Source organism: Corapipo altera, unplaced genomic scaffold (assembly GCF_003945725.1).
Source record: "Corapipo altera isolate COAL_440 unplaced genomic scaffold, ASM394572v1 2b, whole genome shotgun sequence".
Taxonomy (NCBI): domain Eukaryota; kingdom Metazoa; phylum Chordata; class Aves; order Passeriformes; family Pipridae; genus Corapipo; species Corapipo altera.
Window position 1 is genome coordinate 22,416,908 of NW_020884874.1, and position 144,179 is coordinate 22,561,086.

A 144,179-nucleotide genomic window follows, 5' to 3' on the forward strand; every position below is an offset into this window, starting at 1 on the left:
GTTATATAACATCAAGGAATCCTTTTCTTTTAGAAATAATAGATCTAATAAAAAAAATTTCCCCTTTCTACACAAAATGTGGTGGTGTGATCAGTCCAAGGTTATAGGTGCCGATACTGTCTAATTACTCCTGCTGCCTGTTAAGTTCTAAGAACAGCTTTATATTCTTTCATTATCTTATGACAGGTGGAAACACTGTTCATTAAAAATTTAGCACTCTTCTCATTTATTCAGAAGAGATTAACATAGTGGTGCACTATGATAGGTTGTTGCATATGAAACTGGTGATGCTGGTACCCTTGAGCCAGAAATGCAGCTCACTCTCAAAAGGATGCTGTAAATGCGCACAATTCTCTATCAATCATGGTAAAGGCACATGATTTTTCAGAAGTGTCTATTAGTTTCAGGTGCATCACTTCTGTGGTGCTTATCTTCATACAACTTAAGAGCAGCCTGATTTTCAAAGAGCAGGTGTCCATCATTTAGTAAAAATCCAGTTATATTAAAGTGTCAGTGAACTTGAGATATCCAGATGTACTAAGCCATTTTTTGAAGTCTTGTTCAAACCAATGTCTTCTGCAAGACTTTGTAGTCCAATTCACCAAATACAGTGTATAGAATAAAAACAAGATGAGGCTTGAGAAGAAAGAGACATCAAAGGAAACAGAATGAAAACACAGTATTTGTCATATCAGAGCAGACTGTTGATCTGAGGAGGACTGTGTTCTGCTTCCAGCTGTGGCCAGTACCTTGTGATGGTAAAGAAGGCCAAAAAATATGATTCTTAGCATGCCATACAAAAATCCCTCCCAAGGTTTTTGCTCGTGTTGTTCATTGCAAATAGATTGGTTAAGTAAGAATGAGGTGGAATAAGAAACCATGCTATCAGCCAGTTGATAGTTGATGAAGGAAGCGTATCTGTGTCTAACACACAGGCAAAATGATACAAGACTAGTTCATCCTTAGGAAAATATTATCCCTGTGATGCTGCCACATTCAGTGCCTACATGGGTTATGTCTGCCTTGAACAGAAACTGCTAAGTTTGCGAGGTGATTTTCTTTGGAATTATTTATCTTAATTTTTTCTAATTTCTCAGAAAATTTTGTGATATTTCATTCATTTCTCCTTTGTGCAGGAACTGTTGCTGTGGAAAACACAGCTCACCAGGCATTACTTCCTCAAAATGCAAATGTAAAGTTAGGCACTGAAGGTCACCCTGTGTGTCATATCCTTCTTATTCTTGCATCAGTTCAAACTTGCATCTTCCTGATTGTCACATTATAAAAAAGTCTGTGCAGAATTGTGGAATGGGCTAGGTTAGAGGGGATCTTTGGAGATCACCTGGTCAACCCTTCCCTGCTCAAAGCAGTGCTAACATTTGGTAAAATCGTTCAGGACCTTCTCCGGGAAAATTTTGACTATTACCAAGGATGGAAATCTCATGACCTCTTTGAGAACCTATTACTTTGCTTGACTATGCTTTTTATGCTTTTTTTCCCCCTTTGTATGTAATTGCAGTTTCCCATGATGTAAGTTTTGAGGATTGCTTTTTGGCCTTCTGCTGTGCACTGCTAAGAAGAAGTTGTCTCTGTCATCTCTCTGGCACTTCTACCCCCTTTAGGAAGTTGAAAATAGAAACTAGACTCTCCTTTGTTCTGAGTTGAACAAATCCAGTTTCCTCAACTTTTTGTCATGTGTCATGTGCTCCACTAACGTGATGGAACTTCTCAGTTTGTAAATATCCGTTTTGTCCTAGGGAGCCCCAAACTACACACAATGCTCCAGATGGGATCCCTCAAGTGCTAAATTGACAGGAATAATTGCTTATTTATAAAATGGTTCATGATTGGTTTCTCTCTCATCCCTCTACATTGATACAAAGACAAGAAGGAAAACAAGATTTTGAGACTACAAGAAGGGAGAAAAGAGATGTTGTGATGCTGTGCTTAATTTTTCCTTCTGGTTCTTTCATTTTTCTTTATTTCTGCATAGTGACACAACTTCAAAAGAAGGGGCAGATGGTGCTGCTATTGATCCCAGCTATCAAAGACACACCCTCCTGGGAGGAAGGGGCGAGATAAGGGTTTCAGCCAGTTCCAGCTTGGTCCTCTCAGTTGTTTGGGAGGAATACACTATCCATTCAGAGATGATTTAGTATCAAGTTGAATGATACTAATTGAAAAGATGTCTTTTTGCATGCAAAAATGTTATTGTTTTGAATTGTGAGGCTTTTCTGTATTTTCAGGCAGTCTGCTTGCCCCTATAACACATAGAATGTGTGTGCAACACATTAGGCTGGACTTTTGTACCTTTAGAAATACAATATGTATTACTTGTTTGAGAAATGCCTTGCTTTGGTGATTTAGAAATAGGAATTGCCTTTCTAGTTTCTAGGTTTCATTGCAGCTTAGACCAGGAGAAAGCTCTGTGCTGGAGAAGCAAGGCATTTTCAAGACAAAATGAAAGCTGAGTCTGCCTGCTGTCGGGTGAGTTGTCTAGGAACATAAAGTCTCATGTAATTGTCAAAGTCCTCTTGGGGGGGGGAGGGTTATGTCTAACCTGAAGAGCTAATTTTTAGAAGTATTTAGGCAACTAAGCGAGCAATAAGAACATAACGCATTTTAAGGAATTTTCAGGCCTGACGTGCCTTGATTTCCTGTTTTTGACATGGACGTAGTCTCTTCTTGCAAGGGTGTGTGGAGATGAAATTACGTATTCAAGTCTGCAGAGTTCTCAGACACTATGTTGTGTGCAGGACATAAAGTTATTTCACCACGTACTATGACAGAGGGATTTAATGCTCCTCCTATCTCAGTCCAGTCAATCCTCTGCTTCTGCTTGTTTGCCTTTTCCCTCCTGTTTTATTGTGATATACTTCTGTTCTTTGAGAAGCATATGTTGATGAATACTGATGGCTGAGTGTGTGTTTTGGAAGAGGTATATATACTTGTGGATTTCTTTTTTTTCCATGACACTTCTACAAAAAATAACTGCAAAGCCATTCATGAATAAAACCCAGGCACTCGGTATAACTGTGCAGAGTATAAATCACCAAAGAGGCAGCCTTATGTTTGACTTTATAATATGCAGCAGAAGTGCCTTCACATCATCAGATGTTGATGCTATGGCTGCCATTCCTAAGTTGTTCCCCCCACACCCCAAGCTGCTGCTAATAAATTACAAACACATTTGCTCTCATTAATCATTCTTTGAAATGGCAGAATAGTCTTTGCTGATTGAAAATAATTATTAGTGTCTCAAAAGGATTAAACAGCCTGTTTAGATTTTCATTTGTATCACCATTTTGATGGAGTGATGTGGGGGTATGTACACAGCCTTTGTCTTAAAAGTAGTAATAATAATAATTAATGCTGTGTAACAAAGAGTTTCAGAAGGACTTCAAACAAAGAGAGAAAGAAAAGGCAGGCAAGGTGAGCTGTAGAATGAATGTAGGACACAGAACTGAACATAAGCTTGTGTTGGGCAGGAAACCTCCTACTGTATCAGAGCAGTGATAAACACAAAGGAAACTACAGGATTCTCTACGTAGCAGTGGAGAGACTTGAAATTTCTGGCTAATGTTACAATCTGAGCAGTGTAATTAATCTGGAATTGAAATAATACCACAGATGTTTAAAATTGTTTTTTTCTACCAAGTCAGTATCCTGCACAGTTACAAATTGTAGGTTGTGGATTAATAGCCCCCGAAGTTCATTACTCAATGGGCCTTGCTCCAAGCTTTGAATTTACACTCAGCAAAGTGTATTTGGATTGAGACAATTTCCTGAAGTCAGGCCCTGAGTCTTCAAAATAAAGTGTGTTTTCTCTTAGCGTGTTCTGTGGGCACTGGGATGGGACTGCTTGCTGGGGTGCATGAGGTATTAAAATAAATTAAAAAACCCCACACCAATGAGAAAAAAAGCACCAGGTAAGATTTAGCACATGTATATTTCAGAATGGGATGCAATGTGGAGATGGCCAGATAGTATAACCCTATTGATGTCATATACTCAAAATGTAGCACTGGTAATAAGATATTATATTTGCCTGCTGAAGGGCAGGACTTATTAACTAGTTCCATGTTCTACACTAATTTGATTGTGCTGTCTTGGGACATGAGCTGACATATCCATGCAGTGCAATACACCTCTCTGTGGAGGTACTTGCTACTTAGGGTTTGTTACAGGATACAGGCAAGCAGTCTAAGATTCTGGGAGATACAGAAAGACTATAGGTCATATTCGGATAGGGTAAATTCCATCAAAGTCTTTGTGCTTGATATTTCCTGTTGATTCTCTGTAAGCAGCTCTCTCTCTTGACCCTCATTTTAGTTCTTTAAGTCATTCCTTAGAGTCTGTCAGCTGCCCAGTTCTCTAGACATGGCACTTAGATGTAAATGGGGCTGTTAAAATAAATCCCTCTGTGATTGTCATGTTTCATTCATCCTCTGTGGCATGCTTGAAGTGAGAGCCCAAACACTGAGAAGCCAATAATGGATTCTCTTCACCTGGGGGGATGGGACATGTGGCATTCTAGTTTCCTTAGAAATATTTACATAGATTTTACAAAAAGGAAAAGCCCCAACAAGAAGGGTGAAAATGTGATCTTGTTTGGAAATGATGATGGTCATGTAGTCATCAGTCATGGCTAGGCTTTGTGAATGAAGATTTGGGGAGCGCACTACCCACATTTGTTACAGGCGCGCTGGTGGCTAATGAGGCCAGTACTAGAGAGGCACATCCGGTTGCAAAAGGCACAGCAGAAAGACTCCTTAGGAGGTAAATTCTGCAGGGCATGATTCTTTCTGCATTGTCTTTTCTCCTTGAGAGTGATCCTGCATGTGTTCTCAAAGGCATGAGCAGCGTTATAGATGGTGTGTCTCCAGGCCTCTCAATTGGAGGCCAGAGTAGACCAGTTATGTTGATCAATATGGTCGAGGCTGAGATGTTGTTTCAGGGAGTCCTTGTATCTTTTCTTCAGGGCTCCTCTCATGTGGCAGCCGGTGGCAAGTTCACCATAAAGCAAGATCTTGGGGAGGCAGTGGTCCTTCATCCTTGAGACGTGCCCTGCCCATCGCAGCTGTGTTCTCAGCAACATGGCCTCAATACTTGTGACTGGTGCTTGTTTTAGAACAGATGTATTGGTCACATAATCTGACAACAGTGGATGTTTAGGATTGTACAGAGGCAGAGTTGATGGAAGCATTCTAGGAGTCACAGGTGGTGGCGGTAGATGACCCATGATTCAGATCCATATAAGAGAGTAGACAGCACAATGGCTCTGTAAACACTGATCTTGGTACTTTTCTTCAGGTGTTTATTTCGCCAAACTCTTTTATGAAGCTTTCCGAAGGCACTGTTGCCTTTGCCAACCTGTTGTCTATCTCTCTGTCAATCTTACCATCCAAGGAGATGAGGCTGCGTAGGTAATTAAACTGCTGAACTGATCTGAGCTCTAATTTGCCAGTGGTGATATGGGGATGATGGAAGAATTCCTGAGGTGCAGGTAACAGTTGAATTAAACCTCTGAACAGAAAGGACTTCCATAGTTGTTAAGTAGAGGGGAATCCAGAATTATTTTTTACTTATGTGGGCTCCTGAGAGAGAAATGGAAGAACAGTGCCTTTGTCAATTTTTTTGTGACCAGGTAATGAATGGCTGATCACTATTTAGATGGTTGTACATCTACTCAATAGCACCTTGTTGACTTTAGCTGTGGAAGAAGGGGATGTTCTAAGCATTGAATGTTCAAATGATGTCTTAAATGTTGGGCTTGGAAACCTGAAGAGTCATAAAGGTATCTTGTGAACCTAACTCTGGTCAACCCAGCATTCATTTCCTTTGAATATGACTTTTTTCAACTAAAAGAGAAATTGTACACTGAAGTACTATATCTTTTTTTCCTGTAACATTTTGTACCAAGAATCACAATACAAAAGCTTATTTGGATAAATGGTTTTGTGACACAGGTCAAGGAACCCTTGATATAATGATTTAACTAATCTCTGGAGCATTATTTCTCTGATTGTACAATGGGAATTTTAATTTCTCTTGCACTTTACTATGCTTAGTTAGTGTGGAAGGTCTTCTGGCAGGTCTAATATCTTAAAATATATGTAAGTGTTTTAAGGACCTATCCACTGAGATCCCCATTTCCACTAAGTGCTGCAGGTAACAGGTAACAAGATGGACTGTGTGACAGGGTGCATGGCATAGAGTGCTCTCAACCATAAAGTTTAAGACAGTGTGTACTACAGACAATCTAAATACCAGTGATTTATTTTAGCAGCTGTTTACATAATTCTTGTATAGGTGTGAAAATTGTCTATGAAAATATTTAAAAGTAAATGCAATTTATTCTTCTGAAGTTCAGTATCCAGTTCCTAAACGTGGAGCTCCAGATGGAGGTTTACTAGAAGTGTGTCTTTAATGTTATGTATGACAGTATATGCTCTTCCTTCCCTTCTACAGTATTCTTATTTCTGTGTGCAGGTTCCATTTTGAACCTACTCCATAGCAAACATTTTATTTTTCAGTCACCTTGGAAGACGTTTCTGAGAATGGTATATATTGAAACAGGTTCATGACTTTCCTGTTTTTCTTACAGACCACCTTAAGAAATATTGCATTGATTCTTTGCTATATTAGCTGCTACTGCTGTGTCCTTAATTCAGACTTTTCCATGCACAGCTGTTGTTTAAATGTACAGAGATCAAGGGGATAGAGTAGGTCAGACCTGTTTGTATTTTGCATGCATAGATCACTTGATTTTATGAGGGGAAGTAACTTATCTAACCTTGTAACTAATAGTTACACATTGATTTGCATAATGAATTGGTGGCAAAGCTTTCCTTGTCAGCAACGAAAAGCAATATTGGATTCAAATTTACAAAGCTGTGGAGAATGATAAACCAAAATATACTGATCCTGGGAATTAAGGTAACAAAATGTATGTCTGCCTTCCACACGTTAGCCTAATTCCTTCTTTCTCTGGATTCAGATCTCCTTTGCAAGTGACTTCATGCAGCCAGATGGGAAAGCATTTTCCTCACCTCCCATGTGTGCAGGGAAGATCCTCACTCCAGTGAAGACCATGATTCCTTGATGGCACAACCATCTGATATGTAGGTAGGAGGACACTTGACTGTGTCTCTTTCAACTCAAGCAGCATAATCTAGAATAGGAAGGAAGGTGTAGGAGGTACAATTTGCTGCTACAAACATCCACTATGAGTCCAGAACTTTGTGAATTTTATGCCGCAAAGCTTCTTTCTAAGTTGAATTTGTTTGCATGTTAGCTCCACTTGGTATGTTCCTGTATGTTATCACCCAGTTACATATTTCTACACACAGGTCTTAAAATTAGATAGTGCATGTTATATAATTTTAACAACTGAGATCTTTGGTTATGAAAAATTCTACTATTACAAAGCAGAAACACGAAGGATGAAAAAAATAAGGGAATGAAAAACATTAACCTAGAAGAGTCATTTTTTATAAAAACCTTGACATGATTTATTAAAATATGGGATTTTATAGAACAAAATACATTTATGTATCCTAGAGACATTGAAAAAATGGAAATAGACAAGGTATCATTGAACATTCATTCTTTTTTTATGCACTTTTTCTTTAGTAACTTGGGTTATAATATCTCTTTTATTATTGGCTGCTTTTATTTTTATACAGTTTGGGCCTGATCCAGTATCTTCTTACCAGGAAAGACTATTCTTTGAATAGGGAGAATAGTATTTCATCCTTTTGTTTGTTGATTTTGACTGCTCATTGGAGTTCACTTTTGTTTCGGCTGTTAACACTAACTCACTATATCTTGAGAGTCTCCTGGATTATTGCTTGATAATTGGGAGACTGTGTAATACAACAAATTGTTTTTAAAAAAGTATAGTGTAGAACAGAAGGTTGCTCTATAATTTGTTGTAATTGTTAGTTTGACTCACTTGTCTATTCTAAACAAATTTTACTGTTATTGCAATTACTGAATGTCAAAAAATAGTAAAAGAAAAAAATAATACCAGCTTCAATTTCAAGGGTGTTGTTAACAGGAGAACCTGAACTTAACTGCAACATTAACATACAATATCGAGTTCTGCCCTTTTAAATGCAACAAAAGTCAAATTAATTTTGTGGATGAAACTGAAGAGTATTTAGTCTGTTTTGTTTTGCTTGGTTCTAGGATAGAATGTGAAACTAAATATCTTCATCCAGAGATAACTGAAGTTCCTGCTCCTGTTTAGATTTCATCATCTGTTAGAAATCTCCTAGGTGATTAAACTAATGCACTGTAAAAGAATGAATCAGTCCTGCAGAGCTCTTCTCTGTACAGGGAATAACTTGCTTGGTAAAGTACTATTGGGGTTTTACTAAATTAAAATCCTAGGAATTTTTGTATATAATATATTTTATCTGTGAAAGCTGAGTAAAATTTTATACGTGACTCTCAAACTAAATTCCTATGGTAATTAATAAAGAAGATTTGAATACATTTCTGGTAGAGTCATCTTTGACCAATTTAATAACTTGATTTTCTTAACAGAGGACAATCCTTATCTCTCAAGGCTTGCAGTAGCATTGGGATACACCATGAAATTGTTAAGAAAATCACGGAGTCTTTCCTTTGTTGTGAAAAGATGAATTCAGATTGGAAAGTTATCATTTACTGACTCAGGTGAAATTCAGTCTTAGTAATTATTTAATATTTATATTTCAGTTCTTTTCTAGGTAGCAGTAGATCCCTGAAACTCTTATCAGATGCATCAAGTAGGCTGCTTACCTACGCAAAGACAAATCATTTTAACTAATCACTTGTTTACAGACAAACATGAATATTGGTTTTTGCATGTCTGCAAAGACAGGTAAAAAATGTAGTCAAGTGCGTATTCTTCTAGCATATTGTACACACACTTACCTTATTTTAGTAGATTTATTAAATGTTATTTATCCCCACCCCCTCTTGGCCTATTTTTTGTGACTGCTATGGTAAGTGGGAATGACAAGAGCTAAAAAAGAGATAAGGAAATGATCTTATCAGTCAGCTCAGAGATGGCATTTCCTGAGTGGCATTTTGCAATTGTTGCATGAATTAAAAGTGCAGATATATAATAAATTTGTGTTTTTCAGTGGGTTTGTCTTTCCACTCCTGATCTCCAGCTGCAATTTACTCTTGTCCACTTCACTGAATGTAGTTGTGGATAAAGACTACAAGAAATTAATTGAAATCAAACAAAATCTTCCTTTTATTATATGACATAGTATTTGTGTATGCATTCACTAATTCTAATACTGTTAGATTTTTGATTGTAGTGGAGAGAAATAATTATCTCCACTTTTTTTTTTAATATGGTATGTGCTTTTCCAGTTTTTAAAGTTTCTTTCAAAATTCCATGTAAACAACTTACTATGCTGCACCCAGTAAGTACCTGCATGATGTGCACGTTGCTCTAGATTGCTAAATCAATGTTAAATCTGACTAGAGTTGACTGAATTGGTAAAAAAACCCCACAACCAAATATATGTACTCATTTGAATTCAAGAGGAAATTTTGATTCAGTCATGTATGCTGCCCTTTTATACTTTCTGTTTGTGAACACTTAAGAACTTGATTCTTGATTCTGAGAATATTCCAGGAACATTTAAGACTGAAGATTTTATGAAAACAAATGTTGAATATAGTAGTAACAGGGTGAGAATCCTTTGGTCCTTTGGTAATAAAGCTTGTGATGGTGTTTTGGAATAATGGTTGTCTTTATAAAGAGCTGGTTGATGTAGAACTAGATTTGGAAGAGGGCCTTTCATGGTTAAATTCAGTAGTCTTACAAAAGCTGGGGAAGACTACCATACTTAGGAAGTAAAGCTGATTGTTTTTCATAGGTATGTTACAAAGTGATCTATTTGATCTACTTGAAACAACCAAAATTTTCAGGAAAGAGTTTCTTGTGCAATAGCACTTGGCAGAATGGAAAAGAGGATTCCACACTCTGGAGAAAGGAGTTGGTAGCAGCTCAGCATACAGTGCTTTCCTTAGTTATTTGGGAACAGTACATTTAGTTGGCTTTTGACCTAGTGTCCTCCTAAATCAACAGTAAAGGTTGGACAGATAAATAAGAGAAATTTGATGCACTGGTAATTAAGAAAGTATTCTGATTCAGGGCAGTAACTGAGAGGAAATGAAGAATGCAAACACACAGATGCAAACAGAGGGGAGAGCTTTTCCAAAGCTAATCCAACAACCTTTGAGCTCTATCTCTACAGAGTACAGTACTTTGCCCGCTGTGGAGGGAAGGCTGATTTCATTCTTTCTCCTATTTTGTTTTCAGTGTGGAGTCACTGCAGTAATCTCTGTTCAAAAGATGTTAGGGACATGGCAGAAGTTGCTGCAAGCGAGAAAGATTACCCAGACAGTTTCTGTGCATGAGTTCTATTTCCTTGACAAACATTGACTAAACGGGACAGCAACGGTAGCTGATGGATTAAGGCAGGGCAGATCATGAGGGAAAGAGTTCCTTTCAAGAGATGGGTTTTTGACAACTGGCAAGTCAAGGAATTTCATCTTTACTGGAATGGAGACTTGGAAGTTCTTTCTACCCAGCTGGGAAGGTAATAGTCTAAATTGCCAAGAAGTCCAAAGGTAGCAAAGTAATGAATTAAGGAGAGCATCAAGGTGGACAAAGTATAAAGAGGCATGTTAATGAATTTAAGAGTAAAGTAGCTGCTAACTAAGGAACACATTCTCTTATTTAAGTCAGCAATTATACTGGAAGACAGCAAATATTTTACTTGCATTTATAAAAAGGCCCTGATAGGATTTACAGTGCCTGGCAGAATGCCTGTTTCAGCTGAATTGATGCCTAAACCCCACCCATTTCCTCTGTTTCACTGCTGACTTGCTTAGCGGTGTCACATTCAGCCAGCTTTAGGAATCTCTTTATCTCCATATTAATTGCATGCAAGTATGCCATTAGGCATCAGGGCATGTCTGAGTTAGGTATAGTAACACTTTAGTATCTTCGATGTTCTGAGCAAAGTAATACTCTGATAAAGTAACATCCTGAGTGGATAAAAGAGTACAGAGCAGAGAAAAAAGGGAGTTCATTTTCCTCAGGAGAAAAAAAAATAACCTTTGGAGTATCTCAGGTTTCCGCATATGGGTGGAAGTTGATCTATTTATTAATCATTTGGAAAATGGAAGACCAGTGAGGTATTAAATTGTAAGTATGCTCCAAAATAATGTAGTTAAATGAAGAAATGTGAACAAACTTCAGGAAGAACTAACAAAGCTGGCAGCAAAGTTGCCACAATTGCAGGATAAAATCACTGTTGATTTAAAGTGGTGATCCAGGATGCATGCAGATCCAGGAATACACAGATAATAGGAACAAAAAGAAAAGCCCACCAGTTCAATAAGGGTTTTCAAAGGAGCCTTTAGTTAGTTGAAAACACTGATGATTAGGATTAGGACAACTGTACCTAAGCATGCGCTAAAGTGTATTTTGCTTTTCATGCCATAGTTATTTTTAGCATCACTACTCTGTTTTTCAATTTGAACACAAACCTTTTGTTTTCATTGAAGTTGGAAAGGAAGACATTCTGGAGTAATTAGAACACTACTGTTCTTTTCAGCCTTAGCTTTATTCGTATGGTTAAAAAAAAATCAAACTAATGGACTTCAGAGGCTTGTTGGGTGCATGGGCTGGGAGAAGCAGCAGGAAAACAATATACCTAATGTGGCGAAAGGTGAGATAGCAAACTTTTATGTACCCTGGGTACCATGTATTAATCTCCTGATAACTGCTTTCACATTTGAACCTTCTGTCTCTTATGTGAGATCCAGCAATCTTTGCTTTTTTTCTGTTCTGGGAGCAATTTTCTGAATCATTAATTTTCAGTGGCCAGGCTTCAATTAGCTTAATCAGGCATTGATTAGATTTCTCAAGTCCCTGGCATTTATTTTCCACCTTGCCTATATGGTTCCTTGACTCCATTACCTGATTGTTCACTTATTGCATATAAGGTTGATTCCTCTCCATTAACATTCCCTGATGAGAGGTCTCGTTAGCCATCCAGCTAGCCACTTTCATTAGTGATGGTGGCAATTCATGGCGAAGGCCAGTTTCTACTGCCCTTGCAAAGGATAGTTTCTAAGTTGTGTTACTCTATCAGCAATTTACTCTTAGATGAAGGTGCTGCTTATCAACAGTTCTGACCCAAAGGGAAAATACTTTATTTGGAATACACTTCATACTTTGTTTAAAAAGTTGTGAAATTGTAGAAAATGAATGAAGTAAACCACTAATTTTTGAAAGCATACTTAATTCAAGTTTAGGGGTTTTTTTAAATCTGCTTTTCTTAGTGTCTAGCCTGATGTATTAAAATGCATTTTCATAGCCAGTATCATGATTTCTGAGGGAGTTTGACATTGGTTTTATAATTAAGGCTTGTGTAAGGCACATGTAGGCTCCATGTCGCCATAGACTACAGCCCCCATAGACCCATGTCCCGTTCCTAGTTACCAGTTGCTCAGCAGTTGCTCTTGTGTGCAGACTTGTTCCTCATGATACATGTTTTGGGGAGGTGTGAGCAAACAGCAAGACAGGAATGAGCCTGGAAGTGAGGCATTGGACAGAGCTGGAAAGTGGGACTTGAGTTTCAGGTGAATTTTTCTACGTGGAAAAGCACTTTCTTTTCTCTAAATTCTATTGAGGTTCTCACATTGTCTGTGGTCAGATGTGTACATTATGTTTTATTTTTGCAAATTGTGTCTTCTAAAGGCTCAAACCTCTTTTTGAAATTCTCTTTTTAAGTTATGTGTATACAGTAGCTTGAACTAGACAGACCTGAATGTAAATGAGCTTGTGCCAAAATCAATAGCAGGGAAGTTCTGATAGCACAGTTTTGAGTTTAACAACTTTGTGATATATATGCTAATTAAAAACTCTAGTCTCTAGTAAAAAGTTTTTTAACAATAAAATATGGATTTGAATTGAAAAATATGGAATCAGATCTTCAAGCAGTTTTTGCTGTAGGTTTTTTGAGTTGGGAGAGTTGCCAACATTTCCTTTTCTTTGTAACTAAACTGAAGTTGCTTGACTTCAGTTTTGATGAGTCAACATGTCTGAAAAAAATGACATACTGCCAGGAAGCTTCTAGGTCACTCTAATTTTCACATGCTTATATAATTATATATGATTTGTCTTATCACAGTCCTAGGACATATAGGTGCCTTCTAATTTAAATGATAAAATACAGAAAGGGATCCTTGCAAGGTTTAACATTTGGGTTTTTTGTAATTGTTCAGAAATATTTTGAGCTTCAGCTTCAGCTTTTGGTCAAAAATGTTAGCACAAAAAATTGTAAAAAGCAATTAATGATCCCTTTCTTCTTAAGAGTTAGTTGAAACAGTGATTAGATTCAGTGTGAGACTGTTCTGAAGTTAATTTCCTCTTTTTGTACTCTTTGTTTTAAAGATTCATTGTGATCTGCTGGATTTTTAGACAGAGAGAGATCTCATTTTTCTTATTCACTTTGTTGTTTATGCTTCATGTCCTTATTATGCCCCCACCCCAAACCATAGCCACTTATTTGAGAAATATAAAATGTGGAGGGTTTAGTAGGTTTCCTGTCTTGAAATTATTCTAAAGTTATATTTTTGTCGATTGCAATCTCACATATATGATAAATATTCTTTGTTTTATTAAAATATCCCCGTCCTTGTTTTGAATCATCCCCTCCCTTTTGAATCAGAGGTACCCTTCAGCAAAGAAATTTTCATGTGTCTAAAGCTGTCTTTCTATAGAAACCACGGTCTTCTGTGATGAAAAAACCCTTTGAAAATATCTGACAGTTCATCTCTGCAATTAGTAATTTTCAATTACTACATTCAGAGTGGCATAGAGCATTAACATACAGCTATCTCAGAAATCACATCCAGTGTCATCACTCCACTTTTGGTCATTAGTTGTCTCTGAGGTTTCTGGCCTTACTGTGACCATTTGCAGGGCACCATCAGTTTGGACCTTTGTCTTTTCTGTCTAGTGAAACCCACTGCTGATTCACTACATTACTTAGGCAGTTAATAATGCTCTGTGAAGGACTGCTAGGAAGAGGTATTTTGTCAGCTGCAGAGGCAATGATGTGGGGCTTGTGTTTCTCCAGAATCGATGGCACAACTCTGACAATCTTGCCAGCTGCCCAAGCGTGTCTCATTTTCAGTTTTGGAGCTGGAGGTTATTGACAGAGTATGGATAAATGGCCTGTTCAACAACTATTCTTTCAGGCATAGCTTTACATGGTTCACCCAGCTGAACCACCCTAGCACAAAGCAAATGTGGAAATGGTTGCCCTGAGGTACTTTTTCTTTCTTTCTGGATGGTCCCAAAGGGCATTGTTGGGTGCTATACTTCAGTGCACTTTCTACAGGTGTATTTTAAGAATCTCTTTAGAAATCCCTCATCTCCAACATATGCATAAAATAAGCTGCTTGATGAAGGGAGAAATTATAGTCCTTGGTGGACAGTGCTTGATAGACACCTTGCCTAGTTCTGGCTAGTCAGAAAACTGCTGTGGCACATGTCCCCTCATTTGTGTTTTTCCTGCTGATAAGGCAAATAGGCCTGTTTACTTCCAATCCCCACCTTGAAACACCTTTTTACCTTCTGAATAGGCCACGGAAATGTTCCTTCAACAAGCACTACCTTGAGTTCTCAAAACTGAGCTTAGCAAGGCTGCTTGATTTATTGCACTGGGTTCTTAAGGAAGTCCTGTGACATTTTGTTGCTGACAGCTCAAAGCTTCTGACTAAAGATGAAGTTATTGGTTTTAATTAGATCTGGATAAAAGGAACAAAATTATAACAAAATTCTCATAAAAGTTCATTTCCATTTTTCATCAAAGCTTTCTTTACAATGAAATTTACTTAGAGGGAAAGATTAGATCTATGTAAATTTAGGTACTTAACTAAGTTGCCAAAGATCAGAGCTTAGTTTTTTTTAGATTTTCTCTGCAGTCAAGGGAGAGAGACAGAGAAATCTAGAAAGATTGTAAGTCTGGTTGATGTGGGCTGGGTTGCACACTGAAGCAATTTGTCTTTCTCCATTGATTACAGAGGACAGATACAAGAGCTGCATAATTATGCAGCTTGTGAAAATAAGCTTAGGTGAAGTGCAGAAACACAGAGGGAAGGATCTAGACCTAAACATCTTTCCTGCAATGGGAATGAGTTGACTAGACCTGCATTTGTCCCATATGGTCTGCCTCAGGGAACGGACCTGACTTAGGTAGGGAGATACTGATGGAACAAGCAATGTGAGCTATCCTCCCCCTAAACTTATATATTGCATTAATGACCCAGGAAATATTCACGACTATTAAGCAAACCTACTTCTGCTAGAGAAGCTTAGCTGTGGCTGAAAGTCTCCAGCTGACTCCAAGGGGTTAGGTATAGAGAATTTTATTCTCTCTTTCAAGAGAGAAAGAACAAAAGCCAAGAGCTGGTCAAAATCCTAATATGTCCTTATTCCTAAACATTTTGAAGTAGCTTGAACGCAAAACTTATGGCTGAAATTCAGCACTGCATAAAACAAGAGGTGTACAGCGTTAGTTCTTCATATGCATTAGTTCTTATTTTGTCTTTGAAAAAAACACATGCCAATAACATGTTGTGATAACAATACATGTGAGTATTGTAACTATGAACATTAATGTTCTGAAATAGAAATTACTGCATACCTTATTAACTACTTCAGCTTATGTTATGATTAGAAATAATAAGGCATATATTCTTGCTAGAAATAAAGGTGGTACATTTTGTGCAGGAGCTAAATGGAAATTAAGTTTTAGACAGTGAAGAGTACAGTTGTATATTTATTCTATACATACATAAAGAGAATACATTATGTCATAATAGGTGTTTTTTTTGGAGTGAATTTGGGACAGCCACATTATTAATGATTAAAATATAGTGGGTCATCTCTTACTGTTATGAATAGTACCCTGTATCATTGCACTTTGTACATGAAATATGATGCATGTATTGTGCCAACAGAAAAAAATATTATCAAAGCAGTTATATTTAAAAAATTGAAAAAAACCTTTTACTTTCTGCTTGTAAACTCTGGTACTTTCCACCGGTATATCTATCCCAGGCCTTTGAGGCAGCCATAAAAAAGTATTGGGAGTTTGAAATTTGATATTTCAAGGAGTTTTAAGAGCTAGATGCAATCCCTAGGACCTGTTGGGAAAGAAGGAGTTTTTCCTTTCAGTTACCTTTTCTGCTTTACAAAGCTGGAAAAATTTCAGGCTTTAAGTTATGATTTTTATTAATACAAAATTTCTCTGATAGAGACTTTGTCTGCCTTTGTCCTTAGAAGTAATTTGTGGAGGAATAAAATCAAAGATTTTTGGAACTCCTTATGACCCTGAAATATTAAAATAAGTCCCAGAGAGCAGGATTAATATGCAGACGTCAGATATCCATGTTATAGGTATTTTTTTACACAGTTAGGTTGTCACACGGCTCTTACTGAACGTGCTATTTTGCCATGTCACTCTACAAGGACAGCTGGATAAATTTATTGAATGGTGAGTGTAGGAATTTCTGCAGATGGAGGAAACATTTTTCCTGGCCGATTGATTTAAAAAGAAAATGATTTGTCAGTGTGCAAATGTGTCTGGAGGAAAAAGGGTAAAGGAAAGAATTAGAGGCCAGTCTGTATAATCATAAGTGAATCATACAAATGTGTACATGTGCTCAGGCTGTGTAGATGACCTGACTGAGTTATTAATTGTTCTCATGAATATTATGCTGGACTGGGATTTTCCTGAAGAATATTGGAAAATGTTGATTCAGTGAAACCAAATATTTTTATAGACTTAGTTTCATCTGGATCTGTCTGGGAATGTTTTCAGGTAATAGGAGAGAATTTGGGTGGCAGGAGAACATCGCCCTTTCCGCTGGAATAATGAACTGGTTGAGGCACTTGGCATGGATATGGGCGAGAGAGTGCAGAGCTGACTGCCTGTGGGCCCGCCTCACTGGAGGAGGTGAACCTCTTGCCTGTGCCTGTTTCCTCATCCTCCTGGCACTGCACAAGGAGGCTGTGCTCAGTGTGAGTTTTATAAAAAGGACCATTTTTAATAGCTTTATGTGGAGTGGTTTTTTTTTTATCTGATATTCTTGACTCTGAAATTTCAGAGAAAGTTCAAATTTTCTGCAAGTTATCCTTAAATCCCCATATTTGCTTTTAATCCCACTGCATATTTAAGCTCCTTCACTTAAGAGAATCCTATTTAATAAGTCAGTCTCTACCTATATTCTTTTGAGTGTGCTGCTTCTTCCTTTTGATTCCTCCTTTTGTTTTCTAGTACTTCTGTATTCTGCCATAGGCCTCCTGGACCTGAGGTAGCCTCCTTTTCCAATATCCCTGTTTTCCCTAAAACTCCTGATTCAAACCACTCCTTAACACTTTCTTTCCTTGCAGTTATTCCCTCACACTGCTTGTCTGTGTTGTACAGATGAGAGTTCCAGTTTTGTAGCTGGGTCTTATCCCTCACATTTTTCTTTCAGAGGTGTTCTTTTAAGAAATACATAAAGTTTTACAGGTTTAAAGGCCAAACTTGAGAGGAAGATCTGATAAGGGAGCAAGGGACTTTGCTATTCTTTCCTTTACCCCAATTTTTTCTTTTTAAAATATTTTTTCCATTTGCAGCTTTGCTCCATGAATAGCAGGCAAAAGCCCCTGGGGCCTGTTTATCCAGTCACCCCTATTCTTACACATTTGGGGTGGAATAAAATGGACTCCAGATACCATCAGCTCCTGCTGTTGGGTAAAAGTCTGACTAATGTTATTTTGATAAAAACCAAAGAGCCATTCCCCCCTTCTCCCTCTTCCCTCCCCCCAACCCCCATCCCACCAAGGGATTATGCATTTTTTTAATGCTTTTAAATTGAACAGAAAGGAGTCATAATTTCATTTAGCATCTCCTCTTTCTAGCTGGTCTTCGGAAGACTGGGAAAGGTGGGGTGTACAGTTGGAGCACCCCTTTTTTTTGCATTACCAATTCCCTATGCCTCTTTTCCTCCCCAAGCACAGACGGGCAGACAGGCAAACAACAGTCTATCTGCAACCCGGTTACCACTGCGAGCAACTACAGCTTTTTTGTTTAACTGTATAATTGCTCTCTCGGTGGGTTTTCTTTTCCCTGTCTCCATTTGTTTTCTTAATAACTAAGACCAGTACATTTAAACGGTCCTTTTTTTTTTTTTTTTTAACAAGCATACTGGATGTAACAAGATATGCAGCTAAAAACATTAATCATATTAAAACTAATTAAAAACTGAAAAGTTTCTGTGCATTCCAAGCATTGGGGGCGGGAGGGGGCGGGGAGGGCTTTGGACTGAGCACTGGCGTTTCCTGAGCACAAGCAAATGCCTGACACATGGACTTCGCCGAATTCCAAAATGTAGCAAAACAGTGCCTGCATATTTGGCAGGAATCACCACCAGTTCAGGTCAGTGTCTGTTTCAGCAGAAGACGAAGCCCTGCATGTTAACAGAGGAAAATAATTCAGAGGAAAAGGGGAGGAACAACATGTGACATTTTGTAAGTGCAGCACTTGCGTTACCCAAGGCGCAGCACTCTCTGTAAACACTTCCTCTGATGCCACTGCCTTCGAATGCATTTTTTCGGATTGGGATTGGGGCGGGGGGAGGCAGTGGGAGGGGTGAGGAGGAGGTCAGGGCTTTCAAGCTGTTGGGATATGAATCCGCTAGGGTTTTTCCCTTTTTTTTTTAAACTTGTGCATTTTAAATGTTGAGTGCAATAAATGTTTTGAGGAGACACCAGTGAACCTGTGGCCAGAAAGACATGCAAGAAGTGCTACAGGACACCAACCCCCAAACCAGTGGGGGCTTGGAGAAGAGAAGGGGCAAGGCTGCAGGGAAGGTGGTGCAAGTGATGGGGCTCTGCAGTGCAATCTCACAACACCAAGTGCAGGGGAGGCCACCTGGGAAGGGTGGGTGATCCTTGGAAGCCCCAATACCTCACCTTGCTTCCAACCTTCCTGCTCCATAAGCCTATGGCATGGTTCTTGGTCACTGATCCCTGATATTGAGGTGTCCGCGTCCACTTAGGGGCACAGTCTGATCCCCCAATTAATTTAGAAGCAAACCTATTTTTTACTTTCCCAGTAAGAGTAGGTCATTAAGATTTAAAATACTCTTTTGGTCATGGCCTTCTTGCTTTCTTGAATTTCAGCACCTTAAGCTGCCTTTGTTGTTGAGGAACTTGCTATTTCTTCAGAGACAGGGCTGCATCACTTGTTATTGTAACACTTCTTGGTGATAAAGTTCAGTCTAAAAATTAAGCAGCTGCAATGTTGCAGCACAAATTAGTTTAATGTAAGCAGTCAGGAGCAGCTGTTTGGCTCGGGACTGTGCTCCGGCGGTGGGGGAAGGGCGCTGTGATGCTGACAGTGTTTTTTTCTCTACATAAACATTTTCGGCTGTTGCAGCTTTTGTGCCGATCATGTGACAGTGTCCCTAGGCAGATAATTTATTTCTGTAGCTTTCATGAGCAATCATTAACCTTCAGACACTGAGCTTGCTTTCTGCTTTGTGGCATTTGTTATTTTTTTTTGTATCCTAACTAGTTTAATTCACAGAGTGTCAGGAGAAAATTACAACCAATTTATAATAGACTGTAATGCATAATACTTATGTTTCTATTAAAACAGACCTTGCTTACAAGACCATTCTTACGGCTTAGCTTGTGTTCATGGATCAGAATAATTATTTTCAGTGATGTAAGTGCAGCTGTCATCATGATACTCCCATAGTGTCTTATTCTGAATGCAAAGCCCTTCAGAGTCCTGATTTAGGACCACCCTTTTGAATTCCTCCTTTGCTGGACACACTGCAAAGTTTATTGAGATGCAACAGGCTTGGGAGAAAGGGCACAGCATTTATTCTGGCGATTCCTATTCTCCCACCATGACCGGCTGCTGAACAGGTATTGACTGCTGCAGAAAGTGTGTCTAGAGGAGAGGCGAGGCATTACTGATAACAATTGCAGCTTGAATCTGTACTAACTTAATCTGGGGTTTTAGAGCAGACTCAGCAGACAGGATTGGATCACAAAGCAGTTGTGACTGTTAGAAAAAGACTTCATTTTTATTCCTGTCCATTTTGTTACAGTAAGGGAAACAATAAATTAAGTGACTTTGTCAAGGTCACTGAAGAAATAAATGTCAGGATAGGAATTTCCCTTTCCCTAATCCTTTTCCCCAAGTCCTGTGCTTTTGTCTAGGGAAGATGACAAAAGACTGAAAACTACAGAGTCTTGGGCAAAAGAACTAAAAAGTAAACAATAAAAAAAAGGGTGTGGGGGGTGGGTGAAGGGAAGGGAAATCTTGAGCTGAAAGCCAGGGTAACTGCTGAATATAATTTTCCTTCAGATCTGAATGTGATTTTTGCTTTTGTTTTCTGCCTCTCTGCCCTATCTTAATTCCCTTTTCTAGCTGGCCATTCACTAGCACTATGAAGTTCGTCTTTTTTTATACCAGAAAGCAACATATTATGTTTATATATGCTTTGAATAGGTGTAGTCTAGACATGAGTATTCCTTTATTTCTTATAGTTTGTGCCATAGTGGAATCAGACATTTATGAGAGAAGTGCTGCCAACATAATGTTGCAGATACAATGGACAAGACAGACATAGGGTGGAGGGGAACAGACATGGAGAATTAAAAGATTTTTCCAATGCCCCAAGGAAGAAAAGGGACTTTATCATAATCTGGTCAATGGAAGAGCAGTACCATCCAGATAGCTCAACTACTGCTTTACCCCCTTAGGACTCAAATGAAACTTTGTCTATCCTATGATTACCCATTAACTTATGAAAAAGGCATATAACTGGGAGAAGACCAAAATGTATGCTTAGTCTGAGATATGACAGTAGCACATGCTGTATCATTATGTAAAATATACAAATAGGTGCATGGATTTTGCTGTCAATGTCAGGAAAAACATTTCATTTCTCATTAGTTAAAAATAATGTCTGAAACTGCTGTTTTACTGATGCTAGGTTTCTGTGTGGAAAGATGAATGAATGAGTAGCTCACTGTTTGAAACCTCCATCTTTCAAAATGTTTAATGAAAATGAAAGCGCAACATATGGTAAATGTGGACTGAAATCAGGGATGAAAAAGCAGAAGCCTGGGACACTCACTGAAGGGCAAATGCGAATACAGAGGGGCTTGTTGTGTTACATATAGAAGCAGGTAACATTTTCGGATGTATTAGAGTGACTTAGGAGTTATCATCCCATTGACTTTTGACTAGAGTCAGGATGTAACTGCCTAAGTGAATTCTGAAAACGGGAATTAGATTTCTAAGTCATTTTAAGGTGCTTTTGAAATTTTTAGCCCTAATCCCAGGGTGATTAATTTGTAACAAGGTGATTCATTTGTATCTTTCTTGTCTTCAGAAGCCTGAATGACACATCTGAGATGCACTCTAAAGGCACAGGTAATAGAGTGCTACCTCAGCGACTTTAAAAGACAATTGATTAATTTGAATTCATGCTTTTATTCACAGGTTTAAAGAATTCTGAAATTAGCAATAGGGCTTTGGAGGTGCTTGGTTTGAACTTTCGCTTCCATACCCTTGCCTTCATTAGGGTTTTCCCATTTTTTTTTCTTTCTTTTTTAATTTTTCCTGAAAATTGTCCCTATCTATCCCCATTGCTAAGAGCAATGCAGCCCCCCTGGTCACAGCAAAAGCAGGAGGTCTGAGATAGTAGCTGTTTTGCTGCATGGAATGGCTGAGTAGTTTTAGACAAAACAGTGTCCTGGAACCTGCTGTGAACTGGTCTCTACCAGTTTGCATTGGGAACTACCGGCACTTTTGCTGGAGCTGCCCTGCAGCGAGCAATGCTGGGAGAAAGGCCTGGTCAGATACAGTTAGTAAGACAAGACTTTCTTACAGTAAATTCAAGCCACCTAACCCGCTAGTTTGCCCAAAGATAAAATAAGACTGATTGCTTTGGTATTTCACCAGATTTTGTTAGAATCTTGCTAAGAACATACTGTAGTGTTTTATGAAGTTAATTATTTTGTTATTACTGTCCTAATCTATTGTCGAAAAACTGAAACTGTAGTAGTGCTTGTATAGATTTGGTCAAGACGTTATATAAATCTATATATAATGTTGACTTACATCAACAACATTGTTGCAAAGGTCAGTTTCCATTGCTCCTGTGAACCTCTGTGTTTTAGGGTGTAAGTGATGACACATCTTCCTTTCTGGAGTGAAAGGAAGACTGCCAAGTCTATCTATGGGACTTCTTGAAAACATTAGTGCTTACCAGAAACAGCAGACACTAGAAACAAATCTAAATATTTGACTTGACTGTACTTTCAGAATCGAAGGATCTGATGGTCACAACAACTTTACTTTCATCCCCTGGTATAACTGCAACCAAACAGACTTCTCAAATTAATTTAGAAGGCAATGACTGGTATTTACTGTCTGGAGTAAGGAAGCCTGGATTTGCTTGCCTGTCTTCAAGGAGAAAGCAGAGTAGAGGGACTGAATGCAATACAGGTTTGATTTATGGACTAATATTGCCAGCTTTTGACTGTGGAAATTATTTGGTGGAATGATTTGTTTCATGCAGTTTCAAAGTAATCTCCCTGAGAGCTAGGAAGTTACCTCAATTTTGTGTGCTGCAGGCTGGAGAGAATCATGTTCCCAAGGAGCCCTCCTGCATTTTCCAGTGTGTCAGCAGCCTCAACCACTACACATCTTTTGATGTAAAGATTCCTAAAAGGTCCTAAGGAATATTGGGGACATGTGAATATTAGGAAAAACATACCTGTAAGAACATACTCTAAAGCTCCCTACTCTCATTCACACAAGAGTAGAAGAAGGGTAAAGCTTCATCACAGTCTGGGCTGCAATACCTGGGCTTTTCTTTCCCAAGTCCCTTGGCTGGAGAAAGTGCTACACATCATTTGGCCCTTGAGAAATGGAGTGCCTTGCATTGAGAGCAACCCTTGCATGCACTTCTGGCTCATTGTTATTTAGGACATCAAGCACTAAGTTAATAAGTAACAGAGCTTTCCTTCTTGGTAACCCAGAACTGTAGAGGGTGTATCTAGAAGATCTAAAGTCTACTGTGAAATCTGCCACCATTCTCTGAACTTGCTTTTTTAAATATGAACTGATACAACATAAATGTGTATGCAATACTTAAACATATTCTAAAACAGATCCCAGACTGTCCACCCTGCTCTCAGGAGAGACTGATAAAGCAGTTTTGTGAAGTAATAGACAGAGCTTGGAAATGGTGACAAACACAAGGTAAGAATGTATAGGAGAATAGTTAACCTGTTTTTTGAGGAACTTGAACTGGTAAATTTCTTTCCCTTGCATTTTTCATTGCTTAAAGAGGGAAAAAAACCCCAACACCCTCAAAAGGCAATGCCACAAACAAAAACCGTAACCCAAGACCTTGCAGAGGAAGTGAAACTACAAGAACATTTTCCACACTAGCTAATTCCAAGGGTCTGGCATATACACAACAAGCCTAGGAAGTTTACAGGTTTGCTATACCATTCTCCAGAATGCCAATACATTGGACTTTCCTGTGATATGCACATGTGCTTTAATGTAGTTTTAAGCATTTCTTTATTTTCACTTTAAATTTTTATCTCCTGTAACCCACTAATTCTCTACACTGCCATGCAGCTGATCAGATCCAGAGACTTCACAGTAACCTTTCATCCCAGCATGTGTATATATAGGGAAAGCTGAGCAGAATGAATTTATTCTCACAAGAACAACAGACAGTCCTTATGTTCGTGAGGACAAGAGAATAAGCTTGTAGTTTATAAATCAGTATTTAATTTATCTGAACTGCAAAACAGAAGGGAGGACTTGGCCAGAAACAGGAAAAAAGGATCTAGAAATGTATTTTAACACAGTTATTCCTCCCTGAAAATTATCAACAAAATAAAAGCAATGGCTTGCTAACCAGAAGCAATGAAGAAAGCTCTGAGGAGACCTCATTGTGGCCTTCCAGTACTTAAAGAGGGCTTACAAAAATGAGGGAAGGCAACTTTTTACACAGGCAGATAGTGATAGGACAAGGGGGAACAGTTTTAAACTAAAAGAGAGATTCAAATTAGATATTAGGAAGAAATTCTTTACTTGGAGGATGGTGAGGCACTGGAACAGGTTGCCCAGAGAAGCTGTGGATGCCCCATACTTGGAAGTGTTCAAGGGCAGGTTGGATGGGGCTGTGAGCAACCTGATCTAGAGGAAGGTATTCCTGCTCATGGCAGGGGAGTTGGAATTAGATGATCTTTAAGGTCCCTTTGAAACCAAACATTCTACGATTATATGATTGGATCTTCTGCATAAGTTTTAGTTTCTCTTTAGGGTATCTGGCCACAGGTTTAGGAGTGTGACTACAGGCATGAATATGTTGTCCTGGTTTTTTTCCCTCTTCAGAAAAGTTGTCAGCTTGAAAGAAGGTGGTATGGTGAGATCAATACCCTTTTATGGAGAATGTGTTTCAAAGAAAAGGATAAATCAGAGCATCTTTATAATTTCATTAGCTCAATTTAGAGATAATATTAGGCTTCTGAAATATGTTTGTTCAGTTGTTTGTTGGCAGTTTGTTTCCACTTGTTTGGAAAACTTGTATTTTTATTCATGGGTTTTACTCACTGTTCTCTGAGAGAAAAAAAAAGATTTTTCAGGAAAGCTTTTACTTCTTTTACAGGGGATTGAATGTTAAAGGTGTTAGGTACCTGAGAATGGGTGAAAATAAAGAGGGGCAATGTGCATAATATTAGTTAACAATATTACTTAACTGCCTACACAGTTTTGTCTTGCTATACACTGGGAGGTCCACTTCACACCAATATTGATAATGTTTAATTCTACAAATGCCTTCTCCAAGAGAGAGTAAAATATCCAAAATACAGCTAAATGGAGAAAAATTCCCAGAATCTCCCAATTAGGGAAAGTTTCAGGTATAAATAGAGTGTAATTGAGACTTAAGTGGTACATACTCTGTTGTGACCTTCTGCAGGGAACACATTCACCTTTAGCTAACTATTTGAGCAAAGATATGTCTGGTATTGGTCCTGTAGTAAATAAAAGACATTCCTTCCCTTTAAATGTGAACTACGATGTGACTTGCAGCTCCAGAATGTCAGTTCAGTTTTCTTGGAGGGGAAGCTGCTTTTTAAGTGCTTGAGTGGATTTGAGAAGCAGGCAGTCATATAGTTGGGGGAAAAAAAGAATCCTTGAAGAAAAAAATTGATTTTCATATTTCCCATTTAGAATTGAAAAAGCAATTATTTTTGTTTGTGGGCTCAATATGTAGTAAAAATAGGACCTCTTATAGCCAATCACTACTATGGGCTTACATCCAGTTTCTTGACTGAAGCTTAGATTTAACCCGGTATCTGCCTTGGGAAAGAAATACGTATGTGAGATGAAATGATGGAATTTGATGTAATACAGAAATAGTCCAACCAAGTATAACTAGAAATAACAGCATGAGAGTGAACAAAGAGAAATCCATGCTGATAATGAGGAAAAATTTCATAGCAGTGAGGTGTGCTAGTCTGCTGAATGGTCTCCCAAAGAAATCAGTTGAACCCTCATTGCTTTAGTTATTTTTAAAATGAACAAAACAGTCAAAATCCTTGTAAGGAGACACTCTTAATTAACAAGAAGATAGGTAAAATGACCTAATAGGTCTTTTTTTCCATCTCCACTGTTAATGACTATTACTGTAGATTAAACCAGGTTTGGCAATAAAATTATGGATTTCCGATTTTCACAGCAATTTCATATCACTCTTAGCCATAATAATAGCAGTACTTTCCCACTCTTCATTCCCCTCTATAAACTTTTGTGTCTTACTTTTTCTTCAAAGAGGGCTGTTTTGTAGCCCTCTGACTAAAAAGAGCTGTCAGGTAGCATAATTTAGTTTAAATAATACTGCTTGTAAGTATAAGATAAACATTTGGACCTTGGGCCTCCTCATTTTCATCAAAAACTCTTCAGTCAGAGCTCAGGTCCAGGGCAACAGTACTGGGAAATATGTCATTACCTGTATCTGTGGGTCATCCTGTGAAAGAAGGAGCCCTGAATACAGCAAAATCTTGTGTTGATTTCCACAAACATAAATTATGAAGGTATGAGATGCAGCACATCTTTGTGATTAGTATTTAGGGTTCCTTATATGATTTCAAGACTTTTCATCTTTCCATAGAAACCAGTCTTTGGCCTGAGTGTTTTCACACTAGCAAGAGGTCCAGGCAAAGGTGACTCCTGCTCCTCTGTCTGGGCATCTCCAATACCTGTCACCACCCTGCATCCCTTCCCTTGTTCTCAGAAACTGCTCATCGACTTGTATGGTGAACTGGCTTGAACAAATGGTAGCTTGGCAAAAATAACAGATATGAAAATAGTGCAAGGAGAGAAACAATGGCACATGGTCCTTTGTGGGCCTGGTTCTCAGCAGTTGCTTTTTTTCATATGATAGTGTCATGCATTTGAATGGTTAATACTGATCTAAAAACTGAAGTAATGCTGCAATAAGTCAGGTCCTACTTCTTCGAAGTGCTGTACAAATATTTGCCAGTTACTCTTCCCAGCAGCCAGCAAGCTATGCAACCTTGTTGCTGCCTTATCAGAAGACAAATTGATTGAGGTAAAACATAGGAAGTTCTGACTGTTGTACTACAGTCATACGGCAAAGATGGACAAAGGGCATTGAAGCCTGTATGTCATAATCAGCCCCAGATAGACTTGCGAGTAGTATGACCAAAATTACTAGAGTATAAAATAGAGAGAGACATGGTGCTAATGTATATTTATTAGTGATTTACTGAGATGAATGTTCATCCCAAGAGTTAATCCAGGAATATCCAAACCACTGTAATTATCCCTGCACAAAGGCTCTCTATTATTTGCCTGTTAAATAACAAAGCCTTTTCATTACCTAGCACTGACATAACTATAGCTGTAGTGGTAGGTAGGCAGCAAAGTAGCTTCCTCTGTTTGTGGGGGATGGGATGTCATGGGATGAAGCCTTCCCCCATCCCTGAAAGCTCTAGCAGAATATAAATGGGATGGCCACACTTTTCTTTGAATAAAAATGACTATCATTGTTAATATGCCAAATTTTCTATACGACAAACAGCTGAAATCTTAGGAATGGTACAAAAAGAACAAGGGAGTAAAATCCTCACACAAAAATGAAAACATAGAAGCACTGACCACAGGAAAGTAACTGTATTAAATTTGGGAAAGGATCCAAAATCTCTAGTAGCTTTCTAATCTGCAACACAAGAGCAAGGATTTTCATTATGTTTTGCATTCCACATGCGCCTTTGCTTTGGAGCTCTTATGCAATTGGTGATGCAGTAAAACCATTGTATTCATAATGATTTCAAACATGTGGATGCTTCCAGGGTTTGACCTATTTTACCACTCATGCATTATACAGAGTAAAGCTACTCTCATATGGCAGAGTCATTAGTACTTAAAATGTATCTGTCTACTGCTGTCCCTTTTCTCTGCAAGGCTACTGATCGTTTACAGTTCTAAATCAATTATTCTTTATTCAATAATTTATGTTTACATGCACCAGTGGAAACTGCCCATGCACATTTTAAGGCAGATCTTAGCATATAGAGTTAACGTAGGGGGTTACAACTGTTATTAGCCCATAGCAAATACTTCTGTTAGGAGTTCTTTAACCGTAATCTAAATGGTCTTTTTTAATTAGCAGTATTTTTTACTTCGGAGATATAAAAACATACCTGTGGTCATTACTTCCAGAGCAACAATACAATTCAGGTTTTTTGGAGGCTCATATTCAGCAAAATTCCTAATCCCATGCTTTACTTTCAGTGGGATGAAGTCTTCCCTAGTTAAGTATGTTTGAGACCTATTAATGTCTACAGGACTCAAACTTTGCTCTTGCTACAGTAAGGTGCAAACTTCTTGAACATCAGTGTAATGCTTCAGGACCGTTCCATGAACCAGACTGCAAATTTTGTGCTCTAGTCATCATTACAAGGACAAACCTTCCTGCTTCTTTTTGGAAAAAAAAAAAACCAACAAAACCAAAACACAAAACATTAATATCTGATCACCAAACAGTGTAGTTCAGGGCTTATTTTCTTTAGATCTCCTGAGCCATCCTATCTGATACTGCGAGCAAGCTTGAACTTTGAAGATAGACGATTTCTCCAGGCTCTACTATGGATTGCTGGAGCAAGAACAGGTCCAGGTCAAATGTATTCTTTTGCTGCTGAAGTGTTACCATGGGTAAGGCATACAGCAAATATGGGAAATGATCTCCAGAGGTCCCTTCCAACGCTAACAATTCTGTGATTCTGTGAGATAGTGAAAGTAGGCTCAGATCAAAAGTTTGCTTGCCATGGTGGGGGAAGCTAGTGAATACCACCCTTCCTCCCTCCCTCCTCCACAGGGATTTTGCTTTCTGTGGGTCAGTCTTCGTTTTTCTCCACAAAACCTGGATTAATTTCTCTGAAGCAGCTGTACAACAAAAGCTTAGACGTCTGCCCAGAAAATCTTTCCTCTGTACCAGCTGCACTAGTAGTACTGGGGCATATATCTTCCCTTACCAACAGCACAGGGAGAGGCCCTTCACTGTCATGTTGCTCCTTTTGACTTGACTTGTCTTTTTTGAAACTGTTGTGAGGGAGATGCCACTGCAGTGCTGAAGAAGACCATCCACTGGTCACTTCAGCATTAGGTGGCCTGGGGCAGAGACCAGAGCTATTCCTGTGGGTGAATTCAGGGCAGGACTGAGGGTTTCCCTGCTTCACAATTCTGGTCTTACACCTTGGCTCTGAACTGAGGTAGATGGTGTTTCTCTGTTTCTGGGCTCTTGAGAGCTTTGGGGCCAAAGTGTGGTCTCTAATGAGAAATTAAATGAAACCTTTGCTGTTTCTGTGACCTCCAAAAATAGGAGCAAAGTGGAAACAGAGGCAAGAGTCAATCAACCAGTGATTACATTAAAGGAAATGGTTCTGTGCAGAAAGCATGAAAGAGAAAACAGACTGATTGCTGGAATTGAAGAAATGAAAAGAAGACTTGTGGGGTTTTGAGGTCCTTTACTTTATTTTGATCCTTTCATAGTGTATTTTAAATTCATAAATAATGGAATAAAAAAGACACCAATAAAACTCAGCCAAATGATCTTAAGCCCTCAAGCCTCAATCAAAAAATAAACACTATAATGCTTTTTAAAGGAATTAGTAATGCACAATTATAGTATTCCATGTTTAAAAATAAAGCTGTTGAATAAATGAACAATACCATGGCAGAAAAGTATTTCAGCTGAAGAGTGAAATCCCTGCAGAGAGTGATCTGTGAGATTCTGCAGGAAATCTGCATTACAATACACCATTTCCATTTCCAGGGAGGGACTCAGAGAAGGACACATGGAGGAGAAAAAAGAAATGAAAAAGTCCCAGTCCTTTATGCCTAGGTTGTAGGGGGCCTTGGCCCATCATTCTCATGCTAAACAGTTACTTTTTCTACAGGTACCCAACTGAAATGGGAATATTTTTTGAAGGAATAGTGAATGTGAAAAAGGCTAACAGGATTTGTTCTTTGGTTAAAGAAAACTGTCTCCATAGCTCTCCTAGATGCAGCAGACATGAGTTTACTTCTCTGCCTTGCTGAAAATGAAGTATGGAGTGTGTCTGAAGCACTGGGCTGCTCTGCTGCTCTTTGTCTTCTGCTCCTCCATTCCAACTACTACACCTCTTGTTACTAATTAAATGTCTTCACAGTGGAGGAAAGGTTTCGAGCTAGATCATTAGCCCTCTAGTCAACCAGCTTATGTGGGATGTGACATGCCAGGGTCCTAAGGCTGGTCCAGTGACAATCACAATCTGATGTTGCTGTTCTCTGGTACAGAGGACTACAAATAGTGTCCTCTAGGCTTGTGTCTTCTGGCTGTAATTTAGCAGCTGGGGCAGGGACTTGGATACACAAATTATTATGTCCTGGCTGACCGCCCCATTTGAACGCTAGGGTGCAATAGGCCAGTCTCGGTTGTGTGTGGAAAAATTTACACAGGGCTGGTTTCCTTTTGCTACAGAGTGGGAAAATTTGTGAAATCTTGGTTAAATTTGTGGGATAGGAAAAAAGGAAAAGCAGCAAGTGGAAGAAAAAAGAATAAAACTCCTGGCTCCTAGTCCCCAGGTTATTAAGCCAGACACAGCAGAGTGTGACTAGGTCACTGGCATTAGTATGTTCATGTGGTTACACTGGTGAAGAGTAGCAGTAAACATACTGACTGCACCATGCACAGCAGGCATATAAAGTGTTTTGGCAGATGGAAAGAACAGGCCCATCAGCTGCATAAATATGTTTGTTGCAGACTGTACTATAACTAATACAATGGGCTGCTACCCTCTTTGTAGCAGATGAAGACAGTCTTGAAAACAAGATGCCTTGTCTCTGTTTCCTTAGCATATCATTGCACACAGAGTGTCTTCTGCTTGGACATGTATTTAAAGGAAGAGAAACCACAAAGCAATCAGCACCTTGTTATTTCTGATAATCAGAAGTTTGTGGTGATTCCAAAAGACACAAAATTTGCCCCTAACCTCTACTCCTGGAACGCACTGAGGTCATAAGTGTTTCCTATGTTTTCCCTTAGACTGTCATCTTTTGCTTATAATTTATTGTGGCTCTGTGTTATACAAAAAGATGATCTAATTAGTGATAGAATAATTTGAAATTTCTGCATTTGTACAAAAACAAATGCCTGCCTTCATACATGGATTTATTCACATCTACACACATAACCTGGTGCGTGTTTTTATACATGTGCATTATGACTATGGATTTTTGTATTTATGTTTGTTGTGAGTGTGTATATGAAGGCAAACATTTCAAACAGGTGTATATGTGAGACAGTTTTAAAAGCATACCTTACATGGTATAAAATATACTGCTACATAAATCACAGGAAGAATTCCATCTCTAAATTAAAGTACACTCCAGAAGGAGCAATTATTGCCTCTAAAATGTTTCTGTTAAATTCATGAAACACCATACAATCTTATTCATGTTATCATCTACAGTTGCCTGAAAGTGCAAAAAAACCCCACCTTAGCCACTAGCGGAGAAATGTTCAAAATACTGTCAAAGGAGTGGCAAAGGTAATTTCTATTGCCTGCCTTTTTATGCATTTCATTTTTGTTGTCTTTTTTTTCTCATTGCAGTTTGTTTGTGTACATTGCAAAACTTAAATGGAAGCAAATATGAGGGGGCAAAATAAATATAAAGAAACACACTGCTGTTCAACGGTGCTGAGCTGGTATTTCCATTAATGATGTTAGACTCGTGTTTAGAATAAAAATTTGGAAAATCCACAAAGAGAAGGTTGCAGCAATGCTTTTTTCCTTTTCTCTCTCTTTTACACCTGACACATTTTAAAATTAACATCTATTTCTGTGTAGTTCGATAAATGTGTTATCATTAAGCTCAGCAGTACTGATTCTGTGAGGCACAGAGAGGCCATGAAATAGCCGGCCCATTCATTTTCTTTGGTACTGTAGATGGCCCATTGCTCTGTGCATGGGACTTTCTTTGTGCGGGTTCAAATTCCGAGCTTGCTTGCTTAACCCCTGCAATAATAGTAATTGATTAGGGTTTAACACAGCAATAACAACATTTCCATATGCAGGTGCCTAACATCAGGCATGGAAGCTCTGTTTGAGATCGTTAAGAAAAAGGTATCATTTTCCAGAGGTGGCAGTTTTCATTGAGTTCAGTTGTATCAGCATGTCCTTTATATCACTGAGAAGGAGCAGCCTTGAACTCTGGTTAATCAGTTGAAATATTATCTTGATCTTCTCAGTAAAGTGCCTTAAATTTAGATGAGCTTTTCTTGTTCAAAATCAGTCTTAGCAAAGTGTATAAATAAATGCTGAAGTAAAAGGCAAGACTGAAGATAATCAGATATTTAAGTGCTTTGCTGTATAAGGGCATATCTTAAGTATTTCCTCTAGTCAGTCCCTAATTGTCTGTTATGTCTGCCTTGAAATGAGATTTACAGGTGTTTTGGCAATGTTGAAAGGCAATGTATTTTTATTTCTATAGCTACTTCTTTACTTTTTTTGCTGTAAATTTGCTTTCTGCCTCCTTACTGCAACAATCCTTCTAGCAGTAAAGAAAACTCCATGTGAAGTATGAGCACAGTCCTTGAAGGAACACTTTAGTCCTTGAGATAAGAAAAAGCATTGTTAGGAAAATGTGATGGATAAGTTGACCTCTGTTAAAAAAAAAAAAAAAAAAAAGTGTTCTGGTTTCTGCGCAAAATGCCACTCATTAGGTGATGGTGATGGTGCAGGTTTTTCAATCTTCACAAGAGTCTGCAGAGTTGCAAACCTACCAAAGTGAAAAATGGTGGATAAACAGTGACATTACAAGTAGTAGCTGCACCTCCTGTGCAGATGCAGAGATGATACCAAGTGGAGCTTGTGCAAAAACCGGGCAAGCCTTTTCCTCAGAGGTCGCTGCAAAAGAGGGGTGAAATGGTAGCTGAAACAAAGGTGTTACTGGACAATACTTGAGTGCCAGGCAGTCTCAGCTGTACTGCCAGGACCATAGCAAAGGCAGAGAACAAGGTGTTGTATGCAAATATTTCCATTGAGAAGGTAGAAATTCCTGAAATCTTCATATGTTGAATAGTCTTAGGAGAGTTCCAGCATAATTTCTTTGATCAAAAACTTTAAAGATCCTGAGTTTTTAGATGTGTAGACTAATCAGATTGACACTACGACCTCTAGGGCTATTTTATAGACAAGAACAAAATAGTGACACTCCAATCCAGCAACATAAATCTCTTGTTTAGTAGCAACAGTGTATTTCGAGGCATTTTCATATTTATTTCACCTATGGAAAAGGTTAGATCTGGGCAGGGAACATATTCCCAGCCCTATGAAACTGTTTATGGTTGCAACTGTTTTTCCTGTTGGAACAAACCCAACATGATTTTAAAGTTTTTCATGGAGAGAAAGCGCATCACTGAACTGTTAAGAGCCTGCTCACAGTGAGTTAAACCAGGGACCTTACAGAACTCAGAGTGTGGCTTATTTGGGCTGGACAATCCATGTATTAACCTGTGGAAGTGATGTTTTCTGTCTCCAGAGTTTCTATGATTAAAAAGACAGGGAGACAGTTATACCTCAGAGAAAATCACCATTTGCAAATAGCATCCCAAAATGGGTTGAATCCCTATAGTGGAGACTACCACATATCACTCAAAGTGTTTTGTCTACCTGAACTTGTGGCTTTACTGCCCACTTACATAGCCAATAAATATGACTGTCACATTTCATCACTGATGTAGAATTAAGGTATCAGAAAGTCCACATTTGCTTTCACCTGGTCCTGGACTGAGTTCAGCTCTGATTTCTGGCATGAACTAAGCTCCAAATTCCTTAAATTAGCATGGCTTCTGACTCAGACACTCCTACCTTCTCCTTGACCTGTAAACAATAGCATAGGCCAGCCAACTCCTCTCCCTACCACTGTACCTATAAGCACACATCTAAAAAAAAAATAATAATTTCTCTGTTTGCCCCCCAGTAAAATAGTTTTCTCCGTCTACATTTCTCAGGCCTTTATGAAAGGGACTTTCTTTTTGACTGTGACTTGTGTAAGCAACTACATGCATAATTTCTGTTTGATAAACAGTAAAAACAATGCTAAAATTAAAACATTCTTTTTGTCAACATATGTAGCTGGAATGCTGAAGGCTGTTCTGCTAGTAGGGAGAGATCTTGCACACATTTATTGATCTGGTTAAACTTTGCGGCTCATCTTTAAAGCCAGCAACTTCTCAACCCCAAGCAGCAGAGCACAAGTAAAGGCAGATGGTCGAATGAAGTAGAAAGACTGACTATAAAAAGCTCAGCCTTCCAATAACACTGCTGCCTCCCAGTTTTTTCATACAAATCTCTCCATTTTGCCTTCCAGAGACTCACAATTAAAATTCTATTCTGCCTGTCTAATCAAGACAGCAAATCTATTGAATTGCATAATGCTGGAGATAATCAAGGAAGGATGTGACATGAATCTATTTTTCTTTACAGGTAGAAAATGAAATATTTTCTCTCTTCCCCTGAAAACAGATGGATGGCTAAGGCTAAGGATTTTTTATTTGGCCTATCTTTTCCCTCTTGTTCCTTTCTGCCTTTGGTACCAGCCATTCACTGCTGAGTAGTCTGCTCATCAGGGACCACCAGCATCAGGGCAAACAGGTTATCCTGTTTCAGTGGTAACAGTGCCTTACTGATGTGGGAAAGGCACTGCATGTAGCAAGCAGATTGAAGTGGCGGTGTTAATCTCCTTGCTGCCCACCCCTTTACTGAAGGTTATTTTTCTAGTATCCAGGAGAACTGAATAAAATATGTATCTGCTCCCTAGTTGCTGTAGCTAAGCCCTGTTTATTAACGTACTCTGAAATCCCTTCTGTACCTTCTGTAATTCATGATTACATCCTTTAGGGCTGGTCTGGGCTTTTGAGAAGAAAACAGGGGCTTGCAGGATTTGATCCTGCAGTCTGTGGGTTCTCACACTTCACTAAGTGACCAAATGTAACTCTGGAGCAAGGGCACATTGATCCCATTCAGTTGTTTTAAGAGGAGTTATGTGAGCTTATGCAATGATTGAAATTAGCATGTAGCTTCCTACCCACCAGTAAATCCCTGTGCATTGAAGTGAACAGGCAGACTACTTTTGTGTAAAGTCAGAGAGACAATCAACCTAACTGAGCTGAATTGGTTTGTAACCCAATCATGCTTAATTTGGTTATAGGAAAAACAAGGCCCATGGAGTTTCAACCTTGTTCCTGTGCAACATCAGGAATCTGATTTGTGCCGATCTCATAATCGGGTGCAGACAACAAGGAAAACAAGTCCTTGCAGCGGTTTCTTAACTGAGCCTAACAAACCACATCTGATAAGCTATATAATTTGCTACAGCAATTTGTGCCAAAAATAAAAGGCACAGTCCTACAGTGCAGCACGTTTCTCAAAAAAACAGAACCCCACCCCTTTCCTTTGCAGCATCTTTTTCTTGCTTTTGCTCTCTCAGTGAGCCTGAGCAGATGCCCTCCATTCTGAATGACTGTTTCTGCACTGCTGTCAGGTGTACCTTGCCCACCCTGCTCACCAAACTGATTTTGTCTCATCTCTTATCTGGAAGATGATCCAAGGCAATGGCACTGGCAGCATTATGAAATGATGACAGTACCATGATGACTTGAACAGTGAAGGCTTTTTCTTGGCTGAGTGACCCTTACTAGAGGGGGGGAAGCTGAAGACCTGAATCGTCAAGTAATAAGCTACACAACTTTTTCTTAAAAAAAAAAACCAAGTGGCTTTTGTTATTGATTTGACAGTTATTCTGATCTTGTAAGAAATGTGTCTCTTTTTAGTTCAGTGACCAGAAAAGTGACTAGTTCTTCATGTGTATTTTACATATCAGGCCCCTAATGGAGAAAAAAATTCCCATGCTTTTTTTGGATTTGCTTTTTTCTCTTTGTCCTGCTGCTTACAAAGAGAAAGAGGAAGAAAAAAACAAACAACACAAAGTTCTGAAGAATGCAGGCTGTCAACTATGCTGCAAAATAACTTGGAGGTTAAATGTGAATCACTACAGTATGTTTTCTAATTTGGATTTTGCCAAGGTTACCTTAAAAACCTTAATGCTTTTTGCAGTGTTTACAACAAAACTGCAGATGTGCTTCTTGGTTATTAAAGGGAAAGCATATGAGAGGGAGGTGGGCTAAGAGGAAAGGAGAATGAAAGGTCAATGATTTTAATTCTATCTCGCTGAATTCCAAAGTTTGAAGGGATATATTTGCTTGAAAGGTCATGCTATGGAAGGTAAGCACCCTGAAAGCAGCATGTTCAGGGTTGTACAGTGGAAATAAACAACAAGGTAACTTGCTGGGATGTTTGTGTGTCAAAGGTGACAAAAAAACCTCCCTTTCTTTTCAAAGCCTCTCAGCCCTCTGCAAACTCACTGGGATCAGGACTGGAGTTTAAAGGCAACAGATTTGTGTTTGCTTTAACTCCTTAGATAAAAGCCCCATCCAGAAGCCAACAAGATGTCACTTCTTACTGAAAGCAACTAAAGGAGAGAGTAGCAGGCTTCACATTTGAGCAGTACGTGAAATTTTCAGTGTTTGTGAGTTCACACTGTGTTCCCTTAAATATAAAAACTCTAGAAAAACAAGTGCTGGGCACAAAGATCTGCAGTGCTGACTTTGATTTATCCAGCATTATGAAAATCTTCTGATGATAGTTTTGATGCCAAATATATCATACTTTTGTCCTGTGCTTGCATAGAACCCCGCACAATGGGTTCCAAATTTATGACTAGTACATCTGAGCACTGCTACAACACAACAGTGAATACTGATAATGTTATTTATTCTTCAGTTAAAGTTACCTGGAAGGAGTGAAGCCCTTCAAGGCAAGTATCAAGAAAGTTTTCTTTTAATACCCACCCCTCCTTTCTGCCCCACTGGCCATTTCTTGCTTGGTTCATTAATGAATTTTAACTATATAGCAGTACTGGAAGGAAGGAAAGTTCTTACAGGCAAGGACAACTGAGGCGCAGGACAGAATAAGTGACTTATACAAGGTCATGCAGGAAACTTGATGCTGTGCCAAGAACAGAGCGTAAGTTCCTTGAGTTCTAGTCAAGCTATTTGTCCATTTACCCATCCTACTGCCTGCTTGCCTAAGCCAAATAAACAACAGTAGCCCCCCCCCCCCCAGGCACGTAGGTACATGTGCACACATTACAAGACAGTATGCCTGCAAACAAACTCAAGTGTTTGGATCAGCAGGCAAAGTGTGCTTGTGCACCTTTAGTTTAAGCAGCCATATCTATCTACATTTAAATGCATGATGCTTAAACAAACTCGGCAGTTTAAAATTGCAGCCCATGAAGTGTATGGAAAGCACAATCTTGGAAAGGTTTTTCGTCTGGCAACATTTTGGTGGAATATGGTTCATCCCAGAAATAAAGCGCATGGGGTTTTAAGTTCCTTCCCCGAAATGCATGGGCACAAGGGCTTTTTGTAGGAATCATCACTATTTTAACATGGGAAACAGCTGATTTAGCTTTGCCTCATTGTCAGAAATCTTTACTTGAGACTGAAAAGTACCATGAGCATTGATAGCCTGAACCGTTACAGTCTGGCAGACACAAGCAATGGTAAACAGGATTGTATAATAGTGTCAGCAGCTTTAGGAGTAGCTGGTGTTACTCAGCCTATATTTAAACCTACAGCGAGTTCGAATCTCTGTTTAGGCTCTACTCCTTTATTCCTACAAACAGCAGAAATTTTGTCTCTGCCTTAAATGAGAGGAGGATCAGACCTTAAAGAAAGGGGCTCTTATTTTTTGCAAAGCTGTACTCAATGAGCATGTTTTGGAAATACATCAGCATGACCTTTCAGCAATGTGCCAAAAAATGGGAAAAAAAGGAAAGACTTTGGGAACTGCCAACCAGGAATCATTGTTTTGTTTGTTTAAAAAAGAAAACTAGAAACCCGTCCAAGAATTTTTGTGTAAGTTAGAGGCTAAGCCGTTCTCCTTTATAATCACCCATCTTTTTCTGGATACTGTATTTTCAGTGAGGGTAGATAAAATCTGGCAACATGCTCACTGGCTCTGTGTTTGGATTCAGTCCCCTTGACACTCCTCTGCCTCCATAAACTTTCATCTCCTTAACTCAAAGCAAGTTCACCCAGGAAAAGAAAAAGAGGGAAGGGGGCTGGGGAGAAGGCTCATGAACTGCACAATAAAAATCCAAATTGCAGCTTCTGCCATTTCTCAATGAAAAAAACATTAGAAATGTCCAAGAAGTGCAATAAAATGCCATAAATCACCCAGCTTTTATTTCCTGCATGGGAGCCCTACATATAGAGGAAGTTCTGGCTATTTCTAGATATACACAGGTTTTGCAAGTGTGATTATTTCATCATGTTGTGTTGCTCTGAGTGATTTCATAACACTCACAGAGAGTGAATTGAATAGAGATCGAAAGGTGAAAAGCTGTATATACCACTCCTTCATCCTCTCCCTGCTCCCTTCCCCCTGTGCTGACTGTTCTGCAGCGTCAGCCTTCCATGCATCATCAGCTCTCTACAAGCGATGGAAACCCCCTCCCTAGAAGTCAGAGGCCGTGTGCAAAGCTGTAGAATTTGACTATCCCAAATGCAGTCCTGGTGCATTTCTTATTCTCCTTCTACCCCCTGTTTACATTCCAGCTCATTTCTCATTTTCCGGGAAAGAAAGAGATACTAGCAGGTATAACATGGGGCCCTTTAAATATTTCCTGATTTCCGCTTGCTAATGGGATGCTGATACATACTGTGTTTTACAGAGGTTCTCAACACAATGTGCTTTTAATAGCAGCGTGACTTTTACAGAAGTTTTGTTAAAGTGGGGAAAAAAGTTCTAAATAAATTATAAATTCTTTTATTGCTAATTGCTAATGTAAAATGGAATAACTGCCATTTTGTTAAATACAAGTGAGTCTGACAAACCCAATCTTCCAGTTTTACTTGGAGCTTGGTAATTTTTCTTAGGCGACTGTTCAAAGGGATACTGTCACTGGTTTAGACCATATTTAATTCACTTTAAAGCTTATTCTAATTTCATAGGTAATTAGAGATACCTTTCTTCATTTTAAACATATCTGATCTCACAGAATGATAACAAAATCCTCTACACCAGTGTTTATATAGGACATATTAAAACACCCCCCAACATTTTATCCCCCCTCTAGCTTTACAACTTCTATCAGCTAGTAAGCACTGAGCCAAATTCTGCCTCAGTGACATATATGCAGCCAGGCTCTCCCTGACCTTAATGAGTGTTCTGTGCCTACGTCTAAGGGCAGAATTTGACCCATTTTTTCCCAGGGTGGTAAGGGGCTCAGATGCATCTTCCATCTCCTATTTCGCTTTGCTGATGGATGAGTGCAGTGCACCAGCACAAACAATCGTGGTATGGATCCTAAACATAAATGCGGTGTTAATTTCAAGGTCTATTAGCAACACCATGAAAAAAAATAAATGTTTGACAGGACAAAATCTGCAGGGGAAAAGAAAACATTATTCTCAAGCTTCAGGGAGGTTATTATTACAAACAATGGAGAATCGATAAATTATATTTAACACTATTAAAGGTAGTTGACAGTGTTCCTTTGAGTGAGCACACCGAGGTCCTGAACACCGTGTGACTGCTGCCCGTGTGCCCAGAGCTTGCTAACTCACCATAGGGTCACGTTGGGAACACTCTGCGCAGCATTCGTGGCAGAGCTGCTGGGAAGAGCCCTGTGCTGAAAACACACACACACACACACACACAGAGCAATAAACTGAAACACAGTTTCCCCCCCACCCCCGCCCCGAGCTTGTTATGCTTAATTTCTTAGTTGGTGAAGTGCGCTAGTGCACACTCTCAGGGTTATTTTTTGTTTCATTTGAAAGTGAGTGGAAAGGCAAAAGCAAACAGGGTTTTGGCTACGAAAGGATGACCTTCCTTGTAAAGAATTTAAGTCTTTTAACTTCGGAGGGGAATGAGGCAGGAATGCTGTTTGTATCTGAAAACTAACATGGTGAAGGGGAGTTGGGGGAGGGAAGCGGCATCTTCCTCCTATCACTTCGGTGCTTTCAAAGATCCCCATTTCCCAGAACTACCTCTGTAGCAGGATAATATAATTATTAGCAGCTGTTAAAACAAACAACAAACAAAAACAAAAAGCGCAGGCCAGGACTGGCATGTCTGCACATGCCTGAATGCTCTGACCGTTACACTGAAAACTGAAAAAGAGGCCCCTTTTCCCACACCACCGCTCGGATTCAGGCCTGGTAGAGCTGGAGCATGGAACGGCAGGGAGAAAACTGCAGCCAGAGGCATTTATTTTCATCCATTCATGTTATGAATGCCAAACGCTCCTCCATTTGATGAGTGGAGCATTGATTCTTTCGCTTCTCGAACATGCTTTCCCATAAACAAAGGGCAAAAGAGACGACTTATTTCAGATTTAGAGAAACACAGGGGGAACAAATGAATCAACAGAAGGAACAAATGGAAAAACTTCCATGTTTTTAAAGAGGAATATGAGGAGAGAGGGAGAAGTGGATAAAGAGGTTAAATGATTGCCTGCTCTTGTGGCTTTAAAAGTCTGACAAGTAGCAGGATTTCTGATCACATCTTATGTTATCTTGTGGCTCATTCCTGGTATTGAAGGAGGGGATGCAGATCTTTTTCTCTTTCCCTTTTTAATAAGAACCTTCAGGGCCTTATATTCCGGCTAAAAGTTTATAAACACGATCCTGGGAATCTGTAAAATCCAAAAGCAAATAAAACCATTCCCGTGTGAATTGTTTATTAAAATCACATGATTTTTAAGTAGCTCTCATGATTCCTTGGGCCAGTTTCACAATTCTGAATGCTCAAGGCTGGCAGTATAATTTCTACCTGCTCCCTGGGACTACTTTTTCTGATTAGCTGGCCCTAGGCAGCTCCTTGGTCTGCAAATTCCTGTTCAGAATCCTCCGTTCATTTATTAACAAGGCAGAGGGGCACAGGTAGAGTGTCAGCCCCATGAATATGAATGCCCTGCTTGACTGATCTGAGTGTCAGGCACCAAAGCAGCGACTTACAGCAATTTAAAACGTGACTGACTCCAACAGTGCACACCCTCCCTCCCTGCTTAAAGGGTTCTATGGCCGGAACAGCGATCCCGTGTGTTAGTGCAGAGCTGCCCTTTCTTTAAGCTGTGGGCTGTGAGCTGCAGTGGCTGAGGCACGGGCGTATGTTTGGGTTGTGTTGCTGGAGCTCTAAGGGAAGGCAACGTCTGGCCCAGGGGCAGGGCGGGCAGATGGGTTTGAAACTGCTAAAGCAGAATGCACCGGCTTTCCTCTCTCAGTCTGCAGCTAAAATGAAATGCAAAATGGCACATATCGCATGCATGTCCCCTTTGTCTGGGAGCGAGAGACTTCGCTCTTTAAAGGGGCAGTACGCAGAAGCAGCAAGGTTTCTGTCGCTGCTAAACTTGCTGGTATCTTTCCAGGCTGTATAATAATTGGCAAATGTCGAAGTATTAAACAATATTTAGTGGTAATTAAAAATGCGACTAAACCCTGAAGGTTGGCATTAAATCCAGACAAATCCCTTTAATATACTGGGCCAAACCTACTCTAACTATTTCTGAAACTTTGCAGCTTGGACCCCTCTCCACTGATAATGATGGTCAGTCTTGTTATCATGGACCTCTTCCTTTGTCCTTTCCTTGCCTGCCAGGCAAAGAAGCTCTGCCGCATACATTTTCTTCTTGACCCTCCTTGTCCTTTTCTCAAGTGCCTCTTATGTTGGCTAGATAAAAGGTAGCAGTGTTCTAAAATGCTGCCTCTGTAGTTTTGCTATGTAAAATGACATTCATTCTGAAGAGTGGTAAGAAAATAATGATCTCATTAGAAGAGAGTTTAGCTGTCTAGTGGTTCCTCTCTGTAGTGGAGATTAAATAGTAGCTAACTACAAACAATAGTCTTTTAAACAAAGAGCCTGCATCAAAGTTATTATCTCTCTTTCTGCCCTTCAAGAACATCATCAGAAATTGATCCTCTCACCACTGAACATTTTCATCAAAGGTCCTGAATTTTAAGCTTGAAACACTAATTGTTTTGTGTGTGTGTGTCTATGTGTGTTCTTAAACTGGTTCCTCGGGTTGGTGTTCCTAACTAATTATCAGTGACATTTCACTTTTTTTCATAATGAACTTCCTCAGTTGTTGTTTTATTTTTCTTTTTCTTTCTTCCTCACAAAGAAAGAATACAAATCTTGACCCAAAATAGAGAGGTGAAGTAGCAGAAATAAAGGAAATAATGGTGCAAACAGCTTTTTCTCTTCTATGTATGAGGAAAGCTAGGAGTGCATGACCACTACACATTTGGAAAATGAAATAAAAGAGATGGTTCAGAGTTGTAGACGCTGCCCAAGCTGTAGTCAGAATAAGAGAAGAATGGGAATGGTGAACCTGGGATTTCCAGTTTCATGCCCCATCTAGGAGAATGTTAAAGTGGAGTTGGAAGACAAGAAGCAAGGAAGCCTTGAAAATAAATATTCACCTCTCTCTCCTCTGACCCAACACCCTCAGCCTCCTCTGGTGATGGTACACCAAATTGCTTCCTTTCTGAAACAAGAGCCTGTTTTCCTTGGTTGATTCCTGCTCACAGCAGAACATCCACTTTTTACACTCATACAAACTTCTGAGCTGTGGATGGGCAGAGGCATGAAAAGCAAACCATACAGGAACATGTTGCTTGAAACTGGAGCTGTTTAGTTGCTGCTCATGCTGTTGCAATTGATACCATGCGACTTCAATGAGGGGCCTGTGTTTCAGAGATGGCAACAAGCAAAAGGTTGGGGTAGGATGTTGATTTTGATGTTGGTGCATATATGCATACATGTAGCAAACCCCAAGTTGCTTTATTTGTGGTTAACTCAAGATTGGACATCTATTCTATGTCGTTTAGGAAGGAACAGCTTGTGAGAAACTTACGCTCACTGTAGTGCGTGAAAATGCTTAATTATTCTAAATATCTTTTTTCAGTGTGAAGACCCAGATTAATGAAGATCCAATATACAGAGCTGTCACTGTTTTTTTAAAGTCAAATATACCTTTGCAGTCACCTACATTCATTATGACCTCCAAATGCCAATTCTATCTCTAGGAAATTTGAAAGAAAAATGTCAGGCTTTTTGTTAAGAGATTTCCTGTGAAAATTGAAAACTGAAGCAATAGCTTCATTAAAGCCTCAGTCTAGTTTGTGTTGGTCTGATCTGAACTGATTTCTTTCTGGAACAATACCCTTTGCCATGGAAAACACTGTAAAGTATATATTTTTCTTTCCTTAAAAATACATTTTTATTGAAAGAGACTTTTTGTCTTTCAAATGAAAAATATTTTGACCAAGTCAGCTAGGCACATAAAAGTGCCCAAATATGAGTAAGTCTAAATTCCTGACCTCTGATCTGGAGAAGTTACTGAATGCATAATGTTGAAGAATAGCAAAGAGGGAACAAGTGGAATACAGATAATAGCAGTGACTTCTACTACCCACATACAATAAAGAAAGAAGTTATCTAAGGACACTGTAATACTCACAGAAGCAGCTAAAAAAAAAGCAGGAGGAAAGAGAAAACAAATTATGATTAAATGGTGAAGTTCAAAATGCTGTTTGAGGTAAGCAAGATTCCCTGGAAAATGGAGAGAGCAGGAATGAAGCCAAAAGTAAAGAGTGCAAGCTATGATAAGGAAAAAGAAGATGAAAATTCTGAAGAATGGCAATTACTTGATAATAAGGGTTATTTAAATATGTGAGATACCGTAAGCCTGTCTGTCCATGGGATTTCAAGGATGCAAGGAAAGCAGTTAAGGGGAACAGGGTTTTTCCAGAGAGTTTTGACAACTCCTTTGTTTGCCAGCAGGGTAGATGACACACAGGAATTCAGCGAATTTGTGGAAGATCAAATTGGTTTCACATTGGTCCCGTGAACAAAAGCATTGCATTGCATGCCAGTGTCAGGCCATCTGTGCAACTTACCTGGGGTTGTGGCTGAAAACACCTCTTCCAGAGCTAGTGACAACCTGCAAGATGAGGACTTGTGTGGATGGGCTGAATCCATGGGAGCTGCCTCTGCTATTTCCAAAGATTTTTTTCAGTGTGTTACAAGCCTCTGGGAGTTCAGCTCTGCTGCTTGTCCTGCCTCTCTGGGGAGCAAGGCAGTCAGGACAGCACTGGCTAATGAACGGAGCACAACAGCAGGAGGTCTTCCACCCTAGTTTATTCATTGTGGCCTCAGGTTTTACTTAGCAAAACTCCTTCACTCACAAAACAAGTTTAATGCTGTCTCTGATACAGTGTATGGCTACTGTACCTTGACTTTCAATTACATTAAATCCTATTATAATCACTTTCTTTATAACAAATCCTCTTTAACACCTGAAAAGCTCAGTTCCCATGGGTGCAGTGCTGTGTTCTTGAAATAAAAAACAGAGGGATTCTAATGGAAATGCATTAACTGGGAGAATACTTTGAAAATGTGCCTGGGATAAAAGACCTTCAGCACACAGCTTACATTCAAATAGCAGTGGAGAAAAAAATTCTCAGAGCCAAGCACTTGTGCACCAGCTGCCTTAAGATAGAGTGTCTGAATCACTGTGTTATCACAGTAAAACATCTTGTATGGAAAATCACCACTATCCAAAGACAGGTCAAGTACAGGTTATCTAAGTACTATTATTATAGAACTGAATGTTTTCCATCAAAACAGGAGCAAGAATTTGAAGAGATTTACAGTGATGGCCAAAAGGCTCAGTGGTATAGTTGATAAACCACAAAACTTCTTTGTGACTTTTGTTGATGTTGTTTTTATGCTTTTCTTTCTGGCTGGCAGGAAGGCACCAAAAGTAGTGTGCCACATTTTCTTGCAATTCTTTTCATGATTTTACCCTTCCTGGAAAAATAAGAGATTTTGTGTATGATTCACATGATGTTTTGTTTTTCTTAGATAAAAATTGCTGTGCTGTTGTCTAATAAAATGAGAAATAATGACTCTGTTGCACTTCACTGGGGGACATAGAGAAAGAGAGGAAGAGTATTTCTAATATAGATGCAAATCTGGTACCTCCATGCAAACAACTGGGTCTTTCTCAATGCGTATTACATACAGCTTGAAAAAGAAATGCTTACTCGGGGGTCCTAGGAGATTGCAAGTAAAATGAGTTACATAATTCTTGCCTTTAGGGTACCATAGTCATCTTGGTTCTGTTTTCCATGCTAGTGGAGTTTGCTGAGGGAACCTAAAAGCCTGAACTACATCTATATAGTTACAAACTACGTGTGGGGTCCTCTCACACACTGATCAAACACTGAAGAATAGATAACACCTTTGCATACAGTTCTTAGCAGCAGAAAAATTCTTAACCCTGGTCTTATCCTTATCTGAGTACTGTTTCGTCTCTGTGCTTTCTCAGTACAAAACCTAAGTGGACAATACATTGCAGACACTGTTTATAGTAAATGTTTTCTTGCATAGATCTTGCTTGTGAAATAATTAACCACATCCACTTTAACTTATGTAACTCCTCTTGGTACTTATATACTTTCTTTAAATGCCACCAAATTTTATTGCATTTTAAGAAGTACCTCTCTTCTGATTTCTAGCAGTGGTGCTGGTAAATGCTTTGTTGATTTGGGAGGACTACCCACATGGTCCTTCTAGACCGCATCAGCAACAAAAAATGATATAATGGTCATGGTTTTACAGTGTAGGCAACTTCCTTCTGACCTAGAGCTCTGTTTTGGTAACAGTTTGGCCCTATATCAGCTTGTGATGACTGTGAACCTGCACCATAAGAGGTTTTATTTTATGCACACATTTCTCCTTTATTTTCAAACTAGGGAGACAGGAGTACATGCTGGCAGGTTCTGCTGTATACTGTTAGAATATGGCAAAATGTGATGGCATTGTTGAATGGTGAATGTGCACTGTGACATTAGGTATTACTCTCTTCCGAAGGAAAAAAAACCCTATTTTTTTTCCATATAGAAATCTTTTTATAGATTATTGTGTGTATAATTCTGTGGAAATAACATACTTCTTTTTGCAAAGCGAAGCTAAAAAATTGTCTGAATTTTGTGGAAAGGTTATGTAACTGTACTCTTTCTTTAAATAGTACTTTTTATTCATGCTGTTTACTTTCTCATCAGCAGGAAAAAAAAAGAAAAAAAAATCATATTTTCCTAGCACAAAAGGTAGTTTCCAAAGGACTGTAATTAGTTCATGAAGACTCTGTCTTTTGTCATATCTCCTCAGCTGAAATGGAAAAAAGGATGGACCTTTTTCTTTGTTAAAACAAAACCATAGCATATGAGGTAAGGGAGCCTAAAGGAATCATATGACAATTTATGTCTTAGGTTTACAGAAAATGATATTGCAGCAGTACTGTGGATTTATGACTTCTCGCTCTGATTGCCAACTTTTGGAAAACCTAGAAGTGGCAACTGTCATCTGTTTCCTTGCTCATCTCTCCTGAGAGAGAACTTGGAGCCTTATAAAAATGAGGTATAGTTCAAGTGCTAATGGGGAGATAAGAAGGAAAAGCTATAAAAGCACTAATACTGCAAGGTGACTCTAGCACAGTCACATATACTTTTGATCTCTGAGGATCAGCGGAGTTCACCATTGTTTTTTGGCCCCAAACAGGAGGAAAGGGGTACTAATAGAAAGAAAAAGACTGGCAGGGATTTGGGTAAAAGGAAAGAGATGAGTAAGGAGAAAAAAGAACAGGGATAAATTGATGGCAGTGGATAATAAAGAATGGATCCTGCTGAAAAAGAATGGTCTGGCAGAAAACATATTTACAAAAATAATTGTGATAATTTCATTTTGGGTGATGGTTTTGAACACCATATTACAAGATCATAATTTTTAGCAATAGCCTTAAGTCTTATCCATTTTGGGAAATACTCAGTGAGAACATGGACTACTCTTCAATTAAACTTAATTCAAAACCTTCTATACTAAATTTATTTAAAACAAAGACAACAAAGAAAAGAGAAAAAATTATGGGAATAAGAGTAACTAAAATATTTTCACCCTCTCACACTCATCTTTCTTATATGTTCTTGTCTTGAAACACTGCCAATAAGTGATTTATTTATAATAATAAACACATGATGCAACCATTTCTGTTGCATCCCTGAGATTATGTCATGGATGAAGGGAGAAGTATCTTCCGAAGAAAGGTTCTTCTTTACATAAAGATATAGCTAGTCCTAAAATAATAAAAAATGATACTGTAAATGAATTTGGGTCCTATAAATAGAACTCAATTTTAAAGGGCTACTTAAATAGGCTCAAACTACAAAATAGAAGTTTATTGAAATATGGTTTTAAATAGAAGTTTATTTGAGTAGGCATAAGCCATAAATTTCAAATCCAGATTTAGAACCCCCCAAATTTTAGGAGTATTTGGAGCTATGGTTTTTGTTTCATCCCATTATACTAGAGGTTACTTGTCATTTAGATTAGGGATCACATTTCATATGCATCCAAAATCTGGAATTTGGTTATCTGCTCTGGTTAAAAGCTATAACTAGAGAACAAACAAGAACCTCTTTATTTTTACCAGTTGTATTTTAATCAAATACTACAATTTTCTATTGTAGTTCTGTTGGTCTGAACTTAACAACCATTTTTAATCTGAGGTTTTTCAATAAGCATAAAGACATTGATTATTAAATTAATGAAATTTGTGAAGGTAGGAATGCTATAAAAAAACGTTACAAGGTATTACTAAACATGCATCTAAGGAGATTGAGACTATTGTATGGTTTATTACTTGAGGAGCAATGTGGGATACTGTAACTAAAATCTGTTTCATAATTCAGATACACAAGAGGATAGACTTATGGTTGCAAATAGTGTAACTCAGCATAAATTTAATGGAACTATGCCAGTCTATAGCAGGAGGCTCTCTGTGTCTCAAAGGGGTTGACTTAGGCTTCTGAAAAAAATTATCAGTGCAGTGACAGTGTCTTCCACTGCAGTTGGCACTGAGGGGCTTGGTGGCAAAAAGCTGGTGTTGCCCTTGATGAGAGCTGGCTCTGATAGCAAGCAATGGCCATGCTTTGACTAAAGGGCTGTCTCCGTGAGGCTAGGGAAGAAGAGATAGGCTTTGATATTCTCTGAGGTAGGAAAGGCAAGAGGGACACTGGTAGATAAGCATGTTTCCAGAGCTGCAGCAGCCCCAGTGTTGTTGGTCTGCTTGGTTTCTATGCTGGAAAGATGGGCACAGGGAAGAAACATTGGTGTAAGGAGGACAAGGTAAATATAGCAGTAAATGATGAAGCCGTGTGTGACTGGATGCTTTTTGGTAGGCCTCCTGGCTAAATCTGATGAATCATTATGCTTTGGGGAAGCAGAAGAACTGGCCGTGGGAAATATAGGATCATGTTCACAGGGAACTGCAAGTGTCTTTCCTACTGCACCATAGGCTGCCACTGTAGTAGGTAAAAAGATGCCTTTTAAGAAATGACACTAGGTTGCTTGACATAGCTGCTCTTTTGACTCAGTTCAGTTTTGCAGCAACAAAGTGTGCTACAGGCTCCTTAAGTGAAAGCCCCTGAGTTTTTGTTATGACCTGCAGCATAGCAGGGATTTTAGCCTTTGGTCAAATCTACCCTGAAAAAGTAAGGTGAAAAAAAACCCCCTAGGTCTTCTGAGATGGGAAGTGTCCAAGATTCCCTTACTAAGACTATGCTATTCTGCCCTCTGAATACTTTGCTAACACCTTTGTAGGTGGCCTGACTACACATGAAAGTTGGAAATTTGAGTGGAAGGGCAGACAATATTAGCAGGTATTTGTTGATTGTGAAAAAAAAGACTAAGGGAAATACAGAGAAATGTCTTAATTTTTCTGAAACTACATGGCCATCCTTACTGGACTTCTCATAGACTCCTTGACATTTTACTCATGTGATCAGTATTTAGCCATGTCTGCTTTCAAATCAAGAAGAGTAAAAAGACCTTTTGCTCACCATTGCGTTAATTCTTCTTTAACTCCTGCTCAAATGCCTGATTCTCCAGGCTGTAGCATGCTCAGAGATGAGACACTACAGGATAAACACTAGTTAATACATTAGAAATAATGCAGTATCCCTCTGGAAGCAGAATTAAGTATTTGATTTTGGCTGGTTTGACTGGTGAGGTTGTTAGGAAGAAAAAAAGAAGGGAAAAAATTGGGATTGCAGAACTGTGATACGGTGTTTTAGAAATTTTATATACCTTGTTGTGCAGCTTCAGTAGGCTGCTGAAGACCTAAAAGAAAGTTCAGTACAATTAATACTAGGCAGCCAAATCTTCTTGAATAGTGGATAGTCTTTGAGTTTCAGGAATGTATCTTATGCTTTTGGCAAAGGTCGATGAGTCATATATATTCCTTGTGTGTTCAACATGAGGATCAGACTAAAATTAACCCCATTCTGAGGCAGAAGGTAGGCAACTTGACACTGTGATCCATTATGCTAAAGAGAAATGTTTCTGTCTAAACCCAGAGGTAAACTGCACAGACAAGGAGTCATTGAAATGAATTATGTGGCCAATCTTGTTAGGCCCAGGTCAGAAGGAGAGATATCTCTCTATTTCTGTTCCCCCACCTCCTAAGTACATTTAGCCTTTACACTATTAGACTTCCCTAGGCCCTTTTTCAAAATGTCACCTGCTCCACAAATTCCAGCATTTTGTATTTTTAGATGCTGGGGTCAAGATGAGTGCAAAAATAATGACATATCTGCCCTTACAAGTAATTCCTTCATTTTATTACTTGTAGGAATGAGCCATAATATGGAGTGAAGGAAAACTGCTTAACCGTTTTAACCTCTCACAGTGTGAGAGAGAAATTACAAAGAAAACGAGCCTCTTCCTAACCCGATAACCCTCCTTGTACCTAACACCTTCATGAAGAAGCCCCTTCCTGGTGTGCTTTTGAAGCTACATGCATGATAGACAATGGGGGAAGATATTGTTGGGCGTTATGTCCCTCCATCCATTCTTGAAAGCAGCTTTGCCAGAAAACCAGCTGATCTGATACTCTAATTTCACCAGTAACAGTTTATTTATTTTTATTTCATTTAGCTTTTTTTTTTTTTTCCTTCAGAGCAAGGTCAAATGCTTGTTCTAGGCCTCTCTTTCTGTCTTTGAGTTAAGATCCTTTTCTCCCTCTCTGTCTCCCCCTTAATGTGCAAGGCTATGTCACTGCTGCTGAACAAGGAAGTGAAGCTGTTTTATGTGGAACTGATTATCACTGACAGAACCCAAAATGCCATTTGCAAATTGGAAGATCTGGTTTAAAATTTTTTTCTCCTAAGACAAGTCCTGCTGCTGAATCCACAGTGATTTCCATTTGAAGTGTGGGGATATTTTCTCAAATTAACAAAAACTTTCAAAAGATAAGTAAAAGACCTTAATACCACATTTTTCACTTAAGGTCCATTATATTCAAGACCTGGCCATAAGTGTGGATAAAAGCTTCTCAATGTCCTTATCATATTTTAAGGTTTGGACCAGTAACACTACCTCTTACATACTTCAAGGGAAATGACCCAATTTCCCTTCTGTTAAGTGCAAAGAATTTTACGTGTCCAGAGGTAGAAAAAAAAGATTGAATGCAACATTGAATGCTTTTTGTTTTTAAATTTTAAGTAATTCTGGTCTTCGTTGCTTTATTGTCTCAAAATGGTGTTTTCTGTTCTTGCCTTTCACCAGCTGAGATTGCTTCCAAATATGAAGAGCGAGACTATCAAAGGGAAAAGACAATCTCGCAGAGGTATTCTCAGAAACAGCATATTAAACTGAATCTTCTGGGAATGCATTTTTAAAAATGGATCCAATTCACCATCAGGCTGCCTCGTGGTGGTTAACCTGGTGTAGTTTTCCTCAGGGGAATACATTCAAGTGTGGTGGTGGAGTAAAGAAAAGCATGTGTTTTTTATTAAGAACTTTTAGCCCTTTACCATTTCTGTAAGGAAACACCACCACAGATGATAACTGAGCAAAGGAAAGATCGTATTTTAAGTGAATTCCTGTGCAATCAGTGATGATTTTTCATGCCTTTTCATCACTTTTATTAGTATTTTAAAGGAGCAATAAAGAAAACGTAGCTATTAAACCCATGAAACCCTCCACAAACCCTTCAATGCAAAAGAGAAAGAAAAACAATCTAAACCACTCATTATAACTTCAACATTTGTCAAAAACATGATTTAAAAATAGAAAAGAAGGAGAAATTACGTGTTGATCTATATTTAGCATAATCAGGCTTTTGAATGAAGTTTTGAGGCCCATATTTTCATAATTGTGTATGTGCAATTGATTGGAATTTTATGGCAGGCAAGCTTTCCTTGAGGGAGGGAGATAGATTACTGAATCAATATTTGAGGGCTCTTTTGTTTTGCTTTGTTTTAATGTTATTGAAAAGTCTGGGTGGCAGCCATGATAGATACTTTACAGCTCACAGATTATTAAAAAATAAGAAATAATTAGGCATAGCTGACAATCAATTGGTTGCACATGGTCAGTACAGGAGAACAGCAGTTTAAAATATTTGTCTCGTGTGCTTTATGTCCATGGAAATACCATGTGAAGCTGTACTAATGATCAGGATAATTTACTTGAGAAGAGACTTCTTGAACAAGTTAGTTTGTATTAGGATTTCAGACCTCCTCTCCCTGCTACCTGTGAGGCATTTAGTGAAATGAAGAGGCAGGGGAAGAAGGATGTTGTGCTTCCTGCTAAATAATAATAAACAACAAAGCAGAAAGCTTTTCCAATACTTAAAGATTTGAAAGCATACTTATCCTGTGCTAAAGACATCCTTAGTATCTCAATAGCTTTGTGTAACTCTCAAGAATCTATTGGGGAAAAAAACAAAGAGTACATCTATATATATCACTACCTACTTCTATCCATGTATATGTAAGGTTATTCCAGCAGGATACAGGTGACCCTTAGACCACTAGTACCTACATACCATGTTTCCAGAATTCTGGGAAACACATTAAGAAGTTACACTTCTGGAAACAATACTCCTCTGTCAGATCTCGTAAAGCAATATAAACCAGAAAGATTCCGTAAACTTTGCAAGTTTTGTACAGCCATGTTTCTTGAAAAAGGCGATTCCCCTGTTGTCCTTGGATCTGGGTAAACTTTTTGACTTCTTTTTTTGCCATGCCCATGGAATAAAATTAATCTCTCAACTTAATGAGATATTGTCAGTTAAAATAGTTGAGAGACCAGAATTTATTCTTTTTTATTTCTTCTAAATGCTTTACAGAACCAAACATTAATTAAAGTATATAGATGCACATGTGTGTCCATACATACACACATATGCAGATGTAGTCCTAAAGGACACAGCATTTGATCTCCTAAAACGTCAACTAAGTATGTTTTTTTAATATAAAATGAAACCCCTTATTATTTGAAATAAAATTGACTTGAAAGGTGTTGTTTTTCATTCTTTATTGTTTTCAGTCCTCTGTGTTTCCTGAAGTGGAGCTGATCTCATTAGAAGAAAACATGAAAAATAGAAAACATCTAAACTGGACTTCATAAGTCTGAAGTACCCTAAATCAGTGGTGGTTTTAAGAAAAGTACCCTTATTACCTTGTTTCTTTGTACTCTTATACAAAATAATTTTGTGCCAGACTGAACTCTGGAGAATTGTAGAGTTGTAGAGTCATAATTTCTGCTTTATTCCCATGTTGTGTTAGGCTATTCATAATAATACTAACACTATCTAGCTCTTTTCTGAATCCTTAATTGAGGGATCTGAGAGATCTTTAAAAAAAAACAAAAGAAGAAAAAAGAAGAAAAAAAAAGGTAAGCATATGTTTTCCTGATTTTAAAGCTATGGAAGCAGAGACAAAATAGAGAAAAATGATTTTCTTGGTGTCACTCAGGAGGCCAGTGGGAGAAACAGGACAAACCCCAGATTTGTTGAGAACCAATATAACATGCTACCCATTTTCCAGAGACTAAAAGCATTCTTCCCTATCATGGGATGATATCACAAACACTCTTCCTCAGGCTACTTTTCTACCAAGCATGCACAGGTATGATTTTTCTCTTGTTTATTATCACTCAATCTATTTTTTACCCTGGAACTAAGCACAAGAGACCCATGCTAAATTTCACATCTCAGAATCAGACATTTTTACAGGAGCTGTGTTATCACCTTTTTTCTTTTTACAATGAGACTATATCCTTCGTTCTTCCATTCCTCATAAAACTGACAAAAAACATTTCTGTCAGAATTTGTTTTTAAGAATCACCTCAGGCACTGTATAATGATGGAAAATTGAGAATAGCCACAAGGCTGAATGTTTGGAGAAATCATATCCATGAAACTGATGTCTTAAACACAATATGCCTAGACATGGTTGGTTTTGAAGTCCACTTGGAAAGGCAGTCATATGCATGGCCATGAGCCAAGTCTGGGACACCCTGCAATATTGCCAGCAGCCTATGTCTCTGGTGCAGCTGGCTGAGTTTTTCCCCTGGTAACAGAATGTTTCTTCTGGACTTATTTTGTGATTGCTGCCCTGCATCCCATGGTGAAGGACTCACATGAATTAAGAACTAAAAATATATAGGTGGACACCACTTTGAATTTAATGACTCAGGTGACAGATCACTTGAGAATTAGGCTGAGATGGTAACTGCTACCATTAAACCAGACTTTCAGAGATAAGGATGATCCAGCATGTAAGTGCTGACCATAATGAAAAAAACCCCAAAAGTAAAAATTTCTCTGACTGTTACGTCTTTCAAAGATCTATGTGGTTTGCTTTGCCAGGTATCTGTGAAATAGAGCAGATATGGCATGACATCTTGGCAGCAAGATTTGGTTTGGTCTGGGGAAAGGTGGAACTGGAATTTTGGCATCAGAGAAGCTTTTCTCTTATAGTGGAAGAGCTTGCTTTCTCCTCCTCAGCTCTTGGAACTTCAGGGGGGAGCAGATGACAGAGAGAGTGAGAAGGTTACAAACACTTCACCTGAGCTTCTCTGGTTGTGGAGTAACAGCAGAGGGAGTCTGGGCTTGATGTCTTATATCTTTCTTATTTTTTTCAAAAGAAATCCAGCTTCAGGAGTGTCATCACCTGGCTTAGTGATCACTTTTCAGTCATCTGACTTGTTACATTAGGATAAAATTCACTACTCTTACAGCTGTAACCTGCCATGGAGTTTCATGCAACAGTGCCATTGACTTCAATGGGAATTCCGTATATGAAACAATGACTGGAAATCACTGTGCACATAGTGACGTTCTATCCCATAAAAAACCCCACAAAACAATAACCAAAGTTCTTCCTAGGCGATAAAAGTATGTCTAGTTTCTTTACTTTTCCCCTTCTCCCCCTTCCAAAGCATGAGGTGTAAATTTTGGGGCTGTTAATTTCTGACATTCCTTTTCATTGAATGAGAAAAATCTTAAAAATATACCATGACTTACTCATGGTATACTTCTGCTGACAAAGTATCCAGTGAAGAAGCTTTTAATAAAAAAATGGACACAACTGACACTTGGTCTTTTAAAATTTCTTCTTCTAAAAAAGGAAATTAAAGAGTTTGTTTTTATTAAAATTAAACAATAAGCCCTAACAACAGGGATAATACTGGCCTTGATCCAAAACTCTCTGAAGTTAATGAAGAAACTTACATTGACTCCAGTGGGCTTTGGGTCAGACCAGTTTTGAACTAAAGACAAAACATTAGCTTTGTTAGAGAACTGTCCTTCATTTTTGTGGAAAAAGGGTCCTTGTTTCCTTAGTATTTCACACGTGCTGTTCACATAGAGCACACTGTTTTGTCTGTTTAATCTTCTTTGGATGTGACACAATTAGAATAAACAAAACACCTGAATGTCCATGTGTAGCATGTGTTAATATTATCCTGGAGAAAAAAGAATAGCAAATTTAATGCTTCCTTAGAGGTTTCTTTGCTATATAAAGCTATAATTTTCTTGCTCCAGGTAGGGGATTTTCCCCTCCCCAATTATGGGCAGGGATTTCCCTCTCAAAGATCTTGTAGGATGAAGAAGTGTCTCCCTTCAACTGCCCCTTTTTCTCCCACATAATCTGAAACCCAAGCCCTTATTTGAGGAACCAAGGTTTGCTTAGTCATTTAAACTATCCACCACAAATAGGATTCCTAAGAGTGATTTTCTGCTCACAAATGTATTAGCAAAGTGCTTATTTACAGATACCAGATTTTTTCGATAATAAGCCCAGTTGTTTAGGAAAGGTTTTCACAATATTTGTTCCTTTTACATTGAGTGTGGCACTGTAAGATGACAATTTCCTCCACATAAGCTGAGATCAAATTACCCCACTCAGATAAACCAACAGTAACTGTGACTCCAACAGCCAAACCAGCTTTTCTTCTCTAAGGGGAAAGCATCCATATTTTAAGTTTGTATTGCATCCCATCAGATAATGTTAGACCTTATAATCTAGTGCAGTACTTACAATACCCATAAATCACTCAATCTGACATAAATGTAGAGAATATTCATTCTTTTCTTTGAGCACAATGCAATCATGTCCTAATACTGCCTTAAAACCAGTGAGGAGTCATATCCAATAACTATCCCAATTATCTCTCAGCGCAATGTTTTCCACCTGCAAGGAATGATTATGTGTCAGTAACGATGATAAAGTCCTTAAAGAGATGTTGATGCCTCATGGAAAAATTTGAAAGACATATTGCTTAGTGAGACTTCTGCTTATAGACTGCATCATATATATCTGAGGTATTTCTTTTCCCTATTTTTTATTACTAAGGACATATGCATAAAGAGATATTGTGTGTCAGGGAAATAATCATTATATAGCTAAAGTAAAAATTGGCAATCATGTGTGTTCTACTCTTGTTTTGACAGAGACTTCACAATGACCTTGGGGAAGTTTTGTAACTGTTCTGTGCCCTACTGAAATGTGGAGACAATGCTTGTATGAGGTTGAGTATTAATTCATAACAAGATGTTCCGTACTGTTGGATGGAATGTGCCAGGAAAGAGTTAGAGCATGTTCTTACCATTTATACCACAAGTTGTAGTTCTCTTCCTATTAAGCCTAAATGCAGAAATGAACCATCAGTCCATTACTGTTTTAGGTGTTGTAATAAAAGAAGTACTGAAAAAATTGCAATTTAAGTAGTAAAAATCAAGAAAAAAAGGGACAGAAAAGACAGTGATATTGGGAGGAGCCAATCTTTGATAAAAGTTACAGAATTTTTTTAATATCAAAATACGGACAAGAATCTGTATTTTGTACCTTCTTTGTTACCTCTGCATGGGCAGATAGAAATAGAGCTGTCCTAACCCTATTTAGGCTCCAACCTCCCAGAGCTGTTAGATCATTACATTAGTTGGAGCTATGTGAATGTGGCTGGGTGGCTTTTAGACAAGGAGCTACCAGAGGAGCTTTGGTCTGTCTGTGCCCTCTGTGTGAATAACTTTAGGTCTCACAGCAAAAAAATGTTTACTAAACCACATCCCATCTGGCTGTGGGAGGTGGTGAATGTGCTTGCGTTGCAGAATTTAACTCTGATTTGCAGACCTCACTAACATTCACTCAAAATCTGCTTTCCTAGCAGCATCATTTTGAGTGTGTTTTAATGAGCTGTGCCTCCTGCAAAACAAGTAAGGTACCAGAAACATAGTACTTTCAGTTCCCTCCCTCCCTTTTTATCTCTCTCTGTTCTGGAAATCTTTGAAGAGACTCTCATCTTGTTACTGAAAGGTTTTCCAAACCATAGAATCCAAATTTCAGGGTTCTCTTCACCTGTTTCTATCTTTAAGCAACATGAGTGTCTTTATACCAAATATCAATTTTCATGGTGACCAAATGCTAATATCCACAAACAAAATTTTCAGAAGTCAGACTTACAGACAAAACCACCTGCAGCTCACAGTAACTTTAGCAGGATTTGCAGTGACTGCTATTTCTATACAGAAAATCACCTCTGTGCAGAGATCTGTGTTTGAGTTTGGAGGACCCACTGTAGGCAGCTAAGGGGAAAGTCATGGTTCTTTGCAGGGTCCCTTCAGCTTGTTACCATGTGACTGACAGTCCGACAAGTGAACCACAAAGGTTTACATAACCACTTGAACATTTAATTACACTCCTGTACTGAATTAGCTCCCATAATTTTTGAATTTATCTATCTCTTGTTTTAATTGACTGTGTTCCTTGATCTGGTTGTCATCACACAAAATGTATTGTTAAATGGTTTTAATAACTTCCTGCATGTGCAGCAAGCAGTATCTAGCATACGTTAAGGGACACATGTCAATCATAATTGACTTACTCTTAAATTTCATTGCTTTTGTGGGTTTAAATCAGATCCTTAATGATACTTGAAATCTTCTTTTGTGGTTACATTTTAGTGCTTTTTTGCTAAATCTTCAAGAACAATGTCCTTTCGGGTGATACATTGAAACCACAAGTGCCAGAGGGGAAAAAACCTGCCACTGAAATGCGTGGAGATATGAATGACAGACTGTTCACTTAACTTATACATTCAAAAATATCTACTTTGTCCTTCCGAGAGTGAAATGGCTGCTTTGACATAACTGTGGTCTCTTATATGATGTTAATCCATAGTGTCGAAGCCATTATAATTCTAGTTCAGATGTACATATTTTAAAAAAGAATTCTAAGAAAAAGTTATTTTACATACTCAGCCACTGACATTTTTATGTTAATGTTGGGTTTAATTTCTAAAAAAAAATGAGAAATATGGCACTATAGGGAACTATTGGATTTAGTAAATCTACTGGCTATAAAATTCCTTTTCAAAGAAATAAACTTCTTTATAATCCAACTCTAGTAAACTAGTTATTTTCCAGAGGATGTAAGCATTCATGAAATGTATTGGATTTACAATTCTAGAACACCTGGTTACTCAAAGAAAGCATTAGTGTAAACAATAAAAAGGTCTTCATACTGCTCTGCTAATATCTTGGCCTCAGTTTGCTGTAACTGTCTAGTTTCAATTTGCTCTTCGTGTCCACTATCTACTTAAAGTCTCAGATAAAATTAATTGTTCTTTTCATTTTTTATGATCTTTATACCTGTTCATTAGGAGTCGTACGGAGTCATGATCAAATTTATGTTGTTCATTCTTTTAGAGAAACCAAGAACAAGAATCTGATTTCATCCACAGACAAGACATTTCCTGTCTATTAACCTATATTTCCCTTTTCACAGTGTCATCTGTTTATTCTCAGAGTTTACTTAACACTATGATGAAATGTAAATATCTAGCAACAATTTAAAAATAATGTAAAAATGTTAGAAGGACTATTTAGAGTGTTAGGAATAATATTTGAAGAAATTGATTCTTCTTCTTTTCTAGAGTCATCTTCCTGATACCATTGTGCCTAAACTTTGTCTCCTCTTAAAAACTGTTGAATATGTATAGCTCACTACAAATGTTATCCCCAAGAAAAACAAAAATCTTCACACTTTACAGGGAAAGCACAAATCAACACTTTAAATTTGAATAGGGTATCATGGTAATGATAAAACTCCACAGAGGTTTTGAACTGAGAAGACTGTTAGGATTGCTTCAGCTTCAATGAGCAGAGAAACTGAAAGCATCTTTCCAAGAAATGCCAGAGGAAGGAGGTCCTACATCAATCTGGGAAGGCATTCAAAAGTTTGCCTAAGTATTTTGTGTAAGAAATTATATGATCAAGTTTGCATTACTCCGAATTATATTATTGAAGGAAATCAGACAAGCTATTAAACTTTAAAAATGGGAAGGATGCTTTAATTTTGCATTAACTTGGTCAGAATCTGAAAGATGTGATACATTAACATCTGATTGTGTAAATCAACAAAAGTGAAGTATGCTTTGTCCTACATTTGAATCAGCCTCAGAAATAGGGTGGAACAGTCGCCAACATTATTTATGTTATATGTACTGATATATACCAGAGAAGCTTCATGTGAGGCCCAGATGCACTAAGCAATGTGCACAATCTAAATAAAAACAGGGACAACAGAAAGGTGAAGTAAAAGACGACAAGGAAGAAATGATGCTATATTGCTGTGAATTACAGTTTCAGCATACCAGCAAACTAATTTCTCCAGATCTTTTCGTAGGACAAAAAAATTTTTTAGGATGAGCTGGTATGAGAGCACACTTTCTGGGTGTTTATGAAGGCTCCTTCCAAACTTGAGGGGAAGCATTCCAAAGCAAGGATGGCAATAAAGAACCTTGAGAAGAATGAAGACATACTTTCTATTGCAGTAACAGAGAAGATGTTGCTGAAACGATATATATTAAAAAAAATAGTATTTGGCTGAATCAGTTGTTTAGGATGGTCCATGTGTATAGACAAAAGATGATGTGTATAGAGGAGCTATAGAACATAGTATTGGGTTATCTAGAGAAAGGTACGACATGGATCTTTTCTATGGTACACTAGAAAAAAAATTATTATATTTGAGATTAGAAGGAAGAATCGATATTGATATAAAGCTAAATACAGAGCACATTAAAAGATAGAAAAGGGAGGCTGTTCTGGCTTGAGTCAAGCAGGCTGCTGTGCTGGGTGGCTTTGCTCTCTGCTTTCACCTTCAGGAGTGATACACTCCTCTATTCTTGCACATTAGATAGGAACCTGGCTACACTTCAGGCCAGTCTTTCTTTTTAGGTCAGTTCTTTTTAGTTAAATACTTTGGTAGCAACAGACCAAGTTGCTGAGAATTGGATCCAATGCATATAGTATGTTTTGAGATTCCTGTTGTAGAAAAAAAGAAACCTATCCCAAAACGTTCCCAAACTGAGTAGTATGATAACCTTACCTCTAAAATACCTGCATATTGTGGCCTTAGGCAAAGTGCTGAAATTTAGATTCCTCCATTTTTTATATGTCACATGTGGCTTCAAATAAAATACACTTCATATGTATTTAAGATATTAGAATCATAAACTCACCATATGAAGAGTTTCAATACCTTTGAAATATAGTGACTGACAATATAACCCAAGTGCACATTTTACTCTGTGTGCTCTAATTGCTACTGTAAACTTATGGCATTAATGTATTGAGAACACTGTGTAGTGCATTTCCCATGCTATGTGTGCAATCATATAACTTACGCATGAAATTCTCGTGTTTTCTGAAATCATAGAAGAAATTGTGAACTTATGATATATTTCAGTTTGAAGTGAAGCAGCACCTTTTGAAATCATGGGAAAACTGTGTGATGACTTTTAACTGACTCCCATTCTTATTTTTTTAAAATAAAACAATATCACTAGTTCCTCAAGGAAGCTGACAATCCACTGTGTTGTAGAAAGAATGTCCTAAAGACTGAGATGTTTCTGTCTGCTCAAAATTTATGCCACTGCAGAAAAGCTTGTGTTTATGATAGATTGAAAAGAAAACAAATTTCTGGTGTCCAAAAGTGCGGCTGTGACCTGAGATCTCATCTTAAATCCAGTCCATTATAAGTCTCAGCTTCAAAACATGGAACATATCTTAGATTTAGATTCAGTTGGGATTTCTGGAAATTCAGATCTTAGAACATGGTCCCACCTGTTCTGTTTGCTAGTTCTATAGGCTAAGTCAATCTTCTGGAGAATAGAGCATTGGTTATCATACAGGACAATACAGGGCCACTGCTTCCCTCAGAGATGCTATGTCTTTAAAAGATATAGATATATTTCTTTTCTCAATGGTTCTTTTAACTGCAACATTTATAGTTCAAAAGAAGGTAGAGTGGGTTTTTCTAGGTAATAAAACAATTTAATCAGTGCATTTGTATGAGCAGCATGTTTCTCAATCCATTAATCAGATGTAGGAAAAGATAAAAAGGAAAGCAATGATCAAAGAGAGGCCAGTATGGCCAAAGAGAGACAGTATGAATTGTGAGCTGTAAACTGGCATCACTAGGACCACTCGTCCCTGGTTGTTTTATTTATTCATTGACTGCTTCTTTTATGAAATTTTCCAATGTCTTCTTAAGATTGAAGAAAAATTGACTATAGTTGTGCCTGTCATGCCTGTCTCAGAACTAGCTCACATCTGCGAGCTTTTCCTGGTTTATGCAGACTGAGTTAAATTACTTTTTTAATTGTATTTCAATGAGAACTTTTTTCTTTCAAGTCAGTGCTCAACGGTGATGGATGGAAGGATGTAGGGAAACATTGGCTTTTCTCAGGATATACTGTAGATGACCTTATGTCCTATGTCCTTGTTTCATTTGAAAAGAATAATTACTAATCAATAGTGAAGGGTTAGGTGACACAGTAGGTTAATTTACTAGCCTTTTGCCTCTGGAGAGCTGGATTCTCGCTTAGGTCACATGTAAAATAGGTTTGGTGGTTTCAGCCTTGTCCATTGTGAATGTCTGGCTATATCACAGAAAACAAGCTTGAATTTGATATGTGTTAGATGCCTGGCAGTTTCTGCTTGGGGAAATCTCAGGGCTCGAACTGTAGGGATCCAAGGGTGGGCAGAACGGGCACACGCTGACATCTGCAAGAAAAAATGCAGCACAGCATCACAGTCTGCCTGACCACGGGGGACCGGGCCCTCCATCAGAGTCAGGGGCATTAGTCCCACTGGAGCCAAGTGTATCCAAACTTTTAAAGACCTGAGATTCTCTTTCTCTCTGTATCTGTTGGAGTCTTGCAGGGACTGCCTTTTGGGACGTGCCTTTAGAAGACCATTCTCTCAGTTACCTTTTTCTCAAAATTACCCATCCAAGAAACTGCTTTCAGTTTGTGCTTCAGAAGAATTCATTACAAGAGTTTCATGAGTAGAAATACCTTTTCTGTTTATAAACTGGAAAAATAGTATAGTTTTAGCCAATTTTTAAAATTATTACATCTCCTTACTCAGCAGCTCCAGACTCTTTATTCTTTGAATGAGAGTCTTGACATTTTGCAGGAGGCTGGTCTGGTGGTGAGGTCATATAAACCCTTATATGATTATTAGTATCAAGCCTGAGTTAACCTTGATAGCCTGCTGAAACTTTATTTTGTTTTTAAAGTGTAACTTTGATCCCAGTCTTTAGCATAATTTGGATTTTTAATACTCATACTTGATCTGTCTGTGAAGTGTCTGACTTCACCACTGAGGAGGCAGAAGGGGAGCTGAGAGTAAGAGTCTGTGTTTTTTTGCTGTGCTCAGAGTGCTCCTCTTCTTTTAGTGATCTGTCCTATTGAATGCAGAAGGTGGAAGGGGAAAAGTGAACAAAATTAGAAACTGCGGGCAGAGAAGAGGTCTCTTGTTCAGCACTCACAGTTGCATCTAGACTTGAGTGGAACTATAATTTGAGTATATAAAGAACTGTAAAATACATGATGAATTGATGTTTCATGTTGGGCACAGAAAACTAATGGACAAATTGGACAATTTTGGCCTTACTCTCCTTTTTTTTCTGCTATAAGATGGACTCTTCATCTCTTCATCCCTTCGGGATGTTGAAAAGATTGGTGCTTGAGAAGGATTTAGACATGACTGTGAGTAACCTAACGAGGAATTGGAAGGGATGAATAATTTTATAATCACTGCAGGTTTTAATAGTCATTAAATAAGTTCAAATAACCAATGAGGAAGATGAAATGAAAATTTAAATAATCACCCATTTAGAGACTGTACCAGGAAGTCCCATGGGGAGGAAAGTGTATGAACATGTGAGTAAAGACAATCATAATACATATACAGAAGAGGGGAAAAAAGGTTGGATAGACAACCTTAATTCTGGCATTTCCTAATCCCTGTAAGAGTAAATGTGGTGTCCTTTTACATAGCTTTTTTTTGTGTGTAGTAATGTAGGCATGATACATAATAATTTTGACCTGGCTGATGAGCTGCTGCTGTGCCTGTGTGTCTAGGCTGAATTGCCAATTGCCATCTGAAACTTCTCTTCACAGGAACAGGCTGACTGTAGCATATAGTCAGTGATACTGCTATCACTCCTATATCTACCCTGAAAGGCACTGGTGGAAGCTGTTTGTCTAGGCACAATGCCCTACTGGAACCTGAACACTGAATTAGTCTTTCCATGGGAAAGAGGATGCAACATGGAAAATAATTTCTTAAAGAGCTAAATGCCTCAGGCTTTATGGAAATGTTTCAAAGGGACTTCCTTCAAAAGGGACTTCCTTGACACCATTTTGATTTGACCATACAGTTAATTTCTTAAGTTATGAAGACTTTAAAAAAAAAAAACAACAAACCCACACATATTTCTAATTTGTATACTTATTAAGTTTTCCATGTCATGCATTTTAATTGTGAGTTCTAACTGACTGGTTTAATGATACTTTGCAAAGTAAACTCAACATGTAGGTCATAAGTTCAGAATGAATGAATCCCTGGATGTTTACCAAACACCAAAATTAAATTACATTCTTAATTGTTTTGCAAATACTTTGGCCTAACTAATTAAATAGGAATGACTTTCTGTGTTGCTATAGTGCAAGGAATATTAAAGTCTTTAGGACTTATTTCAAATTAGCAAACTCAACTACTTTCATTGTACTCTATGTAGTCAACTAACACTTCAAACAAAACAACTCTTGTATCCTCCCTAAACAGACAAACTAAATATCAAGTAATATGATATGGCTTCAGTTGTAAGAAATACCTCTTGAGGACAATTATTAGACTGAGAATATTCAGTGTTACTAAATTTCCACCCACCTTCCCTGAGGCTCTTGTGGTCTTCTAGAGTATTCTAATATGTTCCTAGACTAGTAAAAATATGAAGGAAGAAATGTTTTCTTTGTCTTGTTCCCTGATTCTTTACCAAATTAGTGGGATGTAGACCCTGAAATACACAGGTGGAAAGGTAATTCAAAAAGTAAGTTTAGCTGTTTGCACCGGAACAACTGAGATTTTATTGTGTCTTGATCTCTTCCAGACGTGAACTTCAGTGTCATGTACTAGTTCCCTGTCTTTAGGAAATGTGTTTCTCTCTCAAGGTTAACAATTTCTTTGCTCTGGGGCAATAAGGTCAGGGCTGTGAACAGGGATAGTCATGTAGGTGAGCCGGGCTATTCTGCAAAGGTTTCTGAAACCTTGGATTTGACTGTGTTCATCAGAGAGTGAGAGCAGCAAGAGCTGTGCATCCTCTGTGGTCTGTGATGCTGAGCAAGTGGACTTCTCAACTGTGTATACCATTTTGGTAAAAGAAGACTCTTTCATATTGTTGTGTCATGCTACAAAGGATTACAATAAGCCAAGGAATCGTGGAAGTTTGGGTTACACAGGCAGCTGTGGATAGAAGGAAAGTTTTAGCCAGATTAATTTTGGGATGTCTTAACCTTATGTATATCCTCGTATCTATCATAAGCCTATGTGTATCCAATGTATTTTTCTTGCAAGAGGATGATATAAAGACATCAAGGATTTTAAGGGTCCTTCTGTCTCCTCAAAGATTCATTTGTTCCTCTAGGAGATATCTTCATCCATTTACTGTTTTCATCCAAGCCCTTGAAGTCAGTGCTGTTGGGGTCTAACATGACTGTTGTGAGCCATACAATGCACTGACAATTTTAACCTCTTTTTGAAACAGGAGAAAACCGTGAGATTGTTTGCATATTCTTTGCTACTGGGATAAACACAGCCTCTGTAGTTCAGGATAATACCCTTGAGTCCTGCCTGGGTCATTTGCAGACTTGTTCTGCAAAGCAAATTAAAAATGCAGATGATGAAGAAAAAAATATATAGTGTTTTCCATTGTTCTCAGAGACAACAATTATTAATTGTTAGTCCTGAACAGCCATTGAGCCTATGCTGGAAAAAAAGTGTGATCCTTTTCACCTCTCTGCTAGTGTTTAGGAGAAGTGGTCATGTGTAAAGCAGCTGACGATGTCAACCATTAAAGTAGAAAATGGTTCTATAGATGTCTGAACCAGAAAAATACCACGGTCTGCTAAAACTTCTCAAAAATTTTAATGGATTCTACACTAGTTAGTTGGCTTATATTCCAGAGAGTTGCTGGTATGTTGATCCAGGAAGCTGGACCAACATGTAGTGTTTTCTAGTTTATTTATATGTTTTTCTCTGTTTATAAGACCTAGTTGAACACTCACAGAAAACTATACAAAATTCTTAAATAATAAATTATCACAAAGGCCTAGCTAGTTATACAAACAAGTAAGCAAGCAAGCAACAGGTATATATATTCCAAGTATAAATGCCTGAATAAGAGGATTTTAAGGAACATGTTCAATGTCTGAAATTCCACCACAAATTTACGTTTAGGAAGTTGTTTCTAGTAGTATGATTTTACCTTTACCTTAGAGTAGAACCGAATAATCTTCAAAATAATGTTGCCTTTTCAGAAAGGAAAAAAATTCCCCTAAAACCAAATGCGAACAACTACTGTCTTCCAAAATAAATTTTTCAAACTCTGCAAGAATAAGAGTTTTACTAAGGAACGAAGTATTTGTGCAGTCATGAATACATCAGAGGTAATTGTGCTTGTAAGAATCTTTGTGCATGCTGCAATACTCTGACAAGTGCATATTCAACATGTTAAATTGGAATGTGCTGCAGAAAATGTAAACTCAAAGCTACCATTTTTGAAATTGTGTGTAAAATAATGGATTTCACTGTTACAAAATTCATTGAAGATCAGTGAAACTATCTCTCAGAAGGGGAACATAGCAAAGAAAACAAACAAAAATGTAGACAAGATAATACAGTGTTGAACTGGAAGTCCAGCTTAAGCATCTTCTGTATTTTGAAGGAAGGAAACCCAGCTCTTTTTGGAGAAATGCTACCTCTCAACTGACTTTACTTAGAAAATGAAGAAGGGTTCATTTGCTGGGTAGATTTCTTCTTATTGAAGAGAATGTATTTTCATGTTTATATTAGTGATTTTGAATAATCACTTCCTGTTTCTACTAGCAGCTCTCAAACAAAGTGATTTCTCAAGTGATAGCTAAATAAATCCTATATTTAGCCTTGCTGAGAATGTTCATCGTAAAAAGAACTTTGTGATTTATTGGTGTCAGTTGGGAAAGGGTCTCATTGCTCATTATATCTCTATCGTTTACCACAGCTCTTACTTTTATTGTGCTAATTACTTGATGAGAAGTTACATTTTGTTTATGTGAAACAACACTTTCAGTACTTTTTATCGTATTTTTTTTAGTGGTAGAGCCCCACCTTGTTTTTCACTCATCATAGAATGGCATGAACTTTTCTGTACAAAGCTCTTTTTTCAAAAAGGCTGGGATCAAACATCCTGAAAAATATCTGTTGCTTTAAGTAAATGCACTATTATAAGAAAAGTATGTCTGTTTTTGCATCAGATATCTTTTGAAACAGTTTTTGCCAGTGTTTTTGAGCAGTGCTTATTCTACTTCTGTCCAAAATGAAATGTCATATGACCCTGAATAGAGTTTATATTTAAAAGTTTATAACAAAAACGATCTAACTTTCTTAATAAAGGTCACAAAAATTAGGTAGAGTTCTTCAAAGAGATACAAGAGGACCAATTATTTCAAAGTCCAGTCATATTAAAGGTGAGAAGAAAAATGGAGTCCTGACTTGAGTCTGACTGCCCTGTAATCTGCAACACCATAACAGATTGTCAACACTGAGAACTGGAATCACATTTGCAAATAACAACCTTTTTCCCCTAGGTACTCTTTATCTCTAAATTTCCCTTTTTGATAAATTAAACATATACAGTACTTAGAAGTGAGCAATATTCAATACTTAGAAATAAGTTTCTGATGTCTTTATTTGAGTAGCCTCAGATTTCCAAGGCTCATACCAGAAGAAGCTCAGAGGAATAATATTTTTAATGATTTTTTTCTTCCAAGGACAGAGTATTCCGTGAGGCATACAATGACAGGAATTACTACGCACAGCTTTTTGAGAAGGGTAGTGATTTAAAATACTAAAATGGTTAACCATTTTTAATAGTGTATTTTAATTGCAATAGCCTCTTTCTCTGAGCAGGCTCTACTAAGAGATAATTGACCTCTGTGTCTGTTAAGCACTCTCACATTTGGCTTGGGAAGCATAATTCACATTACAACCAATTACCTTGTATAGCCTACAAAAAAACCTCTCAACTAGTAGCATAGCACTGCCATTTCTTTCCCTTTCTGTCTTCCTTTCTTCTTTCCTTCCGGGCTATAACAGTTGGGCTGTCATATTTGTCAGATGCCCTCTTTGTTCTCTTCCATCTATTCTTTACTGTAGAAATCCAAACATCAGAAAATAACAGACTCAGTTCCACTGTTTCAGTGCATAAAGCTAAACAATGATTTACAGTGACATAGAAAATAACTCTCTGTTAAATATTGCTTTTAGTTAGTTTTGTATATAAAGCCTTTCCAGCTAGCTGCTGAACTGTGTGTGATAAGGAAGTCTGATAAAAGAGATTCTGTGTTGCTTATTGCTATAGAATTGTCTGTTATTCTGCCAGGTACTTTTTTATAGTGATTTAAGCAAAGTCGTTCAATTACTCATTGTCCCTTGATTGTTTCTTTCAGATCTGCTATACTGGCCATCATGTTGGCACCTGGGCAATTTACATAAATTAAAGCAGTGTATTAAGAAAATATGACTCCTTTGGGAATAAAAGTGTCACTAACTAGACCTCTGCCTCTGTTACTAAAAATGGCCCAAAGGTCAACTGAAAATCAGGGTGATAAATAGATCTAGTAGAGTCTTGCAGACTGACAGAGTCTGGTTCCCTACTGGAACCCCTTAACTGTTGGACCAGGATGACCATAAGCCAAGGAATGACAGTAAGAGATGATCTGACTGGCAAATGGGTCTCAGTCTAATGCCAATAACTCATAATCAAAACCTTAAGCTGCTTTCCAGGCAGAGAAGTTGTACTTTCATGACCATTACAAACATGTTTGAAAAGCGCCAGCTGGGTTCCTGTTGACAATATCTTATCTAGGCTGACTCTAGTTGCTCCTGTCCCCATCACTGCACTTGTCAGAAAATGGGAAACCACAGAAACACCATAATTTTGGGTACTGAATTTTCTGGATGCCAAAAGACTTGTGACTCATAACTTCATTAAAAGACAGATTGCCAAAAACATTTAAATGCAGATAATCCTATTTACAAAGATGCATCTGACACTGAAGAACCAGTACTGCACCACCAGGGACCTCTCAGCAACCTCAGTCAAAATCTCCAAAAGTAAAATACTTGTAATATTTCTGGAAAATAGTATCCTCCTATGAGCTAGATTTTTCTGTAACTTAACATCTCCTAAAACTAGGATCTTAATTAGTAGCTTGGAGTAGATGATAGGTTTTATGAAGCAATCTTCTATACTCTGGTCTCCCAGTTTAAAAGCATAAGGTGCAGTACTATTTTGTAGAGTAGAATTTCTGAAGTGCTTTCCAAGAATGCATTGATAATATTCTGTGACTGAATACACTTGCTAAGACTTTAATTTGCTTAATATCTGTGACAAGAGAGTTAATAGAGGTTTGAATTTAAAAAGTGGTGTAATATATATTGTATATACTGTATTTATATTATACTAATCCCATGCTTCAGGGTTTACAGTGATTATTTTTGGGGGCTAGAAAGAATTTTCCTTCTTTGATCCATAATGTGAGTTCTTTTTTCACCTGCCTCTGGGCAATGGAGGTAGAGATGTAAAAAGTGTTTTTAGTGGCATTAAATTCATACATGTCTAATTCATATATATTGCTCACAAACTCAGGATTAAACCAGTGACCAGATTTGGGGTCAGGAAGTGTTTTTCCTATGGCTAAGATTGACCACCTAAGTGGTATTTTTTAAACATTTTCCAGTACCATGGAACTTCACTTGCTTCCCAGCATTTTGTAGAAATTTTATTTGAAAAATCCCTTTCTGCTAGATACTAGAAAAAACCCTTGATCTCTTTACTTTGTGGCACATTATGGACCTTACCTTTTTATGAAAGAACTCAAGTCTGTTGCAGGGTGTAAGACAGTTTTGGTAGCTGACTGTATGTGCCATAGGCATGGCTTAGGGTATAGGTATTTTATGGAATAATATAGAAGATAGACAAAAAGACATTTCTAATATGGTAGCCCATGACTGCAGTTCTGGACACACTGATACATGTAAACCCTTCAATTCCTATTTTCTTGTGTTTTGAACAGTCACATCAGAGGTGAACTGGAAATGATTTTGATATTTGGCACCAGGTTTTCAGCTCCAATCTTTCCTTTAGTTTTGTAGAGAGAAAATCAGGCAGAGAATGGCAAGACAAGGGTAATGGAGATGGAAATCCAGTGGTTGGCTGCCTGTCTGCAGCAGTGGTTGGAACAGACAACGAGTGCAGCCTGTTGTATGGAAAGCAAATTGGCTGGGGAGTTATAGAAGGTTTTGTTTGTTTCTATTTCTGTTTTGCTTTGAAAAAAAAATGGCCACAGTTGCTTCTAGGTTACACACAGTGCTTGCAGTCTCAAGCCTGATGCCTCATCTGTTTTTTCCTTTCTTCACCTAAAGCTAATAGTAGTATAAGTGTGGGAAATTGTAGATATGTTTCTGATTTAAATAGAGAGTACAATGTGAACCTATTAGATTAATAGTTATAATGAAACCTGCATGCGTTTTTCTTGGCAGTCATTTCAATCACTTCATTGTAAGCAATCCAACTTTCCTGTGTTTCCTCAGTGAAGCATATTTCCAGAGAATTCAGTCTTTCCAAGTGCATTGTCAAGTGCTGATAAATTTTTATGAGCTTCAGCTAGTGGGTGACAGCCACCATGGATATCAGAAATTATAGGAGAGCACTTAATGTGTTCTAGTTCTCCTCTGGAGTACATCTGCTTCAAGTGTCAAATCATGACTGGAATCTTTACTTTTTTTCCCTTGGTTGTTGGAGTAATAACTAAAACCCTCTTCAGAAAACCCAAACAAGGTTTCATTAGAATAGTAGACATTTCATGCTAATATCATAAAATCCAGCAAAAGCTGGATTACTCTGGTATGATAGACCACTGCATCTTTGCTTACCTGTTCCTTGGTCAGGGCATAAAGCAGTGAAACAAGCTAGGAGGAGGCTTTAGCTGAACTAAACCATTCTTAAGCAAGTGTATCTTGTGCTGAGCTGGGACATTTTACAAAGATTTTGCCTGTCATGATAGGATTGGCCTATCCACTGAGCCCAAAATTAATTTGATCTCCCTTTAGACAACTGAGGTTTGTAACCTGGAAACAGAGAGGCTTGCTATACGTAGTGAAGGAAAAGGTTTTCAACACCTAAGAGATCAATATTTACTCTAATATGCTTTTAAAGAAGAAAAAAATCGACACATTTCTAGGCTAATATAGGTATTGAGAGCAAGGGATGTGAGGAAAGCAGAATATAATGACAGACTCTGGTTTAATTATTTTGTTACATACTTAGCTATGAACTAGTATGCTCCCCAAAGAAAATTAGCTATCTTATAATGTTTTTCATCCTGAGAATTCAAAGTACTTTGTCGAAATGGTGAAATTAAAGCAGAGACAAAATGGCTTGGCTAAACATCATACAAGAGAGAGGCAAGTGTCATGGTCTATAGTCTAGTGGACCGTCTAAAAGATTGCATCATGTTAGAAGTCCCCAAAATGCACTAGTAATAACTTTTGGAGCAGTAGCTCCATATTTTTGATATTGATATGCTTAAACATTCTGTATGGGTAATCCATCAGTAATGAGCTAATATAGGTAATGGGAAGAGGAGAAGGAGAGGGACAGGAATGCCTGGATAGAGTTTGCACAGAGGGTGCTGTGGGACTCAGTCAATGGACATCCCTGTGTTCTCAAAACAAAAAGGAAACTCTTTCAATAAAGTTTAAACAAGGGCTACTGAGCTGGAAAGAAGAAAGAGGTTCTAGTGGAGCATGGTAAGGAGACATAGAGAAGGGCTGATAAACAAGAGATGGTGAACTGAAATGTATAATCAAGATTTAGGGGTGGAGTGGGGAGAAATGTGGTAATTAGTTAATATTGGCAGAAGCAGTTTCTGCATATAAATATATTACTTATTTCTATGGAATAATTCACAGTACAATTAAAATAACCAATGACACTTAAATATTTTGTCTTCCATGAAGTGAATTCTGTACCAGCTAAGGATTTTATCACATCCCTTGGTATAATCCTTGCAGATCTGAGCACTGTTCACTTAATTTTTGACACATTTAGTTAGAGTATAATGAGCATGTAAAGAAAATAAAACATCATTATATGTAACACAGATGTACCAGATTTTATTTTTACATTCCTCTGAGTTATAGCACTTACATTACAGTACCATATGTAATCTCTGGCAGAGCTGAGGCATTCTACGGATATATAAGAAATGACAGGTACCCTATGACAAACAGTTTACTGCCTAGCACACTGAGTAAGCTGATGAAAGAAGGAAGGTACAGTATATGGGTGAACAGGCTGAGTGAGCTAGTGAGGGAGGTAACAAAAAATAGAAAATTAAATTTACATAGACCTGTAAGTCATCTAGGAACCTAACTCAGAAGTCAGTATGTTTTAAAAATGGATTATGCTTCATTGTTTTCCAGCATATCTTAGTTTATTGAACCCACACTATCTTCAAAATGAGATATTGGTTCTCATACCAATCACCACTCTGGTCTATGGGGCACACCAAACGAGGTGTAAGAGGTTCTGGGATAGCATGGGAAAATATGGGAAAGAAGAAGGTTCAGCTTTATGTCCATACATTACTTACATCGCTGTGTACCGAAACCCGGTATCTGCTAAATCAGTGGGTACACGTACCTTCAGTGTTGCAAAGTATATTTTAATAAAGTGTAAAGTAAAATATGAGGTTACTTAAGTAACACAGACTGCTAGTTTGAATTACTTGAAATAGACAATCTCAGGTTCTTACTAGGCTACTTATGTGTTTTGAACTTTCATTTACATTGCAAGAAAAGTCAAGGACATGGCTTACCAGGAAAAAAACTCATTGTGCTTCTTCATAAAAGTGATAGCTGAGTCCACAATAGTATGGAAACAATTAATTGAATACGTAACACTACAGTGAAGGCACCACAAGATCTTTATACCTTGTGATTTTTAGAAGAGAGGCATTCGCTTCCATAGGAGTATCACAGTGCAGGAGGTGACAGAATATTTCCTTTTTCAGGAGACTACACTCAATAATTTTTGTTCCGTTTACGAGGAATTCCACTTTGCTTTGATTATGGTATTTCATTATTGTCCATTTACTGAAAGAAGTTTATTGATGATATAGTCTTGGTGCATGACATATGCAACCAAAAACCATCAATGCGTAATCACTAAATAAAGGCCATGAACATAGAAAAGGCACCAGTCAAATGATGCTATCTGTGCTATGATGTAGTGTGTTTGTATCAGCACCTAGCTCTCCCTGAGGGGATTACTGAGGCTACCTTAAATTTTTTGCTTCATGATGTCTAAAACCAAGGAATTGCTTCGCCAAGTTTATATACACTTAAATATTGAGTCACCAGTTCTGGAAGTGTAGGCATTTACTGCTGATGGAAAACCTCAAGGATTTATGTATTTTTTGGCATTTTTCCCACAGTGACAAATTGCCCTTTATTCAGTGATTCATTATTCCAGGTGATGAACTCTTGCCAAAATTTTCAAACTCAAGTAAATAAAACTAGATACCCAGAGAAAAGGTTCCTAAATTGTTCTCATATAGTTCCTATTCCTGACAACAAATGAGATAAATTAAGGAGTGTTGCACATGTGAAGCAATTTTGGAAAGAATTTTATTAAGCCATTTAGATGACAGAATGTGGTTGCTTAAGTATGAAAATAATGCCTGCAGATTTTATCTGAAGAAGCAAAATCCATAAAGATACACACAGGGAGGACAAGTGAATAAATTAAATGTTTTAATAAGCTGGAGAGTGATACAGCAAGGAAAAAAAAAAAGGAGGTAAGTGGTAAATGATTTATCATTTTCTAGGTAGCACATTTTTTTATGGTTCATTTCCTCCTCAATGTGAAATCTATAAAAAGAATCTTCAAGGAAGTTGAACAGAGTGGGTTTTCATTAACATATTACAATTACCCTGTGGCCATTTCTTGCTGTTAATCACAAGACCACAACAACTTCTAAAAATACAAAACCACAAAAGGGTAACTGTTATGAACAGATTTCTCCTCTCTGCTCACAAAAATCTGGAGTTTAAGAGAAGAACCCAGGCTGTTTATCATAAGTAGGCTTTTAATTTCTATCTACACTCTGCTTTTCTCACTTCTATAGCCTCAGAATTTGTGACTGAACAGCACTGTTTGGGCAGCCTATTGCCTAGCTGAAGATGTCAGAAGCAATTACTTTCACAGATTTAAGATTTTATCATACAAACTGGACAACACAAGTGAGGCCATTTGTTAAGCATTTCATCATATCTTATCAATTGTCCAGAGTTTACATCTCCTCACAGATTAGATCTCACTTTGAATGTGAACAGCAAGTGGAGGAGAACCTTAACTAAATGAAGTTGTCTCTGGTTGATGTTTGAACTGCTCTCTTGAAAACTGACTGCTTGCCTGAGGCAGGGAAGGCAAGAAGACAGGAGGTGGGACTTGTAGTATTGAGCAGTGTTTAAAACATTCATGGTTCACACACAGCTCCTTCAATAGGAAAGACTTCAAAGAAGGACAACAAAGCTGGTGAAGAGTCTTATGAGAAGTGGTGAGGGAGCTGAGATTGTTTAGCCAGGAGAAAAAGAGGCTCGGGGGAACCTTATTGCTCTCTACAACTACCTCAAAGGAGGTTGTAGCCAGTTGAGGGACATTCTCTTCTTCAGGTAACAAGTGATAAGACAAGAGGAAATGGCCTCAGACTGCATCAAAGGAGATTTAGATTGGATATTAGGAAAAGTTTCTTCCCTGACAGGGTTGTCAAGCATTAGAACAGGCTGCCCAGGCAAATAGTTGAGTTGCTATCCCTGGAGGCATTTAAAAGATGTGCTTTTTTAAAATATTTTAAAATATGGTGCTTGGGGAGATGGTTTAGTGGTGGACTTGGTAGTGCTGGGTTAATTGTTGGACTCTGATCTTAGAGGTCTTTTTCAAACAAAATGATTCTATGTACTTGGGGTAAATTATGGACAGTTTTTCATTCAGAGAACTGCAATGGGCTTTTTTTCATATATAAATGTTAGGTAGTACTGTTTTCAGGTGTTTAGGTTATGGGTTTGGGAGAAAAGCTGATGAAGGAGAACTGGTCTCAACCATGTCTTCAACAGAAGCTGGTATTATTATGATTTTAATATAGATGTGAAGATTGCTAAAAGAATTACTAAAAGATTGTGAAAACTTTACGCCTGCTATCTCATCCAATATCACTTCTTGTTTCCATACATGTCTCTAGAAAAGTCCCTGTGATTGTTTCAGCTATTATGGTGGCACTAGAACTAGTCCAGCGGCAGCTTCTTTACCATGTTTAACCCTCCATATTCATTTCAGAGGGAATACCTAATAATCTCTATCAGGGCTAACAATCTAATTATGTGTGAGCTAGTAAGTTAAAGTCAATGTTTTCCCCATAAACTGAAGCCATGTTTTGTAAGCTAATTTTTCAGTAGTAACTCTTAACAGTGCATCATAATATTATTATAGAAACAAATTTCTTTGCCATGAAATTATATTGTATTACAGGAATTGTGCATATTTTAATATTTTTGAACAGTAGGATGAATATTATAGCCTATTCATATTTCTTCCAGCTTCTGTATTCAAAATTTCTATTTCTATATACAAGAATATTAATTTTCTTTTTTACCTTTAGCTCTGGAAAATAATAATTCATTAAAATATTAAAGCATTTGGTTAGCACCCCATTTTTAACATATATGTTTTCCTCTAGTTATAATACTATTTATCCATTTTTGTCTGTCAGTAATATCACACGTTTAGATTCATTCAGAAGGCATCTTTTTCACACATTGTCGATGAACAGAGGGATTTTATAATATGTTTTTCTTTGTTAAGGTGGTTTATGAGTACAGATTTCAGCCTTAGACTGAAAGGAAAGATTTGTAGGAATAATGGATATAAATTTTTGATTTTTCTTGTTCTTGCTATTCTATTTTTACTGAGGACCTAATCTTCATATTCCTGACTTAACCTGCAATAAGTTCTGTTTAAGTTTATCTAACAAATCGGTGATTAATTATTAACTAGCAATCTCATTACCTGAAAGCCTCTTACTTGGCACCCCAAGTATTGTTTTTTGTTAATTTTACTCTTATCTGATAAATCTGACCCAATGTCATCATACTTAAGAAAGCACTGAAAGACCCTAAGCTAAAAGCGAGCCTCTGCTTGGACAAAAACATACTTATGCTAAAGCCATTTGTTTAAAAAACATTTAAACTTATGAGTTCAGTCATAATAAACTGAAGTCCTTCAGAAAGTCATTGACATTCTCCACGGTTACACGAACAGTGTAGACTCTGATTCTGCAATCAGATATACATCTGCTTAAAGGAACATTGACTTTGAGCAGCATTTAAAGGGTGTCGGGCCTTTCTCAGATACTTGCCAGTGGGTTTACTAGCCTTCTCCTCCAGAAGTAAATTATGGTATCATGTCAGAAAATACATGTAATTTTACCATTTGATAGTGTCCCCTAGAATTCACCCTATCTATCCCTTCTCAATATCTCTTTGTCCACTTTAAAAATGAAAACATTAATCTCGTCACCTCAAATCTTGCTACTTTTTTGCTATAGAGATTCCACTTTTATAGATGTAAGTATCCTTTTTTTCCCCAGACTGCCCTTGAGCTAGGACTGAGGAATCAGAGCTGGGGTATGGGGAGATGACCTCTATCCAGACAAAAGGATGGAGGTGCTTTCTGGTATATATACAGGCTAACTGAAGGTAATTTATTCTTTTCCCCCAAATATGTTATGGATTAACCTCAGATAATCTCTTGGTGTTTGGGTTCTTTGTTTGTTTTGATTTTTTTTTTTTCACGTTATCAGAAGTACTAGTAGCAAGAGTTAACATGAAAGAGGAAGAAAGAAAAAAGAAAAGACTGACTTGCTACTGGGAATGGGTAAGACTGCCACTCAAGACAGGATAGCAGGGCAGACACCTGGAAGCACAACCCTGGCTCTGCACACATTGGAGAATGTTCCAGGGCCATGGCCAGAGAGGAAATGCTAGTGCTTAGCTAATAGGTCCTGTCCATGTAAGCCTTTTCTGTAAATGTTCCTACACAGACCACATTGCTTTAGTTTGTCTGAGCTATATTAGATTTAATTTTAGTGTATGGTGTCATGTGAAGCAACACCTTAGGTATAAATGGTTAGAAGGAAAGGTAACACTCAGCACTACTGTACTTGACAGAATATTAGCAGAATATAAAACAGGTCCTCATGGGGGGTTTCAACCACACCAACATCTGTTGGAGAGACAACATGGCAGGGCAAAAGCAATCCCAGAGGTTCCTTGAGTGGGTCAATGACAACTTCCGTACACGAGTTGTTGAGGAACTGACAAGAAGAGGTACTACACTGGACCTTTTACTCCCAACAGGGAGGAGCAGGTAAGGAATGTAGTGCTCCAAGGCAGCCTTGGCTGCAGTGACCATGAGATGATGGAATTTGAGATCCTCAGGACAGTGAGAAGGGCACGCAGCAAGCTCACTGCCCTGGACTTCAGAAGAGCAGACTTAGGCCTCTTCAAGGACCTACTCGGTAGAGTCCCATGGGATAGAGCCCTGAAGGGCAGAGGGGACCATGAATGCTGCCTGATATACAAGGATCTTCTCCAAGCTCAAGAGCAATGGATCCTATCAAGGGGGAAATTGGGCAAAAATGCCAAGAGTCCTCCATGGATGAGCAAGTAGCTGCTGAGCAAACTCAGAGTAAAAAAAAAAAAGCTTTCTGGAAGTGGAAACAAGGACAGGTGGCCTGGGAGGAATACAGGGGAATTGTACAGGAACCTATAGACAAGGTTAGGGAAGACAAGGCCCAGTTAGAACTGAGTCTGACCAGGGATATCCCTGGTATATAAGTATAACAGAAAGGACTTCTATAGATATGTTGCAAGCAAGAGAAAGAGTAGGGATAATGTGGGCCCTCTCCAGAAGGAAATGGGAGACTTGGCTACCCTGGACAAGAAAGGCTGAGGTTATCGATGACTTCTATGCCTCAGTCTTCAATGGCAAGTGCTCTGTCCAGGCCATCCAGATCAAAAAAGGCAAATGGAGGGACTGGGAAAATGAAGACCCTAACCCCAGTGTAGGAGAAGATCAGGTTCAAGACCATCTAGGGAACCTCAATGTGCACAGGTTCCTGGGACCCAAGGAAATTGGGAACTGAGGGAACTGGCAGATGAAGTTGCTAAGCCACTATCCATTAATTCTGAAAAATTGCAGCAGTCAGGTGAAGTCCCTAATGACTGGAAAAAGGGAAATATTACCCCCATTTTTAAAAAGGGGAGAGCAGAAGACTCGGAGAACTATAGAGGAGTTAGGCACATGGAAAACAAGGAGGTGATTGGTAACAACCAACATGGCTTTACAAAGGACAAATCGTGCCTGACAAATTTGGTGACCTTCTATGTTGGGGCTACAACACTGGTGAATAGGGGCAGACTGTCTACCTGGACTTACGCAAAGCATTTGGCACTGTCCCACATGACATCCTTGTCCCCAGCCCTGGCAGTGTTCAATGCCAGGCCCTTAAACAACCTGATCAAATGGGAGTTGTCCCTGCTCATGAAAGGAAGGGCTAGGACTAGATGATCTAAGGTCCATTCCAACCCCTTAATGTTCTATGATTCTATGTATGTACAAATTTATTTGCTAGGCAAAAACACAAACAGAATTCCTGCCTGAAGTTGTCATGCTAAATCCAGCTTTTTGCTTTTTCTGATGTTTTCTCTCATACCTAACATATACCAGAAGGAACCACCCATGGGTGGTTCACTAAGGCTTCTCTAAAGGCGGAAATTACTCATCATCATCCACCCTAAAGAATTCTTTTTCTATTCTCCCTATTAGATTTGCATAGAGCTGCAGAACTAACCAACTTTGAGTGCAAAGAATTAAAAAAAATAATTCCCTTTCCTTCAGCAAAACAACTTAATTTAATTTGACCAGCCACGGGGGGTGGGGCGGAGGGGGGAACCCAACCCAAAGAAATAATCCCTTCAAGAAAAACATCACTCTCTGCCAACTGCGTTTTCCAAAGTGTCACAGACCAAAAGCTAAAGTTAAGACTGCCTTCTCAGTCATATAATGGCAAAACAGGTTGCAAATGGGTCATCCAGTGTAAGGAACAGCTTTTCCTCTCACTAGCCCACGCTGCTGCACAACAAATGTGCAATATTTAAATGGCAAATGAAATATTTAAATGGAAAACTAGATAAGGCATACCTCTTGTTATGATTACATTTTGACCTTTTCTGAGTTGCATAACATTAGAGTAATTGTATAATCGGTCTCATTTCTTCTATGCTCTCCCTTGAAAGTACCCAACTATCAGTGATTCTCACTCTCCTGTAGGCAAAAACTACTTTAAACCACCCACCTAACATCTTTATTGCCTTCTGTCACTCTCAACTGTTTCATGTCCTTATTGGATATAATACAACTTCCTCCCCTTTAGCAAACTGATGCTACTTAAATTGACTTTTTCTGAGCGCTATGAATACAACATGCAACATTTATGAAACATTTGAAAAATTTGCATAACCAAATCTTTTAAAAATGATTCCTGACTAGCAGGTTAAATACTTCAGACTAACTTTCTCTTTCTATAGCTGCTCCATTTCCTTCAATAATTGCATTTTTTGACAAGTTATGATATAATGACTATCCGCATATATCATGATTTGAACCAGTGGTTAATCAAGTTGTGTGTAATGAAACAACAATTTTTTTATTTGCTTCCTATAATGCTATTTGCTTTGAATTCTATGCCTTTAATATTTGTGCTATAGCTTGTCCATGTCTCTGTTATAATTATTTCAGATATTTAGTTAGCCATTTGAGAGATGGGCTGTTACCAACAGAAATATTGTCAGGGACACTTCTAAAGCAAATAACCAAACAGGACTTCTTAGGTGCTTTGATGTCTTTTGTTTTTCAAACATTTGCACTGACATATTTTCCTATATAATTATCACAATCACAAACAAGATCTGATCAAAGCATTCTGCTGCTTATGAAGGTTGAAACTTTTAACTATTCATTTTTGGTTTTAGAGATTTTATGCTTACGGTTTTAAAAGCACCTGGAAAAGTCCTAGTTGGCAGGTGTATATAGATTTGAGTGTCTCTGATACAGTCATTCTTTTGTGGTTTTATGTGCAAAGTGGGTAGTAGATCTACCTTCCAAGTTGATGGTACTGCACTGCATTGTAACTACCAAAAAGCCAAAGCATTGCTATAATTTTAAATAATTTTATTATGTTAAATCACTAAGAAGGAAAGCTGTATCACAGCTGAATACAATGATAATTTCTTCTGCATTATTCCACACTAAAAGTAAATATCATATATGATTGACATAGATCTACTGGCACGCAGGAGTAAGAAAACACAGTGCATGAAAGTGGTGCCCACCAGTGGGGAAAGGCAGACCACGAACTTTTTTCTTGTACCAGGGAGGGCTGCAGGCACAAGGGAGGGTGGGCTGATGCACTATCTCAATAGGCTTCAGATATCTCGCAGGCCATGAACTAAACACATCCCCACAGGAGTTCAGGAAGCAGCGTCTTCCTGTCAGCCAGTCCATAGCTCTCACTCATCAGCTGGTTGACTGCATTATCAGGATCCAGAACTATTATAACCTGTGAAACCTGTCCTGCGACTACATGAATGTGGACACTTAGGCTGTGCTTCAGTAGTGCTAACAGGACAGTGCTCTCATCATATGGCCTATCCGTGTCATACAATGTGTGTTACTGGCATTGATACCACACTTCCTGTTATCATTACTGTTTCATTGCTTTTGCCACTCTTCAACTAGTCGACATTTGTTTATCTTCATCTAAGCTTCCCATCTTTCTTCCGCTTCCAACCTTGCTTTTAATGTCTTTCATAATCAACACAGAAGGAGCAACAAACCTGTTATTTACTTTTGTGTCCATATACATTGTTTACCCATTGTATTAAATGTGTTCTTTCAATGAAATTTAATTTAGCTGCTGTAGCTGTACTCATTGCTTAAAATAAATACATTAAGAGGTACAGAAAATGGTCAGGTATTCAAGGAAAGGGCTTCCACTTATGCTTGTTGATAACATTTGCAGTGCTCTTTAAGAGGCCTGAGCTATTGTAAAATGTTTCTGCATGATAAAATGACCTAAGATACTATTTCAGTCTCTAATTTCTGTCATTAAATGAACATCTCTGGTAACACTGAGATGGAACTTCAAGTTTCCTTTGCATTTTCCAAAAGAAATAGGAAATAACCCAAGTGTCTTAAGCAACTTTAGAGTCACAATATCAGGACTGGAGATGCACCAGCACTAAGGTCTGTGTGGCAGCTGTCACTATCTAAGCAATTTAACTTAATGCTCTAGTGGGCTGATGATTAAGAGAACAGATTTAAAAGAACAATTTCCACATGACTTTCATGGAACTATTTAGATGCTTTAAGAAGTTTGCAAGCTCAAAGTCTGATGTTGAATGTGGTGTGAGTATGTATGACTTACAGCAACATTGATATAGAGTAGATATTTGGGATATAGGACCTTTATTAATTCTGTATTTACACAATTTAGGCCAAGATTCTTTAGTATCTTCAAGCAAACAAATAATTAAGGAGTAATGTATTTTGATTTTTCCCTGCAGAATTGCTGTATGAGGCTGAATTTATTCTAAAGTGCATTCTTTAAAACAGCACTTGAAGAGTAAAGAGACTTTAAATTGGCAGGACATAGATTCCTCTCAATACCTTTTGTATGAAATGCTTCATAAACAAGTGTAGCATTGATGTAGCTTTCATATGCTTTTATTAGAGTTCCACCATATATATTCAGATTGGCTTTCTGATATCTACTCCTGTGTCTTTCCACTTGGAAGCTTTGCTCTTACCTTTTACTCCTGTGAAAATTGGACCCTTTCTAGCTCTAACAGTAATAGAGAATGACTAGACTGCTGTGATATGGCTAGGCTGCTGTGTCCTATGTCTTTCAGTGATCTGCCTGATGATATGGATAAAGCGCAAGAACCTCCCCAAATAACACAGTAGTTGTGTGGCCTCTCTGTTTCTGTCTTGAACATAAAGCATACAGTGTAAAACAATTTTTCTCCTTTTTTTTTTTTTTTTTTTTTTTTAATGTACCTGTGGATTTGTGCTGGACATTTGAGCATTTAGCCCCACATTGTGTTTTCTTGCTTTGAAGATGTAGCATCCTGCATGCTTCTAGAGTTAAAATAAATTGCTCTTTTTCAAGTTGGAATAAAAAGCATATATAAAAATGTGGGAAAATAAGTGATTTTCTCTGGTTAGACATCCGAATGATACACGTAGAGAATTATGATTTTTGAATCATAGGGTGACAAAGTAGGGAAAGTTATTTCACACTGCCCTATCATATGTGGGCCAGTGTAAGCCATCAACTACTTTGATAAGCTTCACCAGTTTTTTGGAGATTGCTGCAACATGATCTCATGAGCAGAATCAATTTAAGCATTCCAAACAAATGTCTTTTAAATGCCCAAATGATGTATATGAAGAAATGATTGTTATGTTTGTGTCTAGAGATCAATGCATTTTTCTTCATTTGCGTTATGTTGTGACAGTGCTGCAGCTTCTGGAGTTACATTTCAATAGGACTTGCTGTTGATTTATTTTTAATTTGAGCTTAATCATCTCTATGTTTTTGTCTCCTTTCTTTTTGTCATTTTATTTACTTAAGTATCAGTACAGTTCCCCAATAAGAGCCTTGGAAAGAGAAAGCTTACATTGTCTGGCTTCAGTAACCATCAGCTGTATTACCACATGGACATCTATCAAGATTAGTTACTTTTCCAGTACATAAAATCCATTTATGTAACAAGAAAATCAAATAAACACCACTGTATTTTCTTAAAATCTCTAGTGTCCATGCCTTTCTTTAGCCACATAAAAATGATTTCTGGGAATTTAACAGCATAAGGTTTAGATGTTATGTTAAAGTCTCATGTGAACTGAATAAAAAACTGGACCTGTCAATACCCTATCTGAAAAGAAAAAATAGATAAGATTGCCTTTTTTTGAACAATGTGAATTTAAGTAAACACTTTGTTATTTCAATATCATTTTACATCTCGTACATAGACATTTGCCCGGCTCTCTTACCAATGAAAACACATTAGTCTCCTCCAATTGTTCTGGAGCAGACATGTGGAGCAGTCTCCCATTTATACATGCCTCCAAAGAATACTTGTCATCCAAAAGACACTCAGGAGGTGAGTCAGTGATCTATCATAGTCCAAAAGCATGAACTTAGTAGCCAAATTCAGAGTAAAGGGCAAACTTGGCTTCAGGGAGTCTGGGAGCTGTGTCAGACCTGTGGCTGGAGACCATGCAGCCCACCTGACTTTGGGAGAGCCATGGAGCTGAGTTGAGGTGAACACAGAGGGATCATAGTCGTGGCTGAGACTACAGCCATATAGCTGAGGTAATGTAATAGGGTCTGTCTTTTAACGATGAGTTTTGGCTGGAATGTCCTGCTTTCTCCCTTCTCCGAGACCTTGTACTGAACAGGGTGAGTGCAGGGCAATACCATGAAACAGGGCAGCCTGTTTCTGCCTCAGGCCCTGACAAATATTGATAGAAGGGCTATGAGTTTAAGATCTCACTAGGCAGCTCTATTCCTTTCCCCACCCTAATTTTTCTTGCTCCTTTTCTCCATTGACCATTCCTGTGTTCAGGATCCTGACAGTTTGTGCTTCCAGCGGGGCACCTGACCAGGCTCCTGGAGTCCCTCACACCACAGCAAGTTGGAAGTTTTCTCTTTCCCCCAGAGAATGACAGCCCTAGGGAAGATTGCAGCAGCTCCCTGAATAATATGGTATTACTACTTATGTTTTCTTTAATTTGGGCTGGTTCATACCCCGCATGAGAAAAGTTCCTAGTCAGGTATGAAGGTAGACATTTCAGAGAGTCAAACTAGTGGCAAGACAGACTTTTAAGGCTAAAAAATACTGTGCAGGTTTTATTTTAGGTCAGTTTCTGATTAGCTGCTCATCACTATTTGTCTGGAACACAGCATTGGCAGTTTTGTATAGTCAGCTGTTTGGATAGCATGCTCATTATCCAAAGGTAGAAGAACATGTGAAAAAATGACTTAAGAATTTCTTTTTTGAACCTTTTTGCTCTGATTATGTTCCTTTATTGCATATAGACCCTTTCTAAAATGAACAGAGGTTGCTGAGTTGATTCCCTGTTAACAGCAGCAGAAATGGATGAAATTTTTAACTCTTTCCTCAGATTTATGAGTATCTGGAGCTCAAGGAAACATAGTATGAATATACGGAATTTTTTTGTGCTGGTCTTTTCATATTTGATCCATAAATAAATAACATTTGATTGTCTAGTCTTCATTTCCCAATTCACCAGTATCCATCTTCATTTCCCAGTGGAAGTCAATGCCATTCACTTTGGCATGTTCTTTTTTTGACTGGTATTTATACATGGGAACTAGGACATGTGAGTCTGTGTAGGGAAGGGAATGACAGTTACCAAAACTGGGAAATGCTCCTGGAGTCCACAGAGCAGACATAGGTTATGTCAATATCATGCCACGGGTCATAGTTTAAGGCATTTCCCAGAAAATAGTCTGAATTATTCTATTCAGGTCAGCTCTAGTTCTGGGGAGGCATGAGAAGGGATTATTTGGTATTTTTAGGGCAAGCGCTCTATATGTTCCCTAACATGGACTTAATTTTTGGAACCTCTTCCTTAAGAAAGCAAATGAACAAATATACATGTCCGTGAAAGGTGATCCACGGGACACACCATAATTCAGAAGGTGTGTTTAAAAAGAAAGGTAGTTCCTTCTTCATTGAGCATTCACCAAGTGTGAGCAAGGCATGAATATGTTATGACCACTACTTTCATGATTTTTTTAGCCAATAATGTTGATTTGAGGAAGGACCAGGAATATAGGGTGTTTAAAGTTTCAAGCTGAAAATGCTGTTCTGAATGTAAATTTCTGCAATGTACTGTGTTTGGCTCTAATTAGGGTTATAAATCCTTCATTTTCACAAGCAACAAATTTTAAAAAGTAGCTCCCATTTTTTCTGAGTGTTGTGTCACAGAGAAAAGTTGAAGACCTGATAAATGCTTGGGCTAAATGCCTCCTTTGGAGTAGCTGATTTAGGTGAAATATCTAAAGAATGTTAATCCTTTTAGTTTTAGTCGTGTTTACAACTAGCCATTTTAAAGTGATGGAGCGTAAAAATTCAGATATTACTAAGCATGTTATGTCTGCGGAGGATGTAGAATGATTTGTCAAGTTATTACCCAGTATCCTCTTAATCTCTCATCATTGCATGATTTTGCTAGGCTTGCAATAATTCACAAGTGCAGTAGGTTCCTTCAGAGAGCCTTGCAAACCACCACTCGCAGGTAGTGTAATCTGACACGATCCTTGTAGGCTTTTGTTTACTCTGCACATCCACTAATAAATCCTCAGCAAGCTCTTGTTTACAATCTGAGGAAAGGTGGTTTCTGAAGATAGCAGGGTCACACAATCCATGGTACTGCTGCCCCTTTTAACTGCAAACTGGAGCAATCCATGTCAAGCCTCCCTGAAGGATACTGGACTGCAAAATACAGCAGTAAAAAGACAATACTTGGACATTTGATAAGTCAAGGATTTAAAGAAGCAATCAAAATCAATTGGACCTTGATCTAATGGGTCTGAAAAGAGACACAGAGAAGCTTTAGGCACTTTGACTTGAAAAGGACATTGTATAATGTAGCTGATGTCTTTTATGTTTGGCAGGCAGCAAGATTTTTAATGTTTCTAGAAAGCAATGTTTGTATATGTTCTCAGGCTCATGGCCTCCCTTTATCTTTCTTCCTGGAAGGACACACATACTCCTCAAAAAAGGGGGCTGAATAAACTCTTTCCTCATTTCTGGGCCTGCATTGATATGGGAACCCTAATTGCTGGAGTAGTTTACTTCAAGCAGTTACTCCAATTTCACCAGTTATTAGGCCACTTGTGGTGGGTTGACCCTGGCTGGATACCAGGCACCCACCAAAGCTGCTCTATCACTCCCCTCCACAAGTGGACAGGGGAGACAAAATATAGCAAAAAGGTCATGAGTTGAGTTAAGACCCAGGAGGGATCACTCACGAAATACCGTCATGGGTAAAACAGACTAAACTTGGGGATATTAGTTGAATTTACTACTAATAAAATCAGAGCAGGATAATTGGAAATAAAATTAAAAAACCCTACCTTTCCCCCACCCCTTCCTCCTTCCCAAGCTCTACCTCCTCCACCTCAGCTGTGCAGGGAGATGGGGAGTGGAGGTTATGGTCAGTTCATCACAGGTTGTTCCTGCCACTGCTCAGGGAGAAGAGTCCTTCCCCTGCTCCAGCTTGGGGTCCCTCCCATGGGAGACAATCCTCCACAAAATTCTCCAATGTGAGTCCATCCCATGGGCAACAGTTCTGCATGAACTGTTGCAACATGGGTTACTCTTCCATAGGGTGCAGTCCTTCAGGCACCCACGGGGTCACAAGTCCTACCAAGAATCCTGCTCTGACATGTGCTCCTCTTTCCATGGGTCTGCAGGTGCCTGCCAGGAGCCTGCTCCAATATGGGTTTCCCACAGGTTCACAGCCCTCTTTTGGGCGTCCACCTACTGGTGGGGGTGAGTCTCCTTCATGAGCTGCAGGGGCATGCTTCCCAATGGTCTTCACCACGGACTTCAGGGGAATCTCAGCTCCGGTGCCAGGAGCACCTTTCCCCCCTCATTCTCCACTGACCTTGGTTGTCTGCAGAGTTGTTCCTCTCACATATTCTCACTCTACTCTTCTCTGGCCACAGATACATCTGTGCAATAACTTTTCTTTCCTTCTTAAATATGTTATCACAGAGGTATTATCACCATTTCTAATTAGTCCAGCCTTGACCAGCAGCATGTCCATCTTGGAACCAGCTGGCATTGTCTCTGATGGACATGGAGGAAGCTTCTAGCAGCTTCTCACAGAAGCCATCCCTGTAGCCCCCCGTTACCAAAACTTGATCATGCCAACGCGATACACCACTGTCAGAATTTCTTAGAAACCTTTGGTTCTTGGGAAAAGAAAAAGTAAAGCTGAAATCAAATTAAATTGAGCTTAGTCAAGCCTTTGTGACTGCCTGACTTCATCCAGGCTGTTGGATACCATGAGAAAAATCCCTTAGAATCATAGCGTTGTTTAGGTTGGAAAAGACCTCTAAGATAATTGATTCCAACCATTAACCACTGTGAAGTCCACCATTAAACCATGTCCCTAAGCGCCACATCTACACATCTTTTAAATATCTTCAGTTATACCTTCAGGGATGGGGTCTCGACTGCTTCCCTGAACAGCTTGTTCCAGTGCTTGACAAACCTTTCTGTGAAGAAATTTTTCATAATATCTATTCTAAACCTTGCTCCTCACATCTTGATACCATTTCCTCTTGTCCTGTCAGTTATTACCTGGACGAAGAGTCTGAACCCCACCTTCCTACAATCTCCATTCAGGTAGTTGCAGAGAGCAATAAAATCTGCCTTGAGCCTCCTTTTCTCTGGACTAAACACCTCCAGCTCCCTCAGCTGCTCCTCATAGGACTTGTACTCCAGACTCTTCAACTCACTGGGATATTTGATACTTTTGATCTTTGCACTGTTCCCAAATGGAAAATTTAGGACCACCTGCAAAAACTAATAGAGTTTGAGTTTCAGTTTATCTGGACTTTTTGTGAAAGACTTTGGTAGGGTTGTGTTCAATCTGAAACAGTTTCCACCTGAAATGCAGGTATGAACATAATGTGTGACACTGCCTAGTTTAGATGGTTTCCTGAAGAAGCCACAATGTTTTGGGATGGTTTTAAAATATTCATGGCACTGTGCTTCTTTCTATCTGTTTAATTGCATTATTTCTCACCATGTTTCAGATTGTCCATCTTGATTTTCTGTTTAGGTTAAACTGCTAGACAGAAGCTCCTAATACGTGAATACAAATTTTTCTTGAAGACTTTTGTTTTCTTTTTAATTAGAAATGAAATCCTGCCAGTAGTATTCATCACAGACTTTTGCTACGTAGACACCCCTACTCTTAAAATTTGCGAAGAAAAACAGATATTCCCAGAAGGCAATTCACTTGGCCTGTGAGGATGCTTACTATGGGACATGATTCATGTTTTAAAAGTTCCTTTCTTTTTTATGGTTTGCAAAAGGCTCTGTGTGACTGACTTAGACCAGTACTTCATACTTCTAAGCCATAGATGTTTAGCCTTATCAGTCCTACCTTAAGGTTTCTCTATGTACATGGAAAACAGTGCAAAACAGGAATAAAGGATTGGAAATAAGGTGGGTTTTTTTTTCAATTCCGGCATAATTTTGCTGAATTTGATTAAGTTTTTTATGTCTGTGATAAGGACAATATAATAACAATGAAGTAGAAGCATTGTATGTTAGGTCCTCTGCAGGTACAAATGTATCTCTGAGTAATAGAAATTTTCTTTTGCAAAATTGTAGACAAAACCTGAATGCAATTGTATATAACATCTTTTAAAATCCCATGTATAAAAAAGATAGAACACAGGGAAAAAGCACATACATGCAGATGTAGCCTAGACTAACCGCCAAAAGTAGTAGCTTAAAAATTGGAAAGTCAATAGTGGAAACAAAGATTTCTTCAATGGTTATACATTTGTAATTATTTTTGCATTCAGATAAGCTTAAAGGGAAGTTGGATTGTAGTCTGAGGTCTTTCTCTAGGTGATCACTGAAATAATCAATGATTTTTTCCAGAAGTTCAGTCCACTGTTTCTTGCGCATGTCAGCTCTCCAGTAACTCCCTGCAAAGTTTCAGAGTTCACTCAAAAGTGAAATAACTTTATAAATTGCAATCTGGCACTTTATATTTCCAGACTAATTTTGCTGGCATAACACTACAAAATCACAGAAGTCTCCTCTTGCTTACCTGTAAAGCATCAGCCAGAGGAGGTGACTGATATTTTGCCAGCATAAATGCAATTATTCACTTAGTTTTTAATCTATCAATAAGAATTAGCAAGCAGGATACCCACGTGATTATTTGGAACCCTTCTTCAAAGCTATCCTTCAAGAGGCTAAATGCCTGCAGCCTGCCTTTCAACTACTCCACAATTGCATTGATTATGTCTCAAGGAGGAGACACTTGACACTTAATTTGTGAAAAGCATTTTTCCTGAGTTATGTCATGTTTATCATAACAGTATTATAATGTTGTTCTTTAGTCTTGCAAGGCAGATTCACAATGTAATTTTATGGTGGAACTTTTGGCAGCAACCCACATCCAGTGTTCCTCCTCTTCCTGGTGTTTCTCACACTGCAGTGATAAAAGACCAGTTGTGAAAGTTCTCTGTGGGGCACACCTGTGTGTAGCAGGGAAATGAGATTCCTTCTTCACTGCGCATTCCTTAATTACCTAAGTATGCACAAAACATGAGTGTTCATTGGGCTTAGTGGCACGTTAGCAGGCTGTTGATATGTAACGTGAATTGATGTGTGAGATTGGACAATACCAGTTGAACTGATTGCATAATTATTTGGAAAAGAAGTGAATTGTTTGCATCACCTGTATTTGGAATTCGTAAATTTCCTCTGGATATTTTGGATGGGTAATTTTCAAGCTATATGCTGTTTTAGACTGTCAATTTTAATTACTCAGTTTTCAGGGCTTGCATTAATCATGAGGTTCAGTTTCTGTTTTTTAATTGGATGACTGAAACCATTTAATGAATGAATTTATTTGTTTTTCTGGAGGGTGCATTTTGGGTATGTAGTTTTTAAGATTTGGGGGCTTTTTAAATGAACTTGTCATTTCAATATTCATGCATAATACATATTATGAGCAGAAATCTAGTGTATTGAATTCAAGCTGTGTGCTAGATAAACCACTATGAGGATCTTTTCCCATCATTCAGCCTTAATTAATATACCTACATCTTGATAACGATTGTGTATGTTAAAGATTCATTAAAGATCATTTACCGTGCAAGAAAAATGTTTGTGAAGTTCTTCTTTTCATGTTGCAGAGTATCCGGAAAATGGATACTAAGCCCTTAAACACTGACATGCAATAACCATCTCAATTTGGCTGGAAAACGTGTCAGATGGAACAAGTAATTAGTAAGTACCATGAACAAAGAGAAATCACTCCTAGTTAAGTAGAATATTGTAAATAATGGATTTTATTCAAATAGGCAAGGTTCTGAATTACTATAAAGTAAATATCAATTATTCATTTAGTTAAATATTTTATTGCATCCCTCGTAAACATTTACATTAGAACAGCAGTGAGCGTACCCTAGAGATTCAGACCAAGCAAACAAACTCCCTTCGTGCTTCCCAGGCTTACAGGCTGACTGTCCATCACCATGTAAGCCCAGGATGAAATGAGTTGAAAATTATATCACTTGCTGAAACTCCAAGTATTGCCAAGCTGTTCCACCGTGCAGGGAGCCAAAGAACTATCTGGGACTATAGTGCTTTGCTTAGCATGAGATGCCTGATATAATAATCTCATTTAGATGATGTGTTTGTCTAGTAGTGAAGCAGCACTCCCTGACTGGGAGTGCAGGACACTGATATATTCTCATTTAGGGCAGTAGGGTCTACAGTTAGATGAAGCCCTTGCACAGGGCTGTAGGTGGGTGAAGTGTCCCTGGAAAGCTGCCAGAGGGAAAGCTCCACCAACTTTTATACTTACTTTCCCACCCTTGTCTGAGCCCTACTTGGAGAGGATTGACTCTGAGGATATGCAGGTGGTTCAGTTTTTGTGGCTTCATGTTGCCAGCACTTTCATTACTATGTCTATATTGCAGCTTACATCTTAGACTAGAAATATCCAAGGCAGCTTAATAGAACCTCCCTTAGTACTGGAAAGCACCTAGCCATGACAGAACGGAATCACAAAGCCCGATTTATTCTGTTTCTTATTAAAGGGTAGTTAGGGTATTTCTGAACAATAATTCAATCAGCTGGCTGTGTAGATATACTGCTAACCAGGGTATTAAATTGTGGCTATTGTCTTAGCCCTGCTGTGCGTCGCCTACATATACACTGTGAGAAATGGACTTAGGCAATATATTCGTATCTCATGGATCATTAAGCAGGCATCGCATAACAACAAGCTTCCATCAGTATCAACTAGGACTAGAAATTAAGTAATGCTGAATACCATGCTCAACTTCACTTTAACTATTCCTTGATTAATTTGGAGCACTTTTGGGGGATGTAATTCCTTGTTTTAATACTTTTTTAGCAGCTTTTTTCCGTGAGTTTTCAGGCTTCTAATTTCTGTTTTAATACATGTGGTACAGTGCAAAATAAAAATAAATTAAATTGAAAGAGTAGCTGTTTTGAGTGAAATCCTGGACCAAACAACCTGAGAATAAGAGAATGCTACCGTCTGACAATCTTACAGGATGACGTTTTCATAAAGTGCTTATTCCAGAAGAAGTAGCTAAATTATCTGGTCAAGCTACTTGATGTTTGACTTCTGTGACTGAGGGACAGAATTTCACATGGTGTCTGGGAGCCTGAAGTCGAAGGAAGGTATTCTGGCAGGTTTTGCCAGGTTTTGCAACTGTGTGTTTTCAAACACCTAACTGTCATGGAAAATCTCAATCTGAAGATTCTTGGAAAAAACAAGGGTGTCTTCATAAGATCTTCATGCTCTTTGGATTGCTCTCCCAGCAACATACTCAGAGAAATATTTAGTTTTCCAGGACATTTATTGGTGCATATAGTAGCACAGTAAGCTTTTAAAAAACCTTCACCCTAAGTTGTACTACTCAATTGAGCTCTAGATTGACACCAGCCAGATAGCCAAGAGATCTGGGCTATGAACTTAACCCAATTCTTTCTTCTCTGGGCAAGCATGAAGGAGTCAATTGGACCAACATTACAGTTAGAAGCCAAATGATTTTGGCTGTTTTGTTTTTTTGTCTTTTGGATTTATGTGATTAACTTATTCCGTCTAATTCTGAAGCTTCTCAGGTGTGAATTTTTCAGATCATAAGCTCCATGGCATGTGTAATCATCATGACTACAAGTTTAACTATCATTACTTGGTAATGATTTAACATGACACAGTAAGTTCTCCATCATAGTCATAAGAAAAGTGAGTCTATTCTGAGGAACCAGCTCTTTCGCTTAATTCACTAAAGGTTATGTGTCAGCTGGACATACAGTAATTAAATTCACTGCAAAAGCTCTTGTCTGAGATGTATTTTTCCTCCTGGCATTAATTTATTTATTATTCTATTTGAATGAGACAAAACATTTTTTTGTAACATTTTGTAATTCACATGTTTTAAAGGGCTCTTGTGGAACATTGCGGTGCTAGTATTTTATTGAAACAATGATATTTGAACAGCTAAAAATGGTGAAGATTTCATGGAAATAAAAATGGCATTAAAATTCTGAATTTTTGAAAACTGGGGCAAGTGTTCACTGACAGTTGTCTGTGGGTGCCTGAGGATGCAGAAATACAGTTCCTGGGCTATTTTCTGTATTAAATCCTATGAAGTGGTGAATAAAAAATAATGGGTGGTTTCTACTTTCAAGACAATACCAAGGTCACCAGAATGCCATACAGTAGTTTTCATCAACCAGCTAGGTCTAAGGAGGTCTTTGATATTGGAAATCTCACCTGCAGTTATTTTACTATCTCCTGTAAGCTTCCTCCAAAGCTAAAACCTATACAAAATGCTAGTGTCTTACCTCACTGGAGGAGCACTGGCAGGTATGTTACTATCCCTGCAGGACAACAAAGTATGTTTTCTACTCTTGCCTGTGTATAACACTATGTTATGCTTGAAAAGGGTGAATGAAAGAGTCAGATAATCTGACTGTGATAGGGAGGGAAAAAAAGGAAAGAAAAGCACCTCACTTCAAAATGGGAGGTGGCAGGAAGATGGACGAAATGAAGATGAATTTGGGAAGGGAAATGGGTTCTTTCAAGATGAGTGACCATGCCTTCTCTTTCATCTTGCTCACTGATCTCCTTAGTCTCACGTTTCCCAAGCTCAGGTGACAGATGAAGCAGCCCATCCATGCACTCCCAGCTGGAGGGGCAAGGAAGAGCATTTGGCAGGAAAAAAGGCTGGAGAGATGCACCTTTGTGCCTCTTGCAGTGACTAGCAAGGGGGTAGAGTCTTACTTTCGGCAAAGTTGAGTCACATCAGTCCTTGATCACTAGTGGTTTTCCTGTAGATGCTACTGGAAGGTGTGTGTGTGTTGATCAAAGGTGGTTTACAGCCTCCACTGCACCTTTTGTGCAGCGAGAACTCTGCCATGACTGTGTTGAACTGAGAGCAGACGTGAGAGCATGGACATGGTGAACAGGACCTCACTTCAGCAAAGTGCTGAGACATTTATCTGAACCCAAGCATTCAACAATGTGTTAATAATGACCCATTACTGAAGTGTCCCTGAGAGCTGGGTCTGCCTTTCCATTTCTGTTTCATTGTGGGTTAAAGTGAGAGAGCAACCTTCTATTCTTTCTCATGTTCACTTAATAAATACTTCAGATAAAGACCATTCTTATTTTCTTTGTAGGGTTATTCAGTAAGTTTGGTTGTTTGTGAGGCAAGCTGAAATTCTTCCATGGCGAAAGTTCTTCTGCCAAGTATTAATATTTTGAAAATATAAACTGTATTTTGTATAATACAAGGCTTTTGTACATAATTGTATTAATTTTGGCACTGTAAGTTCAAGAACAAACATGCCAGCTCAGTATTCCTGGAATAATAAAAATAAAATGTGATTTCTTAAGATTCTGTTTTCAATATATATTTTGAGGGCCTCATCTTAAACTAACAAGATGATGTAACCTGTTTTTGTCTCTTCCTCAGCAGATGTGCCTCAGGGCAAAGGTTGGTGTTCAAACAAAGATTTTATTTTTTTAAAACAAAGTTGATCGTAACATGAACTGCCTAATCTTAAGAAGCTTTAACAGGATGTTTGGTAAATGTCAAAAATATTAATTTACAACCAATGCCTCTGATATCCCAAAGAGTCTCAGTCAAGAGCATATTCTTACTAGCTTTACAAGTCCTAAATTTACTTAAATTAATTTTAAGATCAACTGAAGTTTAAAATTCCTGAAGCTGGCTATAATGTTATTCTCTCTAAAGACTGTGTGCTATTAGTATTATGCTTTTAATCCTAAAACTCCTTTTACCTGGAATGTAAGCCCACAAAAATGAGAAAAGGCCCTCCTGAGTAAAAGAAATAAAAGATTACTAGTCTTTCACTCCCACAAATCATATTATTTTTTCTATTTAATCTGTGAGGGAGTAATTGGTATGTTATCCTTACTGTTAGTCCCAGAAAAACAACAAGGAGCTGCAATGAACAACGGCATTGAGTGTAATGGTGTGTCACTAGTTTGGTGTGTTATGCCCTCAATATGGCTGGTCTGGCTAAAAGGTTTCAGCAGCACTGTCAGGCATCCTGGTCCATTCTGATATTTGTCACACTGTTCTACTGGCCACAATTGTTTTCCCTCCTTCTCTGTAGTTTTTACGGAGATATTATTCATTTTTTATTTCTCAGAGAAAATAGGATAACTGAAAGAAACTCAATTATGATTTCAGAGTCTTGGAGATTTTTCAAAAATTCTTTTTTTTCTAAACCAGAGGAGTGTGTGTATATATATATATATATATATAAAATAATCCAAGATGGCATGGTAGTCATGTTTTACGGGGAGTTTTTAGAATGACTCTTATAACTCACTCAGCATGTGCAGATAAATCCTTGATATCCCATTACAACATTGTGTAATCTCTTGTAAGCCCCTCAAACTACCCCATCACTATGTGTGCACACATGCATGCACACCTCACCTCCCCTGAAGCAGATGCAGTAGAAAAGGCTTAACTAACAGCCGTTCTTTCCCCATTCTGCCACTTATACCTATCAATCTGGTAATTTGCTTAATCTTATGAGACTAACTCAGAAGCTTTAGCACTTCTTTTCCCTTTCATGATAGCAGAGTACTACAAGTGATCATATGTCCATAACATCAAGATAAAATATTCTATCTCTTTTCTAACATCTTAACAGCTCTGCTTTCCCTAAGATTAGGGGGAGAAAGTGGCAACAATAATGCAACTGACATTTATGATAATGCCATATGCTGTCAGTTAGAATCAGACCTACTACAGGATTAGTAGTAAATGTAAAAATGCCAGGACCTTCCAATGTATTAGGCCTGATTCCTTATTGTCTTATGCCAGTGTTAGTTTGTTCACTTCCCATAAAAGCCTAGCATTCAGGGGTTTGCCAAAGTCCCAAGACAGTCTTAGGCAAGTATAGATCATGTCACTGCCCACTGATTTGTGTCAGATGTGTTACTTTGGTGACAAGTTCTGGTATCTCTTTGGGGTGATTTTTTGGATGTGTTTTGTGTTTTTTTCTTTGTCATTTGAAAACTGATTAAATCAGTTCTGAGTATCAACAGGCTTTCTGTCATCCACGTGTCTACCAAAAAACAAAGATCTCATATGTTCAGTCTCTTCAGCATTTATAAGTTCTCATGATGAAGTCCAAGCCTGAAAAAAATTCTCAGTGATGCAAAGGTTATCAGAATTTTGTTATCTTTCTGTTTTTCTGTATGAGTTTTGAAAGGCACTGACACTGTTCTGACACTGTAGAAAACTTTTATCACTCTGAAGAACTTGGACTGAATCTGGAGGAATTACAATTAGCAACAAACAAATCAGTCTCTATTCACTGACTGATTTGGCTAATTAAGTGCAACTTCTACCTTGTGTTTTCCAGTATCCCTGAGGACTTTTACAGATCAGGTAGGATGCAGCAGTAGGGAAAATAGCACTTTTTTTTGCTTTCAAAATTGCCAACAAAATCATAAGGCACAACAGATAGCTCTTTAAATTGCATGCAGAGTGTGAAAAGTGATCTGGAAAGCAGCAGCTTTTTATTCAACAAACCTTATCCTTGGGTGTGATGTGAGGGAGAAAGAGGAAACTAATCCACTTCTTCAGGCAATGTGTATTGTCAACAGTCTGACAAATTGCACCAGCAATAATGCACTGAAATTTGAGTTATACGTGGGTATCAGAAAGTGTAATTTGAAGCCAATGGGGCTGCACAAGTATAAATAGGAGTTACTTTGGTCGGCAGCTTCTTTTGTTGAGCATGTTCAGTGAAATGAAGGAAGTTCAGCTTCACTCTCAGAAGCCAGCACGGACTTGTAAAGTTTTGCAAATTGATGAAAAAGCCATAATTAGAGTGAATGTATTTGATATGGAATTGGGAAGATGATAAAAAAATTGTGATTTTTGGCGAGCAGAACTAAAGTTTAATAATTGTGTGTATGCTGTAAAGGACTGGAAATTTTGCTCATAGCAAGGCAAGTGATTGCAGATGGAAAGATCTGGAAAACATAAATATGTTGGCAGTAGCAGGTTTTAGATTCAGGGGTGCAGTGTTCGGGACTGTGCAGTGCGGTTATTCAAGTTTATAAGCACACTCTTATTAGCATGTAAATTTGAATGCCAAAGGCATAAGCTGCACTGCTTTTAACCAAATCAAACAAAACATTATTTGCCAAGAAGATCTGAAAGAGGCTTTTAAAAACATTCCCCACTAGCATGTGCTTTTCTTACTTTCTTGAAATATTGTTTTCTCAGAAAATAAAATTTCCTTCTCCTTTATTTTTCAGGCTTCTACCTGTGCACTGGAGTGGCATAGATCAAGTGCTTTGGTCTCAACTGGTGCTATTTCTTGCAGCTCCTTATATGTAAATACATTTTAGTAGGCCAAAATAGTCCTTCCTCTCTTCTACTCCTTTGTTCCTTTATTTCTCCCTCACATATAGAATGGTATCTAGGGGGAGAAATAAAGCGATTTAAGGAAGAATGTATATTTGAATTGCAAACTCCTTAACAGATATTTTGTTCACTCTAGAAGTCATCAATTAGACTTCACTCCAGATTTCTAAGTCCTCACTCAAAACACGGGTTTACTTTATTTTATTTGGAAAGAATAGGAACTTGGTCACTGTTACTGCTAGTGACTATGACAAAAGCATGAGGAATGAAAACAGGAATGAGAACATGTCATCTTTGTAAAGAAGAATGGAAGACAACTGGCTGTAATTATACTTCGTGCCTTGCTGGCAATATTTAATAAATAGTTTCATGAGTTATTCTTACATAAACTGGCTATCCTTTCTTCCTGAATGTTTCAGCTGAAAACATTTTGTGTATTCCTCTGTACTAATGAGTAAGACTGCACAAGGAGAGAGGCAAATTTTGGTGATACCTAGAGTTGAGTGAATAGAAAGTAAAAAATAAAAATATTGCACTCAACATCTGAATTGGCCTCGGCAGAATTGAAAGAAGTCCAAAATCTTTCCAATCTTGTTTGCTGAGTACAAATGACACAGAAGTCATCCCGGAAGTGAATATTTTAAGAGGAAAGTTTTTTTTGGCCTTCATATGCCTTTATTTCTTCAATAGAGTGTTACTTTGAAGTTGTGGGAGATAGGGATTTTTAGATTTTATCCACATCTTATTCTGAATGCTTAATATGTCTAAACACCATTATAGGAGGTAAATAAAATGCTAAAGAATATTAAAGAGCTCTTAAAATCAATTATTCAACAGATCTACCATGAATTATCCATTGGTACAAACATAAATAAATAGCTTTATATCGGTTGTGTAAGCCATCTGAAACAGTTTGACCAGCTACAGAACACTAGATTTGCCATCAGATACCCAATCTGACTTGAAGTATATTGCCTTCCCTAGATCCAGCTTTGTGAGTCTTATTGTGCTGCCCTCGTTCTCTGATATGGTGTCATGTAGTTGTTACGCCACTACAGTGCAAAATAGGAGGTCAAATAAACAATATAAGTTTCTCAAGGCAGATGCTTTATCTGCAAGATATCAGCCAAATTAATGAATTTCTAATCGAACAATGGACTTTTTTTTCTTTTTCAATCTGCACCCTTTTTCATCATTAAGCAGTAATTTAAATAGTGTCATTTGGAATATGAGATCCTTAAAGTTTAGGAGGCCTTTTGAAAGAACAGACTGTTAGTAATGAGCTGTGCACAGGCAACTGCTTCTACCTGTGTGTTGGAGTCTGGTTCTGATTGACTGGCAACACAAAAAAGTCAATAATTTTCCTTGATTGAGGTTCTTCTGAGGTCAGGAAGTGCAGAGACCTGATAACTTACTAAGCTGTGTGCCTGGCCATCACCAGCAATGCCTACAATTATGCATAACCCACAGCCCACAGTTAATCCCAATTTGTTCCCTTCCTTAGGTGACCATTAATTAAAATTTAGGGCGAAACAGGTACGCTTGAGAATGAAGCATGCAAAGCATGTCAGCATGACTGTCTTCCCACATTTTTTCCAACAGTAGCAATTGCCACCTTCAGTGCTATTTGGGATTTCTGTGTGGAACAAATTTTGTATTCATATAAAGCTTCACAGGTCCTAGGTTTCAGGATCATTGTACTGATCTCTGTGTTTTCTCTGACTCAGAGATACTTGAGAGTCTCAGGGAATATGATAATCTCTTTTCTGGGATTAGGAGAAAGAGAAAAATGAGGTTGACTGCGGTAAGATAAAATGATCAGACAACATATGAAGTCACAAATTCAGGTATTAATTTGGTTATTTGTGGGAGATCTGGAGACCATAATCAACACATACTCAACCTCACAAAACCAGTTAGATTTGGCACAGAAATTGCAAAGGTCAGAATTTGACTGTCTTCCTCCTGGTCTGCTGCAATTGCTGAAACCTCAGGTCTTGCTTGTGTTTCCCAAGGCCAGGAGAGATCTTTGTCTGACAATGAATAGAGGGTGCTTCTATAGGAATGTAGCTATTGACTTGTCTTCAAATATGGTTCACACAGGCCACTTTGCTGATGGGTATGGACAAAGCAGAGTTTGTTCTCTCCATGACTTTCGTAGCGATGACTTCACTACCACTCTGCAGCTTGGTGAGAACGGACATCCATGGGGATTTTCTCTATGTTGATTTCTGATGGGTCTCCTGCAGTGGCAGTTTAGCTGGTAATAATACCCTTACAAAGTCTCATTAATGATTTCCCTCTCTATGATGGTTCTCACAAGCAGTCATTAGCTTGGTAGTTGCAAAGCACTAATATAGTGAGGGTCAAACTTAAATATTATATCTATTCCACTGTTTACTTTTTAAGTTTTGAGGAGCTTTTTTTGTTTTATTTTTCTGTCAAATAAGTCTAATATTTATAATCTTTTTTAATTTGAGTCTAGATACTTAAAAGAACAGACAAAAGCTGAGACAATATGATTGACAGGAGAAATATGGTAGTAAAAATAAACAGTATTTACTTTTTCAGATTTTTGGTCTTTAAAAGCATTCTTGTGTAAATGATTAAAAGGGGGAATGAATATGTATTTCCATATTTACAGTAGCACAGTTAACTCCTCAAAAATTTTTATGTGCATATGTACGTGTTTGTATAAATATATTTATATACCCACATTTACTACATACTGAGTCGTGAACTTTTAATGGTATTGGCTCAGGCTATGTTGAAGTGTGTGTGTATGTGTATTTGTGCCCATACTGGGACATATTGAGGAACTGGGAATGTGTTAGTTGTTTTACTTGTCTGAAGCATGACTGACAGCCCTGTTGTTTTTCTCACTGGTAGCAAGGTCAGTGGGCTGCATGACCAAATTAAATACATTCTGTAGGAACTGCAAGAGTTCACTTTGCAATGAGCTGTGAGCAGAGCAGGTTTTGCCCAGAATATCCAGGCACAGAATATAACCCTTTGTCATCAAGTGCTGCTGGCTGTGTCTTCCTCTTGCCAAGCCCTGAAAATGAGAAATAGTAAATACATAGTTCATCAGTTCTGCCTTTCACTTTCTTTCTGTGTATTAAGTAATAAATTGGCTACTTGTGACATGAAGATGCAGAGCTTGGCTCCCACTGGAAGGGCCTATTAGAAGATGCTATAATGCTAGAATGTTGCTATAACATTTGATGGGAACACCTTCAGTAGTTGTAGTACCACTGTACTATATGCATATGCACGTGGTGCAGTATCTGGTTTTTACCAGGTGTCTTCTCCTGTCTATTCACAAGCCTTCAGGAAGCTTGGCTGATTAATGCACTGAAATATCCACTGTTTTTAATACAGTGCCCTTGATAAATTTCAGTAGAGGTCAGGTTTTAATTACAGGCATTGAAGACAGAGAAAGAAGATTTTGGAGCTATGTTTGAAACTTACAGGCTTTGTCTTGGGAAAAGAACTAATTCAAAAAGGGCCCAACGCAAAGTCTCCTAAATTTGGTAGAAAGGATCCCACACAATTCAGTATGCTTTGGATCTCTGCCTAGCTGCAGTGTTTCTTAAATAGCTCCAAACTTACTACAGGGACTATTTACAATTTGCAAATACTGTGATTAAGTTAATTATCTAAGGCAGCTGGCAAAATTTTAAAGAGTGACCATACATACAGTTCTATTTATAAAAAAGAAGCAATTTCTTGAACTATATTACTTTTTTTTTAAGAATATGTATTTTATGAAACTCTGTAAAGGAAAAATGTCAAGATCAGTAATCTTTTTTAACCAAATGAACAACAGAGGAGTTACCTACATGAGATTTTTAGTGTTCTAAAGCATTCTAAAAACAATTATTTGGAATTGTCAAAAAACGTGCACCTGAGAGTTAACGACATTTAATTTTATCTGTTGTACATACATATTGGATTTTCATTTTCTAAAACACCTTTTTGTAGAGAACCTCTGATTGTAATAACTTCAAAAATAGGTTATAACTTCAAGCTTTAGATGAGTATTTAAACAACTAATAAAGGGAAAGTATGATGAATGTTTTATTTTCTAGTCTGGAAACATACCTTCAGCAAAGACCTTTTCAATGCCAGGCATAGGACTGGCTATTACCAGTGGCTATACAATATAGCAGCAAATTTTGGGTAATTATGGGGAGAAAGCTTGCTTAAGTCTCTTTTTGTATGGATTTCTGTTTAGTGGCAGATGTCCCTCTTCCAGTTCTTTTTTATGTGCAAAGCTTAGATGCACACTTTTGACAGGAGCTCGGTAATTTGCTTTCCAGAAGTAACTTCTCTGAATTTCCTCATCATGAGATCATTCAGCTAGCAGTATCAGTAATTACCATCAATCATTTCAGACACTGTCATCAGAAAGAGTTGTCCACTAGTGTTGCTTGTATTAATTGATTTTCCTCTTCCTTTGAGGTCCTTCTTGTTAGGAGAGTTGTGAAGCTTAGCATGTACTTGTGAAATGCCTTAAGATTAATGGATTAAAAGGATTCTTTTTAATTGCATAGACACAAAGTGTTCTTTCTACTAAACATTGTCATTGTGCTCCAGAACGCTCTCATCATCATCATGGCTGGGCTTTGCGAACGAAGATTTAGGAAGGCTCTATTCACATTTGTTACAAGCATGTTGGTGGCTAATAAGACCAATACGAGATAGACCTGTCTGATTGCAAAAGGCACAGCAGAAAGACTCCTTAGGTGGTATATTCTGCAAGACACGATTCTTTCTGCATTGTCTTTTCTCCTCGAGAGTGATCCTGCATGCATTCTCAAAGGAAGCAGCAGCGTTATAGATGGTGTGTCTCCTAGACCTCTGTATTAGCCAAATGAAGTGAATATAAAAGGCAAGTGACTTGGGACAACCAGTGTTGCTTTTATACAGATAAGTATTTTATTTGAAACTTGAAAGCCTTAATCAATCAAACTTATAAAGATTTCATGAACTAATTGCAAATATTTTATTTCTGCATACTTTGGGTTGATAGGTATAATACTCACATATTAGTTTGGGTTACAGGAGAATGCATTTGGAAACCAGTTAATAATAGGAAGTACTGTGCAAGCTCTGCAGAGCACAGAGCTTGCTGAGAAAGCTGTCAAATATTTACCATGGTGCTCAGAACCTTAGCATAGCCAAATGAAAAAGAAATATAGGCAGGCCCATAAAACTGAATAGGAACTCAATGAATTGCCACTAATAAGCCTGGTGCCCACTAACTGCAATAAAAGGTTTAATTTTTTAAATTTTTTTCCTCCAAAATTAAGGTTGTGCATGAATGAATGTGAAACTCCATGCAGGTTGTGTACTCATCCCTTGGTTGCACTTGAAAATTGTCACTTGGACATGCATGAGTTTGGTTAGATCAGCAACATGGTTGAGCTTAGCAATGAGCTTGGAGATGAGTCAAATTGGCATGGAAGTGTAGAGAAAGTTTCCACAGCTGCAGTACCACCCCTTTAAACAAGGAATATTGGTTTTGTGCACTTCTGCTTTGGCACCTTTCACTAAGTTTGCTTGCACACAAAAATGCTTGATAAAAATAAGCTTACTGGGTGGGATTTATAAAGCTTGGTCTCAGCTGCCCTTGAGTGGCAACAACTAACACATTATGAATAGTGCTGTTTTGAAATAACATCAAGTTTGCCTGTCTGTTTAGGCGTATCACTAAATATGGAGGGCTTTCCCCCACCAAAATACACATAAAAGCCTTGTTAAAAAAATAAAAGTGATTCCATGAATATGTGGTTAACATGGTTATGAAAACAAACTGGGTTTTTGCAGGTGCAAACAGTCTATAAGTGATGTAACTGATCACTTGTTCATGCAGTTATTTCCACACAAGTCTGTGGCAATTGCATGGAAGAAACTGTGCTCAGTGTGGTGCCCACATCTTGGTGATTCCAATCTTGAGGCATCAGGAGAAGCTAAAAGTTCAGTAGGTTTCAGAAAAGCCTTGGACATTGTTATGTGTAATAAGCTTATTCATTGCGACATAAAGAAAAATGAAAACACCTTTTTACAATGTCTGTGCAAGTCCTTTCACCCAATGGGGACAATAAAACTGTGTCACTGTGATGACAAAGAAGAAATTACTTTTGTGAGCTACATATCCCATGACTGACCAGTAAAAGTTTAGCCAGATCATTCTGGGTCCATTCCTAGAGCATGAAATATGGAATAAATGGTTTTGTGGCTCAGGACTCTTAGCTGCTGCATTTCTTGAGAAAAATGATCATAATTTGTGTTTAGTTAAACTGGTGGTGATATTGTTTGATTTTTTAAAAGTAACACACAGTTTTTTCTTTTTTTTTTTTTTTTTTGTGGTATGGATGCATTCGGAAATGTTATTAGACAACCATGTTTATAAAATATCTTTCAATAAATGCATCTTGTTTAGTAGATATATTTAAATTTTTTGATGGCAATTCATTAGCGTGTGAAGTGGATATAAAGGAACTACTTTGCCACCAGTTATGCAAGTCTTGACTTCAGGTTGTGCATGTGATCCTCAGTAAGAGAGAATTCACCAAGGCAAATACGTTTTTTATAAATGATCTATATGAAATCTCCAGTTAACTCTTGAAATATGGAAAGACTAGGTTTCTTAAATTTTGATGAACAAGTTTGAATTTCAATTTAGGCTTTTAGGCAAATCCTACCCGATTATGTACCTGCCTAATCCCTGATGAATATCTGTGGTAGTTTATGGCTTCTCATTCTTGATGATATTGCCAGTAGAGCCCAAAGAAAACTTCACAAAACCCACTGAAAACCTTACAGTTGACTCCATCTGGCTTTGTTCTGTTCTCTGACTGTGCAGATTCCTTGTGTACAACTGATGGCACTGATGCTCTCTCCAGAAAGAGATGGATACTTTCCAGAAGGAAAAAGTCCCAGTTAGGAAAAATGAGCTGCACAAATATGAAGTGGGAAGAACTGGTTGGGTGGCAGTTTCCTATGGAAGGCTATGAGAATTATAGAGAACCATACCTGAATAAGAGCTTACATGCCATATTGTTACCAAACAAGGCAATCATTGCACTATTCTTGTTAAACAGATCTGTGGTGTGCAGCAGGTATGAAATGATCCTCCTTGGCATTGGTGAGGCCTCAAATAGAGCACAGTTTCCACACTTAGGCTTTAAGAAAGGCATGGACTAGCCAGAGAGTCTGGAAGAGGGCAAATGCAGTGATCAGAGAGCTGCAAAACATGAAGGAGGTTTTATTGACTTTTTTCAGTCTACTAAGAAATTTTTGAGGACTCAGGAGGGATGTCATATGGTGATGTGCAAATAAATGAAAGATGTGTAAGCCAACCATGCTTTCTGTTCATGATGGATAAGACAGAAGCAGTAGGCGAGGCAATTATGAAAACCTTATAATGATAAGGACAGCTAAGAGCTAAAAGGGGTTACTCACAGAGGTTATGGCATTGCAGTTGGCGTATATATTAGATAGATCTTTTTAAGAAATGACATAGATATAGCTGGTTTTGTTTGAGGTGCAGCAAAACGAACAGTTTCAATGCTCATTTCCATTCCTTTAATTCTGTGATTTACCAATATGCTGGTATGTATTGCTCTGTCAACTTAAGGCAATATTGTTTTAGAAGATGGATTGAATCAGACTCTCAGTAAGATTGTTAATTAGGCACGTCTGGTGGTTTTAGCATATGAAAATGCACCTTTCCTACCTTGACAAATGTAGCAAAGATGGGAATAGAAAACCTGATTTTTTTTTTCCATTTCCTTTTCTCATTTTTTTTCCTATAATGCTGATGAATTTATTAGCTGATTAGAAATAGAAACATTTTATTTCCATTTTAACCTTTAATGACAGCATTGCAACAGTATGGTCGTGCTCCTGCCTACATGCAAGACACATTGACAACCAACGTCTTAGAAAATCAGATGACTATTTTGGATGAATTTGAAAGCCACAGAACATGTGCATTTCATTCTTTTGCCTATTCCCAGTACAAAGCCAGCATCACAGGACTTGATGAGCCTCCTTCTGTCTGAGCTCCTCATCTTCAACTGTCAACACCCAACTCATTCATCACTAAGACTGTCAGAGCTAACGTCTGTATCTGAAGGAGAAATGGTGGTGCACGCGGAAGAATCTGAGCAGGTTGTCTTCAAGCTCACCTTTAGGAATGTCAGTTGTTTTGTATTTGTAGCATTTGGGCTTGCTCAGAGGGTAGTAGCATTTCCAGCAATGAGAAAATGCAGCTTGAATAAAAACCAGAGAGTTGAAGGAGGAAGGCTTGGCTATTTGTGCTACTGCTACAGATGTGTCCCCTTTAGTGCTTCTGTATAGCAAGGTGTGGACATGACTTCTACTCTGCATGTATTCTTTTGTCTTGATAAGTGGAAGGACCTGTAGGGAAAACTGGAGTTTTGGACTATCTTTTATGTTTAGTGGTGATGACAGTAATTTCAATCAACTGCTTAGAAAGTTAGTAGTTTTTTCCTCATATAAATCCCAAAAACTGGAAATCACTGATCCCTACTTTTCCTTGACCTGTATAGGTGAACATTCTAGACAGAAAAACAGCACATAATTTCCTCTTATTCATGAAAGATCAGGTGGAGGGGTGAGTGATCATTCCTAAACATCAATGATCACATAAACTGGAAAAAACCAGGACCTAAAATAATTAACATAACCTTTACCTATGTATAATTTCACTCTATTAGCTTCTGCAACAGGTGGACAGAATTCAGTGCTAGTGTCTTCCTGCTTCGTGTGCTGAAAGCCTCCTATGTGACAAGTAAAGTCCTTCTGGGGCAAATGAGTCAGATGGTCAGTTTTTAACAAAGAGATAGACTTGGCAGGTTTTTATGTGGTGCTTCAAGGCAGGGAGCTAGAAGATACTTAGCTTTGTAAATGTACACAGTGGGATCAATTTTTTTTTTAGCAAAAGCTACTCTCTGATGCCTTACAATATTGGAATAAGAGTCTTTATTTCAGATTTCTTAGTTTTAGTGTACTTGGGTTCTCAAAAGAGTATTTAAAAAACACCAGTACCTACAACTAACTCCACAGTGAGTTCTTATTCTGGTAGGTGTCTGGAGCTGTCTCTAATTGGTCTTAGCACTCTGACAGGGAAAGCACACAGGTCTGTCTTTGATCTGAATTGGGACTGAGCACTTGTATCAGTGAAAACACTTGACAAGTACAGCTGTCCGATTTGGAATTAGGAAACTGTTATGTGGCAAAAGTAAAAATATCATTCAGAGTCACTTTTTTTCTGGCAGTGTATGATTAGATTTCATAGATGAATAAATACAATATCTTGAACCTTAAAGTTACTCTATGCACTTCAGTGAAGAGCTTGTTTCTTAAATGCCTGTTCCGCTTCTGTGCCAATTAAAAATTCAAACAAACCATATAGGACTTGCCTATTATTTCCTTGTTCACACAGTTTTCTTGCTGACAGGAATGAATTTATGGCAGCAAACCTTAGCAAAAGCATGAAGATATTGGAAGAAACATGAATTCAAAAACTGTTCTGACATCTCTGAAACATTTTGACAATTTAGAAATTGTTTGTTCTCAAATATTAATAGTTAAAGTTCAGGAAATTAAGGGTTAAATTAGTAAAGCAGTAAGACATGATGTCTAACTGTCTAGGGACCAATGATTAAGTCATATCCAAACTGAATTACCTCTGTACAGTAAAATGAACAGTATCATTGCCATTTCTTTGACCTTGTATCCAGTTGGCGTGGTCTGGCTGTCCCTGTATGATTTAATTTTGCTGGTGTACAAGGAAAGAAATAATTTGGATATGTCTAAGTGCATAACTGGAATATCTTATGAGTTAATTTCTGAATCATGCTTGGAAATTAATTGAGAGAGTTTTGAGTGATCTGAGCAAAAACTATGCCAAGGACCATTTTCACCACTCGGTAGCATAGGGAACGATCTTTGAAATTGTGATCCTGAGCTTTGCAAAGTATTTCATGCTATAGGGGCAGCTAGAGACTTGGGTTGGCCTAAACTAAGTTTAGAGGGGAAACAGACTGAAGAGAGCTTTTGGTCACCTGAATGGAATAGGCCATTATTCACTCCAGCCTACTGCAAGTCTCTCCATGTTCTAGGTATTCTCACTGCAGGACCTACTTGATTATTGATCCTTCTGGGTTTTACTTTCCCTAGCAGACTTGGGTATTTGATGTGGTTACTTGCTATAGTGATATGTTAGAGTGCAGTGGCTGTACTAAGGTAGTAATGTCTTTCCTATTACAGCATAACAGTATTCCTGTGGAGAGCTCTCACTGAGATTAGGTTGCATAGGCAATGAGAAGTAATGTCCTCTCTCATCTCATTTTGTTTGAACTCACAATAATCACATTGTCTTTGGGAATATAAGGTGGCACCCACAAAGATAAACAGGACAGTTTTTCCCTTCATGGCTCTTTCTAATTTTGGAAGTGCAACCAGTCCCTAATGAATCATGACGAGCTGAACTCAAGATGAACCTTATGACTGAAGCTGACTCAGCAAACATAACAAATTGAAGACCACAACAAAGGCTTCAATACTGAAGAATGATCAGGTGCCTATGGTGTTCTGTACCCGACCAACACAATGTAGTCACTCTCTGTTTTCCTTTGGAAACTTCGTGAAACAGGTTCGCCTCCCTTCCAGCATGTTCCCAGCTCATGCGTAACTGTGTCTGCCACAAGTTTCCTGTGTGACACTGAGTTTGTCACAAGTGGTACATCTGCACTCATCCTGACTTGGGTGCAGTGTCATAATGATGAAGTAGTATAATTTCTGAGTTGCTGCCTCTGAAGAGAGCTGTGTTTTATAGGCTTTTTGGGCAAACCAGGCCTTTTGGAACTAGTCTGGTATTTTTATTATACATTGTAATGTACAATACTAACACATCCTTGATTGCTCATTTACCTATTTTAAAATAGCACTAATAATACTTGATTTCTTTTACTCAATGATTTTATTATCTATTTGGATGTTAAGCTTTTCAGGAAAGCCCGACTTTTTTTGCGTGTGTGTATACAGAAATGCAGTTTCTAGCACCACATAAACCAATAATGTAATAAAATTAATAGTACCATTATGGTGACTCTGGTTGGTGCTAAGAGATGGTAGATCATTATTAAGAAATTGTGAGTTGCCTCAGGTAGGTAAACAGTTTTGCAGCAAAATTTCACTCCCTGCAAATCCTAGGTTATGCTATTTTTCTTTCAGGCAAAAATTAAAGTTTTAAGTGCTTACTGTCCCTCAACTTTCCTTCCTTTATGCCTTTCTTCCTCCCTCCCCCTTTGCCTCCCTTTCTTATCCTTCCCTCTTTCCCTCCAAGGTGGGATCAGACCAGCATTTTTTTTTGACTTGTGGATTTCCAAAATCTCCAGGGAGATGAGGACTCCAGAGGAAACTTCTTATATCTACATTGCTGTATGGTATATGTGAAAATATATTTCTTGGGCACCACTCAGCAACTTCCTTGGAGAATGATGTTGATACCTAAGAGTCTGTGATTCAGAAGTTGAAAAACATTCACTTAGACAATTATCAAAAACACTGCTGCTTGTAATGCCTGTATTTCTTGGTGGAATCACCTCTTGAACTTTGTGAAGGTTTGTCTGCATGCGTGTACATATAAGTGTATTTCTGAGACTTGTGAACTCATACTTTTCCTTCCAAAAATTGTGGGATCTTTATGGTATTGTTGGACTATGTTATACTATGTGCTTTAGTTATTATTGCTTTAGGTATTCACTGAATAATAAATAAGAACTTGGAATTTCTTACACAAGAACTTCCTACGGCTCAGACTTTAAACTCTGGTCTCTGGATTCAGAGTATAATTACCTTTGTCATAAGACAGGTGATAGCAATCTTTGAAAACTTTTCTGAGGAATGATGGGGAACAGAAATAAAAACTTTTTTCTTACTAGTACTTCTGGACATCCCATGATGCCATCTTTATCTATGCAACCTTTAGATGAAGGGAATGAGATTTGACTGAGTTGCAGTGCTAACCTCATTATCTTCCAACAGTACGTCATGTTTTTCTGGTCACTTATCAAATATATCCGCTGTTGAAGAAATGTATTCAAATGTCACTTGAGAAATTCTGGAACAATTCTGCCAGACTGGTGTTTTCTCCTCATCTATTCAGTAAGCACAGATCTAATGGAACTACAGGGCATTGTTAAGATGTCCATTTGAAGAAGTCCCATACAAATGTAGAGACATAAATTACCTCTGCGGAGTTTCTTTTTTGAGTGACTGCGTAGTTGTTAAATTCTTCTCTTTTCATAGAATTGTAGAATTGTCTGGGCTGGGAAAGACTTCTAAAATCATTAAGCCCAGCTATTAACCCAGTACTCCAGGTCAACTACTGAACCATGTCTGTAAGCACCATATTTACATGTCTTTTAAATAACTCCACGGCTGGGGACTCAACTACTTCCCTGGGGATTCTGTTCCATTGCTTGACAACCCTTTCTGTGAAGAAATTTTTCCTAATATCCAACACAAACTTTATCTGGCACAACTTGAGGCCATTTCCTCTTGTCCTATCTCTTGTTATTTGGGTGAAGAGACCAACCCCACCTTGCTACAACCTCCTTTCAGGTAACAGTAAGAGCAATAGGGTCTCCCATGAGCCTCCTTTTCATGAGGCTAAACAACCTCAGCTCCCTCAGCTGCTCCTCATAAGACTTGTGCTCCACATCCTTCACCAGCTCCTTTGCCCTTGTTTGCCACGCTCCACAGCCTCAGTGTCTTTCTTGAACTGAGGGGCCCAAAACTGAGGTGTGACCTCACCCACTGGACAGCTTTCCAGCCACTCTTCTCCAAGCCAGTAGTATTGCATGGAGTTGTGACCCAAGTGCAGCTCCCTGTGCTTCACCTTACTGAAATTCATACAGTTGGCCTCAGCCCATTGATCCAGCCTGTTCTGATGCCTCTGTAGAGCCTTCCCACCCTCCAGCAGATCAACACTCCTTTCGAATTTAGTGTCATCTGCCAGCTTACTGAGGGTGTACTTGATTTTTTTTTTACAGTAGCCAGATTAAGTTCTAGTTGTGTTCTGACCTTTCTAATTTTCTCCCTGCATAACTTCTCAACATCCTTGTAGTTCTTTTGAGTTGCCTGCCTCTTCTTCCAAAGGTCATAAACTCTTTTTTTTTCCCCCAAGTTCCAGCCAAAGCTCTCTTTTCAGCCAGGCCAATCTTCTTCCCCCTCAGGTCATCTTTCAGCCCCTGGGGACATCTCTTTTGAATTTCCTTGAAGAATATCCGGCATTCCTGGATTCCTTTGCCCCTAAGGACTGTCTCCTAGACAGGCCAAAGTCTGACTTCCAGAAGTCCAAGTTAGCAGTTTTGCTCATCCCCCTCCTTATTTCTGCAAGAATCAAAAACTCTTATAATATTATGATCACTGTGTCCAAGCTGGCCTCCAATCATCCATCACATCACTCAGCAATCCTTCTCTATTCAAAAGTAGCAGGTCAGCAGGGTGCCATGCCTACTTGGCTCCCTCACCATCTGTCTCAGAAAGTTATATTCCATGTCCTAGAAACCTCCTAGACTGTTTCCTCTCCACTGTGTTGTATTTCCAGCAGAGATCTTGTAAGCTGAAGTTCCCCACAAGAACAAGAGTTAGCAATTGTGAGACTTCTCCCAGCCACTCAGAATATTTTATCTACCTCCTTATCCTGATTGGATGGTGTGTAGCAGATTCTCAGCAGGATATCTGCCTTGTTGGTCTTCCTCCTTATTCTTTATCCATAGACACTCAACCCTATTATCATAGTCATCAAGCTCTAGACAATAAAACACTCCCTAACATGCAGGGCTACTCTACCATCTCCCTTTCCTTGCCTGTACTTCTGAAGAGTTTATAGACATCCACTGCAGCACTCCAGTTGTGCGAGTCATCCCATCATGGTTCCACGATGGCAATTATGTCACAGTTTTCCTGGTATGCAATGGCTTCCAACTCCTCTTTTTTTCACATACTGTGTGTGTTTGTGTAGATGCATTTCAGTTAGGCTGTTGATTCCACCACATTTTTGAGGGGAGAAACCCTAATTCCTACATGACCATTCTCAGGTGCTTCCCTGGTTTCTAACACATCAATAACCCTAGTGCCTTTGCAGTGCATGTATCTCCATCCCTTACCTCCACTGAGAGGTCAGACCAAAGAACCTCGCTAGCACACTGTCCCTCAAACACTGGTGTGTTGACCCCAGGACTATCTCTAGTGAGCCTGGTTTTATCCTTTTCCCCCTTCAAATCTAGTTTAAAGATCTTTCAATGAGCCCTGTTAACTCCTGAATGAGAAGCATTGTTTAATATATTTAATTTCTCTCTCTTTTGTTAGCAGAGCAGAGTCAGGGGGATGGCTGCTTTGTCTGACCTCCCCTCCATGGGAATAGTAACTATAATGGGTTTAATTAACTATGTGGTATTGACGTAATTAGTTATCCCAGTGATTATACTTCTTTAATAAAAGCACTTCATTTGGGATGCATTTCTCTTCTGTATGTGCAGAGCCCTACACCTATATTTCATAACTGTCTAGACTTCAGAACTGTGTGCATATTTTAGCCTCAGCCCTTGAGAGAGGTTGTCTCGCCTGACTTAAGGTAATTGGGAAGAAATGATTTTGCCCCCTGGTTTCAGGCTCACTCACCTACGGAGAGTAATGGTGATGGGGGGGGGGACGGACAGTAGCTTAGTGTGGGGAAAGCAAAATGAGGAGGGGGAAGTGCTGGGTTTGGAAACTGCATGTCTGGGCACTGGCACTTTCTAACTTTGTGAGCCTAGTGACAGTAACACTAAAGGGAATGGAGAAAGTTTAACATGTGGGTGAAGTAAATGCTGTATATATGGTTTATTTATATGTATTTATGTACACAGAACTATTACTGTAGGTGTTTATGACATAAATCTACATCCATTGTGTTATATTTACATACACCAAACCTCAGTAACTGTTACTGTTATCTCACTGCCAAATCAACAATAAGAAATGAATTTTATTTTTCAATTTGGTTTTGCCTTTTGTTGAGTTTTTTTGTTTTCCTGGGAAGGCACTGCTCATTGTGTTTCATCTCTCTGGCTAATCTTGAAGAGCAATGCTACAAGGAGGAGAGATTACCATATGAAATGTCATTATATATCATGTGAATACTGAGAGGAAAAAAACCCAACCCAAAGGTAAAAGGTCTAAGGGAAGAGATTAACTCACTGTTCATGAATCAATCTACCACAAAGCACTATGACTGAACTCCTTTAGCTTACATCTTAGTTCATAGCTGGGGGGAGGGAATCCTATCTGATAAAATATACTAAAAGATTAATGCATTCTGCACACAGCCTACTTCTTAGGTAGGAGGTGTTATTCCTGTTGCTGTTGCGGTGTTTTATCTAACATTTTAAAAGTTTTTTTCCTCCCTCTTTCTATCTGCTCTTCCTCATCTCTTTAGTCTACAGAACTGTGCTGCTATCCCTTCAGTCTTTCTTTCTTTCCTGTTGAGAGAGACAGACTGAAATCACTGCAGGCATTTGAATGCTTCATGCAGCACAGGAGTGAACTCTGTGGGTCATCATAACAGCCAAATATGAAAACACGTTCTCAAGAAATGGGGAAAGCCAAGCAAATGGGGAAGAACTTGTGAGACCTGCAAACATTGCTTCTTCTCTAATCATAAGAAATGCTCCACTGAAGCTTCCATCCCTCATTAAATCAATAAAATCATGTGTCCTTTATTTTAATCCCGTATTCAAGAAGCAAGGATAGAGACTGAGGCTTTTAATTTCATTGTTTCTAGAAATTCACTGTGATGATGTTGACAAAGGTTGATTTTTTACCTTGGTGTTTCAGAAAATGTCAGTAAGGAGGCAGGTGCTGGGCATTCAGCCACTTTTTTCAAAGACGAAAAAGGAGATCTATGACAGCCTCATTGCAAATACTGTTGCTTTCTGAGGCATTTTGTTTGGTTTGATGTTGTGCTGCAATGACGAGAGAGGAAGGATCTGTTATGTACAGCTGCATGAATCTCTGTATTGAAGGTTTTACAGCCTTAGATCCTCTTTTATACAGTAAAGGGGAGATGAAAGCAAATAACTCACATGCCATGAAACAGGTACTATGGGATTCTGAAAGGCTTAGCATTCCTGGTAAGTATTTGATCAAAATTCAGACGAGGGAACGTTGCACTGTCATTTGGTGGAGTGACAAACATGGTAAAAATACTTCAAAAATCTTCCATTATTTTGTCAGTTCCAGCTTGATTGAATTAGCAAAGAATGAGTCACAGTTAAAAAAAAGAGCCATTCTCCCCTGAAATGTATTAAAGTTTGGTGGTAAAGAAACACATGTTTATTTCCTAAATGAAATGCAGGCAGAATATGTAACAAGCCATGGAAACAGTAGTGCTAGTTTCCTATGCAAGGCATGTTCAGAAATTATCTTTTACTGAGATCATAAAATGGCTCCAAATCTCGCTGTAAATGGGGTTTCTGTTCCCCACAGTCATTTATCCACTGTCAGATCTTGTATATCTTACATGAAAAAATACTTGGCTGAAAATGGTGAATAATGTAAATACAGGCTAGTTGTTTACCAAAGATTGTTCATCTTCACGGAGAGTTCTTTTGTTCTGAAGAGTGTTCTGCATGTATTTCTTTTTTTGAAAGATGCCCCTAACACTATGTCTCTGGTTAGTTTAGGTAGAGCTTAACCAATGTATATTTTAGTCACAAAACTGATATAACGTGTGCTGTTGCTTGTGGTAACTTCAAACACTGTGGTTACTGACCTAGCCTGTTGTTTACTTAATTTTTAAGAATCTTACATGGTGATAGACTAGAAAAGAGAAAAAACAAACTGTTCACTGAATGAATTACTATCACTTGGATAGTGCTGTGTAACAATAATGAAAGCAAACCCAAAAAATTAGCAGTAAAAGAGCCCTTTAGAATAATGGGGATCATTCTCACCTTCAAATAACACACTACCACACAACCTTTCACTTGATCAATGAGTAATTGTAGTTTGAAGTCAATAAGACCCTAGTGAAAATCCTTGAAATGTTCTAGATGCATCATAATCACAATTGCAGACCTATTAGGCACTTAAACAAAAGTAATATAAGACAGCAGAGCTTTGCCCACAGCTTAGCTTTAACTAGTAATTTTCTTCCAAGAAGTCATTAAAAAGAATAGTACTTGTAATACATTAGTTAAGTTACAACATAACTCATGCAGTCAAAACTTAACTGGTTGCTGTAGCACTAATGTGTAAAACAAAAGTGCAGTTGTTTTACCAGTTGTAGAAGCAGTGAAGGCCCACAAAGATGACTAAGGGACTGGAGCATCTGTTGTATGAAGAGTGTCTGAGAGACCTAGGACTGTTCAGGCCCTTCTATCACAAGAAGAGAAGGCTGAAGGGGGTCTTATCAATGTGTAGAAATACCATATGGAAAAGACTGAAGATGAAGGAGCCAGGCTCTTTTCAGCGATGCTGAGGGCAAGAGGCAATGTGCACAAATTAAAACATGGAATTCCATTTGAATACAACAGAATACGCTTTTACTGTGAAGGTGATCAAACACAGGAACAGGCTGTCCAGAGAGGTTGTGGCTTGTCTATCTGTGGAGGTACTCAAAATTTAATTGGACATAGTCCTAGGCAACCTGCTCTAAGTGACCCTGCTTGAGAAGAGGGGTTGGACTAGTACAATCTCAGGATATCCCTTCCAAACTACCTATATAATTTTGTCTTTATTGGACACTTCATGGGAATAAAGTATCACCAAGAGTTAACATTTTGTTGGAAGTACTGGGTCATTGCAACCTGGAATTCCCTTCTGGAATAGTCATAAACTAGTCACAGAAGGGGCAGACTAGCCTGGCTTTCAAAATGCACTTTGTACCTAGATATGGGTGTACCATTAAGACACTACAGGGGAACATCCATATAGATTCAGAAGGAAATTGTGTACTGTACTCATATGCTGCTCTCCAGCCACTCTGTCTCCAGCTTGTAGCACTGCTTGGGGTTGTTGCGGCCAAAGTGCAGGACTTGGCACTTGGCCTTGTTGCACCTCATCCCGTTGGAATCAGCCCAACTCTCCAGTCTGTCCAGGTCCCTCTGAAGAGCCCTCCTGCCTTTCAGCAGATCCACACGGCCCCCCAGCATGGTGTCATCTACAAATTTGCTAATGGTGGACTCAGTGCCCTCATCCAGATCATCCATAAAGATATTAAGCAGGGCTGGGCCCAACACTGATCCCCGGGGGACACCACTAGTGACCGGCCACCAACTGGATGCAGCACCGTTCACCATCACTCTCTGGGCCCAGCCCTCCAACCAGTTCCTAACCCAGCACAGAGTGCCCCTGTCCAAGCTGTGGGCTGCCAGCTTTTCCAGGAATATGCTGTGGGAGATGGTGTCAAAGGCTTTGTTGAAGTCCAGATAGGCCACATCCACAGTCTTCCCCTCATCCACCAGGTGGGTCACCTGATCATAAAAGGAGATCAGGTTGGTCAGACAGGACCTACCCTTCCTAAACACATACTGGCTGGGTCTGATCCCTTTTCCGTCCTGTAGGTGTTGCGTGATTGCACTTAGGATGATCTGCTCCATAACCTTTCCAGGCACTGAGGTCAGGCTGATGGGCCTGTAGTTTCCTGGGTCCTCCTTGCAGCCCTTTTTGTGGATGAAGTCTAATGTCTTCACTTTCAAATACTTTAACATGTGCCTGATATATAGTATTAAACCAAATTGATACTATCAAATTAAACCAGTGTTTATTTTCAGTAGTTTAAGTTCTTATTTGTCTGAAATATAAGGAATATTTAGATAATCCTGGTGAATACATTTTCTGAATTCACTGAAAACAAATTCAAAATTCTCTAAAGACTAAATCCCCACCTTCAGAGAGCACACAGAATGCTTTCTACATCCATGAATAAAATGCCCTGGCAAATCAGTTTAATAATGCTTTTTTTTCTGATGCTAAGCTGCATGTTGGCTGTGGAAGATACGGAGGACTCTGATGCATTTTAGATTGAACAAGATGTGAATATGAATAGTGTAAAAGATGCCATGTAACAGGAAGGATGACACAGGTAACAAAAGACTACCAGTAGTGTTATGCAATCCCATCAAAAGTGTAACTGAAATAGATATCTACTGTGCCAGACTCTACCTATTCATAGTTACAGATTTTGATGAGTTAACTATAATCTATATTCCATTAAAGCTTATAGGAGGAAAATATTATAAAAGTTAACACGGCTTAAACGATGTAATTACAGGCTTCATTCACACAACTCCTTTACTAGCATCACTATCAGTGATGTAAAAGTCAGACCTGCAGAAGGATAGAGGTGGGAAACCATGTTATTATAACCCTTATTTCTTCTGAATTTTTTGTTAAGAATCATAGGAACACATTCCATTCTGGAGAGTTTCCAGAGATGTTTTTTACAATTTAAATGGCATTTCCTTATTCAACCCATTTGAGCCTTGAACTTAGTCCCTTATATTTATTCACTTTAGTGGTATAGAAATAAATTGTATCCCTGTTTCCTCTTTTCAGCCCTGTAGAGCCAATGCAACTATTTCTGAGAGATCTGAGCTTTTCCTGTTAAGACTATGAACAGAATAACTAACATAGATTTATTTTGTCTTTGGGCTCTGCTGAGGAAGACAATAGCCTTGCACAAGTGTAAGAGACCAATATTTGGCTGCACACTCTTGCAGTGGACTACGAGGCAAGACTCCCCAAAGACACACCTGACAGTCAGAACCAACGCAACATTTGCAGAGCTGTCTGTTTAAAAATATGTCTTTTTGCATCAAAAGAACAAATGTGGAAGTTCAGAGGCTTTGATGACACAGCACCTGAATACATATAGTTGTCTTGTTAGAAGAGCATGTACAGATTTGAATAATATACTTAATTTTTGGAAACTGTGTTAGAATCACCTGAAATACAGGTCAGCTGTGACCAGAAGTACTGAAAAGTTCAGGAGAAACCCTCTTCTTCTAAGTTTTTCAAACTACCACTGGTACTTCAGGCAAATATTTCCTGTGTCTGTATCGTGGGTGAGAAGTAATAACAGGAATCTTTTGAAGTGTACTGCTTGGTCCGTGGAAATCCCTAGGTATGCATTTTAATACAGGTAGTAAATTAATATCTAAAACAATGTTTTACAAAGCAAACACTGTTTGGTGAACTTTACAGTTTGTCAAATCTTTTCAAGAATGATTTGTCACATACTTTAAGGTACAAAACTAATAATCAAAATAAATCATAGGAATATTGTTCAGTGAATAATATTTATGAATTAGTGTAATTCTATTATGCTTCAAACCAGCCAAGCTTCATAAACTATTTAGAGAGAACTGAAGTGAGATAAGTTTGGTGGGAACACACAAAAGGGATCTGCCCAGTCTATGGGTACATCTCAACAGGGCCCATTTGAATAGAAGAACAAGGATCCTATAATCAATACAATCCCAGTCAAATGTAATGCAAAACTGTCTGGAGACATCAATATAGTAAAAAGAAAAAAATTCCTCAGTAGACTGGGAAATGAAGATGTACACTTAGAGATGAAGGGAAAATAAATGAACTTTGGAGACCTTTCTCTGTATCAACTTCAGCTGCATGAACATATCCCAACTACTTTTAATATGCTCTCAATGTTAAGTTGCCCTGAAGGGCATTAGGAATGTAAAGCAGTACAGTTGTAGCCACCAATTCAAATCTGCTATAGTAAGCAGGAAAGACATATCAAGAAATATTCAGAAAACTCATAGACTCACAGAACTAAAGGACTGAGATCATGAAAGTGTTTTAGTCACATCACAGGCCTCTGAATTTTACCTCTTACTCCCTGTACTAAGCTTGTAAAACTCAACGTTATCTTTCTGTGACTTGAGCAGTTATACTGCTCAACAGAATCTGGATTTCTGGCTAAGTCAGAAGGAAAGAGAAGTTGATGCTAAAATCCTACTTATTAAAAAAAAAAATGTACAAAGACTTCTTTTCTTTCGTGTAACAAATATCAAATGGGGAGAGATGCTATCTTTCCTTGAAGTTGAGCTCTTTTCTAATCAGCACTTATCCCATACAGCTCTCTCCTGACTTGGTGGTGGGCTGTGTTCCCAGTTTGTGTTCTGGCTTTGTCTGCTGCACTTAGTCTGCTTTTTTTCTGTCTCTGTTTCAAAGACACATACTAATTCATAGATGTCATTAAGCCACAATTACACCAAACTATCTAAGAAAGGGTTAGCTAATTTGTTCCAATAATTTATCTTCTTTTTTTGGAATTTGTATCTTCCAAAGATATAGCTATGTGTTTCAGAAAGGTGTTGTGATATAAAGACATCAAGAGATTGAGTCCTTTCCTTCCCTTGGCAGGGTGTTCATACAGTTAATCACCTTCACTAGCACTCTGTACTTAATTCCTCACCTGCGTTTTCTTGAGAACAGTTTTCAGCTTCTGATGTCTTTATTCTTTCTTTACTACATTTAAAGCCCTTCAGTAACTGGTGAGTCCTCCTTATGAAAGTACTTATACACTGTCATTAATTAATCTCTTGGCATGTTTTCTGCTGAGCTAAATAGAATGAGCTTTTTAACTCTCACTCTAAAGCATTTCCCACAGTACCCAGATAATTTCTGTGACTATTCCTTGTACCTTTGCCCGTTCATCAAAGCTGTAAAATGTGGGTATCAGAATTTAAAAATAAGTATTATTTCTATTGGTATCCTATATTGAGCTTAACTACTCATCTCTGCTCTGCTTTTCTTCATTACTCTTCTGGTTGTACACACAACAGCTGAATTAACTGGTTTGCTGGAGTACTGGGATTCATGCTGAGTTGCTTATCCAGTGTAAGCCTTACAGTCTTTTGGAAAGTCTCTGCTTTCAGTGATGTCATGCCACTTCTAGAGTGATGAAGCTTGAATAAGTTGCAAGAAAAAAAGAACAGTCTGTTGGGTAGTTTAAGTTAGGAACTGGCAACTGGTGTTGCAAATGAGCAAGTGCACAACTTTTTATTTGAGTTTATCAATAACTATTTGCAATGAGCTGATGTGTATTCAAATGACTGTGGTCAGTGTTGCACATAATACTGGAGAGCTTAGAAGTCCTACAGAAGACCTTGACACAAATAACCATGGTTGTGAACTATGATCCAAGTAAAATCTTATTCCATTGCTAAGGCTTTAAAGAAACCATACTGAATAATCATCCTGCTCAATAACTGACTAGAGAAATTTCTTGAGTACAGGGTCATGACCTAATTTGCATTATTTTTTGAAGTTGGATTAAAAGAAAAGGGGACATATCTTTCACTACCACCAATGAAAATATATAGCATTGCACAATGAAGGGGTCAAAGGGTAATATAAATTGGAAAACCAAGATTACTACCTAGGGACCTCATTTTTCTGTGGGTTGTTGTAGGAAAAAAAAAAGCTGTTTTGTTCTTTTAAATATATATTCAGCATCTGGAAAAATCATGTGCCAGAAAGTGTGATGTAACCATAAGGTAAAAAGTTGAGGGGAAAGGTGTCATCCCAAAGTTTGTATCACAAACTCCATTGTGCTAAAAGGGAAAACAAAGTCCCCTGTTTTCATCTCAGGTCTGGAAATATAAGCCTACAAATTTCAATAATACCCTTTTCATGGATTTCTTCCTCTTATTTATCTATAGGAGCTTTTAGTTTTTTACTCTGTACATCTGGATTGTTTCATGTAAAATAGGGCTAGATAAAAAAAATAACCTACACAAGGATTTGATGGCAAGATGAGATCATTTGGGTAATTTCTATTTTGTCACATTCTTCCATATGTACTCCAGGATGTGCAACTGATCCTCTCTGTAGAAACTTTAGGTTAACTCCATTATATTAATTTGAATAGGAAATCCTCATAAAGATTGTAGGTCCCATTCAACTGTACCCATATTTTAACAGAAGTAATAATTCTGTTGCTGATTGTGTGATGAAATACATGCAGGACCTTTTTTTCACAGGGAAAGACTGGAGATACCTATAAAGCTAAGTGAAAGTAAAGCTAAAAATGAAGCTAAGTACATGACCCTTCATCTGAAAGCTGCTTTATCCACATTCTCAATCCCCATTTTATTTCTGACAAAGCCTTCCTGAAAACCATGGCTTTGACAGAATTGAAGAGATCCAGGTTAGTCTCAGTTTGAGGTGTGTATTTGGCTAGACTTTTTTTTAAGAAAAGAGTTGGTCCTTGATGTATTACCTTTTTTGTAAGATGTACATTGGAAAACAAAATGATTTACAATAATTTGAAGCAGCAGTTTATGAGACTTACAGACTGTATACACTGATTAGTATTTGAGCTTCTTTAAAAGGGATTCCATGGGCTTTGCCAGGATCATATATTTTGAAAAATCCATATCAAAGTGCTATTATTGATACCTTGGATTTTTTTTAAAGTTCATTAAAATTTAGAATTAAAAATAGAATTAGAGTAAATTTCCACTCTGATGTTCTAATAGGCAAATTTTTTTTGGTCACAACAATATTAGATTTGGTTTGAGATAGCCCCAAAATCCAATTCCCTAACTCCATCCCCCCTCCCACATCTCAACCTAATGTGAGATGGGTTTTTCCAGACAAAACACAACCAGACTCAGAATGGGGGAAAGGGAATATATTACAATGACTGTACAAATAAATACTATAACACATTATACACACGATCACAACTATCTCTACCATGACATATAGTATTTACAATGGATCAGATCTCCTCTCCCCTCCAAATAAAAGTCCAGGAGGGAAAGAAGGACAGATCCCTTCCAGTCTCTCAGGGCAGCAGCTTCTTCTAAGGCAGCAGGTTCTCCTCATCTCATGCATGCAGCAGTACCTGGATTGTTGTAGCTGGATCTCTGTTCAATGCACACAAGGGGGTCTCCAAGCCCCTCGGCTCTCCTTCGGTCCAAGCGAAGGCCTCACCCGTGGGCTGCCAGCAGGGACCAGACTCGCGTCACCAAAGGTATATCACGAAATGCAAGGGCATCTTCGTGAAAGTCCCTTCCTCAGGGGATTCAAATTCCCCTTTGCAGAGCTCTGTGCTCTGTCTCAAGGCTGTTAGTTTAGCAGCAGCAGTGAGGGGGGCCAAGGTCAACCCCCCCGCATTCTTTCCCGGTCCCGGTCCAGCTTCAGGATGCCTTTGAGCTTCTCAGCTCCTCTCTGCAGTGCATGCTGCACTTCAAGGCTCTTTGAAGCAAGAGTCCATCATCTTCCTCCTTTCCAGGAGGTCTCAAAGGAGTTTTATGGGTTTGGTACAGTTCCTACCCCCAGAACTCCGAAGCTCTGCTGCGGGCTCTCTTCTCCTCAACTCTCCTTCCAGGAGTCTTCTCTGTGGTGCTGCATGTCTCTGTTGCTCCGTGTTATCTCTTCTGGCTCTCTGCCACCGCTTCTCCGGTCAGTGCCAGCTTGGCTGCTTTTCTCCGCCGCTGCCCAGGTTGGAGAAAACATCTCCCAGCTCAACTACAGACACTTAGTCCAGTCTAACACTGTTCCAAGTCTCTGTAGCCCCCAACTGGGGCTGGGGAGCCCCAGAGGCCCCGAGGGGCTCCGGCCCCTTTCCTCGTGGCTCTACAACAACATGGCTACTTCTTCTAACTACCCAAACTACAACTCTTCTCTTCTGGTGCTTGTGATATGTTTACATTTCTGCAGGAGCGCCCATTGGACAGAACTTCGAAACTTCCAGGGGTTTCCACCCCTGGGGGTTACCACTTTTCAGCCTCTGGGGAAAAACAAGGTTCAAACCACTACAAAAGGGTAGGATATAGTACATTAATTTCAAACATGTAATAGATAAAAACCTCCCTGGATGTATTTTGTATATATGAGCGATATTTTTTTGTCGTATGATATAGATATGGTTGACTAACTATTCACATATTTTGCTAATTTTGTAAAGTTACTTTGACTAAAAAAAAAATATAAAAATTAAAAAGCACTTAAAATGGAGAATTTTTACCTCTGAAACACTGTCTGACCCTGGTTTCCTGCAGTGGGCATGCTCCTGATCCCTACCCAGATGTCCAATGTCCATTTCCCAGGTCAGCTTCATCCTATCATGTTCCCAGAGAGGTGCCTGGCGCAAGCGGCTGAGGCTGCCCTAGTGCGCCCCAGCTGTCTTCCTCCTGACTGGGGTGCTGGGACAGGCCCTGGCTGTCAGTCCCTGCCTTGTGCACACCCCTGGGCTGGAGAGCAAAGGTGGCAGGAATCCTTAAAGGAGGAACAAGTTGCTTCTGACCAAACTCAGCTGTAGAAAGGAACTGTACCAGAGGTGGGAGCAGGAGCAGGTTACTCAGGAGAAATACAGAGACATTCTCCAAAAATGCAGAGGTGGGGTTCGGAAAGCCAAAGCCCATCTTGAAGCTGAATCTGACAGGCAGTGTGAAGGGCCACAAGAAGGGTCACAAGTAAAGCAACAGGTCTTTACTGGTAAGGTTTGTCTTCAGCAGTTCCAAGCCCAAGTGGTGCCCACTGACAGGATAGGCAGTGGGCATAAAATAAAATACAGGAAATTCCAATGAAATATAAGAAACTCTTTTACTGTGAAGGTGGTCAAACACTGGAAGAAACCCAGGAAGAGAGGCTATCCTCCGAGATATTCAAAATCCAGCTTGATGTTGTCTTGAGCAACCTGTTCTTGTTGACCCTACTCTGAGCAAGGGGCATAGATTAGGTGTTCAGAATCCCTGAAAATTAGGCTTTTTGTTTAGAAGCCTATACTGGAATGTGTTTACTTTCTAGAGTCATAGAAGAAAGGTAAACCATTTATTATGGCTTTATTATCTTTATTATCTGACCAATGTTAGTCCAAGACAAAAAACAAGTTATTGATTCAAAAATTTATTATTAGACACAAAAAAAAAAAAAAAAAAAAGAAAAAAATATGCTGATTTTTTAAGCTGATGTCAAGGTCTTAAAACTGAGTTAGAGGTAGTCTGAGTCATCTCTTCTGGAACTTTGTTTATTAGGACACATCTAGTAAAAGATCCGTGACACCAGCAAAAGTGAAATTTTACATGCTGCTAAATTTAATTCATAGAATCCTAGAATATTCTGAATTGGAAGGGACCCAAAAGGATCATATAAGTCCAACTCCCTGCCCTGCACAGGACCACCCCAAGAATCACACCTCATGCCTGAGAACATTGTCCAAATGCTTCTTGAACTCTGTCAAGCTTGGTGCCGTGACCACTTCCTTGGGAATCTTGTTCCAGTGCTCAACCACCCTGTGGGTGAAGAACTTTTTCCTAATATCTATCCTAAACCTCCCATGACACAGCTTCAAACCATTCCCATGGGCCTTGTCACTAGTCAAGAGAGAGAAGAGATCAGCGTTTTCCCCTCCACTTCACTTTGTGATGAAAGTGTAGACTGCAATGAGGTTTCCCCTTAGTCTGCTCTTCTCCAGGTGGAACAGACCAAGTGACCTCAACTGCTCCTCATATGTCTTCCTCTCAAGGCCCTTCACCATCTTTGTTGTCCTCCTTTGGATGCTCCTTCATACCTGATATTGTGGCATCCAAAATGGCACACAGGACTCCAGATGAGGCTGCACCAGCGCAGAGTAGAGCAGGACAATCACCTCCCTTGACTGGGTCTGATTCACCCCAGGACATGGTTGGCATTCATTCATAGCTACTACAATGGATGGTTTACCTTATCTCCTTTTACATTTCAGTAAACTGCAGCAATGGTTGGCAGGAGCTAAAATCACAGTGGTTCTAGTACATGAAAATGGACTCCATTTCCTTTAATAGAACAACAGATCATGCTTTTTTTTTTTGCCAAGTTGTGCCAATAAAGCATTATTCTGGCTGGTTACATAACTTCACTAAAATAGTTTTAATAGATGGCTTTACAAGGAAGGTTACTTTTTTTTTTTTACAGAAAAAGATAAAAGAAAAAATACAGTAATACTTCTTACAACCTACCTTTAAAGTATAAAATGGCTTATGAGACAGGTAAAATAGTCTAAGGCATCTTTCTAGATTACACTATAAGAAAATTAGCCCTGGCTGGCAGACATTCAAACAGAAATATTTGAAGTTATTTCCAGACTGCTAAAATCATGCTATTCCTTAAAATGATATGGTATACATAGACAATTTTTAGGCAAGATGCTATCAAGGTTCGTGAATCAAGGATACATTACTCCAACCAACTGATTAAGCTACAGAAGTTCCAGTGAGATATCTGTTGCAGAGATGCCACTCTAAGTTTTTTGTGCAAAAGAATAAACCATACACAAAATACCAAATATCTGACAGGTGTACATAGAACAGACATATCTTATGAAAACAATCTTACCATTAAGGAAGTATTCCAAATGCCAACATATTTTTTTTGCTGCAAGTTCCTTGGCTTTTGATTTTGGATGAGTGATTCATGTGTAATGTTCTTCTCTAGGACTGGATAATTGTTTGAAGCATACCAAAATATGGTAATATCTATTTAGTCTGTAATTCCTACACAGATATCATCAAATGGATGTAGCAATAACAATTTTTTAATATTTTTAATATTATGGTATTTTTTTCTCTTAGAAGAAATGCAGGGTTTTTTTCCTGTTAGAAAAAACTCAGGTATTTTTCACTGGCATGATATAAAGTCTTGCTTACATTAATGGTGTGCATTGAAGTTATTTTTATTTGAAGAACTTCCTTGTTGTGTTTCCCGGAGTAACTGAAGCGCATGTCTTCATTGCAACACATACTATGCATTCCTTTCCTGGAGAGTTAACAGTGAATAACATTATCTGTGACTTTCCAAAAAAAGTTTATTCCAGAAGAGTGGGTTTTCATAAATGAATAGTTAGTTGTGCCATGCTCAAAGGACAAATGTTTCGATATGCTTGTATGGAACTACAGGAGTGTGAGAAATACTACTTGGGCTCACAGGTAAAAGAGTGATGCTGTGTTGGAATATACAGGTACAATGGCAGTGGTTCAAATCATTCTCTTTATTAAAATTTTAATTTTTTTTTTTAGAAGCAGTACGAGTTGCCTTACAGTGGACGGACCTAAGACTTCAAGGGAAGACCTGCTGTAAAGAGCTACACTATAAGTGAAATTGAATTACTAGAGAAAAATAGAAGAACTGAAAAAAGCAGTAAGGCAGATCTATACAATAGACAGTGGCTTCATCATACCAGTACCTAAACCATTGACAGCCCTTTCTGCAAACTGATTGGCAAGAACATTTACTAAGAAAGAATTAAAAGTGTATAATGAAATGTATTTGTTAACTAGAGATTTCCCACAAATAGAAAGAAAAACATGGAAGAAAACTCGAAGATTTTAATGAGTGAATAAGGGCAGTATTGATGGTATGGGAAAGAATGAAATACATTAATATAGGAATACCGTCTTTAGACAGTGTTATACCATCTAAATTCCTGTACTACTTTCAATAGAGGAATACTGTCATGCAATCTCATGCAGTTGCTTTACCTATGTAAGCAGATATCTGCAGTGTAAGACCAGCCCTGGAGATGCTGTGCAGCTAGCATCTGCAAAATTTAAGTATACCTTTTAAATGAAGACCTGAGGAGTGATCTGAGTGGTAGATAACTTACACAGGTAAAATGGTGGTCCAGTATGCATGAAGGATATTGTGCTTGAGTGAATAGAGAATCAGTCTGGGACTTCTGTTTGATCTAAAGAAGATAGACATATAGCCAAAAGATAGCTATGTGACATGCCTGCTCAGAGATAGAATGTTTGCTTAAGTGATTACCTGGGCTATAGGTGGTAGCTGAGTTAATATTTACAGACAAGATTACCCAGAAATATGGTAGGCATAGTAGGATGGACATTTTTCAGTTTAACATTTTGTTTTTGAAAAAGGCTACTTTGTAAAAAGTGCAAAGGTTTGTAGAGGAAATTACTCTTTAGAGTCAAGAATTTGCCACTGGTAAAGATGACAGGAATTTTGACTTATGAAAACAGAATTTCAGTTGACTTACCAGGATTTTGTTTGGAGAATGTCTGGCAAGAAATGTATTTCTTTGCTATTCTATTTCTGAGTGGAAAATATATGGTGAAGATACTGGTGAAGCAGAAATCTTGGTCCTTACCTAGGCTGGATTCTATGGGCCCTCTGGCAACAAGAAATTGTTTTCTGTCAGTCCACACATGGAAAATAAGGAAGAAATGGTGATTGTTGAACAAGGAAGAGATTATTACAGATTTTACTGAATGTGATTTCCACTGAATGGATTATGTGTTGGGTGTCAGGGCTGGGAAGAGATGAGTGGATTGAACACAAGGTCACCTCTCTTGGACAAAATCAGTAGGACTCTGTGAGACTATAAAGAAAATATCTCTGCTTCACTCCCTTTGAGGACTGCTTTCTTAAAAGCAGTTTCTTAAAAAACTAAATATGGTCCCTTGGAAACATACTTGGGTGGGTGACTTCATGTCTGTGTAAAGCTGTTGGAAAGAAACCTATGCCAACCTCTAATTAGTCTCAGCCAGCAAAGGCAGTAACAGTATTTGGATATAAAGAAGGTAGGACCCCTGCATTCTGTGTTCTACCTGATCTTTGCTAACCAGGATATGTGTAGGAACTTTTCTTGAGCCCGTGCAGGTCACTGGTAGCTCTGATGAACTTCAGAGCAGAGCTGGAACTGGGCGTAACTGCTTCTTGCCTGTTCATTTCCCTACACAGAAGTAGGAATGGAATAAAGGGGGTTGATACACAGAAAGACCATGGCTTTCTAAAATATACAATTTTCTTGCATTGGTGGCTTTTTCCATTCTACTTGAGTATTATTTCATTTTAGCTAATTCTTGGTGTTTTCATAATTTTATAATGTTGTACTGCAAATGTGATGGGAAAAGACATCCTTATTATATGCTCAGTAAATACTGGAGGAATCTTATATGCTCTGTTTTGTGTTCACTAGAACACATGCAAATTTGTCCTAACTCCACTCTTGCTAGCAAAATTCCTTGCTGAAAATCATAATCGCGTGAGCTGCTCATGGTACAATCATGAGAAAACCTTTTGTGTGTGAACCAGCTGAGTGTGCTCACAGGGAGAAGAATTCAGACCAGCAATGCTATGCATTTAATAGCTTTATCCATTCAGCTTTATAGCTTGCCATTGGGTGCAGATGTTTTATGACTTGCAACAATTTAATGTGTCCTGGTGGATTACCCTCCAAGTTTCTCTTCATCAAAGCACTTACTCCAGGTAACTGGAATGTCAGATTTAAATGAAGTGCAATGCAAGAATGGGAATTGTCAGATTTTAAACTAAGCACACAGTGGTGCTAACTAAAGTTTTGAACATGGTATGACATTTCCATGGCCCATCTCATAGGATCTCTATACCTCTCTTTCTTTCAGTGTGCAAATTACTGTAGAGAAGGAGGTAAAACGGTCATATACTGCATTCCAATACAGCACAAAGTCAAGCTAAAAAATATCTGAAAGGACATAATGTATCGCTTGAATTCAAAGTCATACAAAAGATGTAACAGACAGGGCAGCACCATTTCATTCCCCAAAGACACCCAGACTACTTATAGGCACACTGTTCACCAGCAGAGTGGCGAGCCTTTGCCTCCCTCTTCCTTTGCTCCTCCTCCTGTTATCCACATGCCCCTTTGGGTACATGAATACGCCCGGCCCTTTTTCCCCTCTCTTTCCAGATGCTTTTTTCCAACTTGATCTTCCAAACATGCATCCTCTTCCTTCCCATCTCACTCCATCCCCTCCATTGCTCATCCCACTTGCTCTGGTTTAGCACTGGTGAAACAACTGAACCCCTGGGAATGTTTTTGTTGCTACACAGCTTGAGTGGTTAGGGGATCCATGCTAGTAGTCCCCAGGGTCTTCAAGTGTCTTCTTTTTCTCCTTCTGTAGAAATTTACTGAAACAATAAATCTAGTGCTATGATGGAGAAAAACTAAGGCATGGGATCTCTGGAGAGAGGGAGAGAGAAAAAGAACAGTAACAGTGCAATAGTGGTTGTGCTACTTTTGCCTACCTTGTGTCTAACTGTCATGTTTTTCTATAAAGTTTATGTACTATGAGAGGGGAAGGGAAAACAAAAATCCTTTCTGACAGTGGATGAATTGCCATGAAGGTCCCACATAGCAGTGAAGTCCAAATTTCTCAATATCTGGAGAGCCAGCCTTAAGTATGTTACCTGATACCTAAAGAGCCACAAATGTGGCACCTTAAATGGTATCTTTCCCTGAGGCATACAATGAAGCAAAAACAATCATGTTACCAAAAAAACAATGCGTGTCATGCTGAAACAGAAAGAGTACAAACCTCCAAGACCTCAAAGTGTCTCAGAGAAGAGATTTTCAGGGTTTTTTTGACAAGTTTTGCATGTTTGACTGTTATTAATGCAACAAAAGGTTGCATATGGTTATTACTGAGGTACCTACCTCCCCGGTTCAGTTTTTTGTTTGTTGTTCTAGGAGGAGTGCAAGAGAGTCACTTATTTTATGTCCTTGCACATTTAGGCTGTGATAGCTGGAGGAAAAGAGTTTTCAGATTAAAAGTCAGGATAGTGAGCCAGAAAACTCTCATTCACTTAAAGGGAAACCAATTGCCTTTATTTTCAAAAATGAGGGGGCTTTGGAGGTTCACAAACTGTTACTCTATAAATACCAGTGTATTTATTGGTACAATTTGTACCAATACTATGCCTTGGTTTTCACTAACAGAATATCTGATAGCAAAATTTCCCATCATTCTGACTATCTCTTTTGTTTGTATTTCGCAGATGGTGAGAGAATCTTCAGATCCCAACTAACATTATTGTCCCGCTGGGCTAAGTACTTTTTGGGCATGTAATTCATGGGTCTGCTGGTCTGACAACTCTAACTAATTATATTTTAAGGTCTGTGAATTGTATTGTGTTCTACTTGGGTCTGTCAATTGTAATTCTTCATATATATAGTATTGTTTCTATTTTCTAGGTTGGATGGAGATAACTCACAACAATTTCTGTTATTCCTGTAACTGCAGCAGGCAGCGAAATTAAGATCTGAGGGAATTTCAATGTATAATCTCAAATTCTGCTTCATGTGAGTATTTCATGGAGGTTGCATTGAAAGTTAAGAAAGAAAGACAGGGTGAATGTGACTATGTAAATCTGTTGAGAATGTGGCTCGAGTATTCATAAAAAGTCTTTTTATGCCTTATTTATTCCTCCATAGTTAAATATATGATGCTGATGAACTATGGCAGGTAAGTGTGCACCTGCAGAAAGGAATCTGGTGACAATATGATAAAGGTCCTGTTTGGCTGAAGCACAAGTCACCACTAGAGTTGGGTGCAATAGTTAATCTTGTGATGATGATGATTCACCTGGGAAATTGTGGTGGGTTTGTAACATGAGTTATAGAAATTTGTAGTTATTGCATGAATGCAAATATTTAGATGGAGTGTTCACAATAGTTTGCCACAGTAGGAAAAAGCAATCGTAGAGGAAGGACTTTTATCTTCTGACTTATGTGTGTGATCATTGTCCAAGACACTTTGTAAACTCCACGGAGAGATACAGACACTTTAAGGAAGTGATTCATCTTAGTTTTAGATGTCTAAAATGAGGTAGATGGAAGAGTCTATCTCTTTCCATAGAAGAACGTGTAGTCTGAAGCACATTCTAACAAGCAGGCTCACTAGTTAAAGCAGTATCCTGATCACTTGCAGGCAAATACAGTTCATGTCTTAGCACTCTGCCCTGAGTACAGACAAGTAACACAAAGTGATAGTACCTGTCTGTATAACAAATTCTTTTTCAGCTGCAGTAGATGTAGCTCATCTGATGAGTCAGTAATAATAGTGCTCAAACATGTAGTCAAATTTACACAACACAGAACACAGTATTCCAGTCTGTGAGAAATAAACCCCCATCATGCAGAAAACTTGCAGTTTGCATTTGTGAACTTTGCGTTAAGTTAAGAACAATTCTGGCATGGCTGTCAATTCAATTTTTTTTTCCAAAAAATTAAGCTGAGATTTAGGATTTGATTTTGCAAAGATGCAGAGGCACGGTACTTTATGAGATCAAGGCCTTGTACCATGTAGAATGTATGTGAACTGCTGTGCTCCTTTTTGAAGCACCCCCTAAAACTATCACTTACCTTCCACTACTGCTTCCAGATGCCAAACAGCAACAAGTCTGGTGTCTAAGCTTGGCTGATTGGCAAAGCTCTATCTGTAAGTAATGGAGACAAGCACTTCTGAAGGGAGATTCATCTGGTCTTTGGAGACTGTGAATCACATTTCCTATCTCTTGACCCCTGTTATTTGTTGGCACCCCGATGCACTTTGTGGCACCTTTTGATTGCACTAATACTGCTGTTTATGGCTGTGGCATTCCTTGAGTAGCTTAAATTGTTTATTTTATTAAAAAAAAAAAAGCTAAAAAACAAGCACTCCTCCCCATACCACCTGTTAAAAGAAGATCTATCCTCTACCTCTAGTTTTTTGGGAGTGGGTGTAGAATTTTATTGAAATCAAGTATTTTTAAAACAGCAATAACAATTTATCCAGGGAAATAATTTAAATTTAAAAAATGTGCTTTTATTGTGTCTTGTGTGCTTTTGTCCAGGCATTAAAGAATAAAATAAAAGTATGTGTGTCAAAAAAATTTGCCTGTTTTGTAGGTCTTTTTCTTAAGTCTCCAGTTCTCTCCCTGCCTAGTTCAGCCCTTCTCAAGCCCAGAAATCCTGGGGCAGGGAGTATGCACTAAATTCCTTTCAGCCTTGGTAAACATACTTTGCACAATCTAAACCATAGTGTTACACTGCTTTGCCAACTCTTTGAGAGTCCTGGAAGTGGGGGGAGGAAATAATAAAGAGAATATTTGACATCTGCATTTTACTGGAGTAGCTACAAGCACTGTCTGTTATGGAAGAGAGGGACAGTGCTCTGGATTTTGTACTGAAAAAAGCTGGTCTGAATTTCTGGGCCTCCTGTCTCCCTTCCTTGCCTAAAGGGCACTAAGCCTGTTCTCCTTCCCACTGGAGGGGAGCGGGTGCTCCATGGGAGGCAGGCTACACAAGGGATATTTTACTGTCCATGAGGGACAACCTTTATTTCACATTCTAAATGCAATTCTCTTGCAAAAGGATTCAGTCTTTGAAATTTAATAATGTATAGGACTTTTTCTTGCTGGTTTTAATTTCACAGCCTCTCCTTTCTCTGCAAAGTCAATGCTGTTCCACACATTTGCTCAGGATCTGCAATAGCAATAGCAATTATAATGAAAAGCATCATGTTTCAATAAACAAACAAACAAATAAATAAATAAATAAATGAGCCTAGATTTACAGTGAGGATCATGGATGGTGCTTGTGGACATCTGAGTCCCTGTAATTGTAATTTGTCTTTGTGTTACATCTGCCTTAGAGGGAATGAGATCTCCCCAATTAATGTTAAATTATTTTTTATATGGTCTTTGGTCACTGACACAGGGAACTTAGTTATTTCCTTTGTGCCTGGGATGTGCGAGAGCAGACCATCTTATTTAGGATTTTTTTTTGTCCTGAAAATGTGTTCATTATTAAAATCACCTACCACAACCTCTTCTCATACTCTTTGCAAGCAGCTTGCTGTACGGGCTTGATATTTGGAGCTCAGGCTGTTGGTAACCAGCCACAGAAGTGACTCTCTGTTCCTTCACTGGCCAAACATAAGTAATGTACAGGAGAGAAGCTTTGAGAATCCACCGCGGATTTGCTTTTCCCTGAGAGAGGTAGCAGATAAACAGGATTAGAGTATTTATACAGTCTTGAAATCTGGGTCGACTAGGTCTTGCCCAAGGCATCCTTCTTATTTAGGAGCAAGATTTGATTGACTGAGTGCAGTGTCAACATTTAGCTTTCTATCCTTACCTCATATAAGCTAATCATCTGAATGCAGACAGCTCCAAATGCAAAAGATATGGTCAGGTTTTTCACCTGGTTTATGAATTGCCTCAGCCCAAGTTGTGGTGAATATTCACACAATATTCTGAGTTGGAAAGGACCCACAAAGATCATTGGGTCCAACTGCTAAGCAAATGGCCTGTATGGAGATTGAAACCACAACCTTGGTACTATTAACACTATGCTCTAACTGAGCCAACCCACTCCCCCAGTTAAGTGCCATCCTGCGGTATCAAGCAGTGTCGCAGTTCTCCTGAAGTTCAAGCCTTAGTTTTCCTATTGATCTTATCTTAATATAGATGGGAATTGAATTCAGCAGTAGATTTGCCTGTGTAAAGGATCTTGTTAGGGCTTGGCTTGCCTGAGCAGTGCAGTGGTTGTGTTGAACTTCAGGGTGAGCACAGTGCCTACAGCTGAATTTGTTGGTCCTAAAGCTACTCAGGAAGCTTTCACCTATCAGTTCTGCCTCCTATCCTGTCCTCAGTGTCCTGCTTGCTTTCCTTTCCTGCCGTTAGCAGATACTCTTTGCACTGCTGCAGCTGCATTCAACCAGATCTCCCAAATAATCTGTTCAAAAAAACCCTCCTTATCTTCTTTCCAGGAAAAGAAACCAAACCAAACAAAACCAAACCTTTGAAGAAAGATCCTTTCTTAGATGCAGCTTATGGTACAAATAAGGTGGCATAAATGGAAGGGTTGTAGATGTTTGTGTAATGAAGCATGTAGTGTAGCCTGACAGTATCTTACACAGCACCAAAAACCTGAAAATGTAGCCTAAGACAGTGATTTGATGATAAAAAAAAAGTAGTGACATTTCTGACTTCAGCAGTTGATTTTGTCTCTCTCCTCTCTATTGGTTTATTGTTTGATTTCTAGATTGGGTGTTTTGGTGCCGTGTAAGATACTGTCAGGCTACATTACGTGTTTTTTTTTTTTTTGTTTTTTTTTTTTTTTTTTTTTTTTTTTTTTAGTTTTTTTTTGTTTGTTTGTTTTTAGGGTTTTTTTGGTTTTTGTTTTTTGTTTTTTTAAGTAGATCAGTTTCCTGATTTGATGCAACCCTGCAAATGGTTGTGGTGATGGAAACAGGAACAAGCAGCTGGAAGCAAGGAGGAGGGACAGTTTAAGCCCCTGCTGCTTTTGAACATTTGGTGTCATTGACCACAGCCTCAAGGTTTCCCTTGATAAACAATATCACAGTATCTTCTCATCTCATGTCATTTCACAGGTTATCTTAATTTTAGTTAGATACACTTGTCTCTATATTTATTTTCTTCTCTATTGAAACTGTGCTATGAGCAAGTTAAAATAAAGATATCAGACTCAATTATGCTATTAGCATCAGCAAAGGAGAAGTCTTGGGTTTTTTTAGCTTTTCTGGGCAATTTCTTTGAGCTAATACGCAGAAAACTAGAACTGGGCTGCAAGGAAGCAAGGAAGGCACTTAGCTTTGAATGACCTGGGTGGACTGCTCACTTGGGAATGAGAATGAAAAAAAAACACTAGAATTTATCACAAAAGATCTTTGCCTTACTGCAGCAGTAAAAGTGATACAGAAAAACCATATTGATTCTCAGGATGACTGATAAAGCTATAGCACTGAAAGGATTCTTCGCAGTAAATCTGAGTTTAATTTTTCTATCCAAATGCCTTGAATAATGCAGCCTTTGTCTTCTGGCCACCCGTCTGCAGAGTTGTTTAAGGTGATAATAGCACTCCAGTTTGTCCAGGATAGGGTCCTGAATTGTCCTGCACCATCTCAATTCCCAGTAGCTTCCTTGTGTTAAGGATGTTGTATCACACTATCTGACAACTTGCCCGTGGCACAACAATAGAAAAACTCTTTATTTTTTCTTTCTTTTTTGGCTCTTATTCTCAGCCTGGTGAAACTACTGCTGAATTTTCATTATACTAGCACACTTGCATGTGCCCATGACATATACACATGCACTTCAGGCTGCCTGGCAATCTGAATTCATTGTATATTCATCATGTTTTCCTTGTGGCAGAGTTCTCTTAACCAAGACAACTATGAATTATAATACACAAAAAGATTTCTCTCGTGTGCGTATGTGTAAGGATACATGCATACACACAGAATCGAAAACATTTGGTACTCTAAAGAGCTATCTCCGTGTGTCTCTGCCTGAATGGTATCATATCCCACAGCCGTGCCTCCCCCTCTCTGCTGTACAGGATAATAATGTGGTGGAAACCTTGTGTCTGTGGGGGGAAGGGTTTAAAAGCATCATACTGAGGCTGGGCATTCTGCCAGGGGGAAGGGACAGAAGTGAAGTGTGCCTGGAGGTTTTCTTTTTTTAGACAGTGATTACTGAAGGGGAAAGAAGGCCACTCATCACAGGAGTACAAAAAGACAAAAAAAGTATTTACCGTGGTTTATTGGCAAATACTTAAGTCTCACTTTAAGAAAGAATTCCTCACCGGTGATAAAAAAAGGCACAAAATGACTGTGCTTAGAGACTCCAGGCTCACCAGATGTTTCAAAATTAGTGGTTAAAATGAATGATATCTCTATGATTTCCCTTTTTCTCTCCCAAACATGCATAGATGTATTCACACTCATAAAATGTGTGTCCTTAAGGTCCTAGGGACTTGAAGAAAAGGGAGGTGCAGAGGGGATGTCTTTGAAAGTAAGTGACTTATTTTTACTTGAAAACTGAAAATTCAGTGTATACAAGTCCCTTTTAAGAGATAAAATAACAGAGTTATAGAAATAGCAGGTCAGTAACTCTCATTTACCCTGAGCGCTCTACAGAACCATTCAGATTCTTGTTACAGTGAAATGTGGAATATTTATACAACTTAGAACCTCTGGCATCAGCAAAAAAAGCCTCATGTCTTGTTGGCAAGGCAGGGTTGAGACAAAACCCTCTTATATCTGGTGTTTTGTTTTCTTTCCGGGGCAGGGAGGGGGATTAAGTCCCCACCAGCCATGTGAACCCTGTCATTGTATTAGCACTTCTGAACAAGAATATCTAGAAGATGGCACTGTCTTTTCTGCACCTAAAGAAAAGAATAATTATAAGCTTTGAATTCGCATTCCTTGTTAGATGACAGCATGTTTAGGAAGCTTATGTCCCTGTTAAGCTTCTGACTTTTGAAATTAAATTAGACATGGCAAAGGGAGGGCTTGGGGGATGAGGGAATATTTTTTTGGCAAGTGAATGCAAAACTGAAAAGCCAGATTTACCAAGCATTTTTCCAGGGATATGTGCATGATTTGCATGTCCCCACTCAGTCTCATAACACATCCTCAGTGTAAAACTGATGGGAAGTGGTAGGGAAACAGCAGTGGTGGATGAGAAATTAACGGCAACATGAAAAATATGTGATTCTCTTGATGCAAACTAATGGATGCTGGTTTGTTCCCTCCCTCCAAGGAAAGTATTCTGCCCTCTTTTTCTTTTTTAGTGAACGATTACAAACGAAACTGTGATCATTGCATTAGCACTGATTGGTGAACCTCAGAAGGAGGTATCAAAATTTTTTGAAGCTAATCCAAAAACACAACAAAGCATTTTCATTTAAAAATCAGGGTAAAAATCTTTCAAGACCAAATTCCCTTGTGAGATTTCCACTTTTACTTGTGCAGAAAGTATCATGAGACTGTTCTTGCATAATCATTGCAGTAATTCTCACTGCAGGAATTACCGTTATGTGAGAATATTAAAGTAAATAAATAGCCAAGCTAAAAAGTTTTGAGTTCATTTCAGGTTATAGGCAATGACTCTCTATTGCTCATGCACTTTCTGAACTGTTTCCTTTGTCCTTAGGCTTTGATTTAGCAAAACAATTTAAAGCATACTCGAATGTAAACATCTGGATTTTGCCATCAAAGTCACTATTCTATTCGCATATTTAAAGCCAAGCAGGTGTTAGAGAATTATTTCTAGGTAGATGATGCAGAGAAAGATTTTCAAAAAAGTTTTTAGAGCTGTCTACAGAGGAAGCAGGAGACTATGCCCCAGCGTCCCTCCATTTACTGAGAATTAGAAAGTAATTTTCAGCAGAAAGAAACTGCTCTGCCCAAAAATTCAGTGTGCTCAGTGAGAAATTGCTCAGTTTCTAGCATGACTGCGATGATTTTGTGAATTAATTAGTAGGTTCTCCTTATATGAAAGCCACAACAGATATCAAATCCAACACTTGGAAAACAAGTCAATGTCAATGGTGAAGCTCAAATGTCTCATAAATTATTAGATTGCACTGAAATATTTTTATACTTTTAAAACCTGAAGTAGTTGAAATTTTGACTTTTGGAGGAGAAGTGGACCTTGTCATAGCCCTCTGTTGAAAAGCAGTGTTTTTTGGTAGCATTGAACTTTACTGAGAGACCCCATAAAACTTTTGGCATAGATAAGGGCATACATAGAATCATGGATTGTTTTCTGGAAACCTCATAATGTCAGTGAAAATGCAGATAAATCAAAGAAGGAACATCATGAAGAGACAAGAAGAATTGGTTTATGACAAAAGATTAAAAGAATCAAATTTATCTAGCTTGTCCAACTTCAATTAATCTCAAATCATGTTGAGTAAACACTTTAAGACTGTGAACAGCAAGGACAGACACATTATTTAGGAATTTTTAGAGAATTATCACTGGAAATATCAGGATGAAAGTAAGCAGTAGAAGATACTGACTGGTTATAAGTAGACATGCTCTATAGTGATATGGAGGAACAGATTCACAAAAGAAAAAACAGGTAAAGAATTAAAAGTTTATTGGATGAAGCACTGGAAAACTATCAAATCTCTATTTTGACACCTCATTCATCACTATGATTATATTCCTCTTGGAAAAGAAAACTTAACTTACACAGGAATGTGATAGTGGACCATCTTTTTCTTATTTCACTAACTCTAAATTCTGTTTTCTTTTCTGACTCTATTGTCCACTTTTTTCTGAGAAATATGTATTGGTTTGATGCCTAAGATTAAGTTCATAATCAGTGATGTCTCAGTTGCTACCTTTTTCTCCCTTTCCACAGAGATTCCTGAGGGCCTTTTGGTACGCGATTTTTGTCAGTATTATTCTGCTTCATCTTATCTAATCTACCTACTAGGAATTCTCAGAACTGATGATGAGGCAGTGTCATCAGTTAATAACCTTATAAGATGTTCATAAAGTCATAGATGTTGGTGACCAAAGAAGTCAGTTTAATCACCTGTTCTGGCTGCTGCGTTGATTCGTCTCATTGATTGTTTCAGGTTCTTATTCAGAAGGTTTAAATACTTTTATCTAGTGTTTGTGAAATTAGGCTGTAATTTAAAAATGTTTCATTGACAGTCATGCTATTTCTTTCCACTGGTCTTCTGTTTATCTTCTCTGCTTTCCATTGTACCCTGTATCTTAAAATTAAAGAAACCTCAATTTTTGCTGTTCCAATATTCCTTCCTCACTCCTCTATTAACCATCCTACATGCTCTCCGTCTTACAGTATTTTCTCTAGCAGAGTCAAAAGTGTCTCTCAAAAACTCCATCCTGTCTTGGACTCCTCCAATATATCAGCATCATATTCGTAGTAGTGTCATATAGATCTTCTTGATAAATTGTATATAGATCTGAATACAGTGACTTGGCCTGGGGTCCAAAAATACATGCTTTTAAACAGGTGAGGAGTTGTCATATTAAACTGAAGCATTAAGGCTGATAATAGAAACTGCACTTTCCCTCCTCATTGTTGGGTATATCCTTAGGAAAAGGCACAACTGAAAGACTGCAGAGTATGTGGAAAGAAAATCTGCATAGAAGGTTAATTCCAGAAGTTATTTTCACTAGCTATACCAAGCATTTCTAAATGGGTGTCTACTGCCTTTAGCATCTCTTGATTTGCAGTTGCTGAGGTGCTATGGAGATGGGGCAGTCTCTCAGGTGGGGGGAGGCAAGTCCCATGCTCCCAGTTCAGCTCCCATCCAAAGCTGCTCTCTGGTTAGCCCTGGCGTCAGCAGCTCAGTTACTCCTAGCATCTTAGAGGCTTGGGTATTACTACTGAGGTGTCAATAAACTTTTCATCCTTCTTCTACTGCATAGGAAATCTGAACCTGTTCCAATTCAAACACATTACAACATCTCCGTCTTTCTACTATGGTTTTGCTGTTTGGGTTTTTTTTTACAAATTTTGCAATTCTGTCCATGCCCAATTGTTGAAAACCTCTTTTCAGGACACAAAATGCTCCATTACTTAGTGGTCATGGTTCCACTGTCATTTTGGTGTGTAAGAATGTCTTTCATCTTTCTAGGAAAGGATATCTGGTCAGACTCCTTCTCCTTAGCCCTGGAACTGGGGCTATACTGCTTTTCCCTAGTCTCACAAGACTTCTCCAGCACCCATCTTTTACAGTTAAGCAGTCCAAGAAGTTGATTTTGCTGTTCTGATCACTGCTGACAAAAAAGCAGACTTTCTTACTGAGTTGGTTATAAAAATGCCCAATCTGAGATCATAGTAGAAACAGAGAGTTTAATTTTCCTGCTCTGGCACATTCTCTTCTTGTTGAACTAGATCCTCCATTATGCTTCCCAGTTTCTTAATTTTATTACTTTCTTTTTAGTTTTTACCCTGTGATTTCTTTTTTTTTTTTTTTTCCTCAAAGAAGAAGAAATTTCACTATGAAATGCAAAATAATTGCATTTTACCTTTATCCCAATTTCAGTGTGCTCTCACAGGTACCTATTTACTAGTGCAGCACTTCTGTTTCATTAGATAAAAGGACCTTGCAGAAGCATCTGTTCCCTTGCCCCAACTGTCTTAAATAATACAGTGGAGGCGTCCAAAGCAGCAGGACTTCAGGGAGGGCAGCCAAACTTCAGTGATGATCCTGGCAGCCACAGGTGAATACTGAATTGACTTTGTGTGCATGAGAAAGGGTTGAACGTGTTGGTTAGACACATTAGCTGTGTGCATGTTTGTGTTTGTGTATGCAGAAGAATTGCCGAAAGAAAATAAATGGCTGTCCTTGTGACTGGCAAGGGTAAGTGGGACTACTGTTGGAAGATCACTTGTGGCTCATTTTGCAAGTGTGGCAATGTGACTTCTACACCATACCTGTGGTTGGTTTGTAGCACATGGACGTGGTGTACAAGCTTGACTGAAGTACCATTGTTTTCCTCCAGGCTCCTTAAACTTAATAGAATCAAGCAATTTGGTGTTCTTAGCACATTTGGCACATGCAAACCTCTTCCCAGTCCTCAAGTTGCATCAAATCCTCGTGTCTTCTTTCCCTATCCTTTCTTAAGAGGGATGTTTGGCAGATCCTGTGGTCAAACTGAGCTGCATTGAGCCCTGCAGGACATAGCTGGACAGAAAAATCTCATGGCACTAAGCTCGCTGCAAAATCATGGATTTTTACAGGACTTATATCCAAATAAGAATAATAAAACAAGCTTCACAATAATTCCCATAGTACTCTCAACATGAATCTGTGCCTTATATCACCACTTATATCTGTGAAAAAGCAAAAGGCTTGAACATCTGACATGTTAGCTTGTACCTGCCATAAGCAACTGGTGCAAATTCAGTAAGAATAGGGTGCGAGGCAAACTCATAAACAAAGATGTGAAGAATGTCCTGGCCACTGTTAACACAAAAGTAAAACTTCTTCCTCCTCTATTTCTATAGTCTCTTAAGAATGAGGATTAGTTTATTACTGAGACAACTCTTTTTCTGGAAAATAATGAATGTTACAGACAAAACCCAAGTCTGCCTTTGTTATTCTAGGAAAATACCTTTACTGTTTTCTGAGTACATGTGGCAAGTAAATTTATACAGTTATTTTTTCTGGTAACTGAAATTTGGAAGTCACAGTCTCTATGGAGGAAAGGTTTTTTTCATTACCTGGTTTATGACTGGCCAGTAACTATCTGCAGCTCATTGTACTTATCCTAAAGCCAGTGACAGTTCTTTTATATGGAAAGGCTGTTGCTGGTTTAGTTATTGATTGTAGCACATTTGAAACAAATGGTTTAACTATAATTTATCCAAGTCTATAATTATTCAAACTGCTCAAGGGTCTCTGCAGGTTCAATCCCAGCTGTAATTCTTATTTTTCTTTATTTTTCTTTTTTCTTTCCTTTTTTTTTAATATAAGTAAAAAATGACATAGAATGTGTTAAACACGTACACGTTATTTTTAATTTCAGAACAGTCTCATGCACTGGTTCAGCTGTTAGTCTTTCCATGACACATTACTGCAGCAGCCCCTGCTAGCATTTGTTTTCTTATGTTCCCCCTCCCCGCTCTTTCCTTTGTCTCTTTTCTCCCCTCCCTCCCCAATTTTTTTTCCCCTCTCCCCCTTTCCACCCACCCGGCCAACAACTGACCTATAGGAACTCACTCAAAGCTGAAGACTAAGAAGATTCTGTGAATTTGGAGAGTTAACTGCATTTCTGTAAGCGTTAAGGGTTAACTATTTATATTTTTTCTGAGATTTTGTCTTGGCATTTGGAAAAGAAATAAACAGCTAGTTGTAAAATAAAAGTAACTAAAACCTCGAGGATCCTTTGGATGTCTTGTAATAACTTATTTTTCTACCCTTCTTAATCAGAGTGTGATTGATTCTTTAGGTGCAGGGTAAAAAAAATGTGGCATGCAATAATGGACAGCTGTTAAGTAGCTCCAAAGCAAACACTGACTAGTTCACAATTGTGGCAGATGAAAAGTATCCTAGTCTCCTTGCTGCGGGGATTGTATATCTGACTTGTGTATTTGACTAGTGACCATTTATATTACGATATCTTGTAAATTCCCTGAAACAAAAACTAGTACCATAATTCATGGGAAAGCCTAGAGAGTTACTTAGTAGCATATGGCATTACTTGGCCCACTATCTTCAGTGTTTAATCAGGTATCTAATCTGGAATGATACCATCAGAGTTATCATTTTTCTATTTGCATTCACATCCGTTTGTTCTAGTCTCTTTTAATCATGCTGTGAGGTGGGAGATAAGAGGGCTAGAATCAGGCTTACACTGTACTAGATTTTAAGCTTGTTGTTTTGGAAGTCACACTGTATAAAGTGTTTATATCTGACTGGCTTTCCTGTAAGAATATTGCCTGTAAAACCCATGCTGCAGTGCAAGTTAAAATAGAAAAAATGATCAGTCCAGTCTTATTTTGGGCCCCAGTTATCACCTAACTTATCAAATCAGAAGTAAAAGAAAGTTTCCCCTTTCTGTCCACTTGGAAGGAGGACACAACAACTGCCATACGGATACAGCCTGAGGTCCCCCTGTCCTATTGTATCTTTTCTGACACAGACCCATAGGTGGAGGGATCCTGGCAGGTTTACTGGTGGGAAAACAGGTTTCTAAAGTAATTAGAGGCATAGCTACTGGCCTGATACTGGCTTATTCGTCCTTGGGCCTTCTTCATTCATCTTTCACACGGTGGTATGAAATGAGCCCTCTCAGTCCATCAGGTTTGTTTATAAACAAATACACAAAAATTATTTTGCTATCATCACTTTTGGAAAACAAGGTATTAGGAATGGAAAAGTTAGAATTCCTTGTCTTTTCCATTTTTTTATTTCTGTCTGAAGCAATATCACTTTCAAAGCTTGGATTCAGTCATCACTGAAGCCTGATGTAGTCTGGTGGCTTAACTAACACTTTACACTTGACATTTGCAGTGGACTGGGAACAAACTCTATCAGTCATCATGTCCCTTCCAAGTGGTGCTGAGATGAACAGCTTCCACCTTAGAGGGAAAGGCATTGTAACAGAATCAACTGTGATCAACAAAGCCTTTAGCTGTGTATCCACTATACAGGGTTCCTGGAACAGTTAGGTTTGCAAGTGGGGTAAAAATACGTATCAGGATATATGGCAAAACTTAAATTGCAAACCTCTATACACAGGTAGATGCAATTTATTTTGTCTCTTGTTTATACATAACTATGACTAAGTGTTAAGATATCTGCTGCTTTGACTTCTCCAATAGTTTTAGGTATTGTCTTATGGCATTATTTTTAATCTCAGGCTTGTACATCCTCCAAGTTACTCTTCCCAAGAGAGAATATTGAAATAAATAAATCAAAACATCCAAGGCCTTTGTGTAAGCCTTGAAACTAGTTAAAATTTAAAACAAAAAAGCTCCATAAATGGGTCCTCATATATAAAATTGATGTCACTTAGCTGTGAGTGGGATCAGAAAAAATCCCGTTATCCCTTTTAATTGCACAGAAGGAAGTAAGGACTGATTTCAATTAAGTTTCATGTAAAGTGAGTTGCATTCAATACAATTGTCTCTATTTACACTAGTACAAGCAAAAGGAAGGCTGGGACCATTTTTTCCTACTCTGGATATTTTAAATAGTTTAGTAAAACTAACACTCTTATTATCACTTCACTGTGGTAGTGTTTTATAAGCAGAAATTAAATTCTCTCTGCAATGTCCCTGCTGGAAAGACTGTTCCCATTTCACAGCCAGGGAGTTGAGGCATGTAGGTCAACAATCTAACCCAAAGCCCAATATTTAGCACTCTTATGAAAGACACTTGACTTATTTCACTGTGAATTGAAGGTAGGTTTGCTTACTTCTAAACCAGAATATATTCTGTAATTTGTTCGCAAGGCAGCTGTGCCCAAGCACAGGACTCAAGGATAAGGCAGAAAAGCCTCAGCCATAAGTTTGAGTCTTGCAGAACTTTGTTTTTACATCCCTGTGACTCTTGCAGCCTATTCGCAGTCTGGAGCAGTGAAACCATTAGCATCATGGAGGTCAATTTTTAAAAACACCAGTAGGGCTAGCACAGAGCTGATTTTGGGGCTGTGCCATCTGGAGAGAGACATTGGTGGTTCCCACCTTCTGGCTCATTCTGAGAGCAGCAGGAGCTTCTGCCTTGTACAGATGCAATTTAATGATGATAGAAAATGGTAGCATATTGTTTCTGTAAGAGGTAGTCTCTCATGGATCCCACAGCATTCTTACCAGCATGTTTAACCTCTAATCTGGGAAAGAAAAATACCATCTGGTACACACCATCCCTGGAAATTTGCTGTCCCCTGCCTTGATGTGTACCTGGAGAGCTCATGTAAGTGCTGCACTGAGTTACCTATGCTGCATGAACTGCTTTGGCCCCAGAAGAAGTGAAGCAACATTAGTATGATGCACCATCTGAGTTAATATAGTTGACTTTGCAGTAGGGCTAGTGAGGTGGTGGAGCTCATGTTTGCCTGGCTATGCTACTTTCAGTAATGGAGCTGGCTTATATAGAGCTCCCTCAAGTATCGCTGACCAGAACTGCCACAGACCATGCTGGGAGATCATAAACTCTTAATGCTGAATGAAGAATATTTGGCTCCTTGATTTCATTTATCTCATTTAGGAAATGTCACACTTTCTGCCCTTGTTTGCTTATTTATGGGGTGTTAATCCTTTTTTCACTATTAAGGTGAGGAGGATTCTGACACAAATGAGAATTTGCTATTAAGCCATGACAACCCTGACTCACGATACCTGTCAGACTCACCATACCACCTCTGCAGTCTACACCTTACCTCTGCACAGTCTCTGTAGCAGAGAGGACAGGAGGGGCTTTGTATCCACTCTCAATCAAAATCTGTGGTCAACTGGCCTCTTGATTTAAATCACCACAGTTTCAGTACATGCCCCTAGGTAAACTGTACTGTGCTGCCCTTCCTTAGGCAACTTGCTAACCTGAGCTCAGGAATCATCACACTAATACCAAACATGAAGTGGAAAACTGTCTGGCAGAACACACTGCAGCCCCAGGCCCACGGGCATCCATATACCCCCGGAGAAGGTGGGATGACAGGCACTGCCCACCACACCCAGCTTTCTCCTTAGAGGTGGTCAAAAATTGCCAGTGCTGACTGTATTTCTGGTAATGAGGGAAGGATACTGGATCAGTTTTTGGTGAGTAAATACCAGGCCTTGGATTGACCTTACTGGTGAAGACACTACAGCTGTATGAACACACAGCTTGTTCTGCTACTCCTGTGAAAGAAATGAGGTGAGACTTATAGGTGTGACCTCATGAATTACTGCTGAGCATGTGAATCAGAGCCCCAGGCCCAGTGGTGACATCTGCCTCTTGCAAAGAGGTAATTCTTCCTCATCTCAGTTCTGCAGCTCTTTAATAAGAAAATGTCCTCTCAGAGGCAAATTGAAAGTGTGAAAGAGAAGTTTTAAGAATGAAGCTACATTACTGGCTTTTGTGTGCATAGGGACAGAACTAACTGGCTGCTACTTTGGTCTGTTTGGAAATCTCTGTCCTATTACTGCTTTTGTTGCTTCAGCATGTTGAAATAGAGCTGTTTTGACTTAAAAAGATTCCTCATGTACTTGCTAAAATGTGCTTATTTCATTTTTTAAAAGTGTCTGTAAAGTACCTTGGAAATAATTGGTCCTGATGTTTAATTAGGTAGTGTTTGAAAAGCACTTTGAAAATGAAAAATGGAGTAGAAGTGCTTAATATTCTTGCCTAAGGTTGATTAATTATGGACAGTAAATCTTACATTAGCCCATGTGATAAATGTGAGCAAATAGACTGCTTAATCTATTAAAGGAAACCCAGGCATCTACATTTTTCCCTCTGCGTACAGACCTTGGGGTCATAATCTGGAGGTTGGAGAATTGTATCTGCTTTGTCTCATCCCCTTTTTTATTCAATACCATTGAAGACTTCAGCAGAGAATTCAGAATCTGACTTTTCAGAGTTTGCAGATGGGCAATCCGGGCCATGGGAACCTGCTGGGCTCCTTCAGAAGTTTCCACTTTCAACTTCACAGGAAGTTGTTAGACAGTGAGCCTACATCTGTATTAGTAAATCAAACATGTCCATCCCTCTGCTGCTGCAGTAATCTGCCACTGGACTGCCTGCACCCACAAGATTAAACACTTTTACCCAGTAAGAGCAAGGTGGTTGTAGCCAGGCTTTCTAACAGTGAGAATCCCTGGCCTGTGCTAGCTCAAGAAGTCTTCCTGGAGATTGCTTGAGTGAGTGCAAGTCGGCTTGGGTCAAAATCATTCTACAAATTTGACAGTGGAGATGATCGAGGTTCAGTGCCGAAGCCTGCCCGGCACTGCTTATTTTACCAGTACAGGTGTAGCCTGAGGGGCTGTAGCCTTACCTAGAGCACTTACCTCTGCTGTCTTCAGGGCACCTTCCACTGACGGAGGAGCACAAAGCTACTTCCCTACAGGATAAATCATGTCATACGACATCAGCATCTTGCCATCCTCTCCAAGCTGTGGCTGTCTTGAGGTAGCAATCGTGACATCTGGTCTTAAAGGACTGACAAAACCAACCACCCAGCTCCACTTGCACTGCAGAATAGATGTTATATTGCAGACCACTTTATGTCTTTGACAGGTTTTAAACGGGTCTAATGCACAAAGATCAAATGTTCTTATCACACCTAGACCAAAT

The 144,179-nt window shown here is 38.5% G+C and overlaps 2 long non-coding RNA genes across 5 annotated transcripts; both read left to right on the forward strand.

Annotated features, from left to right (window-relative positions):
- The first annotated feature begins 5,401 nt into the window (after nucleotides 1–5,401).
- Nucleotides 5,402–7,899, forward strand: LOC113942893. The gene is made up of 3 exons (XR_003526100.1): nucleotides 5,402–5,506; nucleotides 6,493–6,579; nucleotides 7,001–7,899. It is a non-coding gene; the product is annotated as an uncharacterized LOC113942893 (long non-coding RNA).
- Nucleotides 7,900–18,409: 10,510 nt separating this feature from the next.
- LOC113942892 lies at nucleotides 18,410–67,337 on the forward strand. 4 transcript variants are annotated; one of them, XR_003526096.1, is made up of 4 exons: nucleotides 18,410–18,613; nucleotides 23,285–23,375; nucleotides 55,638–55,714; nucleotides 67,244–67,337. It is a non-coding gene; the product is annotated as an uncharacterized LOC113942892 (long non-coding RNA). The 4 variants fall into 4 exon arrangements; XR_003526098.1 differs by having other exon boundaries at nucleotides 18,410–18,521; XR_003526097.1 differs by lacking the exon at nucleotides 67,244–67,337 and adding an exon at nucleotides 57,147–57,439.
- The last annotated feature ends 76,842 nt before the right edge of the window (nucleotides 67,338–144,179 follow it).